This window comes from Suncus etruscus, chromosome 4 (genome assembly GCF_024139225.1).
Source record: "Suncus etruscus isolate mSunEtr1 chromosome 4, mSunEtr1.pri.cur, whole genome shotgun sequence".
In the NCBI taxonomy this organism is placed as follows: Eukaryota; Metazoa; Chordata; class Mammalia; order Eulipotyphla; family Soricidae; genus Suncus; species Suncus etruscus.
The window spans coordinates 11,365,375-11,509,553 of record NC_064851.1 but is presented as its reverse complement, the minus strand read 5'-3'; the positions used below and the strand labels follow the sequence as shown (position 1 = coordinate 11,509,553).

At 46.0% G+C, this 144,179-nt stretch overlaps 1 protein-coding gene across 1 annotated transcript; it reads left to right on the top strand.

Annotated features, from left to right (window-relative positions):
- Window positions 1–46,103: 46,103 nt before the first annotated feature.
- CRACR2A (calcium release activated channel regulator 2A) lies at window positions 46,104–123,719 on the top strand. Its single transcript, XM_049772481.1, has 17 exons — window positions 46,104–46,319; window positions 50,839–50,950; window positions 52,092–52,290; window positions 54,954–55,100; window positions 71,409–71,499; window positions 74,831–74,926; window positions 77,607–77,794; window positions 84,815–84,886; window positions 86,620–86,665; window positions 90,143–90,249; window positions 93,383–93,716; window positions 105,246–105,378; window positions 109,356–109,437; window positions 110,089–110,203; window positions 120,417–120,518; window positions 121,240–121,316; window positions 123,635–123,719. Exons 1-17 carry the CDS (start codon window positions 46,104–46,106, stop codon window positions 123,717–123,719), a joined length of 2,202 nt encoding a protein of 733 aa, XP_049628438.1.
- The last annotated feature ends 20,460 nt before the right edge of the window (window positions 123,720–144,179 follow it).

Here is a 144,179-nt window from a genome sequence, read left to right as displayed (position 1 = left end):
AACAGGGACCTATGGTGCTCATTTCTATGGTGCCCAGCCATGCCCATCACTCTGTGCCCACCCCCAATCCTCCCTGTCTCAATGCCCTCTGGGCTGAACTGGCTGAGCTTGCAGAGGGGAAAGAGGCTGAAGTCTGCATTTCAGGGTGACTAGGGGGACATGACTAGGTGATTTCTGGGCTCTAGCAAGTTCTTAGCAAGTTCACTTTGCTTCCTGGTTTTTCCTCTGTCTTCTGTCTCACTACAGAGGGAGGCAGGCCTGAGCCATAGTCCTCAGTGAAGAGGAGTGCAAGTCCCTCTCGCAGTTCCCTCTGCTTGCTGCAGAAGGGCTAGAGAGGGCTACAGAGTGGGCAGCTGCCCATTGTGTCGAAGTGGCTCTATTTCTGGATCCAAAAAGGAGACCTAGGACCACCATATCCTGGCATTGGGAGCCTGTGTCACAGATGGGGGAGAGACTGAGATGGGAAGATTTGGTTTGAAGCTGTTGGTATGTGAGTGGCAGAGGGCTGGGGAGAGAGTGTCATGAGCTGAACACAGACAGAACATGTGAGAGCCTCTGCCACTGATTGGCGCCCTGAGTTCCCCCAGGAGTGACTCCTGAGCACTGCTGGATGTGGCCCCCAAATAAGGACAAAAAAAAAAAAGAGGAGCGCAAGCCCAGGGGCTCCTAACTTACTTTTTATTTTCCTTTATAGTCAGGTGGAGAGAGCCTCTAGGTTTGTCTATAAAGCACCCAGGGGTGGTTTTGTGATGGATGTATCCTGGGATAAGCCTATTGGTCTCTTCTTTTCCCTTCACTTGAGTTTGTGACACAGCCTCACATATATTCATAAAGTGGATGATTTTTTTCTCTTCTACTGTCACCAATGTACTCAGTTTTCCTCCTGTCTGCCTCTGTCAGACTCTTTCTGGCTCTCTCTCTCCCCTCCCTCCCTCTCTCCTTTCTTCCCTCTTTATCTCTCCCTCCCCCCTCTGTCTCTATCTCTGTGTGTGTCTCTCTCCCCTTTTTTGCCTTTTAGGCATGGTGGTCTGCAATACTATTACTGAAGGGGTACTGTGCATATCACTTTACCTCCTTTCAACACTCAGTTCTTGTCCAGAGTGATCATTTCCATCTGTCATTGCCACAGTGGTCCCTTCTCTACCCTTATTGAACTCCCCTCCCATTTCTATTGTCTTCGGGCATTATTCTCATACTTTTTTGTTTTCACATCCCACAAGAGCGTGTGATCAGTCTGTCCCTCTCTGACTCATTTCACTCATCCTAATAATCTCCGTATTCATCCATCTATAAGACAATTTTGTGACTTTATTTTTTCTGATGGCTGCATAGTATTCCACTGTGCAGATGTACCACAGTTTCTTTAGCCATTCATCAATTCTCCGGCATTTGGGTTGTTTCCAGATTCTGGTCATTGTGAATAGTGTTGCAACGTACTTAGGAGTGCAGATATATTTCTGTATTGTGTTTTGGGCCTCTAAAGTATATTGGGCTGGAGAATTTCACTGATGCCTCTGAGAAGGAAAGTTTCCTTTCCTCTGAGGAAAAAAATGGAAAGGCCTGGTGTAGCTAGATAGAAAATTGGGTGTGCAAGCAAGGCTCACAGAGGTCTCTCTGGGTGTCTGGGGCACAGAGAGGGGACAATGACAGTGGGACATAAATCAGGAGAAGAGGGAAACAAAGAGGAGACAAAAAGGGAGATATACATCCAGACCCCTCAGGGTCCCCAGCCTTTGGGGTAACTTTGCTTGTGGACCTTTCTCCCCCATACTCAGGGGCAGTGCTGAGGCTGGCAGATAAGTGTGAACATGAAAGAAAAAGATGAGCTCTGCTCAGCCTTTTGACTGACTATACAGAGCGTCTGCTGTGGATGGTGGAAGGAAGCATTCACAGAGTGCTACTTATGCCCATCCCTCCTGGGCACTGAGACCACACACAGATTTGTGTGTTTAAGCCTCAGTGGTGTGGGTGTTATTGTCAACTTCTAGGGTTTTAATTTTCAGTTATTTTTTTATTTGGGGGCCACACCTGATGGTGCTTACGAGTTACCCTGCTCCCCAATATGTGCTTAGGAAGCCGTGTCATTTCAGGAATCAAACCTGGGAGTTCTCAAAGCATCCTTTTGATCCATGTCCCTCAACCTCCCTCTTAAGTCTGTTTTGGGGCTTCCTAAGCCATCTTTAGGGCTGACTCCAGGCCTTCCTCCTAGTGATACGTGGCCAACTAGGCCAGATGCGTTCAATGCTCAACATCAGCACTGCTGGCAGCTTCCAGGCACTCAATGGACAGTGTTGGGCGGACCTATGGGGCCAGATGTAGATCTAGGGGCCTTGCATGTGCAACAAGAATGCTCCAGACCCTTGAGCAATCCCCACACATCCTTGCTCCTCCGGTTGTTCTTTCTAAAGACAAGATTCATGGAGGAACAGAGAGGCAGAGTCTTCTATCCAAGGACATACAACAGGAGAGGCAGGATTGGAACTCAGGAACTTGACCTTCCATAACACTCTTCTCGGCATACAACCAGGAGCATTAAGACTGGGAAAGCTCTCTCCATCTCCTCCCAGGCCTTGCTACTTGACTACTCACTAAGGCCAGTCATTTAGCAGAACTTCATGGTGGTAAAGGAAGGGGGTTGGGGACTGAGGGGTGGAAAAGAAGCTCTAAAGAGCTCTAGTTTCTGCATTTCTGCTGACCAGGCTCCAGAGCTAAGCTGTACTGGGTTCTCATGTCCGGGTCTTGCTTGTGACTTCTCCTATGCTCAGAATCATCCCCAAGGGGGAGGGGTGAGTGGGCCAATTTCCACATAGGAACCCCTGGAAGGTCCATGGAGAAAGGGGCTTTTGAAGGACCTGAACTGCCTCCAATGAATGGAGACACACTCAGGACCTTCTTCTTAGGGAAATACTTTGTCGTTCTTCGGCATGGGGAGATCCCAGCAAGGCTTAGAGCCTTGGGGTCCCCACACAGTTGATACTTGGCTAATCAACCTTGATGCTGAGGCCCCCCATGATGCAGCACTATTTGATATCCACAACCCTAGGATAATACCCAGAGGTGTGTGGGGTTACCCAGGGATGATCAGGGAGCACCATGCCAGGATCAAAGCCAGGATCAAAGGCTGGAATGATAGTTTAGTGGGTACGGTTCTCATGATCATCCTGGACTTGGTCCCCTGTACTCCATATGCCCACCAGGAGTGATCCCTGAGTGCGGAGCCAGGAGTAAGTCCTGAGCATAGCTGGGTGTAATCCCAAAAACCAAAGTCAGGAACTCTTAGAGAGGAGGACATTTGGTGAGGCTGCTTACCTTGCACCCAACCAGCCTCTGCTCAATCTTTGGCACCAAAAAGGATCACCCAGACCTCATCAGGAAATGACCCCTGTACAGAGAACCTGAAGTGAGCCCTGAGCATTGCTGGGTCTGGCCCAACCTCACCCTCCCAGAAATAAAACCCACAAAGTCGGGGGCTCTGACCCCTGCTCTATCTCCTGGCATTTTCCCTCATGCCATGTTCTTCTACCCAGTGCCTGTTTGTTTTGGCGCCCAGCCCAGTCCAGCCTTGATCATGCCAGAGCACTTTCTGCTTTCTTCCTAGTCTGCTGTTGACACATCCTGGAGTGCTGGGCCCCAGAAGGCAGGAACAAGGGATCTTGGAGGTGTGGTGCTGGGCAGTACCTCCTGGGAGATGTTCCAGGATTTTCCTGTAAAGGTGGAGCCAACAAGCTTTTCTAGCTCTCTGAGTTTTGTCTTTCTGTCGAATCTGTCTGTCTGGGCACGGAGGAACATTATTTGTGGGTGTGATGAGGTGGATGAAGATTACCTGTTGGGGTGTTCACTTACCCTAGGGAACTTGCCTTGGTGCTTCTGGGCCAGGGAAGCCTCCTTAATTCCTGGCATCTCCAGGAGGGGGGCGGGCCACAGGGGTTCAATTACCAGTGCAGATAAGAAGGACTTTGGTTTGTTTTCATTGTGTTTATTTTAGAAATTGCTCCACGTGGAGCCTGGGGTTTGCAGCTGGCCTGAGCCCTGATAAATGGATGGAACTTTGCCACCTGCACCACACACGCACCCCTCAACTGGCTGGGCATGGTCACGGGAGTCAAGTCTGGACCTATGTGTGGGGAAGTCCAATTTCGGCATTCCCACCCAGACCCAACATTAAACTTGGGGATCCGGGCCCGGAGAGAAAGCACAGCGGTGTTTGCCTTGCAAGCAGCCAATCTAGGACCAAAGGTGTTTGGTTCGAATCCCGGTGTCCCATATGGTCCCCCGTGCCTGCCAGGAGCTATTTCTGAGCAGACAGCCAGGAGTAACACCTGAGCACCGCCGGGTGTGGCCCAAAAACCAAAAAATAAATAAATAAATAAATAAATAAACTTGGGGATCCTCTCCCAAAACCTTGAGGCTAGGTGTTCTCAGCCTGGCTGAGACAAGTGACAGCAGGGGAGAGGCAGGGCCACATTTCTTGACATTGTCATAGGTTTGGGTTTTTTTTTTTAACATTTTTTATAATATCTTTATTTAAACACCGTGATTACAAACATCATCAATGTCCCCATATCCTCCCCAGCTTCCAGCTTGTATTCAAGACAGGCTTTCACTTCCCTCACTCTCTGACATTGTTATGATTGTTCTGATAGTTCTTATAGTGTAGTTATTTCTCTGACTGCAAGTACCACTCTTTGTGGTGAACTTCATATTGTGAGCTGGTCCATATTGTCACAGGTTTTATGCCTTTTTTTTTTTTCTTTAATTTTGAGGGTGGTTGGGAACACATCCAGCAGTGCTCAGAGCTAATTCCTAACTCTGCACTCAGGAGTTCAATCACTACTGGTGAGGGATTGAACCCAGATCTGTCGCATACAAAGCAAATGTCCTACCCACTCTACTATCCAGCCCAAGTGTTTTTGAAAAGGGCACAGTGGGGAGGTGATCTTCCTAAGTTTGGGGCCCTTGGATCTAAACAGATGTTTCAGGGGCTGTCCCAGGTAACTCCTCAGAGGAACTGTGGTTTGAGCCTGAGATGGAAGAAGGGAAAGATTGGAGAGAGGGAAAGGGAAGAGTGGAGAGCACTCAGGGCTGGGCCTGTGGGACCCCTTGCCATACCCTGGCCCATAAGGGACAGTAGCAGAAAAACCCCGGGGATTTCTGTCACCAATTCATGTGTTCAACTTCCACAGAGTTCTCCACCACAGAGGGGGGCTTTTTTGCGACAGGAAGTATGTGGTCAGAAAGTTTTAGTGTGTCCCTACTTCAGTGTGTTGATAGCAGGGGCTTCTAGAAACCCACAGAACAGCCCTTTGCTCCATTGGTGTGGTCATGCCATGCAGGTGGGTACTCCTGGGGACCTGAGGGAGTTGGAGGGTCCATCCAAGGAGGTCTGAGTGGGCAAGCTCCCATTGCTTTCAGTGGGACCATGTTTCCCCGAGGGGAAGAAAGAGTCAGTTTGTCCAAGCACCATCTTCTATTCAAAAAGGACTCAGTTTGTTTTCTTCCCAAAGGCCAAGGCCTGCTGAGGAGACAATAGCTAACACACATTCTGGGATGAGGGAATGAGAAATATGAGAGAAGAAAGAGGCAGTTCTGGGTGATTTCTTCCTAGAACTTATGAGGAGATTCCATGAGGATAAAAACTGTCCCAGACAACCTAGAGCTTCCTCAGGTGCCATGGACCATGCACATGTTCGGGCTTTAGGTCTTCTGGACAAACATCAGCTCCACAGAAGGGAAATAGTGACTCAGGAGGACTATGGGAAGTGTCTGAGTACATGGATATGGCTTCCTCACAGAAACCCACAAACTGAAGGAGGTCCTGGCTCCCCTGGATGTGGCTTTTGGTGGACTGTTTTTTGTGGTGCCAAACTGGCCATCAGAGGTTCATGACTTCATGAATTGAAGTACATGCAGCATAATCCTACACATCTGTCTGTTCTCAACACCCATGTCAGTCAGGGCTGTGAAGAACACTCTCAGTGTGGGGTAGTTGCTTGCTTTCCCTGCTCAAAGGGTTGACCTTTTACTCAGGCTCCTAAAAGGCCTACTACTGTCAGATGAAACCAACCCCCAACAAAGGTGTTTCCACAACTTTCTCTTTCCCTAAACCTCTTCTTTTGGCATGTAAAAGCCCACCTGGATTACTCAACCTTCCCCCTCCTAGGGTTGGGAATTGGTTTGAATCAAGAAAGAAGTACTGGGGCCTGAGAGATAGCATGGAGGTAGGGTGTTTGCCTTGCATGTAGAAGGAAGCTTATTTGAATCCTGGCATCCCATATAGTCCCCCGAGCCTGCCAGGAGCGATTTCTGAGCGTAGAGCCAGGAGTAACTCCTGAGCACTGGCGGGTGTGACCCCCCCCCAAAAAAAGAAAAAATAGGAAAAAAAGAAAGGAGTTCTGGTTGTTGGCTGAGGCAGAGAGCTCACGAGGCAAAGGCCACAGACGCCATGTTCATCCTTTGCTGACTGGCTTGGTATTATTTCTCCGCCACTACCCTGGTTCTTTATTTTTTTTTAATTTATTTTTTTTATTTTAAAAATTTTACTTTATTTAAAGAAAATGCATTACATAGTTGACATAGTTGACCATAATATATTTGTTTCTGTATAAGTGAAAGCAAAGTTTTACCAGTGCAACATTCCCATCACCAATATCCCAAATGTCCCTCCTCTCCACCCCACACCAGCCTGTACTCTAGACAGGCTTTCTACTTCCCTCATTCAGTCACATTTTGTTATGATAGTTCTCAGTGTAATTATTTCTGTGACTGCACCCAACAATCTCTGTGGTGAGCTTCATGTTGGGAGCTGGACCCTCTAGTCCTCCTCTATTTTGTCTCTGAGAATCATTACACAAATGTTTTTCATTTTTCTCAAAACCCATAGATGAGTGAGACCATTCTGTGTTTATCTCTCTCCCTCTGACTTATTTCACTCAGCATAATAGATTCCATATACATCCATGTATAGGAAAATTTCATGATTTCATCTCTTCTGATGGTTGCATAATGTGGAAAGTGATATGGAGATTTCTTCAAAAGCTGGAAGTTGAGCTCCCATACGATCCAACTATACCATTCCTAGGGATATATCCTAGGAATACAAAAATACGATACAAAAATCCGTTCCTCATACCTATATTCATTGCAGCGTTGTTTACAATAGCCAGTCTCTGGAAACAGCCTAGATGCCCCTCAATAGATGAATGGCTAAAGAAACTATGGTACATATATACAATGAAATATTATACCCATTATACCCATTATAGACCCATCTGCCTAAGGAGTTAGAAACACAGCTTGTGGGGTAATCATAACCTGTGGGGTTTTATTTTACACAGTAGCATCTCAGCTCCCCTTTATATCCTGGTGGTTATTGTTCTGAGGCTATTTCTTACAATCACTGGGCATTTGAAATCTCAGTGTCTGTCCGTGCTGTGTCAGAGAGACAGGTCAGCTTGGGGCTAGTTATAAGTTTAGTGGCATCACATGTTTAAGTGTGTCCCATTGGTCCGAGAAGTAGCTCATTGCCCCTCAGACACAATGACTTTCCTCCAGGTAGGGGAGTAATTCTGGGCCACGGAGAGTGAGGGCCAGGAAGGAACTCTGGACTGGACCTTTCTCCCTCACCCAGCATCTTGGACAGCATTGGGCAGGGAATGACACTGTCGCTTGAGATAGATTGTAGTGACCCTGCCCACCGCCTGAGCATTCCTGTTCAGAAGAGAGAGTGGCAAGAGAGAGAGAGAGAGAGAGAGAGAGAGAGAGAGAGAGAGAGAGAGAGAGAGAGAGAGAGAGAGAGAGAGAGAGAGAGAGAGAGGATAAAAATATGGTTGCATCTTATTTCTGCACATCTCCTGAAGTTTGCCCAGGGGGTTAGAGAGAAAGATTGCAGGCTAGAGAGCCTGAGGAGGAGGCTGCTCTGGGTTCAAGAGTGAGTGAGAGAGGGATAAAGGCAGACCGAGCAAAACGTGCCCAGGATTTATTTCAGGCCCAGACCCCGCCTAATGGAGGCGGGACTTGGGCCTCTGCCCACCCCACCCCCAGCAAGCTGGCAGGCTCTACTCCAATCTCTACCTTGCCCCCACAACTGCCAAGCTTTTATCTTTGGGGGGGGCACACCATGCGGCACTCAGGGGTTAATCCTGGCTCTGCACTCAGAAATCGCCCCTGGCAGGCTCGGGAAACCATATAGGATGCCAAGGATCAAACCTGGGCCTGTCCTGAGTCATCTGCATGCAAGGCAAATGCCCTACCGCTGCTGTGCTATCACTCTGGTCCAGGCTTTTATCTATTTATTTATTTATTTATTTATTTTTGATTTTTAGGTCACCCCCCTCCCAAGGTGTTCAGGGATTACCCCTGGCTCTCTGCTCAGAAATTGCCCCGGAGGCATGGGGGACCATATGGGATGCTGGGATTCAAACCACTATTGGTCCTGGGTCAGCCACTTGCAAGGCAAACACCCTACTGCTTTGCTATCTCTCAGGCCCCAGGGTTTTTGTTTTTGTTTTTGTTTTTTTGCTTTTTGGGTCACACCTGGCAGCTCTCAGGGGTTCCTCCTGGCTCAGAAATCACTCCTGGCAAGGCTCGGGGGGACCATATGGGATGCTGGGATTGGAACCACCGTCCTTCTGCATGCAAGGCAAATGTCTTATCTCCATGCTATCTCTCCAGCCCCAGGCTTTTATATTTTTATAGCTAGGGCAGTTGTTGAATCTTTGTCCCCTCAGGGTGTCAGGTTCAAAGGGAGGTTTCTAGAATGTCCAAGGGTTTGGGTGTGAATCCTATAAACAACTGTTTCTCAAAATAATTGATACCATCCCCTGCCTGGTCCAGGGGAGATAGGAGAGGCCTCCGATGTCATGTGAAGGGGAGATATTTCTTTCTATAACCTTTCTTAGAGAAAGTAAGTTTCCAGGGGTTGGCTGAGTGATTTGTTTTCTGAAAAGGGGGTGTTGAGTCACCTAAGTTTGGGAACCTCTGGTTTAAACCATCTCTCATTAGGATTCATAGCTCTGTAATGCTAAGCCAAAATGGATTTCCTTGAAAATAGCTTAATTATATACCAGGGACAAACTGTTAATGAAATTTACCAAAAGCCTAAATTAAGCTTGTCAACTAATTATACACAGACTAGAAAAGTTTTCCTTAATTTGTTTTATTTTGGGGGGTGAGTGTTGGGGAGTGTGTCCAGCAGAACTCAGTATACTCCTGGATCTGTTTCCAGGGATCACTCTCAGCAGTGCCAGGTGGATCTTATATTGTGCGGGGGATTGAACCAGGGTCAGCCACATGCAAGACAAATTGTCTTAGCCCCTGTGCTGTATCTCTATCCCCAAACTAGAAACTTTTGGCTTTTGTGTTTGACTTTGAACATGGGTCTCTCCCTGAGCAGAGATGGGGAGAACCTTCTCTCACTGCCTGGGGCTTTTCCTGTCAGCTCTGCGACACAACCTTGTATGAGTAGCACATCTTTGTTCCCTCAGGGTATCTGGAACTATCTTAACTCCACCTTCAGGAGGCCACGCAAAGTGGCTTATTGCAGAATGTAGGAATCTTGGTCCCCTGGTGGCTGTTTCCTAGTTCTAGCTGGCTTTCCTTCTAGCCTGCTTATCTTCTGCAATCCTCATGGATGCAGTTTCCTGTGACTTACCTTTACCTTCCCCCTCATCTCCCCACTGTCTCATTTCTTATATCTCACATGTTGGGAACTCATTTTGATTTGGCCACTGGGGTTCTGGCATTGCTGGGTATGGCTGAACACATTGACATGGGTTCACTGCGATTTGAGTTTATGAAGCCCCATTCAAATGTGAGCCCTGGTGGTCAGCACTGGCATCAGCACATTAACGCTGGGAGTGAGGGGAGAAAGCACACCCAAAAATAAATGACTGGATGCATGCGTAAGAATAAATTAATGGAGGGACTGAGAGGTAGAGCATGTTTCCCGGGGTGTGTGGTGAGCTTAACCCAGATGTGCTTTCGGGGGTGGGGGGCTCAGCCCTCCCAGATGTGCTCTCTGAGACAACCTCAGCTCAAACCATGGTCATCATAGCCAACCTTGTCCTAGCCCAGGGACACTCCAGGACAAATAGCCATAAATAAGCCCAATAACTGAACACTGGGATGTTCATGAGTGCTCAGGGAGATGTGTGTGTGTGTATGTGTGTGTGTGTGTGTGTGTGTGTGTGTGTGTGTGTGTTTGCTGTACCAACACCCAGGATGGGACATCCTGTCCCCTCCCACGGATTGGGGCTCTAGGGGCTGGAGCAGCTGCCTGGGACTGCCTGTTCACCTGCTTCATGAGAACATGAATGTAGTTCTTTGGGGGAAGGGTAGGTCACTTCCGGTCGTGCTCAGGGCTCACACCCACCATTGCATGTGGTGCTATGATTTTAAACCTGGGATGACAACTTGCAAGGCAAATAAATACCTTATCCGCTGTAGTATTTCTTCCACCCTTCTTTGCTGTCTTTATGCTTTGGACTGTCTCTTCTTTCTTAGCTGGAAGGGGGTATCTCTCCACACAGAATTGGGTGGGCAGGGGGTGGGGTGCAACAGCTGTAGCAGAGGGGTGCTTTGCCTGTCTCACTCCTCCTCCTTGGCTGGAGAGCCTGGAGGGAGGCACCAGCAGGAGATGGCATTTTGCATGATGAAGGGGCTGACATATTTTATGATCTCATAAAACAGTGAACACTTCTCATTTGGAAACTCTGGGTTAAACTGGAACTCCCCGGGGCTATGCGTATGCATGCCATGTCTTTTAAGTAAGAAATTCATAAATATTTTATTTGAAAGCTCTCAGGCTTAATACCGAAGAGAGAAAGAAACAACCATTAAAACCTCAGCACCGGGCTGCAGATTCCTACAAGATGACAAAGTGCCTGGAGTTTATCTTCCAGCAGGAGCTCAGGGAGTCATTCTTTGTTGCAGACAATATCTTTATTGACTGGCTTTGTGATTAATTTTTCTCAGAGATAAGAAACGTGCATTTATTTTGCACTCTCTGGATGCAGAAGCTGTGTGGGGAATGTCGGGGTGCCATTTGTCCGTGACTTCAACCCTTCAACCTTGCCAAAACCCTAAACTCTAAACTCTGACAATGAGTTTGGGATATGAGGTTATTGTGGTTCTGAGAAGTTGACTTGTGATGATTTCTCGAAAAGGATGGAATGGGGGAAATAGACTCACATCTGTTATTTCTTTACCATCTGGGGAGGAAAATAAATTCATTTTTATTCCCTTTGTTCCTCATGCTTTCTTCCCTCTCAGATCTTTCTCTCAAATTCCTTGTCTCCTGTCTGAAATTCATTTGTTAAAAAGACTTTTAAGGGGCCGGAGAGATAGCACAGCGGTGGGGTGTTTGTCTTGCATTCAGCTGACCCGAACGGACTGGGTTTGATTCCTGGCATCCTGTATGATCTTCCGGGCTCAGGAGCAATTTCTAAGCACAGAGCCAGGAGTAACCCCTGAGTAACCCCGGGTGTAGCCCAAAAACCAAAAAAAAAAAAAAAAGTTTTGAAGGTAATGGTGGGGGCAGGAGATGAGGACTTTGATGGTGGATTTGGTGTGTTTATATGAGAATCCCCCAAACATCAAAACAGTCACAATGTTACAAACGGATGCTAGGTCAATTAAAAAAATAATAACCGGGGCTGGAGAGGTGGCGCTAGAGGTAAGGTGTCTGCCTTGCAAGCGCTAGCCAAGGAAGGACCGCGGTTCGATCCCCCGGCGTCCCATATGGTACCCCCAAGCCAGGGGCAATTTCTGAGCGCTTAGCCAGGAGTAATCCCTGAGCATCAAACAGGTGTGGCCCGAAAAACCAAAATAAAATAAAATAAAATAAAAACCACCATTTACAGTAATACTCCCCTGCAAGCCATCATGAAAATGTCAACCAAATAAGACTTCTGATGTATACGTGAGGAGAATGAACTGACCAAATTATAAATAGATATAAAAGGTGCCCTTTACTGAGGCAGTGTGTGACCAACCATCAGTTGGTTCATTGCCTCTCATTCCCTTATTCTTTTTATTTGCTTGTTTTTCTCTTTAAGAAAGTTTTTGTTGGGGCTGGAATGATAGCACATCGGTAGGGCATTTGCTTTGCAAGCAGCCAACCAGGGACAGACCAAGTTCAATTCCCGGCATTCTGTATGGGTCCCCTGAGCCTGCCAGGAGCGATTTCTGAGCACAGAGCCAGGAGTGACCCCTGAGCATCACCAGGTGTGGTCCCCCCCAAACAAAAAATATTCTAAAAAAAAGTTTTGTGGTTGAATCATGGTCAATTCCAAATTTCCAAAGTTATTCATGATTAAGTTTCAAATGTACAATTCCTTCACCAGTGTCCATTTCCCTTTACCAATATTCCCAGTTTCCCTTCAGTTTTCCAGCCTGCCTCTGTAACAGGCACTTCTATCTTTTTCTTCCTCCTATTAGGCTTTATGGTTTACAATATTGTTATTGATGAGCAATATACATATCACTTTATCTCCTTTCAGACCTTGTCCAGAGTGATCACTTCCCTCTACCATTGTCATAGTCCCTTCCTTAATCTGTCACAATGGTAGACTTCCTACTAAGATAAATTCTTTATTTTAATTATTATTTTATTTTAGGCCACACCCAGCTATGCTCAGGGGTTACTTCTGATTCTGCATTCAGACATCACTCCTGGCAGGCTCGGGGGACCATATGGGATGCTGGGAATTGAATCCAGGTCTGTCATGTGCAAGGCAAACACCCTATCATTGTGTTATTGCCTCAGCCGCCCTAAGATAAGTTCTTATGCTCTTCATTTCTTTTGCCACTGTAGAAATAATCATTTCTCTACAGTGTTTATATTATCTCACGTATGAAAGTGATCATTCTGTGTATTTCTCTCTCCCTCTGACCCCTTTCTCTCAGCATGATACTCTCCACATCCATCCATGTAACTGCACCAGATTCCATGGCTTCTTCATCTTATGGCCCAGTCATATTCCACAGTGTAGATATACCACAGCTTCTTTATCCAGTCATCTGTACTTGGGCACTTGGGTTATTTTCAGATAGTTGCCCTATTTTTTCTTTTTTGGTGAAGCAAGATAATTTTTAACTATCTTACTAAAAACTACAACTATCATGACAATGGTAGTGAGTGAGAGAAATCGAATGCCTGTCTTGAAGACAGGCAGGGGGTGGAGCGGGAGGGAGATAGGGGACATTGGTGATGGAAAGGTTACACTGCAGAAGTGGAGTGTTCTTTTTATGATTGAAACCCAACTACAAACATGTTTATAATCATGGTGCTTAATTAAAAATAAAAGAATGTAAGAGGAGAGCAAGAAAAGAAATAAGTGTTCAAGAGAGAAGAGAGAGGGGTGGAGTGGTAGCACAGTGGTAGGGCATTTGCCTTGCATGTGGCTGACCCATCCTTGGCATCCCATATGGTCCCCTGAGCCAGAAGTAATTTCTGAGCGCATAGCCAGGAGTAACCCCTGAGCACCACTGCCAGGTGTAGCCCCCCCCAAAAAAAAGCCCCCACAAAATAACAACAACAACAACAAAAAGGAGAGAGACCAGAGGCTTTTCCAGGTTGAAAATAGCAAGTAAGGTAATGAGCAAGTGATATATATGTTCAAGGGGAACACGGGCTTGTAGTTGGCTTTTTAAAAATTTGTATTGCTGGGAAGAAGAAATGAACAGACACTTTGACAAAAAGAAATACAAATAGCTAAAAGGCACGTGAAAAAATGCTCCACATCGCTAATCATCAGGGAGATGCAAATCAAAACAACTATGAGGTACCATTTCACACTACAGAGATTGGCGCACATCACAGAGAATGAGAACAAGCAGTGCTGGCAGGGATGTGGAGAGAAAGAAACTCTTATTCACTGCTGGTGGGAATGCCGTCCAGTCCAATCTTTATGGAAAGCAATATGGAGATTCCTCCAAAACCTGGAAATTGAGCTCCCATATGATCCAACTATACCACTCCTAGGGATATATCCTAGGAACACAAAAATACAATACAAAAATCCCTTCCTCACACCTATATTTATTGCAGCATTTTTTACAATAGCTAGACTATGGAAACAGCTTTGATGCCCCTCAATCGATGAATGGCTAAAGAAACTATGGTACATATTAAAATGGAATATTATGCAGCCATCAGAAGAGATGAAGTCATGGAATTTTCCTATACATGGATGTGTATGGAATCTATTATGCTGAGTGAAATAAGTCGAGGGAGAGAGATAAACATAGAATGGTCTCACTCATCTATGGGTTTTAAGAAAAATAAAAAACATTTGTGTAATGATTTTCAGAGACAAAATAGAGGAGGACTAGGGGGTCTAGATCCCAACATGAAGCTCACCACAGAGATTGTTGGGTGCAGTCACAGAAATAATTACACTGAGAACTATCATAACAGAATGTGACTGAATGAGGGAAGTAGAAAGCCTGTCTAGAGTACAGGCCAGTGTGGGGTGGGGAGGAGGGACACTTGGAATATTGATGATGGGAATGCTGCACTGGTGAAGGATTATATATATTAAATCAAGAGAAAAAAGAACAACAATGTGAACACTATAAAAAAATTTTATTGAAACCATTGTGAATTACAAGTCCTTCATAGTTGAATTTCAGATATACAGTGAATCAGGGCCATTTTCACCACCAGTGTCGATCTTCCACCAGTAATCCCAGAGTGCTTTAACCAATGCCCTTTGCCCCCTGGCCTGCCAGTGTAACAGGCTGGTTTTAAGTTTAGATGGCTATAGTTTGGGTCTCTCGATCTATTGTTGTTGACTTTGGCTTGGGTATTTAGTTCTGTCCTTTTTTTTTTTTTTTTTTTTTTTATCTCCAATGCACCTGAGACCACTTGGACCCTGGCCATCATCCTCTTTTTTTTCCCCCTCAATTTTGTAGAAAAGTTCAGAAATTTGAGGTAAAAAAGTAATTCATGGCCCAAGGTTCAATAAAAAAGGCAGGAGCCCCTATCTAAAAGATAAAAATAAAATTTAAAAAGGAGGGGTGGCAGGTTTCTTTTTCTGTTTTCTGTTTTCTGTTTTTGTTTTTGTTTTTGTGGGTTTTTTTTTTTGCATAGGCACACCAAACGGGGAAATTAGAAAGAAAATAGTTTTTTGTTTGTTTTGGACCACACCCTGTGACGATGCTCAGGGGTTACTTCTGGCTCTGAGCTCAGAAATCGCTCCTGGCTTGGGGGACCATATGGGATGCTGGGGGATTGAAAAACGGTCCATCCTAGGTCAGCCACATGCAAGGCAAATACCCTACCACTTGCGCCACTGGTCCAGCCCCAAGTTGGCTTATTTTTAAAAGGATACTTAAGTGAAGAAGTCAGAGGGCAGGGACTGTCTTATGGCACGCCTAAGTTATGCTGCCTCCTCCCTCTGGTACTCTTTGAGAGGTAACTTGTCTCTTTTCTGGTAACTTCCAAGATCCTCATGTTATCTTTGATGATCTGCCCCCTGATACACAAGTATCCTGGTTATGTGAGTTTCATTTTTTCATTGTTTTTGGAATTCATTCAGGGTTCATGTCCAGTGATTTCTTTTTTCACTTTGAGAAAATTTTTTAGCCCATATCTGTTCAAATGTTTTCGCTCTGTGCAAATATTTGTTCTCTCTCCTGGACTCTAAATACACAAGAGAGCTTCTATTTTTCATGTCTGTTGGGCTTTTTTTTTCTTCATATTTTTCCTGTGTTGCTGTCTTTCTATCCTTCTGTTTAATTTTTTTGTTTGTTTGTTTTTTGAGGTCACACCCAGCAGTGCTCAGGGGTTACTCCTGGCTTCACGCTCAGAAATTGCTCCTGGCAGGCACAGGGGACCATATGAGATACCAGGATTTGACCTTCTGCATGAAAGGCAAATGCCTTACCTCCATGCTATCTCTCCAGCCCCTGATCAATTTATTTTTATTTAACTTCCCAGATACTCTTTTCTTAGGCTGTCTCTAATATGCTCTAAGTTTGTTCAAGGTTATGATATCAGTTATTTTATTTGCTTTGGGTCAGATCTGGCGATGCTCAGGGCTGACTCTGTCTCTTGTGTTCAGGGATCACACCTGATGGTGACAAGTGATTCTGGGGATCGAACTAGGGTTGGTCCTGTGCAAGGCAAGTGCCTTAACCTCTGTAGTAACTCTGCAGCCACATTTATTTCATTTTTATTTCAAAACATCCTCTCGGCCCGCTTTTTCATATCTTAGTTGTGGGTATCCCCTCCCCTGACTGCTTGTTTATACCACCTGAAAGATCAGAATCACCAACACCTGGAATAGGCAGGTTGAGGAGTCTGCATGGGGGGAGAGAAGGATTAAGGAGAGTCAGAAAGAGAAATGTGGCATAAGCGAGTGGCAGAAGCAAGAATCAACAGAGAGATTCAGCATCGGATTCAGTACCAGCAATTCAGCATTAGCAACTGAGCATCAGCAAAGAAGCAACAGCAGTAGCATCAACAAAGGGAGTTGGGCAGCAAGGAAACCTGAAAAAAGCAGCTGAAAGGGAGACAGAGGCCGAGAGAGCCAGAAGGAGTAGAGAAGTAGCCGCTAGGAAAAGGCATAGCATAGAAGCCGTGTGAGGACGTGTACATGGCAGTTAGGACTGTGAAATAAAGCTGGATGACTCCTGGAACTTCATCTGACTGCTTTGGGAATCTCTCTGCCCTCACCCTGCAACCTTCAGGCCTGCCAGACCATAGGGGCTGTGGGAGCCGGACCGAGCTGAGAAAGGCCTCACCATCCCCACACCAACTCTAGGACTCTTTAATTTCTATATTAAAACAACATTAGTTACTTCTCATGATATCCCTTTTGTTTCCTGAATACATTATCAGGGTTGTCTTCAATTTCTTCATTTACATTCCAGACATTATCATGGTCATTATTTGATGTTGCATTATCTGGAAGACGTTCCTGGTCCCCGAATTCCTTTCTCTTCTGCTCATAGATGTCATTGGAAACATGTTTCTTTCTATTTTATGCAGAATTTCAGTTGTTTTAGTAAGGGCCACTGCTCGCCTAGCTTGCTGTTGTTGCTTGAAAAAGAAGTCCAGGGGCCAGAGTAATAGCACAGTGATGGGGCATTTACTTTGCATTCAACCAACCTGGAATGGATTCGGGTTTGATCCTGGCATTTTTATATGGTTCCCCTAACCGGCCAGGAGCAATTTTTAAATTCGGAGCCAGGAGTAACTCCTGAGCACATACCCCATATGGTCCCCTAGTGAAATCTTATCTCAGCTTCCCTCAGCCTGTTCTGCCTTTCTCTTCAGTAACCACTTTTGTCCATTTCTTCTATGTCATCCCAGAGTTTCTCTTTGCCGAGACAAGTCTGTGAAAATAGACTAAATCTCTATTTCTTTTTCTCTTAGGAAATATAGTTAGTTCTCTTCAACATAGATAAACCCTCTTCATTGCTTTTGTTCCTTAGTTCACAGCTATCACATATTCTACTTATCGGGTCCCAACAGGTATGTTTCCCTCTTTTTCATGACTGAATAGTATCCCACTGGATAGACACTAGGCATGATCCCTGTGCACAAGGCTGGGGTAAACTCTGAACACTTCTTGGTGTGCCCCAAATAAAATATTTAATTAATAAAATTGACCCGGAACACTGCCAGGTGTGACCCCAAGACAGAAAAAAGAATACAGGAGGTGTCATAGCATAAGAACCCCCCAAAGGGGTGTACCCTACTGCAGTATCAGTGAGTGACAGAGCCAGCTTCCAATGATGCCTTGTCATCATAAGGGACAAGAGTAAAGAAGAAGCAGAGATTTTTTTTCAGGCCACTTCCCTTTGACCCCCCACCCCCAGAGGTGAGAGTCCTCCCCAGCTCCAGAAAAAGAGAAGGGAAGACAGGAACAGGGGCATGTCTCTCCAATCCCAACATCTGGGACTGCTTCAGGCTATAGTGGGAAAGGTTAGTTGAGATGGAGGTGAAGGATGGAGATGAAGGGAAGCACCCAAGCTTTTCTTTACTGCATTCCACAGAGTCACAGTGTGGGGAGCCCCTCCACTGATTGTCCGCCTGTTTGGGGCAATTCTGCCCTGACCACAGCTGGAACCTGGGGGCCATTCATTCTGCCTTATGGGAGGCTTGCCTGAGGGGGAGATGAAAGGGACAGGGAGGCAGGGCTGGGGTGCATATCAACACCTGGGAGAAGACTGTGCTACAAGCAGATAATACAGAGAACAGCATCTCTGCCTGGAAACTTTCATTTCCAGGGATGCCTTTCTCAAAGTGGACTGACCCCCAAGTTATTTTGCCCTGGTTTGGGGTTCATGATGGTTTGATTTTGTTCTGTATTTGTGATGGGTTGTTGGAAGCTGTAGAAGAGGTTTCATCTCTGGGGGGGGGGAGAGAGAGAGAGAGAGAGAGAGAGAGAGAGAGAGAGAGAGAGAGAGAGAGAGGAGAGGAGAGGAAAGAGGAGAGAGAGGAGAGAGGAGAGACAGGAGAGAGACAGGAGAGAGACAGGAGAGAGACAGGAGAGAGAGGAGAGACAGGAGAGATACTGGAGAGAGAGAGAGGAGAGAGAGAGAAAATGAGAGATGATGGAAGAGTCTTGGCTAGGTTATGGAATCTTGTACTGCAGAGGGAATCTCCTGTGGCCACTACATAGGCACAGTGGAGAACTTTTATAGAAATCATCTTCTCCCCTGAAGTCTGAACTTGCCTCCATGCTATCTCTCTGGCCCCGGAAAAAATTTTTTATTGTTTCTGGAGCCACACTTGGGCAGTGTTCCAGCATCATTCCTGGTGGGGTTTGGGGGACCATATGGGATGCTGGGGATCAAACCCATATTGGCTTCATGTAAGTCAAGCACCCTACCCTGCTGTATTATCTCTCCAGCCCTTGATAGGGTGAAATTGAATCCAGAAAGTGGCCTGGAGTGATGTAGTTGAGAGATTTCTTGGGCCATTTATGACACATGATGGTTTGTTTTTTGGGGGGGTTGGAGGGTTGGGGGGGGTCACACTCAGCAGCACTCAGGGGTTACTCCTGGCTCCAGGCTCAGAAATCGCTCCTGGCAGGCTCGGGGGACCATACAGGATGCCAGGATTCGAACCTATAACCTTCTGCACGAAAGGCAAGCGCTTTAACTCCATGCTATCTCTCCAGTCCCGACACATGATGTTTTGTATCTCAACATTTTGGAGGGACACACGTGGAGTTGTTCACACTCTTGGCTCTATGTTCAAGGTTTGGGGACCGCATCGGGTCCTGAGTTGGCCATGTGTTAGCAGCCTACTGATGGTCCTATCTCTCTCCCTCCTGCCTCTCGCTTTAAACCCCCAGATTGTCAAGTCCTTGATGGTAGAAGTTCTGAGATATTTGATTTCTCATCATCAGTTCTGTACTCAAGGATTGTGGCTGATTTTTCTGTGTAGCTCTCCCATCAAACCCCATCACTCAAGGTCCCAGAGTGTCCACCCACTCATTCTGTGGTTTGTTACCACAGAAATAAATCTCCACACAGTCCCAGAGGCTGGAAATTAAGGGCCATGAGATCAACCCTGCTTCCATCTCCCTTAATCCTTTTATCGCCTAGAATTCTGGTGCCCATATACCAAGGAACTACTTCTGTGTGTAACCCCCTGCAGGCGTGAGAGCTAAGTTGAATAAGACCCGCTGGTCCTTGGCACCCTAGTGACGACGTGTGGATAGGCAACAGCAATGGGAGGAGAGGCAGATGGGCAACTGCAATGGTGGAGAGGTCTTCGATGTGATCACAGACATAATAAGCTCATGGGGCGAGGGAAGGTGGGTGGTTTCCAGTGGTTTTGGGGCCTCGTTGTGCCTAAGTGGAGGAAGGAAGTGAAGTTCCGGAAGTAGAAGTTGTGAGCCAAGGTCATTGTGTCACTTCCTGCCCACAATCCAGGGCGCAGGTGACAAAGGTTTTGTGTCTTGATGCCCTGGGGATGGACTCATGAAAAATGGGCTGAAGAAAGCACCTTTCCACTGTCTCAACATTCTTCCTGGCCATTGATTGAGCAGCTGAGCTGGGCTGCCTCTCTGCATAGGACTTATCCCAGGATTTATGGTTGCTACAGGGGCAAAACCCTTGTCTCTGGACACCAGAAAAGGCTCACTTCATGCTGCCAACTTCAGAAGGAGAGATAAGGTACACTAGAAAGTCAGCCTGACTTTTTAGGGAGGTTCTTTTTCTGCTCTTATATCACCACCACTATCTTCCTTCCGGCCATGCACTGTCTTAACCAATGGCATCCCCGTCTCTGTGGTTATCTTAAAACAGAAGAGCTTTTGCTTTTAACTTCTTCCTACTGAATTTATTTATCTTCATTTATTTGTAAAATTTTAGCCACCATGATTTACAGTTTTGCAACAGTAATAGGAATTCATGCATATCATATTTCAACACCAGACTCTCCACTATGTAGTACCCATTTCTTTCACCCTAGTGCCAGGATTTTACCCTTTACACCTATCCCTACCCCCACCCCAAGGTCTCATTATCTCCACATCACTCCCCCTTGTCTCACTGTTCTGATAAGCTCCATTCTGTAGAGATTTCAGATTCGGTTGTGTTGGGTCATTTGTTTTTTCCATTCTCTGAGTTTTAAGATACCACCTAGGAGAGCTATTGTTCTGGATCTTTCTCCTGGCGTATGTCACTCACCATCATACCCTCCAGTTTCATCCACATAGTGGTAAAGTGCATGCTTCATCTTTTCTTATAGCCAACGAGTATTCCAGTGTGTGTGTGTGTGTGTGTGTGTGTGTGTGTGAGTGTGTGTGTGTGTGTGTGTGTGTGAGAGAGAGAGAGAGAGAGAGAGAGAGAGAGAGAGAGAGAGAGAGAGAGAGAGAGAGAGAGAGAGAGAGAAAAGATCCTTTATCTAATTATCTGTTCTTCGATTTGCATGGTTTCTAGATTTTGGCTATTGCTACGTGCTGCAATGAACACAGAGTGCAAACATATTTCCTGAGTAGAGTTTTTGGACCGTTGAGGTACAGGCGCTAAGCTTGATGCTTACTGACCTCATGCAAAGTGAGCAGGGAGAGGTTCAGTAGAGGCTGTGGTCTGAGGCAGCAGCTGGCTGGCTGGTGACTTGGTCTAGACCAGTATGACACCACCTCAGGCTTTGTTCTTTTGTGGTGGTTGGTTATTTCCTCTTTAGCAAGATCCTAGAGGGTGTTATTGGTTCTTTTTGGTTTGCCCCCTGGAGGAGAGTTTCACCAAGCACCATTTTTAGTGCCAATGAATCCATCACTTGGAGATTGTGTGTGTGTGTGTGTGTGTGTGTGTGTGTGTGTGTGTGTGTGTGTGTGTGTGTGTGTGTGTGTGTGTAAAGTGGCCCCTAGTGATTCTGGGTTATGTACTCTATACAACTCAACTGGTGCCAGATACAAACTGGAAACACCTTCCGACATAGTCAAACTAAACTAGTTTCAAAGAACTCAGCAATTTCCAAGTTGCTTCTCTGGAAGGAAAGAAGCTTACGTCAAATTGAGACCAATTACCCAAACTTTCACCACACCAAGCTTTCAGATCCTGGAAAGCACTTCAGTGCAGGATACAATTCCTCCCAAGGTAAGGTACGTCCTCATTTCTAAGCAGTAAGATTTGAGACTTTCTGGAGCACAGTGAATTTCAAGACTGGTGCTGTTTTGCAGATGTAAATGGATTTAATGTCACTAGTAAAAGACAAAACCAATCTGGCACAGGAAACATGAGCCTTTCAATGAACTTTACAGGTGCTGTTTATTTTTAAAATAGTTTATTCTTGTTAGCATATCTCATCTTGCCAGAGTGATAGCACAGCAGGTAAGGCGTTTGCCTTGCATATGGCCAACTGGATTTGATCCCCAGCATCCCATATGGTCCCCCAAGCCTGCCAGGAATAATTTCAAGCACAGAGCGATATCTACCTGATTTGGCCCAATTACAACCCCAACAAAAAAGAATATCTCATCTCTCTACCAACACAGAGTAGACATAATGATATAGAGGTCCCCTTTTATGTTTATGGACTTATTTGTTTGTAGTGCTATAATAATAAAACATGTCTTTATTATGGTAGTTATTTACTTTGCTAGGTCTCTTTTAGTTCATTCTTATTTGGTTCTTCTTAGAAACCCATCAAAGGAAATTTCCAATCTATCTTCCTTTCTCCAGTGCCTGAAGGAGAAGGAGAGCATTTTTCAAGGTTATTGTTTACTTACTTACATTCAATTATTTTGTTCTTGTTTTTGGGTTACACTTGGTGGTTGTGCTCCCTAATACTGGCTCTGTGTTCTGGAGTCACTCTTTGTGGTGTTGAGGGGATTGTAGGTGGTGCTCGGGATCAAACCAGGTAGGCTACATACGAGGCAAGCACCTTCCCCACTGTACCATCTTTCAGGCTCTAGGTTGCTTCTCTTGGTGCCAAACACCATGAGTGCCTCCCCCTTTTTTGAGTGGGGGGGGGGAGTCACACCCAGCAGCACTCAGGGATTACTCCTGTCTCTACGCTCAGAAATCGCTCCTGGCAGGCTCGGGGGACCATATGGGATGCTGGGATTCAAACCCCATCCTTCTGCATGCAAGGCAACTACCCTACCTCCATGCTATCTCTCTGGCCCTGAGTGCCTCCTCCTTGTGTGGGAAATTTGCAGGCCAGAGATTGATTGGCTTTTCATGACACCTGTCAGAGGTTTGTCCTATGTCATGGCATAAGAAGCACACAGATCAGCCACAAGCATAATGGATGACCTTGTTCTTGTGACTTCCTTGTTAGTAATTTGATCTAGCATATTCTCTTACATATTCGTCCCCGCCCCTCCTTCCCTCTTTTCTGCTATTAGATCCAGATAGGTAAGCCTGTGTGTCCTTTCTCCTCTGAACTTTTCATGTTCTCTTGTCCTTTGCTCTTTTATTTCCCTGTGCTCTTGTCTCGGAGAGTGTCATTTAAACTTGTCCTGCACAAGTAGGTGTCAACATTTCATGTTTCGATGATGTAAGTCTTGAGCATTTCCATATAGATTCTTTGGTTATAAAGAGCCGTCTTTTTCTGGTCCTTTAAAGATGTTATAATGAGAGCTAAAGGCTGCCTGTGCATCCACCAACTTCTCTCAAATTTTCATTTCCAGTGGTCAAGAGGCCAAGTTTCCTCTTAGTAGTGAGAGCATTTCCATATATGAGCCAGGGCAGTTTGAAAGAACTCAGAAGTCTCTACTTATCTTGGTCCAAACACCAAACACCACTCTGCTTGGGAGCTAAATTGGAAATCTCTAAGGACAGTGCTCTCCTGAGGCCTAAGTCTATAGGACTTGAACTCAGGATTCTATTGTACTTGAGAAACAAGGAGAGGAAAACAAGACCAATGGTTGGGATAATGGGTCTAAAAAATGATCATTAATTTGCATTGTAAGCCACAAGATATCAATTTAAAATGACAAAAGAAAGAAAGAAAAAAGACAATAAGACCAATGGACAAGACCTTTCCCATACTTGAAACCTTGGCCTTGACTGTCCCAGGCTGATGTGAAATGGAATCTCTTTAGTGTGGCCTGGTTACTGGAACGATCTGGGATCCTGTCTCCTCTTCTGCAGATGTCACAGATCATCCTGGATTGTGATTTTATTTTATTATTTTTCTGTAGGAGGTGGGTCACATCTAGGAATGCTCAGGAATTACTTAGGACTCTATGCTCAGGGATCACTCCCTAATGGTATTAGAGATTAGACTGGTGTCAGCTTGGTAGCAAAGGAAGTGACCTTAACTCTTGTACTTTCTCTATGGTCCTTGGACTAGGCTCATGGCCTAAGTGTTCTGGTAAAAAGAGGGGACAACTCGGGGTTGGCAGGGCATATGAAGAGAGAGACAGAGAGACCAATTTCAGTGCTCATAACCCATTGGCACAGAATTCCCCGAAGTTCCAAGGCCAATTGAAGTAAGAGTGGGGGCTGAGGACTTTGCCCTCTAGAAATTAGGGGCACAAAATTCTATTGTTTTAAGATACCTTGTTTTGGAGGATTTTCTGGGTCAGACCCCAGAAATGAATGCATTGTGGGTAGCATTTTGTGAGAAGAAAGGCCTTATATAAGGAACAGGGTAGCCAACAAAATAGAAGTGGGCAGGCCAGGGGGAGGAAGGAGAGAGGCAGACCTCAGACAGGCCAGAGGCTAGAGATACTCAGGGGTGACTGACTCCTGACTCTGTGCTCAGGGATTACTCATGGTGGAGTGTGGGGAGCTAGAACTAGTTCTCAGGGACTCATAAGGGTTAGTCGTGTTCATGGCCAATGCATGGCCCACTGCATGATCTACCCATCTAGAAGAAGGGTCTTTTCAGTACAGCAAGAGCTCATTGTGTGGTGAGTCTGCCTGCTTTCTGAAATGTGGGCCTTCACCTAGAAAAGATCCCTTTCTCTCTCTCCTCTCTTGGGTCCCCTGCAGGGAGGAGGATCTGCCACATCTCTGGAGACCACGCAAGGCCCAAGGAGCCTGGCTAGTGAATTGGCATTTTCTTCTAGAAGCAAGCAACTTTTGGAGGGCTCTGGGACAGATCTCTGAGCCATGCCAAGGGTCAGGCTGGTCTGGGGCAGCTTGTCACAATCTGTGGTGGCTAGATCCAGACTGCTGCCTCCTCTCCCTGCCCCACACTGAGCTGGTGACTGTGCTCGAATGAGCAGTTCCAGTTGCTTCCCAGTTGAGAAGTCTGAGTTCATCAGATGGCTCTGCCCCTGCCTCAGAAAGGGGTACTTTCTTCAGACCTACTATGCAAGGCTCCTCATTAGCCTTCCACACTGGGAGGAGAGCAGAGAACTTCTGGCCTCAGGCCTAGTATCCATCGACTCTCTTCCTAAGCAGACAGTGACCCTAGTGGGAGCACCTCCTAACCATAGGGCAACACAGCTGGATCCATGCCCCTGCGAGGGAATTATTTGTGAGCTATGAGGCCAGCCTAGCTGGGCCAGTGGGAGCAGAGGGACAGGGTTGTACTTTTCCAGGCTTTATCTGGAACTAGGGGCTCTGATAGCATGTGGACATAGCGAGGTTCCCCTGAAGGTACTGATGTGCAGGGTGGAAAAGCAGTTAAATGTCTCTGCCAACCTCATCACAAAGAGTAGTGAGTGCAGTTAGAGAAATAACTACACTAACAACTACCATGACAATGGTAGTGAGTGAGAGAAGTAGAATGCCTGTCTCTAATAAAGGCAGGGAGTGGGGGAGAAGAAAGATGGGAACATTGGTGGTGGAAAGATTGCACTGGTGAAGGGGGGTGTTCTTTTTATGACTGAAACAGATATGTTTGTAATCATGGTGCTTAAATAAAGTTATTTAAAATGAATGAATGAATGAATGAATGAATAAATAAATAAATAAATAAATAAATAAATAAATAAAATCAACTACCCAGAGGTGGGAATCCCTAAATTCCCTATAAATAAAAAAGGGGCTTGCGAGCCCACTAGAGGTCGCCATTTTCTTAGGAGGTGGTTGACCCAAGCTTGCGGGAATAAATTTCCCCTGCATTTACAGTACTGACTAGTCTCTGTTCTCTTTGGAATGGATCTTGAATCCAGAGCCAACAATAGGAAGAAAAGAAGAAGGGAAGGGGAGAAGGAAAGAAGGAAGGAAGGAAGGAAGGAAGGAAGGAAGGAAGGAAGGAAGGAAGGAAGGAAGGAAGGAAGGAAGGAAGGAAGGAAGGAAGGAAGGAGGGAAGGAGGGAGGGAGGAAAGAGGGAAGGAAGGAAGGAAGGAAAAAAGGGAGATAGGAGGGAGGGAGGGAGGGAGGAGTGAGAAGGAGGGAGGGCACGATGAGCAGGTCATCCTGTTGGTTAGAGAGAAAATATTCAGCAAAGGACTCTTTCTTGCTATTGGTTGGTTGGTTGGGTTTGTGATGGGGTCACATCAGTGGTGCTTGGGAAATCCAATATTATGCCACAGATTGAACCAGGGTCTCCTGCTGCAGTCCCTTTAACCTCCTAGCATCATTCGGGCTTGTTGGCATTTGGGAGTGTGAGGGAGAAAATGAGATTTCTTTCTTTTCTCAAAAGTGTGTTTTGACTCTAGGCCACTTCTTGATTATGTTAAAATTTAAGAGGCTCTTGAGCTAGGGCTGGAAGTAGAAATAAAGAAAAAAATTATAGAAATAATAAAAAGAAAAAAGAAAAAAATCTTCTTCATATGTGGAAGCTGGGATAGAGCAGTGGGGATTGGGTCAGAGAGCCCCAAGGTGAGAAAGCACAGCCCTGGTACTAAGGAGAACTATTCAGGCTTGTGGCAGCTATCAAAAAGAAACAATAGCACAGCAGGGACAGTGTTGGCCTTGCATGAGGCTAACCTGGGTTCAGTTAGAAAGGGAATATTTAGGGCCCAGAGAGATAGCACAGCAAGCAGCGGATCCAGGACCAAAGGTGATTGGTTCGAATCCCGGTGTCCCATATGTCCCCTGTGCCTGCCAGGAGCCATTTCTGAGCAGACAGCCAGGAGTAACCCCTGAGCACTGCTGGGTGTGGCCCAAAAACAAAAAACAAAAAAAAAAAAAAAAAAGGGAGGATTTCACAGAATCAAAATATACATTGTAGTCCCCATAGCCACCAGGGGTGACCTCTGAGTGCAAAGACTGGAGTAAATTTCCAACAACAGTGGGTGTGACACCCCCTAAGAAAAAGAGAAAAAAAGCTCTTGTTTAACCAACTACACCCAAATGTTATCATTTCTCCTCATGGTTAACCTGAGCATTACTGTATAAAGCTCTTCCCTTCCTCTGACAAACAGGATGCTTTTTCCAGCATCCTGGTTTGGATTGGCTCCTTTTCAAGTACTCCTTTATTCTAGTGCAGCCTTTAGTGACTGCCCTTAGTGTAGGCCTATGTTTTTCCCATCTCCACCCTTAGCCTAGTGACAAAAGCTGAGGAGCGCCAGGAAGGCTGCCTGAATAGATATACCTAGGCAGAGGTGCTTGGGGGAAAAGTGCTCCTTCTTTGAGCACTGAGAATACATTGGGCGAGCTCTCTCCACTCTGATAGGAAGAACACCCACCCACATTCACGGGCCCTGTGCTAATCTGTAGATTAAGGTGGGTAGTCCTCTGTACTGCTGCTACTTCTGCCACTGCTCCACTACCTTTATTCATACTACTGCCAATACTATGATACTATTAATACTAATTAACAATAAGATGCCCAGCACTGCCACTGCTATAATCCTATCACCACGGCTACTATTAACACGACCACCTTTGCCACTAATGCCATTCATACTATCACTTCACTATTGCCAATATTGCCTCTCCTATCACAATTACCACCACCACTTCCCCCATTACCACTATTAATACTAAGAACCACCATCACCACTGTCAATATTTCCACCATCACTGCCTCACTTCTACTACTATTAATGCTCCCTATCACTTTTATATGTCATATATATATAATATATTACTATATCACCTATAGAAATCCTATCACTTTTACTATAACTGCTGCTCACACTACTAGTATTAAGACTAGGAGCCACCATCATCTCTACCAGTTCTGCCACATTCACTTCTATCACCATTACCACCATGACAACTGCCATCATGGCGACCTCCACCAAGGCCATAGCTATTATTGTGACCACGGTCATAGTTACTACTTCTCTCATCATCAACACCAACACCACCACTCCTCTTCTTATTATTGGTCGCAGTAGAATTAAAAACATATCACTAGAGATAGCATGGAGGTAGTGCGTTTGCCTTTCATGCAGAAGGACGGTGGTTCATATCCCGGCATCCCATATGGTCCCCCGAGCCTGCCAGGAGCGATTTCTGAGTGTAGAGCCAGGTGTAACCCCTGAACACTGCCGGGTGTGATCCAAAAACAAACAAAAATAGAACATATCACTAAAGCCTCTTCACTCTCTCCTATCGTCGTGACCCCTTTATGACAAGGATGCTTGTATTAGCCAGCATTGCAGAGGAGAGAAGAAGCTCCAAGTCCTGAGAAACAAGCTGAAGGCCACACCAGGATTGAGTGGGTTTTGGGTTTGTTTGTTTGTTTGTTTGTTTGGGTTTTCGGCCACACCCTGTGTTGCTCAGGGATTACTCCTGGCTCTGTGCTCAGAAATTGTTCCTGGCAGGTTCGGGGAACCATATGGGATGCTGGGACTTGAACCTGGGTCCATCCAGGGTCAGCTGCGTGCAAGGCAAATGTTCTACCTATTACTCCGGCCTCAGGATTAAGTGGCTTGAACCCAGGCCAGAACTCATGTCCTGCCAGACTAGAGAGCCAAGATGGCAGCCAGGATGAGTTCAGTGCTGGAGTGCGGGGCAGGCCCTCTTCCTTGACATCTCTGCCCTGCAGCTGTCTTCCATGTCACTGAGAATGACTCAGTGTCATGTGTCAGAGTCAAGGGAGGTGTCCAGCACCCTGGGCACAGCCCTTCACCAGCTGCCATCCCGGATCATCACTGCTAGCATGTCTCTTGCAGACCGGAGAGCAGTGAAAAGCCACGAGGCACTGGTGAAAGTAAAATATTAACTAGATAATGACACAATCCTCTGTTGACAAAGGCACACCAGGAAGTTTGCTCTCATTATCCGGTAGTTATTAAAGTGGTTTTCATTCTGCGGAGGATGCTTCTAGGACACTCACCAGAGCCCAGATCACCGGAGGCAGCTGCAAATGCCAACCACAAACAGAACCTGATTGGAATTCGCTTCCCCCTACACCACCCCCTCGGATGCCAACACCTGGGCGGGAGCTAGGCTGGCAGATCTATGGCAGGATATTCCAACACGCAGCCCGGTTCATTAGCCAGCTGTTTCCCTCATTCTCCAGCTTGCCTGGGGTTGAAATTGGTGTTTCTGTTCAGCCTTGGGTGGCAGCTGGGCCCCGGCTCCCAGAGCAGAGACAGGAAGATGCAAACAGTTGCAGGTGCAGTGGCTGACGAGTCCAGTTCTGCTCTGGCTAAGCTCCTGGCACCCTGTGTGTGCAAATACTACCAGACAACCCTGGTGGCTTCCTAGCCTTAAAGAACCCACCAGAAGGCAGCAAGGGGTAATATAACCCAATTTTCTCACAACACAAATTTTTTGTTGTTGTTGTTGTTGGTTTTTGGGCCACACCTGACAGTGCTCAGGGCTTACTCCTGGCTCTGCGCTCAGAAATCACTTCTGGCAGGCTCGGGGGATCATATGGGCTGCTGGGAATCAAACCCAGGTCCATCCTGGCTTGGCTGCTTTTAAAGCAAACACCCTACCACTGTGCTATTGCTCCAGCCCCAACACAAATTCTTGAAGAACTAACCAAATGCACATTGGCTTAAGACATTCTCATTCCTTGTACTTTCTGGGGCCCCTTAAAGTCTACCTCCTACAGGAAGTTCCCCTTGGGGTGTAAGTCTCCCAGCCTCCTCCTGATTATTATGTCCTGTGTGTCCCCCTTCCCTGAATCCTGACTCCAAGGCTCCCCTCTTAGGTTGGTAACTCCTCACTTTCCGGGTGGCTGTGCCCTTCCTTCCCTAGCCCCAGATTCCTGTGACATCTCTTGCCTCCACTCTGCTCATCTGGCTGGTAAATGACGCTGTGTTTCAGCTAAGACTTGGGGTGCTGCTTTCTTATGTAGAGTCTCTGAGTCCTTCCCTGACCTTGCATCTGGAGAGGCATGGCTCGCCTCCACTGAAATCACGCATCATCTGAGAACTGGGTTATTGCCATCCCAGCTTCCAATGGGATGCCTGGCTGATTTGGGGGAACACGGTGAATATGTACTATTCTTTATCAGATGTTTCCAAATTTATTTGACCCTTTTTCAGGCAAAAAAAAAAAATAAAAAGAACAAAACCCACTCAGCACCCCCCTGAAAATCTTCCTTCTGAAAGCAGAAATAAATAAAATGGGCTTCCCAGGGGTGCAATATCTCCCTGGATTGTTCCAGGAACTCCCGGGGGGTGTGTATAGGCCACTTAGGGCAACATGGCTCTAAAGGGGGCATCCTGATGCCAGTCAGGCACCTAATACCTTTTGCTTGGCTTTCATTTCTGTTACCAAGATTTGTTTCCTCTCTTGATTTGCCAAAGCCTGTTTGCTGCTCTCTGAAGCCACACACTAGGCACAATGCCTCAAGATGGCAGGAAAGACATGACAATCCCTTCGAATTCATGCACCAACACATGAGTTTGGTGACTGAGAGGGCAGAGAGGGCACGAGGATGCCACCTGGACTGCCCAGAGAAGTGAGGTCGACCTTGGGAGTAAGTTTGGGATCCACACTGGCTTAGAAGTCTGGGGCTTCAAGTCAAGCATTTTCTGGCACTAAACAGCTGTTAATCACCTCTCTGATCTGGAGGAAGTCTTGCGAGGTTGAAGGGGCTATTTGGGGTATGACCTTGCCATGTGAACATTTTGGGGTGGTCTGGAAAGGTGTAACCCATCGTCCTGAGATCCGCTTCCTTACTAATTGGATTGGGTGCTGCCAGCCTTCTCATGAAGACACAAACAATGTCCCTGGTTGCCACAGGAACATATAATAGAAGCATTATAATAGAAGCATTAGAGAGTTGGAAAGAAAATCAACATGATTCATTTCTGAAGATTGCTTGCCTTGCTTTTCAAGCTCGAATTCTCCCTTGGACGTATATCTTGCTTGCTTCTCTCTTTTTCTCCTCTCACATCTTTCTCAATAAGTTTCAATAAATTTTTTTCTTAAATACACACATATATACACTCTCTAGGAATAACAACACAATTTAAACCTGATGAATAATACACAATTGGTTTCCTTGATGTGATATACCATGTTTCGTGGGTGGCAGCATGGGAGTCAGGACCCCATCTCTCTCCTATCATTCTTCCTCCCCTCATGCCCTGCAGAGCTGGCTCTGCTGATAGGGACTTTTCAGGAGGCCTTTTGGGGTGGACTTTCAACAGTGACTTCTGCTAGGCATCCCTGACAGAGCTGAAAGGCTGAGGTGTTTCTTCTCAGCACTTACTATCATAAGTTCTTAGGGACATAGATTTTTGTTCCCTGTCTCTGCCCACTAGAATAAAGTTTCATTAGGTCAAAACCTTGTTTCCTTTGCCCTACTGGCAACTCAGCTAGTGCTGGCGCAAGAGTAAACATACTTTGAATGAACAAAGGCACTCCCAAGGGCTAGAGGGATGCACACAGGATCTGGCATGAGCAATGGGATACCCTACAAGATGATGGTTTAGGACAGCCATAAAAGGATACTGTCCAGGGCTCAGGTACAAGACTTCCCCATAGAATTGCCATACAGGACTGCCGTACAGGGCTGCCATACATGGCTGCCATACAAGGATGCTATACAGGGCTGACACCAAGGATGACAAACAGGGCTGTCATATGAGATTGTCTTTAAGGGCTTAGAGGACTGCTTTAAGGATCTTTAAAGGTCTTAAAGGAGTGCCTTAAGGGCTTCCCTGCAGGAAAGGGCAATGCTTTTTAAACAGAGCGCCAGTTTGGATGCAAACATGCAGCTGCAGATATGCTGATGCTTCTTCTATTATGACCAGGGCTGTGGTATAGGGTATAGGGTCATCATACAGGTGACCATAGATCAGGTAGGGTTGAAATTTTGGCCTCAGCAGAGCTAGCAGATAAGCCTACCTTTTGCAATTCCAGTAATGACCTGCAGTCATAGGAAGCATGTTCTCAGCATGTCCTTGAGCTTGTGACCTCAGCAGCATGCATCCATCCTCTCAGCTTTGCAGGCTCTTCATCCCTATATATCCTGGGGTGACTCTCTCTCTCTCTCTCTCTCTCTCTCTCTCTCTCTCTCTCTCTCTTTCTCTCTCTCTCCTCTGGGAACCTTAGCCTTTCATTTCATTTGGTATTTAGATCTTAGCTCATAACCAACAGTACATGGAGACGATGCCCAGCTCTGTGCTTGGCGGGTCACTCCTGAGAGTGCTCAGGGCACCATGTGGAACTGGGGATGGAGTCTCAGGTTCCTGCATGCTAAGCATATACTCCAGCTCTTTGAACTACCTCTCAGCCCGCCTTGAGCCTTTCTTTCTCAGTATGTGGCTTAAGCAGGGCAAGGAGATTCTGGACTCCATGCTATGTCTCTGTCTACAGAGTGAGCTTTGGGCACAGAAGAGATCAGCTTTGCATGGGATGCCGAGAACCTCATGAGAACTATGGAGACTTAGTCCTAAAGCTTCCCTACTTCCAAAGTGTTGGGATTTTAAAAAATGTCTTATTGCGTAGATAACGTGATTGCAACCATGTTAATGCTATAGCCTCTTCGCTATGATTAAGGTTTTCTCATGACACCTCCAGCCCTCTGCTCCTTTCTCCCCCCTCTCACCCCAACTGCTCAGTAATATGAGTTTTGGCAACTAAGGTCAAAGGCTTGTCATCATTCCATACTGTCAATCCTTGTTTTGTTTTTCTCCGTACCACAGAAAGTGAGATTATTTAGTACTTTCCCTTCACCCTTGGACTTGTTCCCTTCCTCCAGTTCCTCCCTTGCTGTAGCAAACTGCAAGGTTTTCTCTTTTCCTCTAGTGTTCACCATGGACACTAGTTCAGATGTTCCCACGTCATCTTTGCTGAAGCTTCTTTATTCATGCCCTCATCTCTCCCTGAACACTGGGTTGTTTCTGTTTCTGTTTACATAGCACTGAATGAATTCAGGTGGTACCCAAATGTAAAATCACCCTACGCCCAGTATCTCCAACCCCAGGGGAATGAATTGGAATCAGGGTTGAGCATGAAATAATCCAGACCAGGCTGAGGATAAAACACATGTAGTCTGGCAATCTCCTACCTCGTATCTCCACCATGCTGCCTGCCAGAACTGCCCTTTGTATTGAGTACAGAGAACAGCCCTGGGTAGGGGATTAAGGATAAAGTAAGGACAGATAGTTTAGGCTATCCTGAGCCTTTGTTTTGGGTGAAACCAAGTAGTAAACAAGCAGATACAAAGAACCCAGGTATGATCTTTGCTTTGGGTAAAATTAGGTGTGACTTAACACTCAAGGATCTTGCCTCTACTGGACACAGAACCTAGAGAAGGCCACTAAGCAGACCTCTCACGGCCACCCCTTCACTTCTTCTCCAGGCCCCAAAGCTGGGACGAGCATGGAGACCTGCTTCCTTCCAGTTTTTGCAGCTTTCTGGGATGGGACATTCCCCCAGCGCTTCCTCCTTTACCAGGAGGAGATACAGAATCCTCCACTGTGCCCCCTCCTCCAGTGGAAACATGGTGTTTTCATCTTCCTGTGTTTCCTAGATTGGCCCAGGATCTCCAGCTGCAAAAGTGCCATCCAGACAAGCAGTGTGAACTTCCCGTGTACTGAAGAGCCAGAACTGGCCAGGTGAGTGGGTGTTATTTCAGACAGGCTGCAGGCAAGCTGCCATCTCCCCTAGCTCTGGGCCACAGGCCCTCTGCTAACGCTGTTGTCACACTGTCAGTCTTCACTCCGATCCCATCAGGCACTTAGAGTGGAGAAATTTTATCAAACTCACCCAAATCTGCTTTAGAACACAGTTCCTTCCTTCCTTCCTTCTTTCCTTTCTTCCTTCTTTCCTTCCTCCTTTCCTCCCTCCCTCCCTTCTTCCCTCCCTCCCTCCCTCCATACTTTCCTCCCTCCCTTCCTTTCTTCTTACTTTTCCTTCCTTCCTTCCTTCCTTCCTTCCTTCCTTCCTTCCTTCCTTCCTTCCTTCCTTCCTTCCTTCCTTCCTTCCTTCCTTCCTTCCTTCCTTCCTTCCTTCCTTCCTTCCTTCCTCACTGTGAGCCCATCTCTTGGACACAGGTCACATATTTTACCAATCAGCCACATCCCTGGCCCTCTTTCTAATTTTTAACCCCCCCACACACTTTGTCAATACATATAATTGATATATTGTGGAAATTCCCACCAAAAACTAGTGAAAAACCAAGCAACACACCTTGAGAAATGGAAAAACATTGATATATGACATTGTAGGACCCAGTTGAGTTTGTTCAGAACAAAGACAAGAACTATTTTATAGAATATCTGACAGGGCTTGTGGCATTTGCAGCAGATGGCAGGAGAACACAGAAGCAAAAGCCCTGAAGCATAATGTTTAGCAAAGCAGGGTCTGGACCACCACATGGCAAGATGTCCCCAGGTTACCAAGGTGACAAAGCAAGAATGACCCTCTCAAGGACACTTACTTCATGGTTCTGTCCTGTTGCCCAACTCAGCTGCCCCCTTGTCAGCTCCTGGTCTCTGGGCTTAGCCTGCAGAAGTGAGCCTGTTTGACAAGTGGGCAGGGGTCTCTTCTCTTTATTATTATAATGTCAAATAATGCAGGTGTCAGATTTCTCCTAAAAACAACAGGGGGGTGTGGTCTAGAGCCTAGATACCTAGGGACCACTGTCTTGGTTGTGATGGTCTCCTGAGGAATGTTATAATGACATCATAATGACATCATCAATATAACATCAAATAAGGGCTATAAAGATAGTGCCATGAGTAGGGTACTTTCCTGGCATACACTTGACTGAGGTTCAACCCCTGGCACCATCCATGTTCCCTGGAGCCCCTTTGGGAGTGATCTCTGAGCACAGCTAGAGAAGCGGGTCCTGGGAAGAACTGAGTGTGGCTTCCAAACCAATAAGCAAAACCAAATTATCATGTAAACTTTGGGGCTGCAACATAAAGATAAGAGTCTTATGTATTGGTGAAATGATGGCAGTATCATGGCTACTTAATGTCTGTCCTTTTATATTACTTCCATATTTTTTCCCTTGTGATGAGAGCTTTGAACAACTTCTCTCAGTAACTCCTCATCTTCTTGTTAAGGCTGGCCCCACATTACACACCACCCATTTCCCTGGTATTTATTTTCCCATGACATCCATCTTGTGTCCAATCTCTCTCCCATCCACCCAGACAGCCCCTTAATTGTCAACTACAGACCTCTCCCAGCTGTGGGTGTGTCTCACTATACAGGTGAGATTAGCATATGGCATTGGGGAGGGATAACAGAGTATGAATATTGGTTAAGGTGTGACCAGTAATTCAACAGGCGAGGAACAGTCACTTCCACTTTTCTAAAGAAATAGAGCAGTGCTTCTCAATTATTTTTTGTCATGCCCCCCCCAAGGAAGAAGAAAACATTTTTGTGTCCCAGCATGACTGTAAACAGTATCTTTATTAAAAACTTTAACCTGCAAAACAAAAATATATAAAATAAATTGAGCTTATTTTTTAATCACAGATTATGTCTGGATTAAATATTAGTACGTTTTGCAATGAATAGCTTTTCGAAGCAGGATTTGAAGCAGGACACAGCAACTCTCAGCTCCAGAGACATACAGAGGTATAAACACGGGGTTTAGTTTGTTATGACAGTGTTTGCCGAGGTCAAACGCGCCTCCCTTTATGGAGCCTTGCACACCACACTATTTGAGAAGCACTATAATAGAGCAACATCCCCAAGTTTGCCTGGTGGTAAAGATAATACCTGGACCTGAATTTCTAATGTCTGTCAGAAATAAACATTTGAAAGGTCCTAAATTCCAGCCTCTGTCTGGGAAGGGAAGCTTAGGACATATCAAGAACATAGAATGGAAAGCAAGGAAGTTAGAGGTTGGGAAAGGGGGTAGGATTCTTGGCTACAATGCCAATAGGGTCCTCTCTGCAAGGAACTGATTTCTTGTGGTCCCATTTTGCTTCTACTTCCTAAAATCCTGCCACCAAAATGCATGATAAGTATATACAACCCAAATTCAATTCAGTCCCTCGCTAGATCCTGCCTGGAGAGAAATTGTTTGCATCTGGCTGGTGGGGTAGCCCCAATCCCCATCCCTGGCACTAATTCACTGCTTCTTGGTTTTCCTTGCTGCCTGCCCTGGAACCAAAAAAGAGAACCATAAACATGCCTTTTCAGCTCAGGCTTTGCCATTGCCATTTGTTTTCCTACACGTGGCATTAGGTATTTTGCGAAGGCCAGGGAATGAGACAGATGTGGAGGTGTGTGTGTGTGTGTGTGTGTGTGTGTGTGTGTGTGTGTGTGTGTGTATGCGTGTGTCTGTGTGTCTATGTTTGTGTGTGTAGGCTAGAGAGCTTAGACAAGTCTGTTTATTATGGAAAATTCCCAAAGCAGATGTCAGCTCAGAAGCAGAGCATGTGACTAGGTCGTGCCGAGCTCTAAATAACATCTCTGAGAAAGTGCTCGAGAAATGCAGTTTGGGGAGGAGAGGATTTCAAGCACTTCTCTAGGGGGTAGGAAAGCTCAACAGTAAGGGCCGAAGGATGTGGTGCGCATCAGCTCTATAGTTTCAGCAGGTACCCGGACAACTTCAGGAGTGTTAAAGGTCTCTAGAGTCACACCTGCCACATGCAGGGGGCCTCCAGGGTCATACTGGGTGATGCCCAGGGTGGATTATCATAGTACCCACAATAATAATCAATATTTAATAATTAATCATCAAATACCAGTTGGCTGCATGCAAGGCCAGTACCCTAAGCCTTGCTCTCTCTCTTCAGCTCTGGAATGGAATCCTTAAGTGTTCATTGGATTTTGGGCATTATTACTACTGCCGTTCTCTCTTCCTGCCTCTCAGAATTGCCAAGCTCCTAGTTTTCTCTCTGGTGCTTGTCTGGCAGCCATCAGAGCCTGACCGCCTCAGAGCAGAGCTTGTGCATGTGGGGAAGAGAGCAGTCAGCCTTCTGAGGGTGATCCCTGTGGCAGCTGTTGCTAGCAGTCGCCTTAAAAACCCAGGACTGAACCTGCAGCTAGCTTTGATGTCTTCCCCAGCATCAGTCAGGAGAGGTGGGAAAGCTCAACGTCATCCTCACAGAGCTTTTATGAAAGGCCTTTTATCTTCAAAGCGGTTTACAACCACTAATTACGAGACAAATTGGGGGTGAGTGGCCACCTTCTTCCCGAGAACCATTATCAAGGGCCTTTCCATGTAGCTTTGGAGAGAGCAAGGGAAGAAGAAAGGTGGGGGGCTGCAGAGTGTTTTAATAACAGTTGTTCAGACCTGGAAGAGTCATTTTGTAGTGATGGGAGACAGCTGTTCCCTGTCTCCTGGAGGCGAGAAAAAGGAAATTGGACTTAATGTGAGGAGAAAGGAATCAGGCTGAAATGGTTGTCTAAGAGAAGGAGCTAAGATCCCCTCAAAGACTCTGCCTTGATGGGGACCAGAGGGCAGAACTACTCCTGTGAAGTCACTCCCCAAAAAGCCCCAACTTCAGTGGACTGGTGGAGAGATAGAGGGATTTCTCTGGGTCATCTCTCCCCTTTATAGTTTTGTGTTATATTCTGTTGCCTTTTGGCTTATTCATGTGTATTGTTCAAACTGGGTCTCGGTTAGAGAAAACCAACCTGAACTGTTCAGTCATAATAAGACCATCAAAGTGGCCAGCAGGGAAGGTCATTCATCCTCTTCCTTTCAAAGGGGGACTCAGAATTGGGCCCCCAGCATGTCCAGGGTTGCTTGTGAAGGATCTGGGACTGAATTTTCAAGCCTTTTATTGAGTCTGCTGCCCAGATCTTTTCTCTCCATGCTCAGAGGTGGTGAGTTTGAATCCTGGTGTGGCTTGTAATGCTAAATAGGCCTACTAAGTCTCTTGGAGATGGAACTTCTCATGAATAAAAGAGCAAAAAACCCACCAGTTCTGACAATGTCATACTGAGACCACAAAAATAGTTTCTTTTCTTTCCTTTTATTTTTCTTTCCTTGCCTTGCCTTTTCTTTTTCTTGGTTTTTGTTTTGTTTTGTTTGTTTTTGGTTTTTGGATCCACCCAGCAGCACTCAGGGGTTACTCCTGGCTCTGCGCTCAGAAATCACTCCTGGCAGCCTCGGGGGACCATATGGGATGCTGGGATTCGAACCACCATCCTTCTGCATGCAAGGAAAACACCTTACCTCCATGCTATCTTTCCAGCCCCTGCCTTTTCTTTTTCTTTTCTTATTATTTGGAGGCCTCTTAAGTAGTAATCAGAGGACCCAGGAACACTAGGGCAATGCCTAGTGTGGATGACTCAATGTTCAAGGCCCCCTGGACATCTGAAGAGCTACTCCCTGCAGTACTCCCTGCAGTACCAAGAAGGGGCAGGATGGAGGAATATCAGGGACTGAACTGAACTGGGACCTCCAGCCCTTTGTGCTAGCTCCCTGGTCTCATAGAAAGTCTTTTTCAGAAAGAGAGATAGGACAGGGGAGAAGACACATGGCAGCATTGGCCTGATCCAGGTTCCATCTCTGGTACCACATGCCCTCCTGAGCCTCAGCAGATGTAGCTCTGGGGGTCCCTGAACTCCACTGGATGTGAAAACTTAGTGCCACCCAGTGCCACCAGGGTGGTTTCGACAGTCCCTGGCATCACAGAGACTGAGCAGGTCCACATTCTCAAAGAGTGCCCTTCTGCCTGTGCACACTGAGACTTCTGACTTCCAGCCTCCAGAGCAGTAAGAAAATAGCATTTCTGTGTTTTTTTCCCAGACAATCCTTGGAGCTCTGTTATGGAGATGCTAGATAACTAAGGCACAGACATACTCAGGGCTCTTGGTCTTCCACCCCAGGAAGTCTCTCCTGCCTCTTCCTGTGAGCGTCCAGCCCCCAGTCCCCAGGGCGCATTGATGCTCATTCGCTTTGCCACCCACCTGCCCTCTGTCCCTCTGGACCTGCTCTCAAGACAATAACTCAGAGTCCCTGAGGAAACTTGGGATGCAGCCGCTCGACGGTGGAGTGATCCACCAAGGCCTGGGTACTTCATGAGATGTGAATGGATACAGAAGGTGCTTTGTAGATGTTCTGATATATTAACCATCGGCAGCAAGAGAGATGGAAAGAAGCTCGGATGACTGTCAGGTTTGCAGGGGTGGGATAGGGAGAAAGGGTCAACTACCCCCACCCCAGTTCCTAGAAATGTTTAAGGGCTGGAGAGTCCCCCACTTTGGATATGGACTTTTGACAGGATCAGTCTGGAAGGAGAAGGGTCTGCATGTTCCTGGAGAGAGACAGGTAGAGAAAGCCTGCCAGTCTTGGCATTGCACTAGATCCCTTCTCCCCACTTTGATGTTTCATCTCAGAATTTTTGAAGATCTAAAACCAGTGTTCGGCCACCGTCGCACCCAGAGAGAGAGCCTCCCAGCGGTTTTGTCCAAATGGGAGACGGCCAAGAGCATCTGAGCAATTGTCTTGTACATTTGGGTGGAAGTAGGACCTGTTTTGTGGTTATTACTCTCCTCTTGATAGAAGCCCAAAGGCATCCGTGTGCATTACAGGGGGCAATGAAGGAAAAGGCTGCAGAAAGGAAGTTGAATTCACAGCAGGTGAGGGATCTTCAGAGGCGCTTCCCTGCACCCTAATTTCCAGAGTTTATCTAGCTCTCCACTCCCTGAAAAGACTCGGAGTATTCCACAGGGGAATGGTTTCATCCTCAGTTCTTTTCTGCCTGAAAAGTTGAATGGATAAAGGAGAACCAGGCTCCTGGGGAGACAGTGAATAGACAGGGCTAGAGCTGTAAGTTGGGATAGCCAAACTCTGGCCTGGATCCCAGATATAGTATAGCGTAGAGGGCATTTGCCTTGTTTGTGGCCAACTCAGGTTCTATTCCTGGCATCCCACAGTTTCACACTAGCAATCCCTGAGTGCAGAACCAGAGGGAGCTCTGAGTATTGCTGATGTGCTCCTCTCTCCCCAAAAAGAAAAATTCCATTCTTTGTTATTGTGCTGTGTGTGTGTTTGTTTATAAGGGAGTTTTCCAAGAAGTGCTCAGAAGAGCCCTGGGAGCCACATCCGGTGACCCCCATCTTACAGACTATAAGGGCCACCCTTGGTGATTGGGGACCTCCATGTCTATACTTTGCAATGTCAGGGGAACAATTTGGTGCTGGGGATCAATGCATGGGGTCCATGCATGGAAAGTATGTCTCTTTAGTCAAGATGAGATCCCCAGCCCCTATGATACTTGTCTGAAACATTGATCTGAACTGGTAAGACCATACAAAATTGCATCCTGTTTCACCCCGTTTGAATTACAGGCATTGTATTTGGGCCTCTGAGCACTGAGCACCAAGTACTCAGTGTGCTCCATCAGCACAGAGCCGGGGATAGCTTCTGAGTACCACTGGGTGTGGCCCAAACCTCCCATCTCCCGAATAATAAAAAATAAAATAGTTCTTCTGAAATACTGACGTAGACTAAACTATGTTTAAAGTGTATGATTTATTTTTTTGTTTGGGGGCCATAAAGATGCTCAGTGGTCAGGACACAGGCCTTACATATACATATACTGATTTACACCCCGGTTTGCATGGCCTCAAGCACCACTGGGGGTGGTGAGATCTTAGCACTTAGAACTGTTCATCCCTTTGGCCCTGTATTGCTAGAGGGGATCCCCACCCCAGTTCCCTGGAAGACTTCCACTCCCTACCCATATCCTCTTACCCAGTTATATTTCCTTCTTCTTTACCCTTCTCTCTTTGTTTTCAAGGATAGGTTACTCTTCATTTTTTTTTGTTTTTTTGGGCCACACCCATTTGATGCTTAGGGGTTACTCCTGGCTAAGTGCTCAGAAATTGCCCCTGGCTTGGGGGGACCATATGGGACACTGAGGGAGGATCGAACCGCAGTCCTTCCTTGGCTAGCGCTTGCAAGGCAGACACCTTACCTCTAGCACCACCTCGCCAGCCCCAACAATAGGTTACTCTTCATGCTTTATACTTTCATATAATTTGAAAAAAATGTATGTATATATATTTTTTACCCTGGCATCTTTCACTCATACACTTATCTTGAGATTTACCCATCATATTATTTAGAGCAATAGTTCATTCCTTTTTGTGCAAAGTAGCATTTCTTTGTATGTACCACAAAGGTGTCTCTTTCCTTGTCAAAGAACATTTGTGCTGTGACCCACTAGAATAAAGTTTCTTTTTTTTTTTTTTTTTTTTTTTTTTTTTGGTTTTTGGGTCACACCCGGCAGTGCTCAGGGGTTACTCCTGGCTCTATGCTCAGAAATCGCTCCTGGCAGGCACGGGGGACCATATGGGACGCCGGGATTTGAACCACGGACCTTCTGCATGAAAGGCAAACACCTTACCTCCATGCTATCTCTCCGGCCCCTAGAATAAAGTTTCTATAAACACCATGTACAAGCCTTTGTTTGGACATGTGTTTCCTTCTCTGGGATAAACATGTAAGCACAAGTTTACTTTTGAGGGGGGGGAAACTTCTAAGTGTTTTCTGAGGAGACATATTATTTTGCATTTCTACCAGTCATGTGGGAACATGCTTACAATCGCTTTATATCCTAGCCAAGACTTGGTATGGTCAATCTGTTAAGTCATTCATTTTGGTTTGGTTTTGTTGGTGTTGTTGTTTGGGCCACACCCAGCATTGTTCAAGGGTTACTCCTGGCTCTGCACTCAGAAATTGCTCCTGGCAGGCTTGGGGTACCACATGGAATGCTGTGGATCAAACCCTGGTCCATCCTGGTCGGCCGAGTATAAGGCAAACGCTCTACTGCTATCCTATTGCTCCAGTTCCTTTTAAATCATTCTAATAAATAAAATATATAAGATCATCTTCATAAAAATTTACCTATACATGGATGTACATGAAATCTATTATACTGAGTGAAATAAGTCAGAGAGAGAGAGAAAAACGCAGAATGGTCTCACTCATCTATGGGTTTTAAGAAAAATGAAAGACATTCTTTTTTTTTTTTTTTTTTTTTTGGTTTTTCGGGCCACACCATTTGATGCTCAGGGGTTACTCCTGGCTAAGCGCTCAGAAATTGCCCCTGGCTTGGGGGGACCATATGGGACGCCGGGGGATCAAACCACGGTCCTGATCCTTGGCTAGCGCTTGCAAGGCAGACACCTTACCTCCAGCGCCACCTCGCCGGCCCCAGACATTCTTGCAATAATAATTTTCAGACACAAAAGAGAGAAGGGCTGTAAGTTACAGCTCACCTCATGAAGCTCACCACAAACAGGGATGAGTTTAGTTAGAGAAATAACTACATTTTGAACTATCCTAATAATGAGAATGTATGAGGGAAATAGAAAGCCTGACTAGAGTACAAGCGGGGGTCGGGTGGGGAGGAGGGAGATTGGGACATTGGTGATGGGAATGTTGCACTGGTGATGGGTGGTGTTCTTTACATGACTGAAACCCAAACACAATCATGTAGGTTATCAAGGTGTTTAAATAAAATATATTTAAACAAAAGAAAACTTATGTTGTGTAACCCATATTTTAATTCTTCTCTTACTTTCTAGATTTGACACTAACCATTCCAAAATGTATCTTTTTGAAGCTCGAAAGTTCTAATTTCTTTTTTATTATTTCTGAATTAGCATGGTTTTTACTTTGCTTCTTCTCATTGTGAGTCTTGCCAAGACTTTATATTTTATTTAGTCAAAGAATAAAAACATGATTCTTGGTTTTATTTTAAAAAAAAGATAATCTTCATGTGATTTTAAATTGTTTTTTTTTTATAATTAATGCTGTTAAACATTTCACATAGTTGCTTTCTATCCTATATTTTATTTGATGAAATAGCCATTCAAATGTCTCTCAAAAATTGAGTTATTTCTCATAATAATTTCTGATGATTCCTTATAAAACTTTCCAGATCAAAATCCTCAAATATTATATACATATAATTGGCAACTATCCTCTCTGTTTGGAACACAAATGGTGTCTTTCAAAAAACAGGTATTACACAGTTTGGAAAAGCTTGATTAATATTGTTTCAACAATTATTCTATTGCTTTTTTATTTAAGAAACTATTGCCTGAGTTGGTGTATTTTTCTTTTCGAGCTTCTATATTTAGGTTTTTCATTTAGGTAGATCATCTATTTTAAACTCGGTATTTGTATAGGATATGAAGTGTGAATTGAAATTCTTCTGGCAAATGAATAATTATTCAGTACCATTTGCTGAAAAGATTATCCTTTTCTCCACTTGACTGCCTTTGTATTTTCATAAATAATTTCAGCTATAAATATGGGTCTATTTCTGAAGACTGTGTTTTATATTCTGTCCATGCATCAACTGTTCTGTCTTTTTGCCAACTCCACACTGTTTTGATTTTGTATATTTATAATAAAAAGCCCCGAAATTGAATGGTGCTAGTCTTCCAAATTTCATTATTTTTAAAGTATTTTGGAGATAATGGTCTTCTAGGCCCTCTGTTTTTCTACTTCATCATCTCATCAATTTCTACACAAAAGTCTTGCTGGGATTTTGATTAGGCTTGAGATGAATCTATAAATAGGCTTAGAGGGGCTGGAGCTATAGCACAGGAGTAGGGTGTTTGTAGGGGTGGGGGGAACCCATGTTCGACTCCTGGCATTCCATATGATCCCCCAAGCCTGCCAGGAGCTCTGAACTCAAAGTTCTGAGTAACCCCTGAGCACTGCTGGGTGTGGCCCCAAACCCAAAAATAAAGAAATAAATAGGCTTAGGGAGAAATGGCATTAAGTCATATTGAATCTTCCAGGCCATGAGCATACATATCTTTCCATTTGTTTTGTCTTCTTTAATCTATTTTTTAAAAGATAAATAAATAGGCTTTGGGAGAAATGGCATTAAGTAGTATTGAATCTTCCAGGCTATGAACATACATATCTTTCCATCTGTTTTGTCTTCTTTAATCCATCTTTTTATTTCAAGGGTGACAGTGGGGATCTCCTTAGGGGGTTTAGTTATGGCTCTGTGTTCAAGGAACACTCCTGGAAGTGCTTGGGGGGGACAATATATGATGCCAGGGATCAAACTGGGGCCAGCCACATAAAAAGCAAATGCTTTACCCCCTTTTGGGTACCTCTCCAGCCTTTCTTTAATCTGTCTTCATGATGTTACATACCCTTTGATACCAGCGGCTGAACGTTTTTTTTTAAACCAATAGATCCCATGAACAATTTTTCATTTCTGTGCTATGGTCAATCATTTTCAGTCTCAACTTTTCTTGCCAAAAATACAGACATGGAATTGATTTTTAAAAGAAAATTTGAACATTTCTGCCTTCACACCACCTCGCTTTCATAGCTTACTGCCTGCCACATTCCTGTTGTCTGGGAATAAAGACATTTTCCCTTCTTCCTGTCTATTATGGATGGATTTTTTGTTTGTTTGCTTTTTGGACCACACCCAGCGGTGCTCAGGCCATACTCCTGGCTCTGCACTCAGGAATCACTCCTGCCCAGCTGCAGAGACCATCTGGGGTGCCAGGGTTCTGTATCCCATTGGCAGTATGCCAGTCAAGCATCATACCCACTGCATGATTGCACAAGTTCAAGGAAGGAATGGATTCATTTTCTTGCACTTTTGCTTTACTGAACTGGACTTGTCAGCACAATGGTGGCAAACATGATCAGGGTACACGTTCTTGTCTTTTTCAAATTTTCATGGGAAAGAATTTGGTTCTTTACTATTTTCTCTAAAACTATATGTTTTCTTACTTTTGGTCCATTTAATTTTTAAGGTTGTACAGACTTCTTCCCCTTTTCAGTTCTATGAGAATTTCAGCCAGAGAATTTTGTCAAAGGCTTTTTTCTATACCTGCTGAGAGGATCACAGGACTTCTCTTTTATCATTTGTTGATGTGATGAACTACATTATTGATTTTTCAAACCTGAAGCTGTTCTTGTCTTCCAGGAATAAAATTCTGCTTAGGATTTTGTATTACACACACACACACACACACACACACACACCATTGGATTCAATTTGCTAAAATTGCCTAAAGAAATTTTATATCCCTTTTCATGATGGATATTGACCTCAACTTTCTCTTTTCCTGTAATTGTCTAGTTTTGGTATTAGGCTAATCCTGGCAGGATTAAGAATGATATTAAGAACATTTTACATTCCACATTTATTTTTTGGAGTTTGCATGGAATAGGTATTTAGTTGCAGATTATTTACTTGGGGGGATTCACCAATGTAGCCAGATGCACCTAAATTTTTTGATAAGAAAACTTTATACTGTCAATTTAACATATTTAATATAAAGTATACTGAGTTGTTAGTGTATTTGATGTCTTCTTGAATGACCTTGGATGTTCAGTGATTTTCAAGGAATTTGTCCATTTCTCATACACTAAAATTATTGGCATAGAACTATAATGTCCCCTAAAGTATTTTGTTTATTTTGATTTGGGGACCACACTCAGGGTGCCAAGAGGGGCTGCCATAGGCTTGGTGTGCAGTAGAACAAGTAGTGCTAGGAACCATCTACTTCCTCCCTCCCTCTCCCTTTCTTTCTCCCTCTCTTCCTCCTTTCCTTTCCTTTCCTTTCCTTTCCTTTCTTTTCCTTTCTCCTTCCTTCCTTCCTTCCTCCCTCCCTCCCTCCCCCTTTCTTCCTTTCCTCCCTCCTTCCTTCCCTCCTTCCTTCCTTTCTTCCTTCCTCCCTCCCTCCCTCTCTTCCTCCCTCCCTCCCTCCCTTCCTTCCTCCCTTCCTTCCTCCCTCCCTCCCTCCCTTCCTCCCTCCCTCCCTCCCTCCCTCTGTTCCTTCCTTCCTTCCTTCCTTCCTTCCTTCCTTCCTTCCTTCCTTCCTTCCTTCCTTCCTTCCTTCCTTCCGCTTCTGTTTCTTGTTTCTCCTCCTCCTCTGCCTCCTCTTTCTTCTTTCTCCTCCTTCTTCCTCTTCCTCCTTCCTTCCCTGAACTTGAAATCAGTAGCAATGACAGTGGGAAGATTCAGAGGGATGCAAGAAATCACTGAGTAGCTGCATGCAAAGTCCAAGGCATGGTGCCTGCCTCCCAGGGAACTGCCAATCTTTAGAAAATGGTCTTTGGGGGATCTGTTTTGTCTTTGTGTATTGACAGGGGGCTGTTTTGTGGCTGTTTATCTGTTTATCTACATGGGCAGGGGATTGTTTCCAGGCACCGCATGTCACCCCTTCTGCCCCTTTCCATCTGGCAAGTCTGTTTTCTTTTCCTTTTTATGTTCTCTTTGATGCTCCGGCTGATCCCTTCAAGACCTACGAACTCTCGTCAGGTCCTGAGCATCTGCCTCTTGAGAGTGACTGTGAAGGGACCAGGGACTCCCTGGTGACAGGCCTTCAATCAGAGCTTTCCTTTGATCACTTCTTGTTTCCTTTTGTCCTCACCCTGTCCGCAAAGTGCTGACCCCTCTTCCCTCCCCTCCTGCAGGTTCTGAGAAAACCAACAGTATCCACAGACCTGGATGGCTACTCCACACGAGACCATAGTCTCTGGCACCCAGAGATATGGCCGGGGACAAAAGGAAAGCAGGACCTGCCCAGAGCCCCCAGAAAACCTGGAGTCGAAGGACGTGGAGGAGCAGGTGCCAGAGGAACTCGCCATGCGGAGGAAGGCCCAGGAATTCTTCCAGACTTGCGATGTGGAGGGCAAGGGCTTTATTGCCAGGACAGACATGCAGGTAACAGGAACCACCCCCACCCCTCACCCCAGCTCACCTGCCCCATCATCCAGGTTCCATGGCAGGTGACACCTGGAACAGAATAGAAGAAACCAATTTTGCCCTGAAAGGAGTTATCAGCCCAGTATTTTTGGGTACTATGTCTCCTGGGTGTTCTCTCTCTCTCTCTCTCTCTCTCTCTCTCTTTCTCTCTCTCTCTCTCTCTCTCTCTCTCTTTCTCTCTCCTCTCTCTCCTCTCTCTCCTCTCTCTCTCCTCTTCATTTCCTGTCATGAGTCATGGGAAGAACAGTGGAGGGACCCAGATCAGGTATAGAAAGGACACTGTAAGTGAAGAAGCAGCCATCGTCCTACCTTGGGGGAGACAGGAAATGTGGACTGTGCAAAGGCCCAGACGAAGTTCTCAGTGTCCTTTCTCTGCTCCCTCAGTCTCCAGCCTCTGCCCGTGTAGACTTGCCTAGAAGGAGGGTCCCCTCTGCCATTGCAGACCCTGCTCTCCCTGCCATGGGCTTGGAAATAAATCTGCAAGGCTGTCTGTCTTATAATCCCCACCCCTGTTTAAACTGTTAGAAACAAAATCAGTCATAGATCATAGATTTAAAGAAAAACAGAAATGAGGGGATAGAGGGATAAAACCGAGACTAAGGCTTTGCACACCGCTGATCCCTGGAATGGCATAGGTCACTCCCAACTCTTCCCACCTACTCTACACCATCAGGAATGACCCTTGATTACAGAGCCAGGAATGAGCCCTGTGCACCTCCAGATGTGCAAGCCCCTTCAAAACTGTTCAGTATATATAGCTTTATTCCAAAACATCTATTTCTGAACCCATATTTCGGTTTTCTAGCCCTTTCATGTCGCCAAATAGCATTCTTCTTTTGATGTGTTTTTCAACCATTCTTTCGGAACATGTGCTGTTTTTTATTGGATTTCGGTAATACGGGGCAGCTCTTGAGTTTATGTTTTGAGGTTGATGGTACCTAGTTACTTACTGCACTTTCCTCCCCACCAAGTGCTTCATATCCTCCATGCTTGTTCTCATGTCACTTCTAATGTGTCTTTTCCATTGCCACCACCCCAGACTTCCCTCTGCCCCCACCAGGCAACCTAAGTCCAGAAAGCTGGAGGGCCTCATATGTAGTGAGGGAAAAACTGATCCTTGATTATCTCTGGGGGTGGAGGGTTGGGGCTGGGGAGGGGGGGGGGGAAGGCGACACACAATGTGGAAGGATATTGGTCATTTTTGGGTTTTGTTTGTTTTTGTTTTTGTTTTTAGAGGCCACACTGGGCAGTGGTGCTCAGGGGTTACTCCTAGCTCTGAACTCAGAAAGTTCTCCTAGTAGACTTGGGGACCATATGGGATGCTTGAGATTGAGCCTGGGTCCATGTCTGGTCAGCCATATGCCTGGCAAATGCCCCACCGCTGTGCTATTGCTCCAGTCCCAAGACCCTCATTCGTATTCCTTATAGCCCTTCTAAATGGCTCCTACATACATTCTTCTCTCTCCTCACTTCCCATTTCAGAATGCATCCTGGGCTCCCTGCAAGCTAGGACTTGCTGAATGAAACTCAATGGCTTCCCTTGGGGAAGCTCTGCCTTAAGACCCAGTGTCCCTGCAGATTAGTTTCCTACATCTTCTGCCTCTTGTCTGGTGTCCGGATGGCCTGCTCTCTCCCTCCTGCTCTACTGCCCATGGCCATTGGCTGCTGACTGTCACTCACACCCACACTAGGCTGCTTGGTGCAGCTGTCCCCTGAGGGAATGGGAGGAAGGCAGAAGGTCAGCCCAGGTATAATGAACTCCCCTGGGGAGTCCCGATCTGGAGACTTGGATGCTTATGGCAGGAGAAGAGCCTGACATCTGCCTTGCAGTCTGATCTAGGTTGAAACCACAGTGCAAAGAGCAGAAGACCAGAGAGAAGAGTTCATCTAGAGAAATAGTACAGTGGGTAGGATGCTTGCATTGCCTGTGGCCAATTCAAGTTTCAATCCCCAGCACCCCATATGGACCCCTGAGCACAGAACCAGAGTCAGAACTAAGTCCTGAAATGCAGAGATAGGAATAAGCCCTGAGCTCTGCCAGGTATGGACCCCCCCAAAAAAATAAGTCCCAAAAGCCAAAGAGAAAGTCACAATAGCACTTTGTCCCAAGGGTGGGTCCTGTCCTTCTGTCCGTTTCTGTGGTCCTCCTCTATCCAGAATTTATACCAAGCTTATACTTAGGACCAGAATCTCCTCAAGCTTTCTTATCTAAACACTGTAGAAACAAGCAGGAGCAGATCCAGCCTGGAGGGACATGGTTGTATGGCCTCTCAAGACAATTGCTCTGATAAAAACACTGACATGTGTGTCCATAGAAAGTTCCAGATGTGGAGCTATGACTCGGGGCCCAGTCTTCCTATTCTTCACAAGAGAACACATGTTCTGGGCCCAGCGCTGGCATTCTGGCATGTGTGTTGTATTCGGTGTCTCTGTTTACAACACCAGGCTGGTGGGGACTGGCTGCCCCACTGTAGATGTTACCCTGAACCCCATCTGTCCAATTTGGTAGAAAAGAGCATTTGCTGTGGAGTAAAACCTTCCTTGGCCATCTGAGAGATCATTGACTGGAGACAGTTTTGGAACTCATACTTTTTCTGTGAAGGGGGGATAAAAAGACACCCCTCAAGGAAGGGTCTGGAGGGTATTTTTGTTTGTTTTTATTTTTTAATTTGGGTCACATCTGGCAGTACTCTGGGGTTACTCCTGGCTCTGCACTCAGAAATTGCTCCTGGCAGGCTCAAGGTACCACATGGGATGCTGGCGGGGATCTAACCCAGGTTCTTCCTAGGTTGGCTGCATGCAAGGCAAACACCCTAACACTGCGCTATCATTCTGGTCGTGCCCATTAATGCACTAAATGAAACTTGTTTTGTTTTGTTTGGGGGCCACACTCCAGCATCCATATGGTGTACCCTTTTTTTTTCTTCTGGTTTTGGGGCCACACCTGGCAGTGCTCAGGGGTTGCTCCTGGCTCTACACTCAGAAATTGCTCCTGGCAGGCTCAGGGGACCATATGATATGCTGAGGATCAAACCTGGGTCCGTCCCGGGTCGGCCATGTGCAAAGCAAACACCCTACCAATGTGCTAACTCTCTGGACCCGGTCTGGAGAATTAAACGCAAAGATATATTTGAAAAAAAAAAAAAAAGATATATCTTGGGGCCAGAGAGATAGCATGAAGGTATGGTGTTCACCTTGCATGCAGAAGGACAGTGGTTCAAATCCCGATATCCCATGTGGTCCCCTGAGCCTGCCAGGAACAATTTCTAAGCATAGAGTCAGGAACAACCCCTGAGTGCAGCCAGTGTGACCCAAAAACAAACCAACCAAAAAAAAGATATATCTTGAAACTGGAGAGAGTACAGAAGGAAGGCACTTGCCTTACATATGGCTGACCCTGATTCTATCCTCAGAGCCACAGGGTCCCCCACACATCTGTGGGAGTGAGCCTTGCATAGAGCCAAGAGTTGCCTCTAAGTATCCCCCAAGTGTGACCCACCCTCTTAACTTAAACTATAACACCTTTTAACCTATTGATTTAAAAAAAAGCCTATTTATGTATTTTTAAGTTGTGTGGCACTTTACCACAATAAACCCAATTGGGTTGATGCCTTCAGCTTACATCTAGTGGGGATATGTCGCAGAGCATGAGACAAGCAAGCATAGGAGAAAAGCTCCCATGATTCAAGTGTTAGTGTGTCGTGGCAGCCACAAAAGTTCTCACAGCACGGCCATTTATTCAATACAGTATCTCTTGCCCACCCAGCTCCCAGTATGTGAGCCATCACTTAAATTGACAGAGACAGTAAAACAGTTCAGAAGCACATCAAATTTTAGTGGGTACGTGAAGGGCAGAAGTTGGGGTACATCACATAACCAAACAGTGGCACCCTTAAAAACAGAGACACTTTCCTCTTCATACCTATGTTTCCTTCTACATTTCAAAGACCCTAAATAGTGTTATTCTACTCTTTCTAGGATGCATTTTTGCATGCTCAGTTATCTGTTCTGATATTTCCTATACCATTTTGGGGGGGGGGCATACCCAGTGGCACTCAGGAGTTACTCCTGGCTCTGTGCTCAGAAATCGCTTCTGGCAGGCTTGGGGGACCATATGGGATGCCGGGAATTGAACCAGGGTCCATCCTGGGTCGACCTCATGCAAGGCAAAAAACCCTATCACTATGCTATTGCTCTGGCCCCCTTAGATTCATTTTTTGCTTGTCTGGATTATATTCTAAATGACCTAAAGTGTTTTTCCCCCCAGGGGACTGTCCCTACCTTGAGGGTTTTGTTGGCAGGACAATCTCCTGCAATAAGTCACTCCACTCTTGTCCAGACAACCCCGCAAATAACAGGTTGTTCTTCGGCAGTTCAAGAATGGCCGTTTGGCTTTTGCAAGATGTTGTGATTGGGAGAGTGGCTCCTGCCCACAGTGCTCACCACTAATGGTCAGCATGGGTGGTATTGTTGTCAGAGGCTGCACAAGGAGCTGCCCCTCAGCTTGGAGGAGCTGGAACACGTGTTTGATGCCCTGGACGCTGATGGCAATGGCTCCCTGACCCCAGAAGAGTTCACCACCGGATTCAGTGAGTGCCGGAGCCCCAGGAAGGGTGGATTTATGCAAAGCTGCTTAAGGGGGACCCTGGCCCACACCCAGAGAGGGTGAATTCATGAACTTCATGAGACCAGAAGGCCTGGAGGAAAAGGAGCTCAGAGAGGAGCCTCCAGACCTTAGTAACAGGAAACTCTAAAGTGGGGTGAACACCTGACCCCCTAGAAGGTGGACTGAGGCTTCCAGATGGAGGCCCTCTGGGGTCACCAGCTGCTTGAAACAAACTCACCCTCCTCCCAGTCACCAGGAGGAAGCATTGAGGGCAGAGGACAAAGATGAAACAGCCAAGGGCATGTAGTCAACCCGGGTTCCATCTCTGGCACATCATTTGGTCCCCCAGCCTAGCAGGAGTGATTCCTGAGCACAGAGTTAGGAGTAAGCTCTGACTGTTGATAGAGGCAATGAAGGGGGAGCAAGAAGGAAGGGGAGTGGAAGGGAGGGGAGTGGAGAAGACTGAGGGGATGAGAGGACAAGATGGACCTGGCCTCTGTTCTCATTTCCATCATACATAGTCATGCCAAGCAAGCACGCTACCAATTGTACCATCACTTTGGCCCATGTTCTTTGTAAGCTATTCTCTTGGCACTAGGTATCTGTTTGTTAAAAACCCAGGGTTTTTTTTTTTTCTTGCAATTTGAATTGTATTCTTGAGACTTTTCTTTCCTGTGATAGTTGTTTCTGTCTCTTGCAAAGGTGATCCCTTTTTATCTTTCTGTTCTAAATTCAAAATAGTTGCTGTTGTAGACTAGAGAGTCCATGTTTTTTTCTTTTCTTTTTTTTTTGTTATTTTTGCGTGTTTTACCTCATTCAAGGTGGTGTCTAAGTTCTTGCTCGTATATTTATTGTGATACTAGAATTTCCCCGTCTCACTTACTTTGCCAATGTCTATCTCCATTTCCAACTACTATGATCAAGTCCCACCAAAGTGAGAAGGGTGCCAAGCCCAAAGAAAGCATGGGGGTTCAAGGAGATTTACACAGGAAGGGTACGGGGGTCCCTTTTCCTTCTCTCAGATAAGATGCTCACAGATGGTGACTGGGGCTGGTGATTGAGAGAACAAAGGGCTCCCCGGTGAGATCCATAACCTCACCACCTGCCCTCTGCCCTCTACCCAGGTCGCTTCTTCTTCAGCCAGAATCAGCCACATGAGGATGAGGCTGAGGCCTCTTCTCCAGGGGGACAGGTGGCTCCCCTTCAGGAGGAAAAGGTCTACCAGACCCGAGGAGCAGAGGGGCTGGGCGAGGCAGACCAAGATGAGGAGACCCAATTCCAGCTGCTGATGGACAGACTTGGAGCCCCAAAAGTTCTGGAAGAGTAAGTGAGGAGGGGAGATAGGGACCTGAGCATGGCTCTCAGCCTGGATGGACCCTCTGCAGGTTTGCTTTCGCTATGCTCATTTGTCCCACCCTCCATGTTAGGTCTCTCTCCGGAGGTTTCTGGAGACTCGGCCTGCCCTTGGCATGACCTGTTTGGATATCATGGTCTGAGGCAGAGTCCCAAGCCAAGTTGTCCCTGCAGGGGGGAAACAAGGTCAGAGGGGACCGTGGTCTAGAACAGGGCTGAGAAATCTGACTAGGATACTTGCCTCCTGTAAGCCAGTGCATTCAGAGAATAGCAGAACAGGATTTCAGGGGGGTTACTGGAAAACTGTGTGGGGACACTTGCTGTGTGTTTGGGTGCTGGGCACTGATCCCAGCTGGGCAGTTTCTCTTTGATCAAGATACCATAAGGGGCCAGAGATAGAATCCAGGCTTCCTGCTTACGCCTGTCCTTTGAACTCTGGTCCTTGCCCTGTCCTTGTTTTGATGAACACTCCCCTAATCCCCTGCTCTGGTCCATGTGCTGTGTGAGGCCTGCTTGGCCCAGCTCCAGAGGCCTCTCTTGCCTCAGAGGGCTGTCTGGGCCTCATAATAGCTGGACACCATCTTGTTCTCAGGCACTTCTGCCCTCATGGCCCCTGTCCTGGGTCTCCAGCTCTGTGGGATCCTGGTCCTGAGCACCCTCAAAGATACCAGGCTGTGTGCCAGGCAATCTCTGAGCCAAGCCAAACCTGGCTAAGAAAGTGGCAGCTGGAAAGTACTACCTGTGGGCTTGGCTGGCATTTTCCTAGGTCTTTTGCCTCAAGTCCGACATGTACCCATCTCCCCCTTTTTTCAGGTAAAAATGTACTTTGGAATAGGACCAGGGAAACTGTCCAGTGGCTGAGGGGTTGGCTCGCAGGGAGCTGAGCCTGGTTCATTCCCTCACACCACATATGGTCTGCTGAATCCTGCTAAGAGTCAGCCCTGAGCACAGAACTAGGAGCCAGTCCTGAGCACTGCACAGGGCATGGCTTTCACCTCCAAAATTCCCCCCATAAACATGTTTTGGAATATATATATATATGAATGGATAGATAGATGGATGGGTGGGTGGGTGGGTGGGTGGATGGATGGATGGATGAATGAATGGATGGATAGATGGTTTGGGATAAATGGAAGGATGAGTGGGTGAGCGGATAGAGAAAATAATTTGAGATGGGTGGATGGATGGGTAGATGACTGGATGAATGGATGGGTAGATGAATGGATCTATGGATGAATAGATAGGTGGATGGATGGATGGTTTAGGATTAGTGGAAGGATAAATGGGTGGACGCATAGAGGAAATAGTTTGAGATGGGTGGATGGATGGATGGATGACTGGATGGATGGGTGAGTAGATGGATGGATCTATGGATGGATGGATGGATGGGTGGATGGATGGGTTAGGTTGAATGGAAGGATGAGTGGATGGGCACATACAGGAGATAGTTTGAGATGGGTGGATAGATGGGTAGATAGTTTGGGACAGAATCAGTCATAGCTGGGATGTGTGGGTTAACAGATGAATAGTTTGGATGTATGAGTGAATGGATGAACAAATTGGCAGATATTTGTATGGGATTCAGCAAAAGAAGGAAGGAGGATGGTAGGAATGGTGACTAGATATTTACCCAGTTAACTTAATTCAAGACAGATTTCTCTCCCAGCGGCCTCCTCTCTGTGCCCTGGACCCATGGCAAATCACACACCTTAGTCATATATTATGTCCAAGCAAAGTTTCTCAAATTAGGTGCCTGTTACATGAGCATGAAGAATTTCGCTCTGTCTTGGAAGAGCCTGGTATGAGATGTCCTCAGAGCCAAGTGGGTTGAGAATTTTACAGGGCACTGAGGATAGTGCCCTCTGGCTGTGCCTTGTGGATTTTCTCCAGGAGAACACCACCGTGCAGCTGGAGCTTGCCTCCTCCCCTGCCTCCCATCCCCTGTCAGTGTGCTGCCAAAGGCTGTGGGTCTGTTTCTAGACCTGTCACCTTGTGTTCTTGTCTCTCTGCCCACTTCTGTCCCTCCTGATTTTCTCTCTGCTTTTCCAGTCACACACACATCCCCCAGACTTGCTCATTTCCTTCACTTCGCCTGTCAGTCACTCCAGCTGCCCTCAGGTCCCTTGGGGTGCCTCTGCACCACCACCCTCAATCACCCTGTCACCACCACACAATTGCTTTCTGCCATCCATCAGAAGATCCTTCTTCCCCTCCCTGCTCTGAGCACTGTTCTGACCAGAATTGCCAACTTTTTCCGCCTTCCTCCTTACACACCTGCTCCAATTCTCTCCTCAATCCTGGACCTTTTCAGCTGTGTATGTTCAGGACCCCCCCCCCCCACACACACACACATAACCAGTTCCAAAGAAGCTCCAGAAGTCAACCCAGGAGGAATCCCATCCCTGCCTTGATTCTGGCTCAGCTCACTTTTCTTTGTCTGTGGAGCAATCTTTCCTCTCAAGTTTTCTGGGTGGTGAAAACAAGCTCAGATGCAGGATGTCACTGGCACAGTGTTTGATGAAATCTCAGCCCGTGTGGCCCCTCAAAAAACACATCAACTTTGCCTCTGAGGATCTCTGAACTCCCTGCGGGGACCTAACATCCTGACCCCCGATGCCCTTTTGCTTTTGTAGCGAGAGCGACGTGAAGCAACTTTGGCTGCAGCTGAGGAAGGAGGAGCCTCATCTCCTGTCCAACTTTGAGGACATCCTGACCAGAATCTTCTCACAGCTCCAAGAAGCCCAAGAGGAGAAGACAGAGCTGGAGTGCGCTTTGAGAAAGTGGGTACCCGTCGTATCTCAGGTGCTCCCTGTGCAGAGGGCATAGTCACAGTCTCTGTTGTGTCAAGGACTCCCCCATGCCATGAGTTCCTGGCAAAGGTACAGACTGGACCACTCAGTGCTGTGTGGGTCATCGGGGCTCAGGCACCCCCAGGATTACCTTCAGGGGTGGAGCAGGTGTGCCCTAACCAAACTCAAGGCTTACACAGGCAAAACACATACAGGATTTTTCTCTCTGGCCCTAGAGACATCTACGGCCTTGTTCACACTAACTGAACACTCCCCATAGCCCTGCACTGCTCTAAATTATTTTTTTTTATTTTATTTTATTTTGGTTTTTGGACCATACCTGGGTTTTTAGGGGTTACTCCTGACTCTGTGCTCAGAAATTGCACCTGGCAGGCTCAGGGGACCATATGGGATGCCAGGGATCAAACCTGGGTCTGTCTGGGGTTGGCCACATGTAGGGCAAACGCCTTACCGCCATGTTAACTCCCCAGCTCCTTGGATGGTTTCGTATTCTCTGCATTTGTGGGGTGGTGGAATGGGGAGATAGGCCACCACTAGTGATGCTTGGGGCTTCCTCCTAGCTCTTGCTCAGGGATCACTCCTGGCAGAAATGGAATAGCTCGAGGCGGTGCCAGGGATTGAACTGGATTTGGCCTTATGCAAGGCAAAAACACTGGACTGTCTCTCTAGTGAGTCTCACATATTTTACAGATGAAAAAGCAGGAGAGGGTCAGAACCAAATTCTAGGATCCAGAGCTTATGGGGTTCAGAGTGATACCGCAGGGACCCCAAGACTAGTTGGAAAACCATCCTCTCTGGCTCAGGGACCCCTGAGGGACCTCCCCTATCCCTGCTCTGTGCTGACCCCACTCTCTGAGCTTACCCTATCCACCACTCTTTGCTCTTGACTCCCAGGCTTTCTTTTCATTTCTTGAGTTCCCCATTTGCATTGAGAGGGTAGAACCGGGTGAGAAGACACCCCCCCCCCACACACACACACAAAGAAGCAGGAACCTAAGTCAACTTGGCATGTATTCATCACAGATGCACCCCCAGGAAGATACCCATGAAAAATGCATGGTGCATGGGAGAGAGACCCCTGCCAGCCAGCATGACATGCCCTCATGGCGGGTCCCTGAGTCATAAAGAAAATAGACTTCACTGACAGGTCCCTCCTCGTGCTGAAGTGTGGGTGTGGGGGAGTTCAGAGACCTGGAGTGGTGGCATTCCTTCCCATTCTTCTGTTGCCCACTCCAGTCCCCACTGGGAGATTCACACATTGTATGAAATCACAAGGATTCGGTGGCAGCTCACACATCTGGCCATGGAGACTTTCAGGCCATGCTTCATGGCACCCTGCCCAGAACCCCTTTCAGTCTTTGTGGAATATGCTTAGAGAGAGCTGAGAGGTTCTGAGGGAAACATAGTAGCCATGAGGCTAGCCATGTCACCAGCAGCCATATGGCCCCAAGCTCCTCGCCATCTTGTGTCTCCCCAAAGGCTTAATTTTTTTTTTTGAGGGGTAGTGAGCCACACCCGATGATGCTCAAGGGCTACTCCCGGCTCTGTGCTTATAAATCACTCCTGGCTTGGGGGACCATATGGGACACTGGGGGATTGAACCGCGGTCAATAGGTTAGATGCGTACAAGGCAAATGCCTTACTGCTGCCCACCACTCTGGCCCCTAAAACAAACTTTTAACAGCAGGAGATAATTTAGGAAATTGCTTGTTTTGTTCTTTACTTTTAGGGAGAGGAGTTGAGCCACACACAGCAGTGCTCAGGGGTTACTCCTCACTCTGAACTCAGGTATCATTCCTGGTGGTGTTTGGTGTTGAGGATTAAACCAGGGTTGGCCGCAGGCAAAAAAAAAAAAGTGACTTTAACCACTGAACTATTACTCCAACCAAACTTTATTTTGTTTCATTTTTCTTTTCTTTTCTTTTCCTTTTTTTCTTTTTCTTTTTATTTTGTTTTGTTTTTTTTTTCTGTTTTTGGGTCACACCCGGCAGTGCTCAGGAAATACTCCTGGCTCTATGCTCAGAAATTGTTCCTGGCAAGCTCAGGGGACCAGATGAGATGCTGGAATTCGAATCACTGTCCTTCTGCGTCTAAGGCAAACAGCCCACCGCTATGCTATCTCTCTGGCCCCTATTTTTCTTTTCTTTTCTCTTTCTTTCTTTCTTTCTTTCTTTCTTTCTTTCTTTCTTTCTTTCTTTCTTTCTTTCTTTCTTTCTTTCTTTCTTTCTTTCTTTCTTTCTTTCTTTTTTTTTGTTTGTTTTGGAGGGGCACACCTGGTAATGCTCAGGGGTTACTCCTGGCTATGTGCTCAGAAATCACTCCTCGCTCGGGGGATTGAACCTGGTCCATCCCAGATCGGCAATATAAAAAGCAAATGCCTTATGGCTGTGCTATCTCTCCAGTCCCTTCCCAAGAGCTTAATATCTACCAGGCTTACCCAAGTGTGCAGAACAGGATGTTTAGGAGTAAATGGCAGCCAAGAAGTATGCAGGGAGAAACCCAGGAGAGGTGACAGGATAACATTCTCAAATGAGACTCCAAAGAAGAAAGGTTTTGAGCTGAAATCTACCCCAGAGATTCTCAGCAGAGTGCCCCGAGTCAGACAGAACCAAGGACAAACCTTGGTGTATGCCTCAGCATCTCTGATTCTCTCTGCTGCCCTGTATGTAATTAAGAACAGGCTGTTTCAGAGAGTTGTAAAACTTCAACTAATAGTCATGTGGGCATGGAAGGGCGGCATTGAAGAATTGGGTGTGAATTTACTTTTTGTTCTTATTTCAAATGTGTGTCTGTCTGGGAGGGTTTACCTGGCAGAGAGTTGATCTAAGTAGAGAGAGTTGGGAGTGTTTCGCTCACAGATTAGCCGGTATCACCGGGCAAGACCAGCAGTGTGGGCATCACCCAGTCTGCAGAGCTGAGCAATGCTCAGGAGTCTCGGGAAGCCACTCCGGGTAGTATTTGGCTAAGTGGACCAAAAATTCACTGCTCCCACGGAGCTGGAGGCTGCCAGGACCATTTCAGTGGGCATTTCAGTACCTGGGAATCCAATTTAGAGCCTTGGGCATGCAATCATGTCTTACCCCCTGGGCTCCTAAGTTTTCTTGCAGGCCCCACGAGGGGGCGCTGTTATTCTCAAAGATGAGTGAAATCACCCCCTGGCAGCCCCCACTGTTAGCACCTCTTAGCTCTTTCATCTGCTCTAAAGTGCTTCTGCTGTTACTTTTGCTAAAGTCCTTGAGATGAATTTCAAGGTAACTCTTGGCTACAAGGGCAAAAGGAGCTCAGTCAGCCTTCTGCTTCTCTCTCTCTCTCTCTCTCTCTCTCTCTCTCTCTCTCTCTCTCTCTCTCTCTCTCTCTCTCTCTGTCTGTCTCTCTCTCTCTCTCACTCTCTCTCTCTCATTTCAGGTATACTCTGGGTATAGTGTAAGCTAACAACCCTACACAAAAGTGTTCCCCCAACTTCCTTTTTCCCTAAATCTCTTCCTTTGACATGTAAAAGCCCACTTAGATTTTACAGGACCTTCCCCCACCCTGATGAATTGGGTTCTGGATAAGAGAGAGTAGTCTGGTTTGGGGCAGGGCAGAAAGAGAGGCCAGGAGGCAAAAAGCAGGCTAACTCCAATGACCTCCTAACGGGCTTGGTATTATTTCTCTGCTGCAACCTGATTCATCAGACCTGTCCACCTAAGAGGTTAGAAATATGTGCCTGGGGACAGAAGCAAGATGTCTGGCTGGAATAAGTGGAGCATAGAAAGGAGAGATAGGAGTAAGGCGACTTTTTGCCTGGCATTGCTGAGTGAGTTCAGGCAGCTCATTTGACTTCTCTGTGCTTCTATTTCTTCCTGGCAGCTGGAGAGAGTGGGGAGGCTGATTTTCAAACATGTTGCTGTCTTAAAGACTCCGCTGAGGAAATGTACTTGACTACCATCCACTCTCATAGGAATAGACCTGAAAGAAAGGCCCTGATCATGGTATCAAGTGTTGACATCTTTCACTGGAGTCTTTTTGCATTCTCTTAGGTTCATCACAGGGGTCAATGCAGCCGTAGTGATGCAGGTCTCTGTCTTCATCCATGGTTACCAGGTTCTTTATACTTTTTTTTTCTTTTTGGGCCACATCTGGTGAAGGGGTTACTCCTGGTTCTGTACTCAGAAATCGCTCCTGGCTTGGGAAACCATATGGGATGCCGGGGGTTGGAACCGCAGTCTGTCTTAGGTCAGCGCATGCAAAGCAAATACCCGTACCGCTGTGCCACTGCTCCAGCCCCTCAGAGGCACCTTTATATTTTGTTTGTTTTTGTTATTAGGCTCACACTTAGCGATGCTTAGAAGTTATTTCTGGCTCTGTGAGCCGTGATCACTCCTGGCAGACTCAAGGAACTCTATGTGGTGCCGAGGATAGAACCCAGCTCAGTACGTTTTTATGCCTCTGCAAGTTCCTGTACTGTACCCCTGGCCAGTGTTGCTGTCAGCCACAGGGGATGCCACCTCCTTCTCATGCATACCCTGTTTCTCCCTCGCATAGGAAGTAGAGACAAGATACTGACTTCAGTTAGCTTGCCTCACATCAGACAATGTAAAAGCACCCCATGTCTTGTATCTCCAGGCCCAGGAGAACGAGTCTGAATTAGGATCACGCATGAAATAATCCAAACCAGGCTGAGAGTGAAACACGTGTAGACTGGCATTATTCTACCTCATATCTCTCCCAGCTGCCTGCCAGAACTGCTGTTTTTATTGAGTACAGAGACCACCCCCAGGTGGGGGTGTAAGGACAGATAGTTCAGGCTATCCTGTGCCAGTCCCACCCAGGATTACAAGGGAAACAATCTCTATTTGGGGGTAAATCCAAGTTGTAAACAAACATACAAAGGAACCAGAGATGATCTTTGTTTTAGGTAAAATGAGGTGGAACCTAAAAGACAAGACCTGTCAGGTCTCTCATAATTCATTTCTATGTACTATGGGGATCAGAGAGATAAGACAGAGGGGAAGGAGCTTGCCTTGCCTCCAGCTGACCCTGGGTTTGATCCCTAGTACCCCATCTAGTCCCCCAACTAGAAGGGAGTAACCCATAAGTGTAGGGCTAGGGTTAAGACCTCTGAGTGTGGTCCCAAAACAAAACAAAACAAAACAAAAAGGAAGAATTTCTGGGTGAGGGCTTCAGTGACAAGGCCGTGATATCCTCCAGCACAGGCTTTTGTGGCCGGGTATTAGAATCCGAAGCAGGCAGACCCTGTTGACACAGCTCTAGGAGTAAATCGAAAGGTGAGAGCCAGGTGTGCTATCTGATATGGGGGCTATGATTTGTAAGCCCGACTAATGAAAAATGGTTTTCTTTATGGGATGGGAGAAAGCGGCAAAGGTGGTTTATACACGGCGACAGAATCTAATTAGAGAGAACCCATCCATCTTGGAAATCCAATTGGCGATTTCACGGCCTTTGCAGAATTTTCTACAAACCCTGGCAATTTCAGCTTTATTGCTGGGGGTTTTTGCCTGTGTGTGTGTGTGTGTGTGTGTGTGTGTGTGTGTGTGTGTGTGTGTGTGTGTGTGTGTGTGATGAACAGAGGGACAGATAAAAACAGAGAAGGAGAAAGAGAGTACACAGAGAGAAACAGAGACACAGACCAACATCAGGGAGAGAAAGGAAACCTCAAGTGGGGGGCGGGTGTCACCCCTTTTACTTTGCATTCAGGAGCCTGCAGTTTTCTCCAGAGGGCGGCAGAGGGCGCTAGTGGGTCTGATTTCTCCCAGCCTTGGTTCTCCAGGCCACAATACAAGTGACAGGTAGAGGGTATCATGCCCATCACCTTGGCCTGCCCTGGCCCTCCCTGGCATTGCAGCCAGTACTCTGCCACTTCCTGTTTTACCATCAACAGACCAGAAATACTTATGCATCAATCTGAGAGTTGTCAGACTCAGCCCTCCCCTTCTCTGAGACTGGAGTCCAGTGCAGTCACTAGTGCGGGTGGTAGGAATATGTGAGTTTGCTTTTTGGTCTCCCAGATCAGCAGCACAAAACCAGACTCTGAGGGTGGGGTGCTGCTTGGGACCTGCAAGACCAGGGACCAAACTCCCTGGCAACAATCAAGGGGCCAGAGATGGAATCAGGGTCAGGGGTATTCAAAACATGCACCCAAGCCTTGTACTATCTCCCTAAGCTTGAGAAGAAACCATATTTGAAAGAGGTGAGGGATGGAGAGGGTCTCTGGGTCCATGCCCAGCAGTGCTGAGGGCTCGTTTCTGTCTCTTGCAGATCATTCTTGTAGGACTCAGGGTTGGGGGACATAAGTGATGGTGGGGATTGAACTGGGGATTGCCTTAATCTTGGTTGGCTCTGGTGCTATGGCTCCAAACACTGATTTGAGCCTTTTAAGGGGATTCTTCTTCTATTTATTTATTTGTTTGTTTGTTTATTTATTTATTTATTTATTGCTCTGCCTTTCACCAAGCTCTGCAAACCAAGAGCCACTGCCCGCCCACACAGGGGCACATCCAAAGGCTGACTTCAAGGTCAGCAACCATTTCTGAAGTCCTGTCTCAAGTTCCTGCTCCTGAAATGTTATCTTCCGTGGCAAGGACTGCCATTCTTTCTATCCAAGGTCAAGACCACAAGACCACTTTTCACGTAGTAAAAGAAGAAGCTCATTTCTTTCCTGGAGTAATTTCAGACACAGCTCCACCTCCATTCCGGTCCTGGAACCAAGAGGGAGGACTAGATGGCTTTATTTTTTTTTTTAAATCCCCACAGATTTTGTGCCCATGGAAAAGCAAAGGGAGAGAAAATGAGGGGAGCAAAAGTATTTGGACCTAAGTGATCCTCAATAGCAATTGAAAGCCCTGTGATTTAGCGAGGAGCCCCATGCCAGCAAGAAGGCATGCTTTACCACACTGAGCAAAAGTACTTTGTGAAGGTTAATTAGTTTTCACGGTCCCCCTGGGAGGCTGGCAGGGTAAGTTATTGCTAACTACATCTCACCTCCCAGCTTCCCGCAGATCCCGCTGGAAAGGTCCTGAGACTCCTATTTACCCAGCATGACTGTTTGCTCTCCTCCTCCTTCCCCCTCACTTCTCCCTTCCACCGTCTGATGACATCCACGTATGAGCATGCTCACGTACACACATGTAATGAGCCCCCTGTAGGGCAAGTGGTGTCTGCCCTAGCGGAGACATCTGTCTCCTCAGTCTCACCTTGCAACAGTTAAAGGAGGAGAAATTGCTGGCAAAGAAGAAGAAATTGGAGCAGATAAAAACAAAACAAACAAAACAAAAAACAAGAGAGGGATCCCAGGCAGTACCATGCAGAGCTCTAAAAAGGCCTCTGAATCAGAGGATGAGGAAGAAAAGGAGCCATCCAGCTTCATCATGGGCTGATGATCCATGTGGCCCCAGTAGTCAGCCCCGTGATGGGCCCCACAACCTCTCCCCCAGACAGGGCCAGCGATTCCACCCACTTCCTCCCCTGGTCTCTGGACACTGCTGCATGCTATACCAGTGGAGGACAGCTGCAGACTTCAGCTCTGCCCTGGGGCTCCCCTGCCTGACATTTTTACTCAGAAATGCTAGCCCCACACTTATGCCTCAGAGCCAGTTGGGCTGCAGACAGGCCGACGAGCAGAAGTTGGTGCCAGCATTGATCCAGGCCAGGCACATGATGGCATGTATACCTTGTCTTTCTGGCTTGGAGGGACACTCAAAAGGGACATGTTTCTACGCTCACCTCTTCTGAACTGTTGTCTCTGCAACTTGCCTCTGGCTCACCACCATCTACAGAGCCCAGAGAGACTGCAGGGAGGGGATGTTTTCTTCTCTGCTTTCCTCCCTGCCTCTCTCTGTGTGTGTCTGTCTCTGTCTCTGTCTCTGTCTCTGTCTCTGTCTCTGTCTCTGTCTCTGTCTCTGTCTCTGTCTCTGTCTCTCTCTCTCTCTCTCTCTCTCTCTCTCTAGCAGTGCTTCTAGTGTTTGCCCATCTAGGCTGGCTCTCTAGTGTGCAGGAAGCATTCTGTTATGTTTGGGTTTTTTGTTTGTTTATTTGTTTGGGGGGGCACACCACCAATGTTCAGGGGTTACTCTTGGCTCTGCACTCAGGAATCAATCCTAGTGGTGCTTGGGGGATCATATGGAATGCCAGGAATGGAGCCTGGGTCAGCTGCGTGCAAGGCAAGTGCATTAGTAGCTGTACCATCACTCCGGAAATGATTGTAGGCCAAGAGCTGCAGTATGAAAAGCTTAATGGATGTTTCTTGGGGTTGATGCTGAGAATCCCTTTTCTTGCTGAGGCTTCTCTGCAAAGCCACCTGGGTTGTGTCTTCTGTGACTCCCATCCTTTAAAACTTACCCTTCCTAAGCCTGTCTTCCTTTTACAAACATGGAGCTACTGTAGGACTTTCTTCTGTCCCTTGGCAAAAATTGAGCGGAATTATAGAATAACAGCTCTAACCAGGAGCCCACACAGACCTCTGGGGAATCAGAGTGCTAACTTTAGTAAAAATTTGTCAGTAGTATAGAGAATAATTGAACAAGGGTCAGAGTGGTAGCACTGTGGTTGGACATTTCCCTCGCATTGCAGCTGACCCAGGACAGATCTGGGTTTGGTCCTTGGCATCCTATATGGTCCCTTGAACCAGGAGCGATTTCTGAGAGCAAAGTCAGGAGTAACCCCAGAGCGCCATTGGGTGTGGCCCCAAAACAAACAAACAAAAAACCTAATAAACCAAAAATAAAAAAACAAACGAAAAGAATAATTGAATAAGGGAATGCAAGGTAGTAATGGGGAGATGCCTAGATCACCCTTAACCCCAGAGTCTATGGAGATGAAGGAAAGAAATCGAAAGAAGAGTGGGTGGTAGAGCAGTAGGGTATTAGTTTTGCAAGCAGCTGACCTGGATTTGATCTCTGTCATTCCGTCTGATCTCCAGAGCCTTACCAGGAGTGATCCCAGAGTACATAGCTAGGAGTAAGTCCTGATCATCTCTGTATGTGGAGAGAGAGAGAGAGAGAAAGAGAGAGAGAGAGAGAATATGAGAAAGGAAAACAAGAGGGGGATAGGAGCAAGGCCTTCAGGACCATCAGTAATGTGGGGTGGGGTGTTACTGTATATCCAAGCCCCAGATTCAACCCAAGAGATTCAAACTGCAGCCAGACTTAGACTGGTGTCTTCAAGGTGGCAGGCTGAAGGGGAGGATGGCAGAGGGAACCTGGGAACCCTGGGGCAAGGGAAACTTGATGCTGGAGATGGAATTAGTGCCACAAGGATCTGTGTCTGCAACTTAACTACCAGTAACTTTATAAATCAAAGTTCTTTCCTAAGAGAAAAGAAAGTAATTTGTCAATGAAGGTGCGGACTGCCAGGAATGAGCCTTGAACACAGAGCCAGGAGGAAGCCCTGAAGCAAAGAAAGGAAAAGAGGCAACAACCTGTCAATGCAGTTTCTTTGCTCTTCGTTATGCTTTTGCAGTGTCTTTGCTGCTCAGTATGGAAGGCATTTGCCTGTTCTCACTGAATTCTCGCCACCTCTCTGGAAAAACCATCAAGCACTTGATTTTCCAAAGACCAAACATCTCAACTTTTTTTTTTTTGTTTTGTTTTGTTTATGAGCCACACCTGACAGCACTCAGGGCTTACTCCTGGCTCTATGCTCAGAAATCGCTCCTGGCAGGCTCAGGAAACCATATGGGATGCCAGGGATTGAATCTAAGCCTGTCCCAGGTTATCAGCATGCAAGGCAAATGCTCTATTGCTGTGCTATCACTCTGGCCCCTAAACATCTTAACTCCAAGGAGGAAGCATAAGCAAGCCATGTACATGTCTGAATCAGGATTTGAACTGAGAGAGATGCTCTAACTTGTGGGTGGGCAGGATTGCCTTGGGATCAACCATCGCTGTCATGAGGGTGGGTGCTGGAGGAGATGGTTCTTGAAGAAGCTAATGGACCAATCTAGCCATGACAATGAAAGAGAAGGAAAGAAGGCTGGTATCAGTGATATAGAGATGACTTACTCTGACATCCTGCCACTTCTTAGTCCACTCTGGTCACTGAACTCAGGTCCTTTCTGTTCCCTTCTCTTCTATATCTCTATTTCCCTGTGGATCAAAACCGGGCATGCAGAGTGGTGGATGACGTGGTTACCTAAATACTACCCTGGGGTGAGGGAATGTTTGGGGACTGACTGCTAAAAGACTGAAGGAACATACCATGTTTTTCACCCTATAAGATGCACATGGCCATAAGACGCACGTAGTTTTTAGATAAGGAAAAAAGAAAAAGTAATGGGCTGGAGAGATAGCACAGTGGTAGGGTGTTTGCCTTGCATGCAGCTGACCCAGGATGGACAGTGGTTCTATTTCCGGCATCCCATAGGGCCCCAGATGCCAGGAACAATTTCTGAGCACAGAGTCAGAAGTAACTCCTGAGCATTGCTGGGTGTGACCCAAAGTTACACACAAAAATTTTTTTAAAGCAAATGGTGTACTAAAATATTTAATAAACTATCATAGAATATTATTTCATCTATGTTAAGTGAGCAATAGCAGTCACAGTGATATTAAGAATCATTATGACTGTCTCTCCTCCCCTGCACTCAGAATTCAGCTCCAGGCGGCATTCGCTCCATAAGATGCACTTTTGGGGGGAGAAGTGCCCAGCTATTCTCAGTGAACAGCTCAGAGAACTTTATTATAGATTTTGGTTTTTTCTTGGGGGGCCACACCCAGCAGCACTCAGAAATTGCTCCTGGCAGGCTTGGAGGACCATATGGGATGCCTGAATTTGAACCACCGTCCTTCTGCATGCAAGGCAAACACCTTACCTCCATGCTATCTCTCCGGCTCCCATTATGGATGGTTGTCCTTGCCTTCTTGAATACTGGTTCCTACGGCATGTTGAAAAGGAGATAAAGGAATTATTTTGTATTCTTGGACTCAAGGCTCCACTCATCAAGAAAACAACCTTCATATACCCTTTATGCACTGGACAATATAGCATTAATATATATATCAAAACTTAAAAAATTGGTAAAACAATGACAAGGGCCAGAAAGATAGTATAATGAGTAAGGCCTATACTTATGCATGTAGCCTACTTGGATTTGATCCTAGGCACCATATATGGTTCCCCCCCCCCCCAACAAATCACCAGGAGTTATGCTTGAACACAAAGTCAGGAATGAGCCCTGAGCACAGTCAAGTGCTAATCAGAAGCAACAGGTTTGTGTGTGAGAGTGTTTGGAGGGTTTTTACACCAAAGGTGTTCAGGGGTTATTTCTGGTTCTGTGACCCCTGGAAGTGGGCAGGGGATTCTATGTAGAACTTTACTTCCTGTACTATCTTTCTGACTCATTAACCGACACACTTTGGAATACTTTTAGGAGCTATGACAAATTAGTCTCAGATTTGACATTTCAGGCTCAAAATATACCTGAAATCAACAAGCTTAATTTAAGATGAATCTGAATTGTCTGCCTACAATAAAATCCTCGTTCTTCTTGTAGAAGTTAGGCGAGAATAGAGCATATTATAGGTGACAAAGGAAAGGTTAATTGAGTCCCCAGAGTAAGCATCTCTCCGGTACATATACTCTTATTAAAATATGGTAAACTGAAAAAAATAGTTTTATATTTTTTTAGAAGGCTCTTCTAACTCTCATTAAACTAAATAACTGAAACCACGATGGCCAATTACTTAGATTTATCTTATGAGTGAACATGTTCAATGTCAAGGGACCTTGGAAGGTCATTGATGACATCGGATGACCACTTGGGATCCATTAAGATAGTGACAGTGTGGCAAGATCGATTGGCTCTAACGAGTACACAATCCAACAGAAATCCAAAAGCCAATGACAGAAGCCCAAGGTGGAAGAGCTTGTGATTCATTAGCCCCACCTTTAAGCGAGAAGACAATCACACAGATGACTGCCGTAGAGGTCTCGGTTGATCTATGCCTTCAGCACTCAGCCACCAGGCTGCGACTGCCAAGGAAAGTTAATGGGCACCAAGGTTTTGTGAGTAGACTGGCAGTATCTGGAACAAGAGAGGCAATTGTGCAGCCCTAAACTGCACTAATGGGCTCTCAGCCTGGGCATTTTGAGGAGGACTTTACGGCTTGAGAAAGCCCATTAGATCCTGTTGAGGAGCAAACGAGTTAGTGAAGGGCTTTGAGGAAGTCATCCAGGTGAGGCCAGCAAGCAGAGAGTGGAAGTTGAAGGGTTCAAATACAGAGGAGGGATAGGGTCACATAATGGCATATTTCCAAGTTTCAGAATTTTCTTCACACCCAAAGCGATGGAGAGATCTAGCAAGTTCTCTGTTCTGGAGTTGTTCTAACTTAGGTACTTGGGTGGGGAAATTAGGGTTATAAGGTTGGTACAGGAAGAATAAGTGTGTATGGTGGGGGGGGGGATCAGTCACATCTTCCAACCTTCAAATTCTTTAATTCCCCTGACTCTGAGAATCCATGGATTTCTGAGTTTGGTATTTGATGCCTTACATAGGTTTCCACAGATTTTTTTTTTCTGTGTTAACGATGTGATCCCAAGGGCAGCAGCTGCTAAAGATATCTGTGTATTCATAGCCTCTTCCCAAAAGGGGTGTCAGCCCAAAAGATAACTGTGAATCAGGAACAAACTGTGCAAAGGGGGATCTGGAGAGAATGGCACAGGGGTATATACTATATGCTTAACTTGAATGTAGCTGACCCCTATTCAATTCCTGGAACTGCTTACAGTTCCCCACCCCACCCCCAAGTACCACCAGGGTTATTCCTGAGCACAGTTAAGAATAAACTCTGAGCATTGCACACCCAAAATGCAAGTGAGGATACATCGCAAGCTAAGTGTTCAGAGAAAGGGCTCATGAGGGTTTGGAGACAAGAGTTTGAACGTGTGTGTGTGTGTGTGTGTGTGTGTGTGTGTGTGTGTGTGTGTGCGCGCGCGCGCGCGCGCGCGCGAGCCTTAGACCCTATACATGAGTTTAGAAATGGTGAGTATACAGATGGGCCCCTTTTCCCTTGGAGAATATGGTGGCTTGGCTGGAAGGTCACAGCCACACGCGCACAGAAGCCTTATTTTAGAAAATCTATCCCTCCCTCTCTCTTCCACTGCAGAGCTTCCCTCTGGCTTCAGCTGCTGGTTCTCCAGCTTCTGCTCACATCCAAAGTGCAAGCTTACTAAAATACAGTAAACTGATTTAAAAAAAAAAAAAAGGCTCTTCCAATTCTCAGAAAACTAAATAACAGAAACCACAATGGCTAAGTACTTAGTTTTATCTTACAGGTGAACATGTTCAATGTCACAGGGCCTTGGAAGGTCATTGGTGACATCGGATGGCCACTTGGGATCTATTAAGATAGTGATAGTAGGGACCGGAGAGATAGCATGGAGGTAAGGCGTTTGCCTTTCATGCAGGAGGTCATCGGTTCGAATCCCGGTGCCCCATGTGGTCCCCCGTGCCTGCCAGGAGCAATTTCTGAGCCTGGAGCCAGGAATAACCCCTGAGTATTGCAGGGTGTGACCCAAAAACCAAAAAAAAAAAAAAAAAAAGATAGTGACAGTGTGATGAGTGACTCCACCACACCACACACCCCAATTCAGTGCTTCTAATGAGTGAGCCTAACCAAGAGGGCAAGGGTGTGTCATACAGGACTCCCTGTCCTGTATCTTTCTGACTGGTCTGGCCTTTTACCTTGCAGCTAAGCCCCTCTTCCCTCTGAGAAAGATCTCACTCTGACCTTCTGCATTTCAGGTGCTCCTGAAGATAAAAAAAAAAATCAGTCCCCACTTTTTTGGGGGGATTTTACAGTTCCCGATGCTGTTGCCACCTGCTCTCTTTTGTGTTTTTAATGAAGCTATGGGTAGACAGGATGGGATCCCAAAGGCAGAAACTCTCTTGCCCAAGGTCACAGTGAAGAAAAGAGCTAAAACCCAGAGTCTTTGGACCCATGTTCAAAAAGAGCACCATGGTCCAAGTGGTCTGAGAGGAGTATTCTGGTTTCTCTTTAGATCGCATAAATCTTTCACCTTTTACCAAATGGAAGAAAGGCACCTACTTGATCATTCACAATTCCCAGGGCTCCTGTGGGGTGACCCTGGCAGGTCATGAGATGGTCAGATGATCTCCTGAAAGGCCAGTTTGATCTAGAAATCTTTCCAAAGGTTTGGTCCAAATATATGTTATTTTGTTTTTTCATTTTTTTATCTTTATTTTTATTCATTTTTTGTTTGTTTGGGGGCCACACCCAGCAGTGCTCAGAGATTACTCCTGGTTCTTGCCTCAGAAATCACTCCTGGCAGTCTCAAGGGACCATATGGGATGCCGGGGATAGAACCCGGGTCTGTCCCAGGTTGGCTGCATGCAAGGCAAATGCCCTATCACTGTGCTATCTCTCTGGTTCCCTCTTTTCTTTTTTTAATCTTTATTTTTTGGGGCAGGGATATTTGGGCCATGCTTGGCAGAGGTCAGGGCTTACTCCTAGCTCTGCACTCAGGAATTACTCCTGGAAGCACACAGGGACACAATCTGGGGTTTTGAGGGATCAAACTCGGATCAGTTGCATGTAAGACAAGCACTTACTCACTGTGCCCTCTCTGGCCTGAACACATGTCTGTTTGGACTCAAGAGCCTCGATTTCCCCTCAGACTCTTTGCCCTAGACTCCATCTTGGTTGCTGAGCTCTTGGAAGAGGAGATACCTACCCTACCCTATTTGTTTTTTTAGCTGTTTGCAAAGTTGCTTGCCTCATCATGAGCAAAAAATACTGGATGTCTGAATTTAATCAAATGAAACTCCAAGCAAAGTTAATATAACCCTTTTTAATGATCCTGTGGCATGAATACCCTGTGTGGTTATTAGGAATAAGTGGTAAACATCTTCTATGAATGACTATAATTAGGAGTGCTTTCCCAGTCAAAGCAGTTTTTCTTTAAGTTCCACTCCTCTTCCTTTATTAGTTCAACAGTACTTAGATGGAATTGCTATGCAAAGTCTTCTTGTAGCATGAGCTGAGTTCCTTCATGCAGAGGAAGAGATGCTTGAATATCTGGGAAGCATACATTGTCTCGTTGCCTCATAAGAGCCCTTTGACTGAGGCTAGAGTGATAGCACAACAGGTAGAGCATTTGCGTTGCACACGACCAACCTGGAACAGACCAGGTTTGATTCCCGGCATCCTATATGGTCCTCTGAGCCTGCCAGGAGTTATTTCTGAGAGTAGAGCCAGGAGTAACCTCTAAATGCCACCAGATATGCCCTTCCCCCCAAAAAAAATTTAAAAAAGAGCCCTTTGACAATGTCTTCATTTTCTGTCCCTGAGGTTCTGCTGCAAAGCCAGCCCTCATTTCCTCATATCTTCTGCCCCATTTTCTGTTCTTGTGGAAGGGAAGCTCTGAACCACAATAACTGGAGCTGGAACAACAAGACAGCAGGTAGAGTGCTTGCCTTGCATGCGGCTGACCCACTTTGATTCCTAGCCCTCTATGTGACCCCTGAGCACTGTCACTATAGGAGTGATGCCTGACCAAAGAGTCAAGAATGAATCCTAAGCACCATTGGGTCTGGCCTGCAAAGCAAACAAAAACACCCTACTCTCTGACTCTGGGAGAGTTTGGGGGTGACTTCATTCAGACTTTATTCCTTTGGTGGGTAATCCCTGAACAATCAGTTGTCTGGATTGAGGGGAGCAGGCAAAGGAGGCTCTGTTTCTGGAGGGAAGAAAGATGTACCATTGTTTGTATCTTCTGTCTGGGAATCTGGGCATACTAGATACGATATGGGGTTAGGTGTGGCTTGTCCTTTTGGGGACCAGGTGGGGTGCTATCAGCCATATGGACCCTTGGAGTCCTTGGAGTCCTTGGAGATGTTCTGAGAAGCAGAACCAGAAGCCCTTTCTGGTTGTGGGGTGTCAGAGAGCATTGAAGTGGGTGGGGGCAGAAAGAGCCCTTCTAGGGAAGAGAATGGCAGTGCAGTGGTTGTGTCTGTACAAGAGAATCAATAGACAAAGGGCATGGATCCCGGAGAGGACTGGAGGCTTGGTATAGCCATACTCAAACCCAAAGCAGGCAATTGTGGGGGATAAAGGGGTGCAGGTGGAGACAAAATGCACCCTGGCACCTACCAGCAACCAGAGTGGACACTGTTGGGTCTTGTTTATCTTGGCTGGCTGACCCAGATGCCACCCCTTTCCTTCCATCCTCCTGCCTTTGACTTCCTGATGGAGCTGACACTTCCAAACATCCCTTCATTGCAGGAATTGGGACCCTAACCCGTTCCTTTTTGTGCCTCTGCAGGAAAATTGCAGATTATGATGAAGAAATCCTGCACCTCTATGAGGAGATGGAGCAGCAAATCAAAAGTGAAAAGGAACAATTTCTCCTGAAAGTAAGTGTCGGCTCCCAGGCTCAGTGCTCAGGGAAAGGCTGAAGAACATCATTCCCACGTTTGGCTCTGCCTTGAGAGCTCAGTGTCTCATTCTTGGCCTCTTGCTCTGCCTTAGTTATTTTTGTTCTGGGCTTTTCTTACTTTGAACCTGGGTTTTGGTTGACTTGATCTCTGTGGATTTGTCTTTCTCCTTCAACTAGTAGGTAAATGTTCCAAGAACAGGGCTTGGTTTCAACAAGAGTGTCCAAAGTATCTTTATTATGCTTGGATTAGGGTAGATGCTCAACAAACAATTGTGGGGTCAAATGAATAAATAAATGACACAGTTGGATATTGGCAGCTCCCTGGACCATGCAGTCAGTCCTTCCATGTAGACACATTCCTTCTCACCTTCCCCAGGAGTTCCTTAAGGAGACCTTCATTATGATCTGTTCTATGCTTTCCATACTTTCCCCTTTAATATCTAGAATATTTGTTTTGTTTTGTGTTGGTTTGGGGGGGCCAAACTCAGCGGTGCTCAGGGCTTATTCCTGAGCTTTAGGCTCCTGCCAGGGCTCAGGGAACAATATAGGATACAAAGGATCAAACTCAGGTCATCACATGCAAGGCAAGAACCGTGCCCACTGTACTATCTTTCTGGTACCTGATGTCTAGATCATTTTAGACCCAAGATAAACCCAAATTATGCTTCTTAGGAAATTGGGAGAAAGTTAAGCTATCATATCTCTAAATCTTGAATCAAATCTGACACTTCCTCAGCCTCCCATCTTCATCTGTCTTGGGTGGTTGGGCAGTAGAGATGCAGTCTTGGGCCAAGCTCAGCCAGGTCCTTTGAGGACCAGATTCATGATACCCAACTCCCAAGTAAGATCTTCCATTTTCTGATTCTCCACTGGCTGAGTTCTCAGTATTGGATCATACTGGATTATAGTGGAACAGTGTTGGATTATAGGTAGTTTGGGCAGATTATAAAACTACCCTAAACTGCATTGGCTTCTAGGTAACAAACATTTGGAGAGATAGTACATGCTGGAGCAAACATCCTGGAGAGATAGTACAGCAGAGAAAATGCTTGCCTGGAACACAGCCAGCCTTGTTTCTATCCCCAACACTGCAGATGGTCCCTCAATCCCCATCAGGAGTCATCCCTGAGCATCACTAGATGTGCACCCCCAACATGAAACCCAAACTTTCAGTTCTGACAGTTCCATAGATTAGACATATAGAAAGGGGGTCATGAACCCATGTGAGGTTACTGGTTGGCTTCCTTTAGGGTGCCAGCACTCATGTGTATTTGTACCCTCTCATGGCAGAAGTAGTAAGATGTCTGGGTCACTCTCCTTTATAAAGGCCCTACCACCTTTATGATCTACTCACCCTAAAGCTCACCCCTGACCCCATGTTCTGGGGATGAGATCAGCATATAAATTTGGGGGGATAGGGACCCTGAGACTATAAGAATAGAGGTGGGTTTCCACATGCCTTCAGGTAAGGACATTGCCATCTCATGTCCTCAAAGTCACCATCGTGTATGCACCATCACAAAAGGAGGTTTTCTTTTCTTTTTTTTCTTTCTTTTTTTAGTTTTTGGGTCACATCCAGTGGCACTCAAGGGCTACTCCTGGCTCTATGCTCAGAAATCGCCCCTGGCAGGCTCAAGGGACCATATGGGATGCTGGGATTCAAACCACAGTCCTTCTGCAAGCAAGGCAAATACCTCACCGCTGTGCTAACTCTCCGGCCCCACAAAAGGAGGTTTTCTTAGGGAAAAGAATACGGGTGTATAGGGGGTGCAGACCAGTACTGCCAGAATGCACAACATCCCTAAGGCTTGCTCTATCTGACTGCAAACCTGCAGAGCAAAGGGTCAGGCTTTGGGGGACACATAAACTGAGCCCTGAGCCCTGGTCTTTTGACTCTGAAGAGGGACAATTGTCCTTGTTTATTATTGATCTCAGGCTGTGTGTTAAGATCACATCCTATGATGTCTTTTCTGCATTATGTTTTGGGGTCCTTAGGCTATATTCCCAGGAGTGGTATTTTTGGGTTATATGAAAGTTCAATTTCTAGGTTTTTAAGGACAGTACTTATTATTTTCCCAAAAGACTGCCCCAAGTCAGAATTCCAACCAGCAGTGAATGAACGTGTCTTTCTTCCCACATCCACACCAGCAATAGTTGCTTTTGTGTTTCTTGATATGTACCAGTCTATGGTGTGAAGTGATATCTCATTATAGTTTTTATTTGGCATCTCCCTGATGATTAATGATGTGGAACAGAGGCCTCTGAACCTCTGGGACAGCGTGTGCCTCTTGCTTGGAGCTATGTACAGTTCTCCACTGGGGTACCCGCAAAGTTGTCCCCTGGGCACTCACACAGTTCACCCCTCTGGTTCCTGCATAGGGTTGGCTCCTCATGTGTCTTTTAGATATCTGTATCTCTTCTTTGAGGAAATATCTGTTCATCTCTTCCCCCCAGTTTTTGATGGGGTTATTAAAAAATAAGAGGATACCAAAAAAAGGAAAACGAATTGATATTGTAACTCTTTAGAAATAATAATAATAGGGCTGGAGTCATGCACTGCAGTAGGGTGTTTGCTTTGTACATGGCCAAACCAGAACAACCCCAGTTCAAACCCCGACATCCCATATGGTCCCCCAAGCCTTTCAGGAGCAATTTCTGAGTGCAGAATAACCAGGAGTAACCCCTAAATGCAGCCAGGTGTGACCCAAAAACGAAAATAATAATAATAATAATAATAATAATAATAATAATAATAATAATAATAATAATAATAATAATAATAATAACAATAAAGTTCATGCCAGCCCTCAGCCCTGATAATAATTGGTATCACTGGGTCATATTAAAGCTCAGGTTTTAGTGTTTTGTTTGTTTGTTTGGTTGGTTGGCTGGGTTTATTTGGGCCACACCTGGTGACACTCAGAGGTTACTCCTGGCAATGCACTCAGAAATCACTCCTGGCTTGGGGGACCATATGGCTCGCCAGGGGATTGAACCATGGTTTGTCCTACGCTAGTGCGGGCAAGGCAGATGCCTTACTGCTTGCGCCACTGCTCTCACCTCATCAGTTTTTAAGTGTTTTTGAGGAATTTCCATATTTGTTTTCTAAAAAGGCTAGACCAGTCTATAGTCCCACCAGCAGGACACCACTTCTGTTTTGAAGGAGCCATGCATGTACCTTAGCCATGGTCACACTCTGGAGAAAGCTTGAGGGAGCAACAGCCACTGTTGAGCAGACCCAGGGGACAGAAATCATCTTCATCTGGGGTGCCCCTAACCTCACATGCCCCCTCTTTCTGGCTTGGCAGGACACAGAGCGGTTCCAGGCCCGCAGTCAGGAGCTGGAGCAGAAGCTGCAGTCCAAGGAGCAGGAATTGGAGCAGCTGGTGCAGAAGCAGAAGAGGGTAGGTCCTGGGCATGGGGAGGTCTCCGAGCTTCTGGGACAGCGTGTGCCTCTTGCTTGGAGTTATGCACAGTTCTCTTCTGATGTACCCACAAAGTTGTCCCCAAGGCACCCACATAGTTCACCCCTCCCGTTCCTGCACAGGGCTGGTTCCTCAAGTTGGATGAGATTTTTCTCTTCAGCTGAATGTGGGCCTGTGCCCAGGTGAAGACTGTCATCTGCATTTGTGACTATTCCCTGCACTCTGTAGGATCTGGGTGCAGACCCCCGGCACTCTTCTAAGGTCCCCAAGCCTCCAGGAGGCAGGCTGGATCAGTCCTGTGTGGATCAGAACCCCATTTGCACTTCCCTGTACCCTGTAGTTTTTGAGAAAGTTCTGGAAGGAATCCAGCCCTGGCCAGACTCAATCACAGTTGCGGTGAGATGGGGAGAGCTATTTTCAGCCACACATTAAGATCTGCTGGTACATAATCCATTCCCAGGCCAGAAATGACCTCCTTGGCTAGGTCCAACACCCCAACTTCCAGATTTGCTTTTTCTCTTGCTTCTGCAGCAAGATGGTTTCAGCTCAGAAAACCACCAGCTATTTCCCACTCCCACCCCCACCTCCGAGCCCTGGTACCTGGCTTCTCCTGGCTCTTTCCTCTGGCTCCCCGTTAATGTGCTGAGTTCTTGCCAATTAGATTTATTCCTCCAATGAATGATTGTCACTCGACTTAATTACGGCTTGCTTGCCTGATTACCCAAGTGCCTCTTGAGCCTCGCTGAGTTCCCTCTTGTGGCTCCTCCTCCCCTCCCTGGCCCCTGTTGTCAGAATTGATTCTCCTCATTTTGCCTGGGTCTGAGGCTTCCTCTGGTGAGATTGGCCCAGGCACTGTAGAACCCACACTAAACAGCCATGAAAAAAATGAAACCCCTGTGAGGAGCCAGGATTTTTTGTGAGTTTAGGGACCTGGTTTGACTAGTCGCTAAAACTTTCCAGAAGCCAGAGCCATAAAACCATGACTGACCCGGGTTCTATCTTCATCACCCCAAGCCCTGCCATAAGTGATCCCTGAGCACAGAGCCAGGAGTAGTCCCTGAGTACTGCCAGATGTGGCTCCCAAACCCCAATATAGATAAACATAACATAGATGAAATAAAACCCCAACATAGATAAACATAAACATAGATAAAATAAAACTTCCCAGGGTTCACAGAGAAGGTTACTCTGGGTAAGAGGAATTTTGTTTTCTTTTCTGTTCAGGGATGGGGAGGGTTTCCAAACTCCGAGGACTCGGGGGTTACTGTAAGGGATATTTGTCCAGCTAGAGCAGAGGGTTCAATGTGAGATTTCGGGATGCAGACTACTGTGGTCTGCAGTGCTGGGGATCACCAGGGCCACTTTCAAGGGCCTGAGGGGTCTTCAAGGCTGCCGGGAATTTTTTTTTTTTTTTTGTGGGAGTAGGGTATGTGGTACCAAAATTTGAACTCAGGTTCCAGTGCATGCTTCCCTGCCTGCTGAACCTGGTCCTTTTCCCATAGAAGACAGTTTGATGAAACATTTCACTGCTGTTTGCCTAGGAGCTAGGAAAAGAAAAGGGCTTGGGGGCCACATAAATAGTATAGTGGGTAGGACACTTATCTGGCATCCTGATGATGTCAGTTTAATTTAAGACATCCCATGTGGTCCTCTGAGAACCACCAAGAGTGATCTCTGAGCATAGAGCCAGGAATAGCCTCTGAGCCCTACTGGGTATGGCCCAACTCTTACCTTACTACCACCAAAAAACAAGAAAAGTAAAAGGCTGGGGCCAGTAAGGTGGCGCTAGAGGTAAGGTGTCTGCCTTGCAAGCGCTAGCCAAGGGAGGACCGCAGTTCATTCCCCCGGTGTCCCATATGGTCCCCCCAAGCCAGGAGCAATTTCTGAGCGCTTAGCCAGGAGTAACCCCTGAGCATCAAACAGGTGTGGCCCGAAAAAGAAAAAGAAAAGTAAAAGGCTTAGAAAATATAAAGGATTTGGATTAGATCTCTAGTCCAAATGGACCAAAATGATTATTTTCCTGATTGGAATGCAAGGCACAGACACCTTTTCATTACCTTTTCTTCCCTCCTAGTCTTTTTTAATTTTTTCTTCTGGTTTTTCCTTCTGGTGATACTAAGGGTTTACTCGTGGCTCTTTGCTCAAGGGTCACTCCTAGTGGGGTTTAGGGGACTATATGAGGTTTCATATTAAACTTGGGTGGCTAGGGCCAGAAAAATAGCACAGTGGTAAAGCATTTGCCTTGCACACAGCCAACCCAGGATGGACCAGGTTTGATTCCCAGCATCCCATATGGTCCCCCAAGCCAGAGTAAGTGCAGAGCCTGAGCGCTGCTGGTGTGGCCCCAAAACACAAAAAAACTAATTAAATAAATGATAAATAAATAAACCTGGATGGCTGGGTGCAAGGCAAATTCCCTACTCACTGTATTATCTCTGCCTTTCACTGTCCTGATCTGATGGTGAAGTTTCCCTGGAGTCATCCATGATCCCTTGGGGACTAGGGAGAGACCCTGATAAGGAGTAGGACAAAAAGAGCTTCCTGAGGCTGGTAGGCAGCGAGGGGTGGGCTGCCAATGGCAGGGAACAGGTCAGATTAGCCAGTCCAGCCATTGGGCTCACTCCTCACGGCTCTCTGTCCCCACCCCAACCCCTTGCAGCTGGAAAGCCAGTACACAGCCCTGCATAATGACAAGGACGCGACCAGTGCAGAAAACACCAAACTGAAACTCAGCAACCAGGAGCTGGCCCGGGAGCTGGAACGGGCTTCGCAAGAACTGCAAGAGGCCCAGCAGCAGCTGGGAAGCCTGCATCAAGAGACCTGTCAGCTGGAGCTCGAGAAGGAGATGTGAGTGCAACGCACCGCCTGGCCATGTGCTCCGCATCCGCCCCCACCGCAGAGACCCCCGACTCCTGACCTAGAGACAGACAGTGGAAGCCTGAATCCTAGTTCTCTGCAGCCTGCCTCTAGGTCTCAGGGATCCTGAAGCAAAGCACTCTGAGTTCACCTTGGCATGAAATGGGACAGCCCCCATTTGGAAAAGTTCGCTGGGCACCTTGTCCTAGGTGGCTGGTGAGAAAATGCCAAGTGGCCCACAGACCTACCCTTCATGCCTGCCAGAGCTGAGGGACTTGGAGGCCCAATGAGCGGAGGAGAAGGAGAAGGAACCTCTGATTGTGGGTCACCGTGGGGTTCCCCAAGTCTTCACTCCAGCTCTGCATTCTTTTTCCACCAGTGTTTTCCACCAACCGCCTTTCCTTCCTCAGCACATACACAGCCCATTTCTCAGGGCCAGGTGGGGCCAGTAACCTTCATGCCAAGTGCTTGACTTTGGAAGCACCCCTGAGGAGAAACCAAGGAGTCCTTAAATCTGATTTTGTTTAGTTTAGAAAGCAAATGTCTTGCACCCTTTCTGCCCGTTGGTTTCTGTCTTTCATTGCATGTCTGCATTTCTATCCTCTCACCCATGTAGAATGAGCCCGCAAGCCCATGCCAGGCACCATGCTGAACTCCAGGCATGCCTCACTTCATATCTAGAACCTGACCTGTTCTCATTCTGCTCTTCCCTGTGGCCACTGTGGATGTGTAGAAACTCAGAGCTCTGGGGGGACAGAAGAGGAAGCTCTGAGCTCAAAGGATTGAAATAAATAATTGAGCCCAGAGGTGAAAGCCAAACAGACCCCTCTGCTGGCTCTCTCCTGTGAACAATGAGCAGGTCCCCAAATGTAACCTGGGGGGTGGGCAGCTCATATTTATTCATTCATTCACTCAGTCACTCATTCATTCATACACTCACTCCTTTACTCATTCATTCACACATTCACTAACTCATTTATTCAATCATTCGTTTATTCGCTCATTCATTTATTCACACTCTCCTCTGCAGCACAGTGTTGCCTGTCCGCCGCTATACGGGAGATAAGGCAAAGTCTCCGCAAAGAAATGGGAGGGAAGCAGTGCTAATACCTCCGACTAATGCTTAACATTTTCAACAGTAGAGCCCCTGTTCAAATCCGAAACTTGTTTGCTGCTTTACTGGCAAAATCTGATCCATAGGTCAAAATCAAATTTTCTTACTACTGAGCTCATTTTGGTGTTGTTTGCTTTTTTGGGAACTAACCACCCAGGATGAGAGGGAAGGCATGCATTTCAACTTGGAGTTTCACCCAAGTAAGTTAGCTCTGTAACATTCATATGTATGTACATATGTATATATAAGTGCATATATACATATATGTACCTAGAAGCTATTATTTATTTTATTTTATTTTGAAGCTATTATTTTTATGTAATTTATTTTAGTTGGGAACACACCCAGCAGTGCTCAGAGGTGATTTTAGGCTTAGTGCTCTAGGGTTATGCAAAGCCAGGGATTTAACCCAGTACTATAACTTGCAAAGCACTTACAATCACACATACAATCATGTGTTTGAGTCATTTCCCAGGACCCCCAAATAGTTTAATTTTGTTTGTTTATTTGGGGGCCACACCTACCTGTTCTCAAAGCTAAACTTTTGGTCCTGGGCTCAGAGGATCATCTAGAGTTCCAGGGATTGAACCCAAGTAGGTCATATGTAAGACAAGTATCCTACCCACTGAACTATTTCTTCAACCATCCCCAAAGGCTGGTGTGTTTTTATTTTATTTTATTTTTTAAAGCAAAACCTGTCTACCCAGAATCACATGGCCCCAGATTACTAGGATATGGGACCCACTAGCACTAAGCAAGAAGTACCCATGAGTACCCCTGGGTGTGACCCCCAAAACCAGTACCAATACCAGGAGGCCTAACTTGTATCTTTTTCTTCTTTTTCTTTTTTGGTTTTGGGGTTATATCCAGTGGTGTTACTCCTGGTTCTGCGCTCAGAAATCCCTCCTGGCAGGCTCGGGGGACAATACGGGATGCCAGGAATCAAACCACCATTTATCCTCGGTTGGCAGCATGCAAGGCAAATGCCCTACCTCTGTACTATCTTTTCGCTTCCCCAACTTGTATCTTCTACAGCTGGAACCTGAGTGACCTGGGGAAGGGAAGTTTATTTCTCCATCAGGGAGCAAAATCAGTTCCTCCTCACTGCTAGGCAGGTCAATGACATACCAGGCATTTAACTTGACAAATAGAATTAAGTGTTCAGGGTCTTAAAATCCAATCAAGTTTTCAAAGCAGCAAATCTGGAAAGACACAGGTGTTAGATGGGAAACGGGAGGAACTAAACAGTCAGGGCCTGGGTATCAAATCACAACGCGAGGATTAACATCTTTTCTGAAGTCTTATCTTAATGAACTGAGCGAGACTCCATCTAAGGAGGCTGGGGACTGAAAAAGAGGGAAGCAAGATGCTGGGGAAGTGGCAGGGGACAGGGAAAAGGAAGGTAATAAGGTTCCGGAACTTTCCCCACTGTTCAGGATGCTCCTGTCTAGGGCTTCAGAGCGAACACCCCAGAGCAAAAGTCCAGCCCAGCAGTGCCAATAGGATCTCTTCACTGGGGAATGACTCTCCAAGCAGTGCTCAGAGGTTGAAGACCCTCCCAGAGATCTTTCTTTTATTTTTTCTATTTTTTCTATTTTCCTTTTCTTTTTTCTCTTCTTTTTTTCTTTCCTCCCTCTCTCCCTCCTCCCACCCACCCACCCACTCACCCTCCCTCCCTCCCTTCTCTTTCTTTCTTTCTTTCTTTCTTTCTTTCTTTCTTTCTTTCTTTCTTTCTTTCTTTCTTTCTTTCTTTCTTTCTTTCTTTCTTTCTTTCTTTCTTTCTTCCTTCTTTCTTTCTTTCTTCCTTCTTCCTTCCTTCCTTCCTTTCCCTTCCTTCCTTCCTTCCTTCCTTCCTTCCTTCCTTCCTTCCTTCCTTCCTTCCTTCCTTCCTTCCTTCCTTCCTTCCTTCCTTCCTTCCTTCCTTTCTTTCTTTCTTTCTTTCTTTCTTTCTTTCTTTCTTTCTTTCTTTCTTTCTTTCTTTCTTTCTTTCTCTCTCTCTCTTTCTTTCCTTCTTTTCTCTTTTATTGTCTCATTGCTGGGGCTCCAAGCCATCGAGTGGTTCCATTGTCTCCAGTCTATTTATTTACCTATTTATGTTTGGTTTTGGAGTCACACCCATCTCAGGGGTTAGTCCTGGCTCTGCATGCAGGAATCACTCCTGGTGGTGCTCAGGGGACCATATGGATGCTGAGGATTGAACCCCGATTGGCCTCATACAAGGCTTACCAATTATTATGGTTCCACCCTTTAGCCCCAGCAATATTTTTCAGTGCAAGGACCGACCCAAGCAGGTAGAGTCTGTCTTGCTGCTGGAGGCTTACCAAGACCACCCTTAGCAGTACAAGGTAAGGGGGGGAAGTGGGTCATGCTGTGTCGTGGATCCAAACACAGGTAGCAGCATGTACAACCCTCTCCCCCAACCCCAGCTCTGAGTTCTCTCCCCAGCACCAGCTCTTCATCATATATGCAAAGAAATGAAGGATCAGAGTGGTGGAAACCCTGACTGGAATCACAGGGCTGCCTAGTACCAGTAACCAGGGTAGGAGCAGAGTTTCCTGGACACTCTGGGTGTCTGGGTTTCCTGTTCTGTGTCTGGGGGCTTTGCTGCAGTGCTGGGCAAGGGGTGCGAACATGCTACAAGTTGCACACAGACTTGGTCATTTATCGACTAGTTCTGAAGTGGCAAAATGAAGGTTCCCATTTCCTGAAGATGCTCCAGGGGTACCTAAATTTGAAAATAAGAGGAAATCAGAGAACAGTCATGCTGGGGAAGAGAAGGCTCAGAGGAAAGATTTGTGAGCTTTAATAGTGTGGGGAGACAGAGCAGTAGAGCGGGAACGGCAATTGCCTTACACACAACCAATCCATGTTTGATCCCTGACATCCTATCTGGTCCCCTGAGCATGAGCACAAAGCCAGGAGTAAGCCCGAGCACAAAGTCAGAGGTAAGTCTTGAGCACCACTGGGTGTGGCCCAAAATCAAATAATAAATGAATAGTATGGAAGGATAGAAGACTATTGGGGCCGAAGGATGCTAGTTCAAATACCGGCATCCCATGTGGTCCCCCGAGCCTGCCAAGAGCGCTTTCTTAGAGTAGAGCCAGGAGTAACCCCTGAGCAATGTTGGGTATGGACTCCCCTCAAAAAAGAAGACAATTTATTTATACAAAAGAAGAAACACTTCCAAAAGTAGGTTTATCTCCTTTTCCCATGACTGCTAGAAGACTGTCACCCAGAAATCACTAGTCATAGTTTCTTAAGATCATTCCAGAATATTCTATGCATGTGTTAATATACACACTTTTCACTGCAGTGTCCCATCTTTTCTATGTTTTCCACTTGACAATGTGTTTTTTGGAGAGAACTTCGTCTCATCCCTCCCCTAAAAATAGCCAATAAATAACCCTTCCATTCCGGGAACCATATCCCTCTCACCCATCATTGGAACAGAACACAAGAAAGCAAATCCTTTCCCTTTTCAGTTCACAATTATTTGCCCAGTTAGAAACATTCAAAAGGTCTAGGTTAGAAGGATGCTAAGTTCATTTAGTCAAATACTCGTGCCATCCAATTCAAATGCCTTTCCTTTTGTTAACACGAAGAATATTCCTGAATATAAGTGTGTATTTCCAAAGAGACACGTCTTACTAGACAGAGTCTTGCATCAGAATGGAACAAGAGAGAGAGAGAGAGAGAGAGAGAGAGAGAGAGAGAGAGAGAGAGAGAGAGAGAGAGAGAGTTGTAATGGGTGATATGTAGGCAGGGGCTAGATATAGCTTGGGGCCCCCCAACATGGGGTAAGATCATCTGGGCTCACAGGCAGAGATGTGGCATTTACAAGAGCTGAATCATGGCTAGAACTTGGGGGAGGGAGACCCTTTTAGTCGAAATGAAACATAATGGCTTATCAAATGGGAGGGATTTGCAACTCTGCAGGAACCGAAGAAGTTTGACTGCTTAAAAGGGATTGAGGCGAATTTAGAATTTGATTCAGTACCTGTTATCAATTCTATAAAGGGGGAAGCTGGTCATTGTAAATCAGCCCAGACAACCTCTTGGCCCTGGTTGTCACATGAGCAGAAGGTGGATGTCCTTCCTTACCTGGCCAATATGCTCCACTTCTGAGCCCTGTGAGCCCCTTGTGAAGGTTCATGTCATGGGCGTTCACATCTCCATGCCAAAGTTATGCCCTGGTTTGTGGATGTGCCACTGTAGACTCTAGGTACTAAAGCTGGGAGGGTGGTTTGAAATTTTCTTTTTTTGTTGTTGCTTTTGAGTCACATTCAGTGACGCTCAGGGTTACTCCTGGCTCTGTGTTCAGAAATCACTACTGGCAGATTCCGGAACCATATGGGAATGCCGCAGATCAAACCTGGGTCAGCCATCTGCAAGGCAAGCGCCCTACCCACTGTGCTATCACTGGCCCCTGAAAATTTCTAAGTGGGATACAGAGCACAGAGAATATATCCTTCCTCACTTCTTCCTGACTGCCTGCTTTTCTTCCTTCTCCTTCCTCTTACCCTTTCTTCCATTCTGTTCCTTCCTCCCATTCCCTCCCTTCCTTCCTTCTTTCCTTCCTTCCCTCCCTCCTTCCTTCCTGTCTTCCTTTCTTACCTCACTCCCTTCCTTCCCTCCCCATTCTTACATTCCTTGCTTCAATCTATCCAATCTTCCCACCCTCCTTTCTTCTCTCCCTCTTTCCTTCTTTTCTTTCTTCCTTCTTTCCTCCCTTTCTTCCCTCCCTCCCACCGTCTCTTTTCCTTCCTTCCCTCCTTCCTTCCCTCTCTTCCTTCCACCCTCTCTTTTCCTTCCCTTTTTCCTTCCCTCCCTCCCACCATCTCTTTTCCTTCCTTCCCTTTTTTCTTCCCTCCCATTCCTCCCACCTTCTCTTGTTCCTTCCTTTCTTTCCTCCCTCCTTCCCACCCTCTCTTCTTCTTTCCTTCCTTCCCTCCCACCCTCTTTTCTTCCTTCCTACCTTTCTTCCCTCCCTTCCTTCCACCCTCTTCTTCCTTCCCTCCCTCCTTCTCACCCTTTCTTCTTTCCTTTCTTCCTTCCTTTCCTCCCTCCCACCCTCTTTCCTTCCTTCCTTCCTTCCTTCCTTCCTTCCTTCCTTCCTTCCTTCCTTCCTCCTTCCTTCCTTCCTTCCTTCCTTCCTTCCTTCCTTCCTTCCTTCCTTCCTTCCTTCTCTTTTCCTTCCTTCCTTTTCCCCAGGCCCTCTCCTGACTTTCTTCCTCACTTTTACTGCTCTATGTGACTATCCCCCTGCAGGTCTGAGGGACTAAGAGGGCACATAGATACAGACCCTCTGGAACCAACCCCTGCCCAGCCACCCTCTGAGTGACCCTCCAGCCACAACTCTATGGGAATCACAGCTTCTCTCTCCCTTTCCTCACAGCTGCTCTGAAAAGTGCCTTCATACGGAGATGCAAACAACTACCTCCTGCTGTTTCAGGAAATCACTAATTTATAGCTAGAGATTAGAAATCCTAAATCAAAGAAACAAATGTCCAACAGGGGATGCTCCAAGTTTCTAGGCACAGATATGCAGGGAAGGTGATAAGATTCTCTGAGAACTAAAAACAAACAAAACCAGCTGGGGAACTGGGGCTGGAGAAGGCTCTTGAGTGAATCCCCACTATGTGTGGATGGAGCTGTGAGATGCAGCAGGCAGGACCATGGCAGGACCAGGATCAGTGGAGACTGGACCAATGTCACCTTCTATAAAAAGGACATCATTTTGCCTTCTGGCTAAGGGCTGCCAGGATGCACTGAGCCCCCTGCTTTGTGACTCTCCATCCCTTCAATCCCATTTGGAGCTGTTGGGGTTGGGGGAGGACGAAATCCCCAGGGAAAGCCTCCCAGAGCCCTCACCTCCAGTTGGTCTCCCTTCTCCCCAGGGAGGTGTCCAGAGTGACGGAGAGACTGCAGCGCGAGAAGTCGGGGCTCATGAAGCAGCTGGATTTTCTGAGGTGCGTGTGTTCCTCCCCATCTGTGAAACCAGCTTTCTAGAGAACCCCCATCCTCCCTCTGGTTGCTGCTGAACCCCAAGGGCTAGTTGCAGAGAAGGAGACACCAGGATTGTCCAAGCTCTTGGCTGGGAATGGAACCCAGGTCTGTCCCAGGTCAGCAGTATGCAAGGCAAACACCCTACCACCATGCTATCACTCCAGCCCCTGGTTGCCCATTTCTTTAACACAATATCACTTCCCAACTCGTGAGTCATAGTAGCTATTGATGTAGATTCAGCACAGTTCATAGACACCTTAAAAGTTAATGGGTGCATTTTCTTGTTTTTGTTGTTTTTTTGAAGACACAGCTGGCTGGGTTTAAGGCTTCCTCCTGTCTCCATGCTCAGGGTTTAGGCCTAGGGGGCTCAGAGGACCCTATAAGGTGGCTCTGACTAAAGAACTTGGCCAGTGCAAGGCAAATGCCCTACCCATCTTCCCACTGATCTATGGTTACAGCCACTAATGGGTGCATTCAGGACAGAGATGGGGGTATTTTCCATTGCCATTCAGTAGGCACAGAGTAGAGTGCTAGCGATGTCCTGTTCTATTCTGGCCTAGGCATACTCTGGACTCTACATTTATTTTAACCCAGGAGACTACCTCGATTTTGGGGGTTGTGAAAGGGACAGTTTCCCACACTTCCCCCTGAAGCCTTGGATTTCCAGCTCAGGGTGGATGGCTGAGGATGACCATTTACACACACACACACACACACACACACACACACACACACACACACACACACACACACACACACACACACACACACACACGACCTCTGACTCTACAGTTTATAGCTCCTCTCCTTTGGGCCAAACTTCTTCTCAGTGTCTCCCAGCACCTGCCTGGGTGTTTGTTCACATTGGAGGTGGGGTGGCCCTTGAATTTATTTAGTAGTTAGTAAGAGTCTACTTGAATAGTATTTAGTAAGTGAATTATACATTAATAGTATATAAAATATACTATAATATATAATATGGAATATTATATTCTAATATTATATAGTATATATACTGTATACTAATGCTATGTAGTGAAAGTCTATTCAGCTGGATACTGGCTTCCTCTCATTGTCTACAAAACTCAGGGGAACTTACCCAATGAACCAGCTGACCCTGTAGGAATGCAGGAATTTCCTGCAGTGTCACTACCATTCACTGGAGGAGCACTACACTTAGAGTCCTACCTCACTATTTACTTGCATTCTCCTCAAACTCTTCCATAACAAAGATAGCACAGAGGTCAAGATGTTTAAATCAACCCTTGGTTCAATTTGTGGAGTCCCAAAAGGCCTCCAGTGTCCTGCCAGGAGTCATCTCTGAGCACAGAGCCAGGAATAAGTCCTGTGCATCCCTAGAGGTGGCCCCAAAACCAACAACAACAAATCAATGAGAAAAAATTAAACCTGCAAGGAGACAAAGTTTTCTGTTTGCCTTTGGGGAACCCTAAGGTCCCTCTAAAAACTACCCAGTACTTCTTGGGGGCCAGGGAGGAAGGAAGAGAGGGATTTAGTCTCTGGGCCTTTCTGTCTGTCCCCCTGAGATCATTCTCATGCACATTCCTCAACCACAGGCTCTCAGGAGCAAAGTGTTCCTCCTCCTGGGCTTCTCCACCATGCCTGTTCTGCCACCATTGGCTTTCCCAGCCTCTCTATGCCAAGCTGTGTCTAAATTCACCTCTCCTTCTATCCACAGGGAAAGGAACAAATATCTTCGGGATGAACAGGACATCCGTTTTCAGGTGACTGGAGAGGGTCTCCTCATGAGCAGAAAGAAATGCAGTGCCCAGGGGTAGTCAGAATCATGGGGTTCACTCAACCATGTCTTGGGGTTCAGGTACTGGATGGCTCTTCCTGTGTGTGTGCAGGTTTTCATTATTTTTGGCACCACACCCCAGAATTTCTCAGTGCCTCTGTTCAAGAGTGACCCCTGTTGGTGCTTTGAAGACTATATAAAGTATAAAGGATAGAACCAGGTTAGCCACATGCAAGGCAAGGGCCTTAACCCCTGTACTACCATTCTTGCTTCAAGATTTTCTTTTTTTTTTATTTTATTATCTTTATTTAAACACCATGATTACAAATATGATTGTAGTTGTATGATTTCAGTCATGTACAGAGCACCCAGTGCTACATTCCCACCACCAATGTCCCAAATCTCCCTCCTCCCCACCCCACCAACACCTGTACTCGAGACAGGCTTTCTATTCTCTCATTCATTCACATTGTTAGGATAGTTCGCAATGTATCCTGACAACTACAAGATTTTCTTAGTTAGATCAAAATGTCAGAAGGCTGCTACCAACAAGGCATTGTTTGCAAAGTCACTTAAGTGTGTAGGAAGCTATTCATTTTGGGGGAGATGGTACAGACAAAATGCCATCTTTCAAACCCATAAAGGTATCTTTCAAACCGAAAATGTGGTTCTTACCTTTTACCTTACATCTCACCATAAAATATGAGTATTTTTGAACAGGCACAGAACCCAGGGAATAAATATTCCTTTAACCATTTGCCATTGATTATACATTCAATTTGTTGTGTATTTGGGAGTCATATCCCACTGGACTCACACCTCAAGGTTCTCAGGAGCCATGCAGTGCCAGAGATTAGAGCTGGGACTTCCGCATGGAACACCTGGGATCCAGCCCTCTGAGTCATCTCCCCAGTGGTCAAATTTTTTAACTCCACTCTTCATAGCTAGTATGTAATGGAGAGTAACTACATGTTCTTCCCCAGCTACAGGAAGTCCTATATATTTATTTTTAAAATATAATTATCCCTTTGGGCCTGCATTAAGTGAAACCAAGGCATTCACATGCCCTTATTCTTCCTCTTCAGACAAGAGCTTTTGTTGGAGGTCTGAAGGGGACCAGGGATCAGGTTGATGAATACAAACTTTTGATTGTTAAGATCTTGAATTTTGTGTTTTGCGATCCTTACCATAGGAGCCCAAAAATAAAGTGAATGTGTCTTTCCTCCACATTTTAGGGTTTATTAAAAGAACATATATATATGCTTTAATATATATTATAATTTATGAATTATAAATATTTATTATATATTATAATTTATTATATAATATATTATGTTATATTTATAATATATATTTAAAATAATATATATTTGTTTGGAGACTGTATCTAATGGTTCTTAAGGGCTTACTCCTGTCTCAGTGCTTAGGGATCACTTTTAGCAAGGCCTGGGAATCTATTGAGGGTGCTGGGAATTGAACCTGATCTGTTATATACAAGACAAGTGCCTTACCTACTAACCTGGTGGTGTGTAGGCTCTATGCTCAGGCGTCATTCCTGAAAGCACTCGGAGGACCCAATGGAATGCGAGAGATTGAACCTAGGTTGGCTGCATGCAAGGCAAACTATCACTCCAGCCCCCACATGTCAGGGATTTTTGATTAAAGGCCAGCTCCTGGAAGGAGAAGAGGGCTTTGGTCTGGACCTTCTCTGGCCATAGCAGAAAGCAGCTCACTGAGCTCTCACCTGGCTTACCCATAGCCAATTCCTCAAGGATCTCATTCCCCCACCATTTCTTTGCCGTTGTCTAGGGAAGTTATCTCTGTTGCCTCCCTCTGTGTCCGTAGAGTGAGGCTTAAGCCCACTCATGTTTTTAGGGGTATTTTGGGGGGAGTACACCTGGTGGTGCTCAGGGACTACTGAACTCAGAGGTCATTTCTGGTAGTGCTCAGGAGACCTTATGGGATGCTGGAAATTGAACCTGGATGGGCCACATGCAAGGCAAACACCCTACCTACTGTGCTATCACTCTGGCCCACCCATGCATATTTGTTTTTTTTTTTTTGGTTTTTTTTTTTTTTTTTTTTTGGTTTGATGCTCAGGGGTCACTCCTGGCTAAGAACTCAGGAATTGCCCCTGGCTTGGGGAGACCATATGGGACGCCGGGGAATCGAACCGCAGTCCTTCCTTGGCTAGCGCTTGCAAGGCAGACACCTTACCTCCAGTGCCACCTCACTGGTCCCCCACTCATGCATGTTTAATGATGATAATGTTTCTCATTGTTGGAGAAGTACTGCTGAGTTTACTTCATAAAACTTGCAGCTAAATGTCAAATCCTCCCACCTCCCCACCCCTAGGAAAACAAACAAAGCCAACTTGCCTTCGACTGCTCAAACCTGGCTTTGGGAATGGACTGAAGAACAACCCTGGTGGGGAATTTGAAGGAAAGATAAAATCATTTTCTTGCTGGCTAATAATTAAAAATTAATTTGGAATCATTGAAGCTTCCCTTTGGGGTCCCGAGAAACACGCACACACACACACACACACACACACACACACACACACACACACAACAAACCGTTCTCTCATTAAGGCTGGTAGGGAACCACGGGAAGGCTGGCTAATGAGACATTCTTCCTGTGATCAACTTCCATTACTCTCCAGGAAGACATCTGTTAGGGAGAGGAGAAAAAGGCTCAGCAGTTTTCTCTGTCCCCAGCTTCTCTGTCATGGATGTGAGTCATTGAGTTGCATCTAGCCACATACCTGTTCCCTCTCCATAGAGCCCCAAATCCCATTTTTAATCTTGGTAGCTGTGAACAGAACATCGATTTCTCATTCCCGGTTCCTCACCCCTTCTTATATCTGAGCTTTGGAAGAAAAGAGAAATTGGAGTCACAGAGAAGGTGACACTAGAAAATGGAGAGTTTAAGAAATGAACAATGCTTTTTTTTGTTTTGTTTTTTAGTGAGGGTTTTTTTTTTTTTTTGGTTGGTTTTTTTGGGGGAGGGGGTATTTGGGTCACACTCTGCAGCACTCAGAATTTGCCCCTGGCAGGCTTGGGGGGACAACATAGTATGCTGGGGCTCGAACCTTGGTCCCTCCCAGATTGGCAGAGTGCAAGGCAAATGCCTTACCGCTGTGTTATCACTCCAGCCCCCCATTTGAGTCTTTTAATAGTGCAATTTGCAAATGACCAGTACAGGCTCTGAATCATGGTTTGTTTCTGTTGAGATCCATGACTTGTTGGGTGAGGGAGGACCAGGAGAAAGGGTAGTGAATGCTCTTTCACTGATGGGACCAAAGCATCTCTTGGTTGCTTCAGAATTTGCTTTTGAGCCTGGCTCTGCCAGAGGGGAAGTTGAGTGAATTTCTGCTCAAACCCTGGGACAGAAAAACGGAACTGGACCTGAAGGGATTGTGTGTGTGTGTGTGTGTGTGTGTTTGTGTGTGTTTCTACAGAAAGAAAAGGCCGCCAAGACAAGCAGAGTGGCAGCCAAGGCAAACTGCATACAGCGATCTGGCTCTGTGATCGGCAAATACATTGACAGCAAAGGGATTCTCAGAAGGTAAACCATCTACTGTTTTCCTTTTCCTCTTGTGGTCTTGGGGTCACACCTGGATGTACTCAGGGCCCACTTCTGGCAGCGCTCAGATGGTGTTGGGGCTCAAACCAAAAGGAGATGCATAGAAGGCAAGTGTCCTACCCATTGAACTCTCTCTCTCTCCAGTTTCTGCCTATTTATTCAGCTTATGCTCATAGGGATTCGTCTTTGCTCTTTGCTGAGTAAAGCCTGAGATCATATTTTCCTTCCATCTTGGAGGCCAGGTGCCCTCCTGCTCCAATGTCATAGGCAAGGACCATGCAGAGAAAATTCTCAGGAGGGTTCATTAGTTACTGGCACGACCTCACCATCATGTGTGCCTACAGGAAGGACATAAAGAGTAGCAGTAGAATGACAGAGGTCAAAGAGAAGGGCATGACTAGACAAGAGGGTGAAGGTGGAGGTCATGACTAGACAAGGCTCTGCAGGCTTCTGAGAAGAATGGATGAACTTGGTTTGCCAGGGGTAGGACCAGGGGCTCTGAATGGTCATTCAAGTGTCTGTTGGAATCTCCCATTATTGAAATATTTTTGCATATTAAGAATGGGCCTCTGCGGAGCCAGCGAGACAAGGTGGATAGGTAAAGTGTTTAACTGGGTCCCTCTGTGGCACAACAAATGAGTCCCTATTCATTACAAGTAGTCACTCCTGAGCACAGAACCAGGAGTATTCCCCAAATCCCCTAAAAGTTGCTAGGTATGACCTTGCCTCTTCCACTCTGATCCCAAGGCTGGCCATATTCCTTTCAAGGGCTCACAAGGCATTAACTCAAAGGGTTATCTTTGGACATGTTGGACAACATATGACTGAGTTTGAGTCTCCTAACGAGTGGCTCATTGCTCAAAGATACCCTCCCCTCCCCACCCATTTCTTCATCCTCCCTTCTTTGGAGAACACCCTCCATCCGTAGAGATGAAGATGCAGAGGCAGCCAGATCCCCAAGCAGCAGAAAATTTGGGAGAAAGTAGGGGTACTTGTATATCTAGGAGACTCTGAGAATAAGCAGCATGAAACAAGTGGATATGCAAAGGGAAAAGGAATCCGGCAGAGTGTGTGAACTGAAGGATCACGTTATTGGATGATGAATCATCATGTTTTCCTTGTCTTAGTATCTGAGTGGCGTTATACAAGCAGTGAGTCAAATTTTTGCCATGGCAGTTCAGCCTATCGGTTCCTGAGAACAAAATATGGGGTGGAGGGGTTGTCACAGATAGTAAAGAGGGTAGGGGCTGTCCTTGCACACTGCTGACCCTGATTCCATTTTCAGCATCTCATTTGGTCCCCTAAGAACCACAAGGGGTCACTTTGAGCACAGAGCTAGGGGTTGCCTCTGAGTGCAGCTGAGTATGGTCCCCAAAACCAAACTCTAAAATGAAATGAAATGAAATGAAATGAAAAAAGAACTGAATATAGTCATCGAATTCGTCTCTCAGCATTGACTGGTTATTTCCTCTGACCCAAAAGTTCTTTTGAGTTCTCTAAAGGCTCCACTTAGGTTTGGGTTCTGCTATTTCCTTTCATGACCAAGTGCTTCCTAGGATGCAAGATTCTGTTTAGGCGATAGGTTGAGAGCAGCGTAGACCTGACCTCCGCTTTCATGGTGTGTGTGACTAAGTGGAAGAGGTAGAAAAACAAAACAAAACAAGAAACAACACATTGTGGCCCTGAATGCCAGACCTACTTTGTCAGAGGCAACTGCTCTCCTCCATTGGCATTTGGGGGAAAAGCATAGCCACAAAAGTTCAGGTTTTACTTATCCTCAAGGCCAGGTGAGTGACACAGTGGCAAATAGAGAACAAGCTTTAACGACAACCAGCCGGCAGGTGGAAGGATAATGGACTCAAGTCCTAAGAGTCCCATCTTAGCCAGATGGTCACAAGGAGGGGTTTTATAGAGAAAGAGAGCTTGGAAACATTTTCTAGGAAGAGGGAGCTGCAGACTGGTAGAGCCCAGGGTATCAATAAAGTTCATCCTGGGCTGGTATCCTGGGACCCACTGTCGTATCTGGAAGCCTACCAGGTTCAGGCTCTGTGGGGTAAAGTGGGGTCCTATGTTTGGACTTTGACTTTAGAAGGTGAATCATGGATAAGTTTTCTGGTCCTATCTAATTCAGCTCATAATCTCCTTGGGCTGGTTTCAAATCCAAAATTGAATTTATTCCTGCTAAGCTGAAGGTGTGATAGAATGTCAATAGTACTTGAAAATGTCCCAAATAGTTTCTTTCCTCTCTCCCTGCCAAATGCTTCCTTCTAGGGTAATTGCAGAGATAATTTTTGTATGGTTGCAATATCATTAAAAAAATATCATGGTGTGGATGTGTGTGGATGTGCCTATATGCATGTGGAATGTGGGTGAGTTACTCCTGGGTAGTTCCTGGGTGTGAATATGCATGGTAATGAAGCCTGTCTTTCTTTCCAGATCTGTTTTCATCCTTCCTTCACACCCTCTGCTTGTCCCAACTGGGGAAAGTGCATTCCTGTGTGTGATTATTGCCTAAAGCCTCCCAGAAGTCCACAAAGAATATGGGGGTTATATACATCTGTTGTATCTTTAGTTTAATACCTGACAGTCAACACCACCAATCACCTTGATTTCTACCCTTATCATCACCTCTGTCATTTCCTTCATTCCTTTCTCATCACGTACAACTCCTTCATCCCCACTTTCATCATTTAGCACTGAGGCTGTGGACCGAATGAGCTCAAGAATACTGGATATTGGGGGGAGGGGGCTGGAGTGATAGCACAGTGGTAGAGTGTTTGCCTTGCATGAGACCAACCTAGGATAGAGCTGGGTTGATCCCGGCATCCCATATGGTACCCGAGCCTGACAAGAGCTATTTCTGAGTGCAAATCCAGGAGTAAACCCTGAGCATCATTGGGTGTGGATCAAAAATTAAACAAAACAAAACAAAACAAAACAAGAATACTGTGTGTACATTTCCCTTCCCTGGAATTCTCCTCCTCCCACCCAGGACCTGGCTGGTCTCCTATTCACCTGTCCTAAAAGCTCTTAGGGAACCCTCCGTTTTCATTTTGATAAATCTATAATCTCTTCCTTGCTCTTCTCCCCACACACCATCACCCCGCACCAGTAGCCAGTCAGAGGAGGAGGAAGATGTGTTTGGTGCCCCAAGGAGAAGAAGCTCCATAGGCCTGAGTGCATATCTGCATCCAGAAGAGGAGCCAGGAGGCAGGGAAGCTGAGGCCATGGGCCCACACCTCCAGAGGCTCCGCAGAATCATCTCCATTGAAGAAGACCCCTTGCCCCAGCTCACGGAGACTGGCTTTGAACAATCACTGAGCAGCTGCACAGAAGAGGATGGTGTCTCCCCAGAGGGGGCAGACAGCCCACCACTGCGTGCACCAACAGTGAACCTCACGCCCACAAGCCCCCGAGGCCAGCCCGTTGGAAAGGAAGCTTGGTCGAAGGTAAGGAGTCTCCCAGCCAGGCTTGTTGATAGGTGGCAACTCTTCCATCTTCCACTTGCTTCCTGCCTTTGAGCCCCAGGTCCCCCACGCCCAGGTGCTTTGTGTCAGAGCCTTGCAATTCTCAAAAATGTCGGAACTCAGGATCCGACACCCAAAAGACCACCAGGGAGACAGGCAATATTGTAAATGCGAGGAAGTTTATTCCAGCATGTCGGGGTCCAACATCTTTCAAGAAATGAGGATTCCCCAGAATGGCTCACATGTCAAATCTAAAGGGGTACCTAGGCCAGATCCAGGTGCAGTGTGATCTGGCCATCTGTCAACTGCTGTTAAGCTTTATATGGAAGCATTCCTGGCATTTACCCCTAGAGCCTGGTTCCAGGAACTGGCTGTTCTTCTAGGCCTAGTATTTATTTATTTATTTATTTATTTATTTATTTATTTATTTATTTATTTATTTTTGGTTTTGGGGTCACACCCAGCAGTGCTCAGGGGTTATTTCTGGCTCTACACTCAGAAAGCGCTCCTGGCAGGCTCAAGGGACCATATGGGATGCCGGGATTCGAATCACCCTCCTTCTGCATGCAAGGCAAATTGCCCAACCTCCATGCTATCTCTCGGCCCCTAGGTCTAGTATTTCTTCCTTAAAACTGAAGCCTGTCATGGCTGCACTTAGGCTCACAGCAAAGCCAGTTTACAGCAGATAACTTCCTAAAGCAAGCAGAGTACAGAAGCCAAAGCAATGCTGTTTCTATTATTATTTCTAAGCAAAGGTACACCATATTCTAACATCAACATTTAGGTTACAGTTCAATCTAAATCTTAGAGTCTAACAGTTGAACTGCCTTTCCCCTGTTTCACTGAATGCCACCGCAGGGATTCTCATCCAATCTGCTTGTCTGCCTCTGTGATTTGCTCCACTTCCAACCAATTCAGATCTAAATGGATTGAGTGCCTACTTCTCACAAACCATCCACCCAGCTCTTATAATCAATCTCAACTTTTATGTTACAGGCAGTGGATGGGCATGAGTGGGTGGTAGCAGAAAGAAGGTAGAGGGACTTTCCTGAAAACCCAGATGGGAAGGAGGAGGGGATGAATAAACCAATCTACCTACTGAGAAGATGGATTTTTCCTGGATGCCAGTCACAGGGTCAAGAGGGATTATATGCCCGTCTAGATGAAAGCTCATTACCAAACTGAGTGGGTGCAGACATGACCTATAGGATCCTGAGCAAACTCTTCCTACTTTTGAAAAAGGACAAGACACAGAAAGGGGAGAGGAAAGAGGAGCACATACCACATATTAAAAGGAGACTGTGGGGGTTGGGAGTGGGGCGGACAAAGGGTGCCCAGGTAAAGGTATTAACTTTGCATACTCTCAATACCAGTTGGTTACTGGGCACTAAATAGGTTCCTCCAAGCCTTACCAGGAGTGATCCCTAAGTAAACAGCCAGGAGCAAGACTTGAGCACTGCTGGGTATGGCCTCAAACTGAAAGAATTTTAATGGTATGATTGGAGAATCTTCTCTTAGACTCTCTTCTCCATCTCTCCTCAGAGACTGTCTATTCCTTACACTTTCTCTTATAAATTCTTCACTTTCCTCCTGATGGGGATTTTTAAAATTTTTTCCTCAGGGCCCGGAGAGCTAGCACAGCGGCGTTTGCCTTGCAAGCAGCCGATCCAGGACCAAAGGTGGTTGGTTCGAATCCCGGTGTTCCATATGGTCCCCCGCGCCTGCCAGGAGCTATTTCTGAGCAGACAGCCAGGAGTAACCCCTGAGCACTGCCGGGTGTGGCCCAAAAACCAAAAAAAAAAAAAAAAATTTCCTCAGAAATATGCCAGGATTCAGGGGCTCTGATTAGAACTACAAATCTTACCTTTTCCTGCTGCTGCACATGAGGTCCTACTCTGCTCTAACAGGCTTGCAGACCTTTGTCATTGTTGCCCGTTCTAAATTTCCTGATTGCTAGGTCAGTCCTAGAGCACTGCTGTGCCTGCTTCAGGGACTCACGAATCAGCATCTCTAACCTGGTCTCCATGGTTAGCTGTCTTGGAGTCACTCACCAGCTTCCTCTGCTCCAGGACCATCATCACAGCAGGTTCCTCCCCCAGTTTATCGATCATCCTGAGCTAAGGAGTCCTTCATTCTCCAAGTCTGCTTTGGAAGGGGCTGAATCAGCATGAGAGAGGCTCTAGAGACTCCCTGGAGGCTTTTGGCCTAGAGTCCCTGTGCTGAGAGTCTCCCAGTAGCTGTATCAGCAGTTTATAGTTATCCAGTCATCGCAAGGGACCTCCTGTACCTGATCTTCCAGGGAAGACTGTCGGTTTTTCATCATTGAATGTAATGTTTGCTGTGGGCTTAATGGCCTTGACTAGGCTAAGGAAATCCCTTAACACACATTTTTATCATGAACAATAGCTGGATAAATTGACTCTTTTTTCTCTGCCTCTCTTGATACATCCTATCATCTTTATTTTTTCTTGATGCAGTATATTGATGACTTGCGTTTGTCAAACCATCCTTGCATCCCTGGAATGAATCCTACTTGGTCATTGTGTGTGATATTTTTGATGTGGTTTTAGATAGCTATACTAATATTTTTTTGAAGATCTTTGCATCTATATTCATCCAGGTTTTGGGTCTAGACTTTTCCTTTTTTGGTGGTGCCTCTGACTCTCTGACTGTTTCTTCCACTTTCTAAAAGAGCCTCCAAAGGATTGGTAATAGGTCTTTAAAGGTTAGTTAATCCATCTGGACCACACATTTTGTTTGGGGGGGGACTTTTGATTGATTATCTTTGGTTTCCTTGATAGTAATTGATCTGTTCAGGTGTTCCACGTCAGGTATTCCATATCTTCTTATAGGAGTCCAAAAGCGTATCCATTTCTTCTACGTTCTCCAGTTTCATGGCTTAAAGATCTTCAAAGAATTCCCTAATGATCCTTTGAATTATTATATCTATATCTATCTCCCCTTTCATCACTAATTCAATTTTCTAGGGTTTCCTCTCTTTCTTTTTTGAGTCTTTCTCACTGTGTGTCGATCTTATTTTTCAAAGAATCAACTGTTGGTTGCATTGTTTTTTTAATTCAAATTTATGCATGTCTGTTCTTAATTTATTATTTCCTTCCTTCTGCTTGCTTTGGGATCCCTTTGTGTGTCTTTTTCTAGTTCTGTAAACTGATAAATTATTTATGTTGGCCCTTTCTTCCTCCCTAATGAGCTCTTGCATGTGAGAAACTTTCCTCTTAGCATTACTTTTGCTGTGTCCCATGAGTTTTGATAGCTCATATCCTCATCCTTGTGATAATTTTCTTATTGACCCATTGGTGTTCAGTCATGAACTCTTTCATTTCTAAGTATTCGCATTTTCCCTTTATTTCTGTTTGTGATTAACTTTTATTTTTAATCTACCAATGACTAGGAAGAGAGGTGATATAGTTTCTATCCTCTTGACTGTATGGAGACATACATACGCATGTATGTATGTTTTGTGTCTCAGTATGTGGTCTATCTTGGAGAATGCCCCTTGTGCATCAGAGAAGAGTGCATATTTGACTTTTAGGGAAGTAAAAAGTCCGATATATACCATTAGGCCCAACTCTTCCATTTTTTCCCCCTTCAAATCCAGTGTTTCATCATTGAGTTTTAGTTGATTTTCAAGAGATGATAGAGTAGTGTTCGTTAGAGACTCCAACTGCTATTGTGTTGCTGTCAGTATTTTCCTTTAGATATATTAACAATTGTTTTAGGTATTTTGGTGTTCCCTCATTAGGTGCACAGATGTTTAGGAGTGTGAATTCTTGATGTGTTCATCCCTTGATCATTAAGAAATGACCATCAATGTTTCTTATAGTTTTTTTTTATTTTAAAGGCTATGTTTTCTGATATAAGTATGACCAACTTGGCCTTTAAGTGGGACTTATTAGCTTAAAATATTGTCTTCCAACCTTTAAATTTGAATCTGTATTTGCTCAGACTATTCAGATGTGTTTTGTATAGGCAGCAGGAAGTTTTATTAAGTTCCCTAATCCATCTTGCCATTTTGTGTCTCATAATTGGACCATATAGGCCATTGACATTGAGTGGCATTATTGACATGGAATTTAAAAATTGTTTTTATTGAGACAATTTTGAATTACAAGTCTTTCACAGTATTTCAAGCATAGAGTTACAGTGAATTGGGGCCATTCCCACTGCCAGTGTTGAGCTCCTTCCACCATAGTTCCCCATATGCATCACATACTCCCACCATTAGCCCCCTGGAATATCAGTCCAGGTCCATTTTGTATCGAGCTTGTTATAGTTTGGGTCCCTTGATACTATTGTTGTTGACTTTGGCTTAGGAATTTAGATTGGTCCTTTTTTTTCTTTGACGTGGAATTTTTTTAAACCCTTTATCTGGAAGTTAGGCATGCATGTGCAATTTGTTTTGTCTTAAAGAAGACCCTTTAATGCTTCTTGCAGAGTCTGTACTGAGGTGATTGAGTTCCTGAGGCATTGTTTGCCCATAAAGCTCTGTATCATTCCATTGAATCTGATAGTCTATCTGGGTTGAGTATTCCTGGTGACAAATTTCACTTGAGTAGTTTTAACTTTATTCAATATTTCCTTTGGCCCTGCAAGGTCTCACTTGATAAATGTTATTAATCATAAGGTCACTTGTTTGCACATAGTTTATATAATTGATTTTTGCTACTTTTAATATTCTATCTCTATCTTGGTTTTCTTCTTTATGATGTGAATTGGAGTATTTTTATTTGGTCTTTATTAGCTGGTATACTATGGGCCTCTTGAATATAGGTACATACACTCCTCAAACCTGGGAACTTTTCAGCTTTGGGTTCTTTGACTAATACTTTTTCATTAGAATCATCTTCATGTTTCTCAGAGATTCTGGTGATTCTGTTGTTGTTGTTGTTGTTTTACAGATAATAAGGTGAGTTTATGAAGGATGATAGAGACATACTGGGAAGGTGCCAGGGCCAACAGTAACGAGCTTCCTAGAAACAGATCAACAGACAAGAGGGGCACAGACAGAGGGGCTGACAAGATAGAATTGTTGTTTTTTTTAATTTATCCCAAAGTTCACTCATTTGCCATTCATTTATTTTGAGATTTTCCCTTCCATTGTTAGTTGATATTTAGAGGTTTCCCACACCTCATCTTAGAGTTCACTGATTTTATCCTCAGCTGCTGTGACTCTGTTGCCAAGACCTCCCATTGAGTTTTTCCCTTTCAACTTACCATACCAGATTTTTTCATTCTTTCACTTCTGATGGTTTTCTCATTTCTGCTCTCACAAATTTTTATGCTTTTTTGATGGCTGATGCCATTGTTTCTTTGAGCTTAGTGAACATCAACATATCCTTTGTAAAATCCTTACCTGAGCTATTGCATAGCTTGTTAGTGCTCCTTGAGTCTTCAAGGCCACTATCTTTGCTCACTACACATGGTAGGGTTCTGTGCTACTTCCTTTTTTAATTTATTAATTTAGATTTTTGGACTACACCAGAAACATTTAGGGGCAACTCCTCTCTCTGGGCTCAGAAATTACTCCTGGAAGACTCAGGGGAGCATAAGGAATCCAAGGATCAAACTTGGGTTCATCCCAGGTCAGCCAGATGCAAGGCAAACACCCCACCACTGTGATACCACTTCGGCCCCTCTGTGCTACTTTCTTAGTGTGGCTGTTGCTTTTTGGAGGTGAGTGAGTCTTTCCAGTTAATGGCTAGTGCCTCTCCACTGCCAGGTAGATAGATCTCTTGGGAATCCACTGGGTGGTGCTCTCTTCCTTCCCCGTGGAAGTTCATTCCTACTCACCTTGATGCTATCATCTAGTTGTTTTGTTTCTTGCCCTGGTTCCAAATAGGCCTTGCCTTCTGTGACCTGGGCCCTACTGCGACTCTGTCTCTAACTTAGGGTTCTAACATTTCTTACTAACACAGGGCTACCTTGGTGAGTTTTTTGAGGGAATGGTGATTGGAATTAGGGTTAAAGGGATATGAGCATGATATGGTTTGGATTAATCAAACTACTGAAGATAATTTCAGGCAAGTTGTATATGAGATATAAAGTAGGGGTGTATTGTGACATTCAGAGCTGCAAGTTTTCTGGTGGGGCCAGGGGTCAGCTCTATCATTTGGGGACCTTGCATGCATCTTCTTCTTCTTCTTTTTTTTTTTTAAAAACTTTATTGATTGATTGGTTTCTGGGCCATACCCAGTGGCACTCAGGGATCACACTCCTGGCTCTGCACTCAGAAAATCACCCCTGGCAGGCTGGGGGACCATATGGGATGCTGAGAATTGAACTGGGTCCTTTCCAGGTTGGCCGCATGCAGGACAAATGACCCACCTCTGTGCTATCTCTCTGGCCCCTTGGGTGCATCTACTGACACTCTACTTGAGCAGCAGGTAGGCACTGAACAAAACAGGCAGAACCACAGTTTTGCTGACCTGGCTACCCCAATATAATCCATACCCAATGCTCCCCTGACAGACCTGAGGTCCTGAAGAGGTGAAAGAACTGGGTGGCACTCATGGCAATTGGATCTCCTAGTCCTTCCACATTCCCAACAATACCCAGACCTCCTGCACTGCTGGTCAGCTCATGTGAAGCTCTCATTTTCTCTTGGAGCTCCCTTGGGGATCAGAAACTGGAGCACACAGGGAAGATTACCTTTCTAAAGGCATATCACACCTCCAACAGCACTGCCAGACAGTTTTGTGCAAAGGTACTTAGGGCACACATTTGTTCAGCCTTTCCTGAAAATATCATTTGTGCATATAAATCAATAGCTTGAAAACACCTGGCCAAAGAGTGTGTGATAGAAGGTGCCTATTAACTGTGACCCAATCCTCCATTCCACATGGGCCCCTGAACATATCCAGGTGTGGTTCTGTGGTGACCCAGGTAATCCCTGGCACCATAGAGTAACATCACAACTCAGGTCCTTGTATAACCCTCTAATCTGGTTGGTTGAGATTGTCCAAGTGGGATAAGGCATGGACTTCCGGAGCACTGTTTGGGAGGAAAAATAAAAATCTAAACAGCAATAACAAAATCACCACTTCTTTCAAACCAGCACTTGGAGCCATCTTTTCTAAAGAATAACCCCAGGATGGCCAAGATAACTGAAGAATGTGTCCCAACAAAATGGCAAAGAGTTACAAATGACAATAGAGATGGAAGCATATTTATTCAATCAAATACCACACCATCACTTAAAAATATTACACTTTTCCCAAACGGGCAAGTCAGAGAAGTGTTTGCTGTTAAATATCTCTCAATGCAACATATATTTGTCATCCAGATTGAAAAAAAAAAAAAAAACGAGCTTGGAAAAAAAGGCCTCACCATAAGAACTGTGACCTTTTCAGGGCAGTAAGGTAGATTGTCATTATTATACTCCTCTCTACTTTTCTGTTTTTGGGGTAAAGAGACACACCCAGTGGTGCTAAGGTCTTATTCCTAGCTCTAAGCTCTGGGAGCCCTCTTAGCAGTGCTTATGGTGCTGGGAGACAAACTGGAGTTTGGTCGTGTGTAAGGTAAGGCAGTTAAATGCCTTAAACCTTGTCCTGTCTCTCTGGCCTGTATTTTATAATTTGAAATTTTGACGTATGAGGCCAGAGTGATAACACAGAGGGTAGGGCATTTGTCTTGCACCCAGCAGACCCTGGTTTGATCCCTGTATCTCTGGCATCCCATATGGTCCTCCGAGTCTGCCAGCAGCAAGTTCTGAGCACAGAGCCAGGAATAACCCCTGTGCACTGTCGGGTGTGCCCTCCAAAAGAAAGAAAGAGGAAGGAAGGAAGGAAGGAAGGAAGGAAGGAAGGAAGGAAGGAAGGAAGGAAGGAAGGAAGGAAGGAAGGAAGGAAGGAAGGAAGGAAGGAAGCAAAGAAAGAAAGAGAAAGAGAGAGAGAAAGAGAGAAAGAGAAAGAGAAAGAAAGAGGAAAGAGAGAAAGAGAGAGAAAGAAAGAAAGAAAGAAAGAAAGAAAGAAAGAAAGAAAGAAAGAAAGAAAGAAAGAAAGAAAGAAAGAAAGAAAGAAAGAAAGAAAAAAGAAAGAAAGAAAGAAAGAAAGAAAGAAAGAAAGAAAGAAAGAAAGAAAGGAAGGAAGGAAGGAAGAAAGAAAGAAAGAAAGAAAGAAAGGAAGGAAGGAAGGAAGAAAGAAAGAAAGAAAGAAAGAAAGAAAGAAAGAAAGAAAGAAAGAAAGAAAGAAAGAAAGAAAGAAAGAAAGAAAGAAAGAAAGAAAGAAAGAAAGAAAGGAAGGAAGGAAGAAAGAAAGAAAGAAAGAAAGAAAGAAAGAAAGAAAGAAAGAAAGAAAGAAAGAAAGAAAGAAAGAAAGAAAGAAAGAAAGAAAGAAAGAAAGAAAGAAAGAAAGAAAGAAAGAAAGAAAAAAAGTAAAGAAGAAAAAGCGCTTTCAAAACAGGGTGACAGGAAGGAGGAAGAAAACCAATCTCCTAAACTACCAGCAGGGGGCGCCTTTTCCACCTCAGTCTCCCAGTCGGTTTTCTCACTGGTGGTGCTGGATTGTCCCCCAGGTTAAGTGTATGAACTTCTGCAAGAGTTCCTAATCCGTTTCTCTCCCTTTCCCGGGGCAGGGGGGGTCAACAAAACCCTAATCTTACTAAAACAAATTTAGCCTGGAACAAGATGTTGATGGGGCAGTACAGCCTCCTCCCAAATGTGCTTCAGCTTCCCTCCCAAACCCCATCCATCCCTTGCAAGGAGACCGTTTCCCACACCCCACCCAGTTGATGGTCTGGAAAAAGGAGCTGGCTGGAAGCCACTGCTAATCCCAGTACAGAGCCTGGGGTCATTCCTGGTGGGGCTCTGGGGAGCTTGTGGTTCTGGGAGTTTAACATGCAAAACCTGTGTTAGGGATCTCTGAGCCCGCCCTTGACATGAGGATACAGGTTTGCTGGCACAGTTGTAGGGTGTGTGTGGTGATGGGGAGGAGTTGGGGAGCAGAGATAGGCACAGAGCTCACCCCCCTTGGGCCTGGCGGGCAGGCAGTGGGGAGAGGGGGTCCTGGAGCACAGGCAGAGCTTTTGAGTGTGGGTGTTTGGGTTTCTTTTCCACTTGTATTTAAATTCCTGTCATTGACCTTGAATTTACCGCAAGGAATTGATTTCTCCCCCAAAGGCTGTTAATGGCTTTACTCAGACTCAAGTGCTGCGCATATCCGACACTGCCACTCTATTATAGTATTTGCTTGATGAGAGGAGCTAATTCCCCCAAATCCACTTTTAATAGGCTCTAAAGAGCCGCTTCATTGGGCCAGGCCAGCGCTGGAAAGAGCCCGAAGGCAAGGATTTAGGGGAACTGGCAGCTCTCTGGAGGGAGGGATCATTCACTGAAAGTCCCTCTGAGCTGGACAGAGGCTTCTATCCTGCCTCTCACCCCACCCCTGTGTCCTAGAACAAGGGCAGTGCCCACTGGGCAGAGAAGCAGAGGAACCTGTGCCTCTGGAAAACTCAGCTAGCAGGCTGGCACAGTGATTCCCTGACCTGCTGGGTGAGGCCTGTCTTGTCTTAGGCCTCAGGGCACCCGATGTCAAATCCAGTGTTAAACCCGTCATTCAAAGTTCGAAGGAGACAGACCATGCTGCAAGAACCCAAGGGAGTTTTTATTCCCAGCATGACAGGGTCCACCACCTCCTAAGAAATGGTGATCCCGGGTGGACTCACAACCCCCTTTTTTTAATAGAGAATTTAGGGGATTCCCGCCTCTGAGTAGTTTTTTTTTTCTTTATTTGGGGGGGAGGGTCACATTCAATGGCACTCAGGGCTTACTCCTGGCTCTTCGCTCAGAAATCACTCCTGGCAGGCTTGGAGGACCATATGGGATGCCGGGAATGGAACCCTGTTTGTCCCAGGTCTGCTGTGTGCAAGGCAAACACTCTGCTGCTGTGGTATTACTCTGATCTGAGTAGTTGATTTTTAAAATTATAGGCTCTTAGAATAAAGTTGCCTAAGACAAGCAGCTAGTGTGGACTGTAGACTCATGAAGGAAAATCATGCAACTCCGACCCAGGGTGTGGTTGCCTGGGCATCTATCCATTGCTGTTCTTCTGGGCCTTGTCTTTGTACCTTAAAACTTGAGCCTGTCAGGGCCCAGAGCAATAGCACAGTGGTGAGGCATTTGCCTTGCACATAGCCAACCCAGGATGAACCCAGGTTCGATCCCCGGCATCCCTTATGGTCCCCCAGCCTGCCAGGAGCAATTTCTGAGTGCAGACCCAGGAGTAACCCCTGACACAGCCACTTTGGTGTGGCTCCCAAACCAAAAAGAACTAAAAACAAAAATTTGAGCTTGCCATAGGTTCACAACAAAGCTAGGTTACAATTAATTCTAAATCAGACTTTAGATCCTAACCCTGGGATTCCCATGACACCAACAGAAAACTGGCCTTTGACCTCCCTTGGGAACAGGTTTCCATGATGGATGGGGCAGGAGTGCTTGCTTACCTGGCCCCAGATGTCTCTGTGCCTCTGAATTCCAGCTCCCCTGGATTGTGTATCATTCCATGTATGGCACCCCGGTTCTTTTTTTTTTTTTTTTTTTTTTTTTTGGTTTTTGGGCCACACCCGGTAACGCTCAGGGGATACTCCTGGCTATGTGCTCAGAAGTTGCTCCTGGCTTGGGGGACCATATGGGACACCGGGGGATCGAACTGCGGTCCATCCAAGGCTAGCGCAGGCAAGGCAGGCACCTTACCTTTAGCGCCACCGCCCAGCCCCCCGGTTCTTACCATGTCCAACATACACCCCACTTTGCTCCTCTTGCCTTGCTCCATAGGGAGTCTGCCTGGTGCCTCTATATGTAGATGTATATATGTATACATATATTACATATGTAAAGTATTATATACATACTTATATGTAAGTATATTGTAAATATGCTTCGGCCTCGCAGGCTGATTGACACATTACAAATGCGCTTCCCAAGTGGTGCTGAGGAGAGCAACATCACTCTGACAACCTCCACCAATGAGAGCCAAGCAAGAAACAGGGATGCTCTGGTTCTGTGAATGTGTTGGAGGACCTCCAGCCCTGCATCCTAGAGTGTTCCAGGGACCATAGCCTGCCTTGATGGATAGATGGATGGAACTGGGGTTCTTCACATAGGAGGCTCATGCCCTACTCCTGTGCTAATCTCCACTTGCTTCCTCCCTTCTGAGCGTTTCAGGCTCCTTCTCCAGCCTCCCAGCTCTTCAGAGCCCTGTATCCTGAACTGTGCATGCCCAGTTCCTTGCCTTGGCCTCTGTGCCCAGTTCGGAGCCTGCCATAACCAGTGTAGCTGAATGACCCTCCCTGCCTGCAGCAGATGCTGCAGAGTCCTTCAATCACGATCCCCAAAGTTTCTGCTTCCAGGCCTGGGGTGGTCCTCATCGGCCCCATCCCGTTCTCTGCCTGGTGCCCTGAAGTCCCTTCTCTTCAGGTGCTGGTCAGAGGTGGAGGGCGGGCAGTGGGGATCCAGGGACACAGTCTTGGGGGACCCACCACTGCCACTTACAGCAGGAAGATGCACCCTCTGCCCCGGATCAGCTCTTCAAGATCGTGTTTGTGGGCAACTCAGCCGTGGGGAAGACTTCTTTCCTGAGGAGGTTCTGCGAGGACCGTTTCTCTCCGGGCCTGTCAGCCACTGTGGGTGAGTACTGGACACCCCTGAGACTGGGAAAGGAGGTGCAGGGAGGACCTGGAGCTCAGTGCCAGGTTGCTAAGAATTGGCATGGCCCAGAAGCCATCCTCTCTGGGAAGGTGCTGTCTGATAAGTACTCTCTGCAGGGAAGGGCCTCTGAGTGCTGCCTGAATCCAGCCCTCGTATAGATAGAGCCTGGCCCCACTCAGAGCCTGTCTTTCATGACCCCCAATTCTCAGGATCCTTTGAGTCGACCAGGAGACCTGAAATCCCTCTCAGCCTGCTGCTATCCACACTCAGTGTATTGTGTAAGGTGTGTGTGTGTACTGTGTTGTTGTGTGTTTGCTATGTTATCATGTGTGCTCTGTGTATGCAGAGCTGTGTGTTGTTTGTGTATATGGTGTATTGTGTTATGTGTTGTGTGTCTACTATCTGTGTTGCATGTGCTGTCTATTTTGTTGGTAAGCTATGTATCTTGTGTGTTGCGCGTGTGCTGTCTGTGCTGTGCATGTTCCACGGGGGAATGTGCATTTTCACTGTATGCAGTGTGCGTACGTTTGTGTGTCCGTCCTGGGACCACAGAAACACCCTGAAGTTGAGCAGTTCTAGTATGCAGGTTCCAGCTCCATGAACTTGTTCACACTTCCTTGCATGGCAGTGCCAGTCAACACTGCAGCTCTCTGCTATGCCAGGTGTCTTCTGGGTCCATGTATCCCTAAGCAGATGCCACCCCAGCCCCCAAGATGCTCCCCTAGAAGAATCCTGGCATCTCAGGACCAAGTCAGGGGGCTCAGACCAGGTTCTGACTTTTCATCTGGGAAAGACAACACAGACATGAATCCCTGTTATGTTGAGAACGCATGTCCTTGCTCCCCACGTAAGCTCTGTTGGGGGATCGGGCAGCTTGAGATACCCCCATCTCCCTCCCTTTAAGACCACTGATTCCAAGAGCAGGTGCTCAGGGCCTGCAGTGTCCCATAGATGGAAAACGGGGTCCTTTTGGTGAACCCTAAGGGCTTGTTTTGAAAGGTGGATCTGAAGCCCTCACACTGGGGGGTCAGCACCCAGTATCAGCGCCCAGCTCTCAGCATTCATCACCCCAAATCTGGTCTCTCCCCACTGCCCCATAGAGACTCAGCGGCCCCTGTGTTCAGTTATGGGCTTCTACCCAAGCACCTTTGCCAAGCTTTTGAAATCATCCCAATCAAGTGTGCTCTGCCCACTGCTGGCTATGCTGTGCCCATGCCAGCCACCCCACTGCCCGCTTCTGTGAGAGGCCCAGCGCTTTTCCCCATGGCAACCCACTGGCTCTCCCACACCCACCATCCTCCTGCTCAAAATGGCAACTGTCTGCTGTCCTGTCCTCAAAGGCTCACATATCTCCCCTCCTGGATCCTGTGGGTACCACTCCAACCCGAACCATCCTGCTCCAGGGCCACTCCCAGCTGTAGGAATTCCTGATATCCAGTACCTTGTAGGAACCAGTGGTGTGTGTGTGTGTGTGTGTGTGTGTGTGTGTGTGTGTGTGTGTGTGTGTGTGTGTGTGTGCCAATCTGGATTTCCTCCTGAATACCACAAAGAGTCCGTCAAGCCCTGCTAGGAGTGACCCCTGAGATCTGCTGAGTGGGACCCCCCCCCCAAAACAAACCAATGAAAGACTGTGAGAAAATGGATGTGGTCTCAGCACCAGAACTTGAGTTCTAAGAGGTGGGAGCCTCCACTGGGAGGCCCTAGAAACAAGTAGCCTAGACCAAGTTCACCCAATAAACCATGGATCTCCCAGCACTCCTTGGCCTACTCAGCTCTGCAAGACAAATTGTCCTATCATTCTCTCCTAGCTCAGGGACAATGAAGACAATCCAAGTCACCTACCTCCCACCTACCCCAACTCTCCTTTCACTTTCAATTCACTCACCCAGCAGAGCCCTTAGTTTCTGTCCTCAGCCCTGCCAATCAGACCCCAAAGTGCATCATCATGGACTGTCCCAGCTCCCGGGAACGAATGCAACCTACCAGCCTGCCAGAGTATAGCCGGGCCACACGGGGCAGACCAACCAAGTTTGGCTAAGGCACAATCTGCCTTTAGACTCAGCTCCTAGCCATTGACAAGCCCCCTTTTAAAGGGAGCCCTTAGTCCTGGGCTGTCCAGATGACATGAAGCTAACAGCTATCCCTGGACACAGAAAACTATTTTTAAAAAGTTGTGACTCAGCACTGAGTTTTGCAACTGATAACATTGACTGAGCCACTCAGGAACTAGGTGGGGAGGACTCCCACTTCTCCATCTCGCCTTGGCATGAGCAATGAATGATCTGCATGCCTGCACGTGTGAATACACGTGAGGGTGTTGTGCCTATGTATGTGTGTGTGTGTCTGTGCATGATCATTTGCATGTATATTTGCATGAGGCAGAAGCTCTCCAGGGATGTCACCGATCTCCTTGAGGCAGATGAAGCCCATGGAAATGCTCAGCTTCTTCGGGTGGGAGAACGTGCTCCTCCTTTTGGTCCCCATCTGGGAAGCAAGTGGGGGCCCTTAAAGTCCTCTGGATCTTGGTACTGCTCCACGCTGCACCCTCAAGCATTAACCTTGATCCACCGGCAGCACTGGTATTGAACTACTTCCATTCACTGCCTCTTCCTTGTCTTGTCTCCGCCCTTTCTCTCTCTGTCTGCTAGGGTTTGAGTTGACACCCATGTTGGTGTTGAGAGTCAAAGAGCACCTCTAATAATGCAAGGTGCAAAAGGGAGTTTATTTGGTTGACCGAGGTGCTAGTCTCATTTAGCTAGGGGGTCTTGTCAAGGACCCCGAGTCAAATCTTCAAGCAGTTTATATAGAAATCACAAACAGTAACAGTACAGGTATTTCATTGAATGGATGTCTTAATTAATCACTGATTTTTCTGACTCAACTTTGGCTGTCTAGGGATACTCTGATTAGAACCCTGGTTCTCAAGGGAGCCTTTGGTTGTCAGGGGAAAGTTATCAGATAAAACATTCCAAGATCACTCAACCCCTAATTCCTTATTCCTGGAGGGCAACAACTTGGGTTTTATTTCCAAGTTAACTCTCTCTCTCTCTCTCTCTCTCTCTCTCTCTCTCTCTCTCTCTCTCTCTCTCTCTCTCTCTCTCTCTCTCTCTCTCTCTCTCTCTGCCTTTACTAGGAGTGGAAAAGTACACTTTACTAGGATTTGGGCTCGTCTTAGCCTAGAGTTCCTTATCATGGACTTGGGGGGTGGGATGGGAGATCTTGGTTCTTACATGTTCAAGCTCCAACTGTGCTTCATGGGAAAGGACCACAGAAAGACTCAACCCTTTGGACAGTGGGAGGGAAGATGCCCTGAGGCCCAGGTCTGGCATTTCAAGGTGAAGAGACCTTTTGAACCTGCTTGGAACACTTGGGAGTGTTCTTACAGGATGTAGGAAGGATGAGCCTAGAGGCTGCTTCAGGTCCTTGGACTCCTGAGAGGTGCCCAAATCCAGTGGGCCACCCTGCCCTGGACCCCTCCCTTAGGCGGGTCACCTCAGAACGCAGTGACCAAGAGATGCCTGGCCACTTAGGAGCTCTTTATCCATCTCAGAGGGTAGAGATTACCATCATTTCCTTCTCACTTGAGTTCTTCGCTCCTTCCCTCCAATTGCCATTGCCTCCCTGGCTCCCCACTCCTCCAGCTCTCCTTGCTTCCCCAATTTCAACCCTCCCCTGCTCCTTCTTCCTCCCCTCACTTCCCCTCCTGCCCTCCTTTTGCAGTTCTCTCTCTTCCCCTGTGGGTCAGAGGGCAGGGGGTGGGTGTTCCTTCAGATGGCACCAGACTCAACACCCAGGCCCATCTCTCTGCCCCTTAGCCCCTCGTCCCTTTGCTCCCTTTAGCCCCCACTCCCTTCTAGCTGTCCTTAGAGAGTTGACCTCATACCCTGGCATGTTCCAGACAGGTGGGAATGCTTTTTCGTGCTTGGGGTGACCAGCTCCTCTCCCCCATCCTGCAGGCATTGATTATAGAGTGAAGACAGTGAGTGTGGACAACTCACTGGTGGCCCTGCAGCTGTGGGACACGGCAGGGCAGGAGAGGTGAGAAACTCTGGAGGTTCAGGGCTGACGGGGAAGTTGGGATGTTGGGAGTGAATGGGGGCATGATTGTGGGTCATGGCCAAGGTTTTGGAGAGGGGCGTGGTTGTGGATGTGGGAACATGTTATAGGTACCTAACATAACATGACGTAACATAACATAACATAGCGTAGCATAGCATAGCATAGCATAACATAACATAACATAACATAGCATAGCATAACATAACATAACATAGGTGCCTGGGCATGGCTATGGTCATGGTTATGTGGACATGGATGCATGGTGAGGTTCTGGGGATTGCTGGGGATTGAGGGACATGGGACAGGGGTGTGGTTGTAAGTGTGGGCTTGGGGTGGACATAGGGACATGTGCCTGGTGTGGTCGTGAGCGTGGCTAGGGCAGATCTAAAGGGACATGAACCCAGGAAGGTGGGAGAGTTTATGGGCTGTGGGAGTGGCTACAGGGCTGGGCAATGGGGACTCAGGCTAAGGCTGTGGGCATGGGCTGGCTATGTGTTGAACTACAGGTCTTGCATGTAGGGACATGGTTATGGTCATGGTCTTCTGTACAGGCTGTGACCTTGGGACCTGGGCTTTGGGTAGGGGGCTGCAGAGGAGATGTCAGCATCTGCTCTTCACTCTGGACCACAGGTACCGATGCATTACCCAGCAGTTCTTCCGAAAAGCTGATGGCGTCATCGTGATGTACGACCTCACATCCAGGCAGTCCTTCCTATCAGTGCGACAGTGGCTGAGCACTGTGGAGGTGAGGGGAGTGAGCCATCCTGGGAGCACGTGGGTATCCAGCCCCCGCTAGGTCCTCTTTGACCACATGACCCTCTGTCTTTTCAAAGCCCCAGAGTTAAGACTCCCCTTCCCCCTGCAACACCAAGTGATTCAGGAGTTCCTTTTGGCTCTGCTTCCTGGTGCCATCCTAGTTCCTGAGGGGAATCAGGGATAAGGAGGGCAGTGCTGCAAGACATGAGCTGCCTCTGGGGGGGCACAGAGTCAGAACCCCCTAAGATGTGAGGTTTCAGTGACTCCCACTCTCCTTCATTCCACCCACACCTCTCGTGGTTCAGTCTGTCCCCAGCACCTCCTAGGGCAGGAGGACTGGAAAGACAGGTGGATTTAAGGCGTTTGCCTTGAATGCTGCTGACTGGGGCTGGATCTTCAACCCTGCAACACCACCCCACACCGCACCCCAGTACTGCAGAGTGTAGCCCCAACACCCCTCTATGCCCAGAATAATAAAGCTAGATGGGGGAAGGACCTAGGAAGGGCTCCCCTAGTGGCCAAGACTGGAACTGGACACCCAGCACAGGCCCCTGGTTCCTTGAGTTCTGATTTTAAGATTCTCCCTTTGGGCTCACTGAGCAAATTCCCAAGCTCCAGCTGTCCCCTGGGGCGAGTATAGACCATCCCAGGCTGCAGCCAGTGTGGACAAATTGTTGGTTTCTTTCTGTGGGGTCCCGTGATGCTGCCATGCACATGAGTGTGACCCATTCCTTCCTCAAGGGAGGAAGGTTAGTTCAATGCCCTTATTTACTGCAGGGCACTGGAACTCTCAGGGAAGTGAAGCTTGTCACACCCAGGCCTGTCTCTTTTCCTGGAGTTTTGGACTAAGGATCTTTTTTCTGTTGTATTTTGTCTGGAAAGTAAAATTGTTTTATTGAGAGAAATTATGGAGAGAGAGGGGAGAGAGAGAGTGAGAGAGAGAAACAGAGAGAGAGAGAGAGAGAGAGAGAGAGAGAGAGAGAGAGAGAGAGAGAGAGAGAGGAAAATGTGAAGAGGAGATACAGGTTTCCCCAGTAAGTCAAAAACACTAGAGTAAAAATCTTAGCTCAATACAAATCAGATTAAGATGTAGACAAATCTTCTTCTTCTTCTTCTTCTTCTTCTTCTTCTTCTTCTTCTTCTTCTTCTTCTTCTTCTTCTTTCTTCTTCTTCTTCCTCCTCCTTCTTTTTCTTCTTTCCTCTTCCTTCTTCCTCCTTCTCCTTCTTTCTTTTTCTTCTTCCCTCTGACTATTGCTTCTACTGCTGCTTCTTTTTCTCCTTCCTCTTGTTCTTCTTTTCTCTTTTTCCTTTTTTCTTCTCCTCCTCTTACTCCTCCTCCTTTCTTTTCTCCTCTTTCCATTCCTTCTCCCCTTTTCCTCCCATCTTCTCCCGCTTCTTCTTCCCCACCCCCTTTCTTCCTCATCCACCTTTTTTTACTCCTTTTCCTCTTCCTCTTTCTTCCTTCCATCTCTTCCTCCTTTCAACTCTTCCCTCCCTTTCTCCTCTTTATTCCTCCTCTTCTTCTTTCTTCTACTGTTGGTGCTCAGGGCTTGCACTTCTATGCTCAGGGATCTTCCAGGAAGTGCCATTAGCACAATAGACAAACACCCTAACCTCTGTTCTATCTTACAGCTACTCACTTCTCTACCCCTCATCTATCTCTTTCTCATTTCCAAGGAGAAGAATTGGAGACCAGGGTTTTGTTTCTTCAGATAAGGGTTTTTGTTTCTTCAGATCAGAAGAACCTTCTTACATGCAGCAGCCTCCCATTCCAGCTCCAGAACAGGTGAAGTCCTCTGTGCACCACAAGGGATCACTCCTGAGCACAGAGCCAGGAATAGCCTCCCTGACAACCCCCTCTCAAACCAACATCAAGACTTAAAAGTAAAATAAAATGAACAGTGGAGATTGGGAACAATAGCACAGAGGGAGGGTGTTTGCCTTGCACTCGGCCTGCCCATATGGTCCCCTTGAGCCCGCTATGAGTGATTCCTGAGCACAGAGACAGGACTAACCCCCGAGGGCCTCCAGGTATGGCTCTAAAACATTGATGGATGGGTAAATAGATGGATGGATGGATGGATGGGTGGGTGGGTGGGTGGATGGGTGGGTGAATGGATGGATGGGTGGGTGGGTGGGTGGGTAGGAGGGTGGGTGGATGGATGGATGGATAAATGAATGGATGGATGGATGGATGGAAGAACAGATGGGTGGGTAGATGGATGGATGGATGGAAGGGCAGATGGGTGGGCAGATGGATGAATGGATGGGTGGATGGATGGGGGGTTGGATGAATAGAAGGACAGATGAGTGGGTAGATAGATAAGTGGATAAGTGGGTGGATGGGTGGTTGGGTGAATGGATGGATGATAGATAAATAGATGATAGATGGATGAGTGGATGGATGGATGGATGGGTAGACAGAGATAGATGGATAGAGAGATGACTAGATGGATGGATAGATGAATGAATAGATGGATGGATGGAATGATGGATGAATAGATATAGATGATAGATGAGGTAGAGATAGATAGATGATAGATAGATAGATGATTGATAGATAGATAGATAGATAGATGATAGATAGATAGATAGATAGATAGATAGATAGATAGATAGATAGATAGATAGATGAATGATAGATAAATGACACCCTGGGAGCCTTCACTGGGTGTGGCCCAAAAAATAGATAGATAGATAGATAGATAGATAGATAGATAGATAGATAGATAGATAGATAGATAGATAGGTTCTGCATTTCTACCCAAATTCTCTAGTGGGACTAATACTTACCTCCCTTTGAGAAGCAAGACTCTTGCAGACATGCTGGTTCTCTTTCAAGGATGATTTTCTACACCTCTTTCGAAGGTGGCGGGGTGAGAGGGGTATTTGAAGAAGGAACCCAGAAGTGCATTCAGTTGGATGACCCTGAGTTTGGGGGAGCCTGTGGGGGAGTCTGAATGTTATGGGGTGTGAGCTGAAGGCTTGAAGGTGGGCTGAAGGGAGGCATCACAGTGCAATTATCACCAAGATTCTTGAAAAGCTCCATCATTCTGCCTTGGCAACCAGCAATCAAAGGTGTCAGGTGACAGATTTCAACTTGACACCTAATTGGATCCGAGGGGAACAGAAAATAATAGGTACTTGATCTTTGTGAGCACCTTATTTTTCCAGGGACTTGGAGCACTTTGCCAATTCCCTCGGGGAGGTGGGGGCTGGAATGGGGGGATCTTTAGTCACAGCCTTTGAGGCCAGAAATCCAATTATTAAGGTTGCCTCTGGTCAGGTGTACCCCTTCCTTCTGCGAGAGAGTCGGAAAGCACCTGAGAAAGAAGATGGGGCCTTGGCAGCCACACTGTGATCTGTAGCATATATTGGCTCTGGTGAAAATATATGTCGACTGGAAGTAGCTGTTGGGGTGGTCGGGGTGGTATAGAGTACCCCCTCCCCCAGAAAAGAAAAGTTCTTCCCATTTCAGTTCAACCACTTCTTGCCCATGAAACTTTGGCTAATCACTCTTGGGCAGGGAGATTAGGGACCCTTGGAAGAGACACTATATTCTTTTTTTTTGGGGGGGGGTTGGGTCATACCTGGCAGCACTCAAGGGTTACTCCTGGCTCTATGCTCAGAAATCGCTCCTGGTAGGCTCAGAGGACCATATGGAATGCTGGGATTCAAACCACCGTTCTTCTGTATGCAAGGCAAACACCTTACCTCCATGCTATCTCTTCAGCCCCAGAAGAGACACTATATTCTACAGGATACGAGACAGAACTATCTCTGGGAGGTCATCAGGAGCTTCCGTGTGTGTGTGTGTGTGTGTGTGTGTGTGTGTGTGTGTGTGTGTGTGTCTGACTCTCTGTCTGTCTGTTTGTGTGTCTGTCTGTGTCTGTATGTTACATACATAGGAGAGACCCCTAGAGGGTCCTTGCAGACCAGAGGAAAACTCAGTGTTTTGGCACAAGGAACCAAAGCACACCCTGGTTTGAAGAGGTGAGAGAAGTCTGCCCCCAGCCCAGCAGTTCTTCTTAGCCAAGCCTTCCTAGTCTTCTAACACCACCTACCTCCAGTTGCAGGTGTAGGTCCCAGCTGGGCTCACATGTCAGGTGGGTGTGTTTCTGGTTTTCCCCTTCCTGCCTCCACTGCTTTCTCATCCCCACCACCTCAGGAGATTGGGGTTCACCTGTCTAAATCAGGGAAACTGGCTCTGCTCTAAGAGCCCGGTGTTGTGACCCCAGCCGTGCTCCATAATTGAAGGCCCTGGGACCTCTGTCCTCAGGCACAGCGAAAGAATCCAACACATCTTCCATAGGCTGAGAAGTGACACTAACCAAGACCAACAGGACCAGTCAGTGTCTCTTGGTAGGACACTAAATCAGAACCTCTTGTTTCCCAGAAGGATCATCTGAGAGGACAAAGGAGGAAAAGGCCTGTGCTGGTGGCCCCAGAACCATGCCACGGCCCTGGGCTGGCATCTGTGCAAAAAGTAACTGATTTTTTTTATAGCTGTCACACTCCTCTTTGCATGGAGAGGATCCCGGGGGTCAGCCCCGCTCTCCTCACCCTTCCTGAACTGGATGCAGTTGCTCTCTCTGGGCGCTTTGTCACTGGTGACAAGGTACAGCGCTGAGCAAAAAATAGCAGTTTGATCTGTCTCCCCACGTTCCAAGTTGAGCTTGAAGTGCTGGCAGTTTCAAACGAGCTACACAAATAAATCTTGTTTTGACTCATATTCCAGGGGGTGGATAAATATGGAAACCCCCAAGATATAATTTTGCAGTCTTTTTTTTTTCTCCCTTAGCATAACTGCATGCTTTAATGTGCTAAGGGAAAAAAAATTTTTTTTTTGGTTCTCACACCAGAGAAGCAGCAGCACTATTTCAGCTTAAGTGCTTTTTCTAGCCTCCCAGCAAATAGATATTAAAACACACACATATACACACACACAGACAGGCACACACGAACACACACACACACACACACACACACACGTTATAACTGAGCAAAGCCAGCAGCCTGTATATCTGAGCTGAATGCCAGTCCCCTTGCTCCAAGCTGACAGATCTTGTTATTTCAAAGCAGAGATGGAGAATATATTACATTTCAGTGTCTGACTTTCAGCAAGGCTCCAGTGAAGGAAGACACCCCAAATATGGAAAGATGTAGGAAGACCTCTGGGTCAGAGTGTTTTAAGAGAAAAATTGACTTCAGAGCTTTCAGAAGCTTAGAAAACAGAGACTTGGCCAAGATGAGGCTTGGAGAACCTAGGGAGAGCCCAGAGCCCTCAGCTAGTCTATGTGTCTTTTCTGGGGTCCAGCCCCTGTGGCCATGTGAAAGAGATTTCACAGTCTGATATTTGCCTTGTACATGGCTGACGTGGGTTAGATCCCCAGCATCCCATATGGTCTCCTGAGCTTGCCAGGAGTGATTTCTGAGTGCAGAGCCAGGAGTAACCCCTGAGCACCACTGAGTGTTGCCCCCCCCAAAAAAACTCCAGAAAATTGGGGGTGGCAAGGTTGGGACTATTCCTGTCTTTGTGCTCAGGAGTGACTTTGGCATTGATGAAGAGACTATATGTGGTGCCAGTTTGAACCAGGATCTGAGGAATGCCAGGCTCATGCCAGGACCCCTGGGACTCCAGTTCTATCTCTCCAGCCCAAGGCTTTGAGTTTTGATTTTTGGTCTCCCAGGTTGTACTCAGTAGACTCAGAGAACATGATTCGATTGAAGGTCGAACTTGCCGTGAGTTTGGTACTGTTTGTTTGGGCCCTGTGGTGCCAGGGTGTGGAGAAGGGCATCCAGAAGCGTAAGTGAGGTATTGGAGGTATGGGGGACCATATGCTGCAGCACTGTGTAAACTATCTCCCCAACCCAGCTGGCATGATTGGACTTCTCTAAGAAAGTGTGGTTTTCTCTAGTTGGTAACTCTCCATCTTCCTGCCACGTACAGGCCGAGATCAAGGGATTGGAGATTAAAGTCAGACTAGGGTACCCCAGTTTTTCCTGTTTACTGATTTGTTGAATTAAATATTAATTATAGAGTCCTGGATGGGTGTGGAGATGGTAATGGGTGGAGGGTGAGGCCTTTCTTCTTCAACCTGGGCTTCTTCAACTTTTTCCCGCCAGGCGGATCTTTGGGTTCAGGGTAGAGGTGAGGAAATGATCCACAGGCAGTCAGAGTTCAGGAGACATCAGTTTTATTAAGGCCCCCACCACCATATGTGGCTTCTAAGCTTAAACCTTTTAAGCAGGCTCCATAAGCTGCCCAGAACTTAAACCTGTTTCTTATCCCTCCATTCTGCCAGCTCCTCCAGCTGCTTCTCGCTTCCTCCTGCAGACCTCTTTTACATCCCTAAGGCCACCCTTTGGTTACCTTCCATAGACCCCTCCCAGAAGTGGGCTGGTCTGCCTCTCCAGGTGAGATTAGCATTTTGGCTTGGGAGGGGTTATACTGCATTATACTGCCCGTGGAAGAATATTTTCTCTTCTTATATTTTAGTTTATTTAGAGGCCACATGCAATGTTTTGGGGCCATGCCTAGTTCTATATTGGGGGGGGGGGAGGGGAATGACCCTATGTGGTGCCAGGGATAGAACTTGGTCAGGCAGGCCCATGCATGCTTATCTCTGCAGAGTCCTTGGCAGTGCCAATGACTGTTATGACCCTGTCAGGAGGTCATAGGCCAGTGTCCTGAGGGGAAGTGGGTCAGTCAGCATGATTATAGCATTGAGGCCTAAATGCAAAGAGCAGAAACCGCAGTTCCAGCTAGGCACTGGGCTTTCTTTCTCCTTCAAGTCTTTTACTTAGGGGCTGGAGCATTAGCACAGTGGTAGGGCTTTTACCTTGCATGCTGCTGACCCAGATAGACCCAGGTTCAATCCCCAGCATTCTATATGTTCCCCTGAGTCTGCCAGGAGCGATTTCTGAGCACAGGGCCAGGAGTAATCTCTGAGCACCGCCAGGTATGGCACAACAACAATAATTTTTAAATAAAAACAACAAAAGTCCTTCGTTCATAACTTCATTTTTGCAAGTAGGGGTGTCCCAAGCCACATGCTTGAAGGCTTTCAGGGCTATACCCATGTACCCATCAATGACTAGGGAACCATTTGGTACCAGGGATAGAACTGGGGGTCAGTCCTATGCAAGCAATTTGCCCTAATCCTTGTACTAGCTCACAAGCCTCAAATATTTGGTTTTGTTAGTTTGTTTGCTTGTTTTGTTGTTTGCTTTTGGAGAGGTCACAGCCAGCAGAACTTAAGGGTTACTCCTGGCAGGCTAAGGTATGCTGAGGATTGAAACTAGGCCAGCTGCATGCAAGGTAAATGCCCTACCTGTTGTGCTATTGCTCCAGCCCCAAAAGTTTATTTTTATACCCATTCTTTAAATTCAAAGACTTTCTTTTTTTGTCTCTTTCCATCTTTCTTTCCTTCCTTTCTTTTCTTCCTTCCTTCCTTCCCTTTTCTTTCTTCTTTCTTTCTTTTCTTCCTTCCTTCCTTTCTTTTACTTTTTCTTTTTCTTTCTTTCTTTCTTTCTTTCTTTCTTTCTTTCTTTCTTTCTTTCTTTCTTTCTTTCTTTCTTTCTTTCTTTCTTTCTTTCTTTCTTTCTTCCTTCCTTCCTTCCTTCCTTTCTTTCTTCTTTTTCTTTCTTTCTTTCTTTCTTTCTTTCTTTCTTACTTTCTTTCTTTCTCTCTTTCTCTTTCTTTCTTTCTTTCTTTCTTTCTTCTTTTTCTTTCTTTCTTTCTTCCTTCCTTCCTTCCTTCCTTTCTTCCTTCCTTCCTTTCTTTCTTCTTTTTCTTTCTTTCTTTCTTTCTTTCTTTCTTTCTTTCTTTCTTTCTTTCTTTCTTTCTTTCTTTCTTTCTTTCTTTCTTTCTTTCTCTCTCTTTCTTTCTTTCTTTCTCTCTCTCTCTCTCTCTCTCTTCTTTCTTTCTTTCTTTCTTTCTTTCTTTCTTTCTTTCTTTCTTTCTTTCTTTCTTTCTTTCTTTCTTCTTTCTTTCTTTCTTTCTTCTTTCTTTCTTCTTTCTTTCTTTCTTTCTTTCTTTCTTTCTTTCTTTCTTTCTCTTTTCCTTCCTTCTTTCCATCACTTCTTCCCCTATTTTTATTTCTCTATTTCTTTCTGTGGTACAGGTTGAACCACAAGGCAAGTGCCAATCTCTGAGCCACATTTCTGGTCCCCAGAGAGCCCTTTATCTTGATGGGCAGAGCTGGGATACTCAGCTTTAGTTTAGTCCTTCAGCATCTGGTACCCTCAACTCCAAGTAACTCCAGAACCTGGGTTAGAATTCTGCCTGGGAATTTCAAGCCTGATGCTCACATTTTCTGAGAATTTCCTTTTTAAGAAATCCCACGGGCCTGAGTCATTCTTCACACATAAATCTCCAAATATCTCGCACGCGGACTCCAAACACCAAGCCTTCTGGTCCATTGCCCTGCATCCTCCTCTCTTCTGCTTTTTTTTTCCCCCAGCAAGAACCTCTTCATACAAATTTCAGTGGCACTGCAGACTGGAAATGTGTGTGTGTGTGTGTGTGTGTGTGTGTGTGTGTGTGTGTGTGTGTGTGTGTGTTGGGGGGGGTGTCCTGTGAACTGGCTCTAAAGGGGATTCATCAAATCATGTATATTTCTTTTTGGACTATTTTGGTTACAGATAAATATTTTTTGGTAGGGGATTCCTTGTGTTCATTTTAGGCAATACTGCGTGCTTCTCTTGATCTGTTCTGGGGAGAGTGTGGCAGGTCCCACAGATACTTCCACTTTCATTGTCAAGGCTAGGAACTTTCTTTCTACAAAGAATTCCTGTTTGAAGCGAGTTCTAGCTCCTGGCCCGCTTTGTATCAGGGTTGGTTGGAACTAAGAGCTGGGAGTGGGGGGGCAGAGAGATAGCACAGCGGGAGGGTGTTTGCCTTGCATGCAGCCCATCCAGGATGGATGATGGTTCAAATCCAGGCATCCCATATGGCCCCCTGAGCCAGCCAGGAGTGATGTCTTAGTTCAGAGCCAGGAGTAACCCCTGAGCATTGCTGGGTGTGAAACCTCCCCCCCCAAAAAAAAGAACTGTGAAGGAAGGTTTGGGGACTTGTGACCCGACCAGGGGGACCTCATGACCCAATTTGTCATTGACAGGTCTTCCCTGTGCCTTCATTTGTTCCTTTACAAATGAGGCTTCTTTTTTTTCCTCTCCTGAGCTGCCATTTAGAGAGAATGCCTTGGGATCAGAGCTCTAGTACAGCAGATAGAGGTGGTTTCCCAGAGCTGCCTGTTTAATTTAGGGCCTATTTGAGTTGCTAAAATAAGATTAACAGCTTGTACTCCTACTTGAGCTGCTGGGGGCTGTTTACTGAAGATCTTTTAGGATATATATTTGACCATAGGCCTGAGCAGAGCCTGTTATATCTGACCTGAAGTTTGGGTCAGTTTGAAGTTAATTTTTTTCTCAATATTGAGAAACACTGTGGGGTCCCAATCTTAGGAAGCATCCCAGGAAATAACAGGAATGTTTAGAATGTAGGATGGTAACAGCTAAAATAAAAACATTCTCTGCAACAGGCCAAGAGAAATTGGGACATCCTCTTTCAACATTGTACCCATGCACCAGGCTCTATGGATTCCAGTGGTCATGAGATTTGTATGACAAATCTCAGGGAGCTTACACACCCCCAGAAAGGACCCTTGGAGGTACCAGTTTTCCACAAAAGCAACCCCGAGGAGTGTCTAGCCATATTCCTTTTGTTCCTTTGTTTTCATTTTGGTGCCACACCCAGCAGTGCTCAGGACTTGCTCCTGGCTCTGCACTCACTCCTGGATTACTCCTGATAGAGCTTGGGGAATCATATAAGATACTGAGAATCAAATCTGGGTTGGCCATGTGCAAGGCATGTCCTATACCTGATGAACTAACACTCCCATCCTTTAATAAAATCCTGGCATGTCTGTGTCCACCAGCCCACACCTTGCTGGGATGACAGCCTGCATAGTGGGTCAGAGGGTACTGGAGGAGTGGAGGTCAGAGATGTGAAGCCCACAGATGGGGCCCAAGAGGTGTTAGAGGTAGACAATGCTGTGAATTTTGCAGGGATCCCCACCAAGAAGATCACCACTTTGCAGGTCTAGGTGGCCACATTGGGAGCTGGCACTGAGGCCAGATTGTGTGAAGCCTGCCCCTTCTAGAACTTTCTCTCAGATGTCACATGCTGTCTTCTCCAGGAAGCTGCTGGAGATCACCTTCCTGTTCTTCTGTTGGCCAACAAAACTGACATTGAGAAAGAGCGAGAAGTGCCCCACGGGCTGGGGGAGCAGCTGGCCAAGGTAAAGAGCTAACAAGTCCATCTTTTCCACAGTGTAAGAGCTGAGGGTAGGTAGGCAGTTGTCCTGGAAGCTTCCAGAAAAGCCCAGAGGGTACCATGGGAAGGTTCCTGTGCAGAGAGATGTCCCCATAGAAATACACAGATTACGAGACAGTGTGACCAGGGATGACTGTGGTAGGGGTGGGGGCACTTCCCCCGAAGCTTCTGTTCTCTGAAACTCAGAATCAGACATTCTTTTATGTTTGTTTTGGTTGGGTGTGGGGAGTTTTGCAAACCCAGAGGTGCTCAGGACTTATTTCTGACTCTATGTTCAGGGTTCATTCCTGGTGGGGCTCAGGCCAATTGCAGTGCCAAGGATTGACCCTGGCTTGGTTCGCTGCATGCAACATATGCACATCATTTTCCTGTCCAAGAGGGGACCCTGATGGCCCCAGCGGGTACTTGGGTATCACCCAGATGAGCCTCTCTGAACTCCAGGAGTGCTTGGATGAAGCGTCAGACACTGAGACTGCTGAAAGGTTCTGTTGTGAGAGAGCGGTAGTTGTACCCCTGGCTGCTTGTTGCAGAACTGGCATTCATCAAGGAACCTGAGGAGCCCTAGTCCAAGCCTAAATACTGTGTGTGTTTGTGTGTGTAGGGTGGGAGTGATGACGAAGGGGCTTCTGTATGTCTCCTGCTTCCTCCAGGGTCTTTCTGACTCTCTCTTTCTAATCTGTTTTCAGGAGAACAATTTGATTTTCTATGAATGCAGCGCTTTCTCTGGTCACAACATCAAAGAGTCTGTACTTCATCTAGCCAGGTAAAGGGACCGGTGGCAACAGGTGGGGTGACTGAACAGAGGTGTGTGTGTGTGTGTGTGTGTGTGTGTGTGTGTGTGTGTGTGTGCATATGTGCTCCTTTCATCTCCCAGGAGGGTGAGGGCTTGGGTTTCTGTGTGTTATCCCAAAGCTCTATGGTTGTGCTCTGAGGACAAGGACGGTCTCCCTGTCTATTCTCTCCTGGCAGTCCCACTGGTAGCTGTTCCCCGGGAATCTGCTCTTAGGAAAGATTTTGCCTCAGCTCCTCTGGGTGGGCCCCTGCAGAAATTAGCTGGTGCTTTGCTGGGAACAGATATTCTGTGGGTTCCTGGGAGAAAGAGAGAAGGAGACAGAGAAAGCCGAGGAGGAGATGGAAGAGACAAACTGGTCCCTGGAACAGTGGCCTAGATATAAGCCTCAGCCTATGTCAAAGTTAAGAGACAAACCAAATTGAACTAGATTTTTACATCAGTTTTTATATTTACCCACCCATCTAGCAATCTACTTATTCATCTAACCACACATACACCTATTATACACTTGCTCATCCACTTACTCCCTCCATGCCACCTACTACTTTCACCCTCCTACTTCTATTCTTTTATCTGTCTACTCATTGACCAACCCTCCATTCACAAATTCACCATCCACCCATCAAACTACCTATCCACTCCCTCATTCACCTCTGATCCATCCACCTGTCCACCATTCACCCCTTATTCATCCACCACCCTGCTACCATTCATTTACCAACTTCCCATCCACCAACCCATTTTCCTATTCAACCACCACTACCTCCATATAAACCCCAATCCACCACCCACCACCAATTCACCACCCCCTGACCTTCCATTCATCCAACACCCACCCATGACCCATCAGCACCCAACTACCATGCACCCAACACCCACCTACCATCCATTCTACATCTACCTACCATTCATCAAATGCTCACCCACCATTTGTCCAATATTCACTCACCCACCCTTTATCCAACACCAGACACCTTCCATCCAACACACAGCCACCTTCCAACACCCACCCACCATTTATTCAACACCCACCCACCATTGATCCATCACCCACCTATCATCCGACATCCATGTACCATCCATCCAACACCCACCTGCCATTTGTCTAATACCCACTTATCATCCATCAAATACATACCCACCATCTGTCCAATACCCATAAACCCTCCATCCAGCACCTAATTACCATCCATTCATCTATTCATCTTCTTCTCTATCCAGTCATCTATCATCCACTCACACACTCTCTGACCCACCTGTTGGTGGATTTTGAACTCCTTTTTGATTGTTTCAGAGTCCACAAATAGCTCCCAGAAAGATAAATTAAATCCCATTCTTCCATTCCCCCATTTTGTGGGAGACCTTGGTAATAATATACGGAGTAAATAATCCTCACAGACAAAAGATTAGGGGACCAAAGGTTCAGCAAAGAGGGTCTTTTGTCAGTCTGAAGCCAGCTCCCAAAAGCAAACTGAACCAGCCGTCAGCTCTGCCAAAAAAGCCCCTTACACCTCCCCAACAAGCTATTTTATTCTTTCTTTAATCGCCCCCACCTGAAAGATCCAGGTGGGACGACAGGCAAAAACAATATTACAAAAAATACACATCACCACTCATCCACTTTGACAGTATATGATAGGTATAAGATAATTATCCTTAAAATATAAAATTTACTTCCAAGATTTAATCTGGAACTACAGTTACATGAGACAGACTATAGGATTAATAACCAATCAATAAATTTCTCTACCTCTCTCCATGTTTCTTGATTGAGTGCTGTATGATTCTGTGTGGACCTCAGGATATTCCAAGGGGGTCACGCATAAGAATAGTATAAATGGGGGCTCCAAAATAAGATTAGGGGCCTAGCTAGTGGAACAAGGGGCATGGAAGAAAACAAGGTGAGCAGGGGCTCATGGTTAGAAGTTGGAGAATATTGCTTTGCTATCTCCATACCAGCACTGTGAGAGACTCAAGAGACACAGACACCCTCAGGTAGATGCAGAGATTGTCTTTCATAATGGCTTATGAGCTATAACTCAGAAAGGGGCGAAGTGCTGTCAGGGGCAAGTTTGTCACCCACAGGACGGAGGGCTACCTGGTGGGGGTGTTGCAGAAAACCTAGAGAATATTCCACGGGACACTTGGAGCAGCCTTGCCTGAAAAGTGGGGTGCTCCTTAGCATGAAGAGGCTCTATCTGTTGCCCAGCCCAGGGCTGATAGTCCACATGGCCCATTCTGGGCCCAGCAGCTTCTCCATGGCTGACCCCCTGCCTTCTCCTTGCTAGGATGCTCAAAGAGCGGGAAGACGCTGTGAAGGAAGACACAGTGCAGGTGGGTCACCCTGCCAAGAAGAAGTCCTGCTGTGGCTGATAGGGCTGAGCTTCCTGTCCACGAGCCTGCACTTGGTCTCCTGTGCCAACTTTGTCATCACACCCGGCCAGTGACACCATCATCACACCTGCCAGACCTTATTTTTGACAGCAACTTGCCCCCCTCCACCCGCAGAACATGAGTCCTGATGCCTCTTTGCCTCTTCACCTGGCGAGGCAAATGGACTTTTCCAGAAAAGCCACAGAGTGCCTTCCCCATCTCTCCCCTCCCCTCCTATCGCTGGGACAATTCCTGGGTGGAAGGTAGTTATGCCTTGGGCCCAGTGCTACATACAAGTCTCTTGGTGGAGTTAGCTGGACTTTGAGGTGCCAGCAAGATGGCAGGAGATGAGCCAGTCCAGCCACCTGCCTTCTCTCCTTCCTCCCCTCGGACCCTGAAGTGGGACTCCACCCTCTCTCAACAGCCACCGATGCAGGGTCTGCCTTGCACCCAGGTCCACCTAGGGTCCCTAGAATAGTGCTTTTTGGGGGTGGAGGAGTTGGGTCACACCCAGTAGCACTCAGGAGTTACTCCTGGATCTGTGCTCAGAAATCGCTCCTGGCAGGCAAGGGGACCATATGGGATGCCAGGATTTGAACCACCTTTCATCCTGGATCAGCTTCTTGCTAGGCAAACACACTACCACTGTGCTATCTCTCCAGCCCTTAGAATGGTGCTTTACATCAAAGCACCCCCCGAGCTTTTCTGCTCCAACTCCCACCCATACCTCAGACCCCCAGGCAGACTGACAGCAAAATCTTTATTCCCGGGAGTGGTGAGCTGGCCTCTTTCTCCCTGTCTTTGCACATGAAGATGAAGAGAAAACCAGAAGGGTTCCATCTGCTGCTAAATTGAGCGCCTGTTTCTGGAGGCTAGCAGGAAGGTACATCCATATATATTTTTATAGAGAGCCATGGAAAAACCATTTTCTAAATAGTTCTTAAAATAGCTCTGGGGAGGGGAGAAGTGTACGTGATTAAATGGCGAGATTGGCAGACACTGGAAGGTCCAGAATGACTGGCTTCGTTGATCTAATGCCACTGTTATTTTGCCCCCACCTGCCTTCCCACATTGCAAGACCATCTTTCAAACTTAAACAGAGCCAAGTGGGGCAGTGCTGACTACATTTGCTCTGTTCTGAGGAAATAGCTGAGCATGACCGTGGGTTGCAAGGCCTTTACTCACACAGAGCTCCAGGTGATAGTGGAAGGACAATGCCTGGCTCTGTGGGGAAACTGGGTGATCACCCCCAGTTTCTAATCCCTAGAATTGCACCCAGGCCCTTAGGCCTCCTGCAGCTTGGACTGGCCTTTGGTTGCTATGATAATGTGGTAATGCTCATAGCCAGGGACTGAGGCAGTAGTACAACAGATAAGGTGTTTGCCTGCCATGCACCTGGCTTGGGCTTGATCCCTGGCATCCCATATGGTTCACCAAACACTGCCAGGAACAATTCCTGAATGCAGAGCCAGGAGTAATCCCTGTGCACAGTCTGGTGTGGTCCCCAAACAAACAAACAAAAAATAATCAATCATTTTCTCTTTTGCTCACACCCGTGATGAACTGAGGTTACTGCTGGCTCCACGATCAGGAATCACTCATGGCAGTGCTCGAGGAACCAAATGGGGAGGCCGAGGATTGAACCTGAGTTTGTCACATGCAGGGCAAATACACTACTCACTGGACTATTACTATAGCCCCTGTAGTTGATCTTTTGGAGCCAGAGAACCAGGTCCTTCTGGGTGCCTACAGGGAAGAAGTGGAGATACAGAAAATGAGGGTGGTTCTAGATATTTGCACACAGCCATCCACATGAGGAGGAAGCTGCTAAGGACCCTAACTAATTTCCCTGCAGTGTCCTCCTTGTCCCCCCCTCCCCAAAAGCATCCTTTGGCTTCTTGCTGATCCTCTCAGGAGTCCAGGGTGAGCAGGCCCAGGGAGAGCCTTGAGGATGTGCAACAAAAACCCAGCACCAAACACCAGGGAGCACTGCTCACTCTGGAAGATGGTTTCCTCCAGGGTCCCCAGCTCATCCTCACAGGGAAGGGGGATCTTGAGAGACCTCATGACCTGGTACAGAATGCTTATGATGTCATGTTCCTGTTCCAGCCAACGCTGACCCCGGCCCCCTGGCCCAAGTTCAAAAGAAGTCATGCAACAAACTCCTTTTCCTAACAAGGCATTGGGTCATGGTCTCACCTGGGAGATGCCAGAAGGGCTGGGTCAAAGGTGTGTGTGTGTGTGTGTGTGTGTGTGTGTGTGTGTGTGTGTGTGTGTGTGTGTGTGTGTGTGTGTGTTAGGATTTAAAGGGCAAGTACTTCTTTACATGTAAACTACATTCAGATGTAGCTTTCACAGATGCACCATTTCTCCAGCTCCCCTGGGCTGTGTTTTCCCATTTAGAGAAGGTACCTTTACTGTTTAAAGCCAGATGAGATGGTGCTAGTGCCTGATCTTCCAACTAATGGATTAATACACCCCCCCCACACAAGTCGAAAGAGAGAAAGAGAGAGAGGCCTTCCTTACTCCACCTCCACTTGGAAAATACGTGGCAGAAGGAAATTTCAAAAGGACCCTGGGACATTTCTCTGTGCTCATTCTCCAGCTCTACTTCCTCTTCCAGATCCTTTTGGGAGATCCCTGGTCTTCTAGATCTCTCAGATCCCTGGAGACCAAATCCACCCTACTGGCCCTGCATCTCAAGAGAGCAGTCAGGCAGGACTCCTGGGTCTGCTGCCATTTACATTGTTGCTGGGAGCCTGTCAATGAGAGGTCTCTGTGTCTGCCTTGCAGAGAGATTGAATGGAATGTATGAACTCTTGAGTGCCCACTACAAAACACATACTAACCAGGCAGGGTGGTTGGTTGTTGCCAAATCTCCACCCAGACCACTTGTTTTCAAAGACTTAGGTAAAACAAACCCTTGTTGAAATATCTCCCCATCACTGGGCACTCTCACAAACACTACCCCATTTGAGTATCCCAGCTGAGTGTCTGGCTTATGAGCTTGTATGTGATTCTGCTTCTTGGCCTCATGTTCTATGTTCTATCTTGTTATCATCACAAATCGCATATGTATAATGTCTGTGACTCCCCACAAGCATTGACTTATTGTGTCTTTGAAATCACATTTGAAAGTTCCAGACGAAAAGACATTTCTAGAACCTTTTGTGTTTGGTCATATAATTATTTGTACAAACATTTCTTAGTTTCTCATTTTGATTCATGCTATTGGTTCATATTCTTTGAAATCATATTCTTTCGAAATACTGGTTGCATGGGCTAGACATAAAAATATTTCTGGTTGGCTTATCAGAAAACAATCAGAATGGAGCTTTTGCTTTGTAAAGGCACAATTGTGCCTGGTAGAGAATTGTTGGTTGCAAGTGTTTTTTTTTTTTTCCCTCCATCGTTACTTTATGAAAACTATCTCACTGTTTCTTGTTTCTGTGGTTTCTAATGGGAAATTGACTGTCATTCATATTAAGGCTCATTTGTATTCTGTGTATTGCTTCACTTATGGTACTTTGAAAATTCTGTTTGTTTCAAAGAGGTGATTGGTAAACAGTGGATGTCTTTGACTTTATCCTTCTTGACAATTATTGAACTTTTGAAATGTGAAGATTAGTGAACAGTTTTCATTGAATTTAAGTTTGGGGAGTTTGGGTTTGTTGTTCCTTTAAGTATTATTTTCTTCCCCATTTTCTCCCCTCTCCAACCCTCTATAGGTGTGACCAAAAATCCTGCAATACTTAGAACTTACTCCTGACTCTGTACTCAGGGATCACTCCTGTTGTTGCTCAGGGGACACACTGGGGTACCAGATAAACGGGGTCTGCTGTGTGCAAGGCAAGTGCCTTAACCCCTTGTCATAGTTCTCTCCCTTTTACTTACTTTCTAGGACTTCTGTTCTGCATTCATCAGCATACAACAGGTTTCAGAGACTTTTGATTTATTTTTACTCATTTATTTTTTCTGTGTTCCTCCAACTAAATCATCTCCATTGCCCTGTCTTCAAGGTCACTGCTTCTTTGTTCTGAAAGCTCATAACTCACTAGGCAGTGGTTCTTCCATGGCCTTTTACGTTTCCATGACTGCGCCTTTCCACTCCAGATTTTCTATTTTGTTTCTCTTTGCCACATCGCTCTTCTTAGTGAAGGTCCCTGTAGTGGAAAATTGTTCTTCCTTAGACTTCCCTTAAGTTCATTAGGCAAGATTTCTCTTTTGGTTTTGAAAGGTATTGTCAAGTTACTGATTTAAAGTTTTGAGGACCCCACACTGGTATGCACACTCAGTGTGAACAGATCTATCTCTGCTTGCTATCCCAGTTTCCGTCCCCCCAAACCACCTGGCAGACAGAACCCCTGTCTTTTCTAGGGGACCCCTTAAAGCAACTGCTCTGGGGATTCTCTTTTAAGGCAAGAAAGTTTCAGAGATGGGGAAGGACAGCACAAAGAGGGGTACCATCACCCCAGGATTTGTGCTCACTCTCAGGCTTGCCTCTAGCTGTCCCTCCTCCCTCCCAGAGAACTCTAGTTAATGAGCTGTCTGTTGACCCCTCAGCCATTATCATCACCCATTCCATTGCTCCCTAGATACCCCTAAGCCCCAATGTTTATGTTTCTCTTCTGCATGACACCTCACATCTCCAATGACCTTCTTTTATATCTTTTCTATTCTTGGTCCTGCCACCCTGCACATATTTTAGTTCCTCTTGTCCTATATAAGCACTGTTGGAATGGAATAAAGTGTCTTGGGTCACCCTTTTTTTCTTGGTCATCATCTAGAGGGAATATCTTTGATCCTAAATACACTGTGGCAGGGGGCAGAAGTTGACTATCGTGGGGCAAGTGAATCAAAACACTAAGATGTTCAGTGAAGTGTCTGGCTCACCTGAGGCAGACTGTCAGGCAGCACCCCCATCTTTCTATGAGTCCAAACAGTCCACACATAAACAGCCCACATAACTGGCCTCTAAAGGGACTTTGGGGATAGACTTTGGAGTTAGACTTTAGATCAGAAACTCTGAAGAGCTTGAAGATCAGTGACTTGAAGATCATGTTGTCCCAGTCTCTAAGCATACCCAAACCAAAACTAAATGCCTCACTGACCGTGGGAACACCATTGTCTCTCTGCCCATTTTTCTGAAAGTATGAATGGGTCACACCAATTCCAAGTTCAACTCCACAGCCATCAAGTTTTGACTTTATTGGTTCCTATTCTTCGTATCCTGGTTTTATTTGTATCAGGGCAGGTTCTGAGCTTGTCAGGCTGGATGCACAGAGACACAAGAGATAGGCAGTCGAAGAAACTAGCTTATTAAAGCTCAGTGCTGAGGACCCTCAGGTCAAAGAGACTCCGAGAGCCTTATTTTAGCTAAAGAGGGCCAAAGAGACACCTGACTGTTCTTTTAGCACTTGTTAATATACTTTCCTTACACAGACACTGGGGGAGGTCAGGCCACATTCCCACCTCATCTGATGCACAGTGGGAGAGTAAAGAGACAGAAAGCAGGATTAGAGTACCCCAAGACATCCTGGTGAGATTTATGAGCTGGCCTTCCCTATTCTCATCCCCTTCAGTTTTGTGAGAGAGTCCTTTTCCCTTCTTTTCTCAGAATAATTGCGCCTAATGTGTTTCCTTATCTTTTTTGGGGAGGAGGGGTCACACCCCGCAGCAACGCTCAGGGGTTACACCTGGTTCTGTGCTCAGAAATTGCTCCTGACAGGCTCAGGGACCATAAGGAATGCTGGGAATCAAATCTGGGTCCTCCCAAGTCGACTGCATGCAAGGCAAATGCCCTAGGCTGTGCTATCTTTTGTTTACAACCCTTCAAGAAGTGGGAAGCATCCCTTTGAGGTTAGTTCTTTGTTGCTCTTCTGGGGGAGGCAGGAGGGGGTCGCTGCCTCACAATCCCAATTGTTGTCCTGCTCCTTATGTATAAATTCTCCCCTGGATGGCTAAAATAAGCAACACGTGGCAGTTAGGATATCCAGACAACTTGAGACATACATCATTTTCGATTTTAAGTTGGGGTGGAGAGAGCTCTAATTATGGCCTCCAGCCAGGAGTTCATGGCTTATTCTAAAATTGAGGGGTGCTATATTGTCTCACAAGAATGATGGTGGTTGACAGGTTCCAGGAGCTTTGAAAACTTCCCCCACTTCCTAAGCCTATTATGTTGTCTATTAATAGCCATGCTAATGATCAGCAGTTGCAGTAACAAAGAACCTTCCAGCTCCACCTCTTCCGCGAGGCTCAGAGCCAGTTCCATTGAGGCGCCCTACTTAGGGATAAACTGCTGGAATGATAAGGGGCTGGGGGGGGGGGGCGGAGGGAGCTGGGGAACTACATGGTGCTTGGCAAAGGACCTGAAATCTATGTGGAGAGTGAGGTGCCCGGGTGAGGTGCTATATCGTTTATCATCCAGGGAAAGGTCTGCAGCAGGTCCCAGAATGACCCTTTCTGGAAGTCTGCTTAGATTCAGAATTGCAACTTGCAGGGCTTGTCACAGCAGCTGGCGACTCCTCGCCCCACAAATGAGGACTCTGAGGACCAGATGATGAATTATGACTGGTTCCATCTAACCTATAAAAATAAATATGGTCTTTAAAATTCCCATTCCACTCAGCAAAAAAAAAAAATAAATAAAAGTTCAAATAACGACAGAGAAAATGTGTTTGTTTTTTTTGTGTGTGTGTGTGTGGGGGGGATAAAGTAGAAACGGGGAGGAAAATTGAAAAATGTGAACCCTGGGGCAGGGAAGGTGGTGCTAGAGGTAAGGTGTCTGCCTTGCAAGCGCTAGCATAAGAGGACCGAGGTTCGATCCCCCAGTGTCCCATATGGTCCCCCCAAGCCAGGGGCGATTCTGAGCGCATAGCCAGGAGTAACCCCTGAGCATCAAATGGGTGTGGCCCAAAAACCAAAAGAAAAGAAAAGAAAAGAAAAGAAAAGAAAAATGTGAACCTTAAGGGGCTGCATTATGTATCTGGATTTTGGGGGTGTAGGGTAGGTGAACTCACCTGTTGGGTAGATTTTGGGTAGGGTTAGGCTATGCCCAGTGATGCTCAGGGCTTATTCCTATCTCTGTGCTTAGGGATCACTCCTAGCATTACTCAGGGGACCAAACAGGGTACTGGGGATTGAACCAAGGTCAGCTGCATGTAAGCTAAACACCTTGTATCTGTACTATTTCTCCAGCTCCAAATACAGTAAGATTTTGTAGTTGTTTGGAGAGGCCATACCTAGTAGTGTTCAGGGCTTACTCCTGATTTTTCAGAGTCATGCCTAGCAGTGCTCATGGGGCCCTCCCTGTGTGGTACCAGGGATTAAACTAAGACTGATTATGTAAGGCCCAGAGAGATAGCACAGCGGCGTTTGCCTTGCAAACAGCCGATCCAGGACCAAAGGTGGTTGGTTCGAATCCCGGTGTCCCATAGGGTCCCCCGTGCCTGCCAGGAGCTATTTCTGAGCAAACAGCCAGGAGTCACCCCTGGGCACCACTGGGTGTGGCCCAAAAACCAAAAAAAAAAAAAAGACTGGCTATATATAAGTCAAGTGCCTTACCCCTTTTACCATCTCTCTACTCCCCCTGTACCATATGACTGAGGATCAGCGATTCCTTTATATCTGTGTGTTGCTGGGTCAAGGGCAGATATCAGGATGTGATGGGAGACCTGCTCTTTAGGGGGCTGGAGCACTTTCAGAAATGTCAGCAGGGAGAACTTATTTATCCACACTCCCCGCTGAGCTCTAATGATGAGACAACCTGGACTGAGCTCCTGGGGGCAGATGTATTGATGCTGATCACTGCCTGCCTGGCACAGTTTTTGGAAATAATGTTTGCCTTTTCAGGGCTGTGCCAATCTGAGTCTCATTTCTCCAGAACCAGGTCATTGCATAGTGAGTCACCTCAATAGAGTCCCAGGTCTCAGGGGACCAGTAACTGGGGTCCCCACAGCCTGGTTGAGCTTCAGGGTCTCTCTCTCTCTCTCTCTCTCTCTCTCTCTCTCTCTCTCTCTCTCTCTCTCTCTCTCTCTCTCTCTCTCTCTCTCTCTCTCTCTCTCTCTCTCCCCAAAATCAAAGAAGTGTTTCTGGGCTTTACAGCCAAGTGCTAAGCACTGTTTTTGAAGCTAGGCTTAATCAATGTGCATGGCCCATCCAAATATGTCCTCTCCCTCCAGACATTAATATCTCCCCTGTGGCAGTTTGGCCCCTAATTAAAAAAAAAAAAACCAAGGATGGGTTATGCCCCTAGATAAAGTAATTTAGGTATTAGAATGCAAAAGGTTTGCAAATGTACACTTCAGAAAGAATAATATAGCAGGAAAAATCAAATAGAGAACAAATTGTCTGTTACTGCAAAAAATATGCCAGGTAAGCAGTGAATAGACTGTTGAAGCCAGAACAATAGCGTAGTGGAGAAGGTGCTCTCAGAGGTTCCCCTGAGCCCTGCCAGAAGTAAATCCAGAGCTAGGAGCCATTCCTAGGTACTGCCTCAAAACCAAAAATGCACCAGGCAAGCATAGAATAAGACTATTGGGGTCTGAGCGATAGTATAGTGGGCAGGGCGCTTGCCTTACACACACATCAATCCAGGTACGATCCTCAGCCTCCCATTTGGTCCTTGGAGTCCTGCCAGGAATGCTTTCTAAGTGCAGAGCCAGGAGTAAGGCTGACTATGGCTGGGCATGGCCCCACAACCAAAAATAAGTAGGTAGGTAAGTAAGTAAATAAATAAATGGGCTGTGCAGGGTTTTTTAGACGTAAGGAGAACATGAGCAAAAATAGAATAGAAAAGGAGGACTTTAAAGTTAAGAATTAGGGCTGGAGTGATAGCACAGTGGTAGAGCATTTGCCTTATACATGGTGACCTGGGATGGATCCAGGTTGGATCCCAGGCATCTCATATGGTCCCACAAGCCTACCAGGAATGATTTCTGAGTGCATAGCCAGAGGTAACCCCTGAGTGCCACTGGGTGTGGCCCAAAAACAAACAAAAAAAAACCCACAAAAATGTAGGACTATATTTTAAGGGTGTCTCCTGATCTTCTGATCTCCATGAATACTGCCATGTTTACTAGCTGTTCTTACTCTCAACAATGCCCTTAGGTGTATCAGGAGCTAGGGACATTTGAAGGGAGAGATATTCTATAGAATAAATGCCCAACCTGTCAGGTTGCCCAAGGGACCTGAAGCCTGGGCAGGCCTTGTGTGGGTCTGTCTGTCTCTTTATGCATAAGTTTTTCTCATTCTGGATGGTTGACCCCAGCTTGATGGAGGTCAGAGCTGCCAACCTGATTGGCTTTAGACACCCCAGAGCTGCAACTATTGCAACTCCTCAGTTTTTGTTGTTGTTGGCTTTTTTTTTTTTTACTTTATTTAAACATCATAGTTACAAGGTCACTCACGATACATTTAGGTGTTGTTTTATTTTTCACTTCTCTGCCTCATAGAAGAAAAGGAAAACTTGCATTTATTTGCGCTAGAAATAGTCATGTCAGAAAGTCTTGAACTTTTTTTCCTTGGCTTGGGGAACCACAAGCTTTGGTACTCAGGTTTACTCTTATCTGTGCACTCGGGGATCACGCCTGGTAAGGCACAGGGGAATAGGATGGCAGGGATTGAACCCAAGTTTGCTTCATGCAAGACTAGTGCTCTAATGGTTGTACAATTGCTCCGACCCCAAAAGAATTGAGTGTCCCACTCTGATTTGAAGCTGGATGATGCTGCTGACCATGAGATTCTGATGGACCACAGGGAGCTGCTACCTTCTGGAGCACACAGCAGGTTTCTTCTGCTCTCTGCAGCAGCCCCTTTTTTATTGGAGAGGATTTGGTAAATTATTTATGGTTTTCTGGGAAAGCTATTACCATTCATTTATATGGACTTTTGGGGGTTTGTTGATTTTTTTTAGCATTCCAGGTCCCCCAAAATAACATGCTAAATCTTACCAAATACCAACGTGCTACTTTTGCACATTTTTAAAAGGTTAACGTTGAAATGGCAAATTCTATGTCATATTCTATTTCACTACCATGAAAGTTGTCTTTCTTTTCGCTTTGGAGGTCAAACCTGGCCATGCTCAGGGACTACTCCTGGCTTCATGCTCAGCACTGGGGCTCTTTGGTGGGGCTCATAGGTGATGCTGGGGTCATCACATGCATGGTCAATGCTTTAACATTGTACTATATCTTCAAACCCCCCATTTTTAAAAGCACTTTTACAAGTATCTATCAATTCTTCAGTGATCCCCATCCCCAACTGAGGCTTAATGATCAGTTGGGTCATAGCAAGAAGTGAGGAGTTCAGGACAGGAAAGCCAGTTAGCATGACGGCATATGCAGGCCTACTCCCCAAAAGGTCTCTGTATCAAGCCCCCTAACTCTGCTGGGACTCGGTGCACCCCATGCATACACGCCTTTCCTTAAAGTTCTGCCTATTCTTCTGCTTCTGGAAACGGGACCTCTACATACTTCATGCCATCATGAGCCATATCCCAGTCCTATGGTCCTGGAAGGGGTGTTTAATGACATAAAAAACAAAAGGTGCTATTCTCAAAACACAAAACCAGTTAGGACTGAGTTATGATAGTTGGAAATAATCACTCTGGATAGAAACTGGGTGCTGAAAGGAGGTATAGTGGTATACATGATATTCATTCAGGAACAGTATCACAAACCATGGTACTTAAAAGAGAGAGAGAGAGAGAGAGAGAGAGAGAAAGAGTCTCCTATAGAGGCAGGCTAACGTGGGTGGGGGATAAGAGGGAAACTGAGGACATTGGTAACAGGAAATATGAACTGGTAAAGGGATGGGTATTGGGACAAATAGAACAAATAGGACTAGAACTTAACCATCAACTTCGTAACTCTCATGGCGTTTCAATAAAAATAAATATTTCTAAACTGACCCCCAAACACACAAATACATTCATTGGGAAATATATATATATATATATATATATATATATATGCACACCTATGGCCATTGCTGCACTTAGTGCAATAAACTAGATATGAAACAACCCAAATCACTACAGGTGCATATCTCAAGAAGACATGGTATGTGTGTGTGTGTGTTGGAATACTATGCAATTCTAATAAAGACAAAAATCATGCAATTTTCAGTAACATCGATTTAATAAAACACTGTTATACTGAGTGAAGCCAGACAGAGGAATGGGACAGACACAGGGGATCTCTTATATGTGGACTTAAAAATACACAATAAGATAGCAACAAAGGTCCAGAGGCAGCATCATGGGAGAATTGATCCACACAAGTGAGCTGAATGAAGTGGTGGGGTGACATTGACAGGGAGGATTGTTGATGGAGATGGAGAGAGAGAAAGAGAGAGAGAAGGTACTCTGGTGCTGGGTGTCGATTTAGAATTACCTACACAAGAAACCATTATTCCTCGTATTGTAAATCACAAGAATCTCAATGAATAAAAATTAAAATGAAACAGAGGGTAGAGAGACCCTACAGGGTTTAAGGCACTTGCCTTACATGTGTGGGCAACACTGGTTTTAATCCCAGCATCACATATAGTCTCCCAAGCAGCCCTGGATGCAGCCCTGAGGAGTTGAGCACTGCAGGGGTGGCCTTAATAATCCCCAGCATTTTGGGGGCCAGAGTAGCTCTGGATTATCAGGCCTTGTGTTTAACTGCTGACCTAGTTGGTTGAGAATTGCCAGGAGGGACCCCCAGGTCCCTGAAGGTAGGCAGGAGTAGTGGTGATGGAAGAAAATAGCAACAAAATAAGTTGTTCCTGGAATGTTGCTGCACTAACTATAGAAGAAGACACCTCATGGCATCCAGAACTAGGTTGGATCTGCAGAGAATAGAGTGACCACTTGTATAAAAGCCATGTCTTCAGCTGGCTGGCTCATCCAGGGGTTAAGGCTTTTATCTTGCATCTATCCATCTCCAATTACATCCCTGGCACTGCAACTGGTCCCAGAGGCCCACCAGGAGTGCTCCTTGACCATAGAACCAGGAGTAATTTCCAGATTTTTGAGGAATCTCCATGGTGTTTTCCAGAAAGGCTGGACTAGATGGCATTCCCACTAGTAGTGAATGAGAGTTCCTTTCTCTCCACTTCCCTGCCAGCACTGGTTGATCTTGTTCTTTGTGCCAGTCTTTGTGGTGTGAGATGGAACCTCATTGTTGTTTTGATTTGCATCTCCCTGATGATTAGTGGTCTGGAGTATTTTTTCATGTTGAATACCCATGTGATCCAGCAATACCACTCTTAAGGATATATCCTTGGAACATAAAAACAAAGAATAAAAATGCCCTCTGTACCCCTATGTTTATCGCAGCATTATTTACAATAGCCAGAATCTGGAAACAACCTAGGTATTCAACAACAGATGAGTGGCTAAAGAAACTGTGGTACATTTACAAAATATGTAAATGCACATATTTAAATATTGTAATATGTAAATTACATGTTTAATTTATGTGAATTAATAAATAATATGCAGCTATTAGGAAAAATGAAGTCATGAAATTTATCTATACATGAATGGACATAGGGATATTTTTCTTTTCTTTTTTTTTCTTTTAAAAAGTTTTATTTTAGATGCCATGATTTACAGAATTGACAATGGTAGGGTTTCATGCATAAAACATTCCAACACCACGCCATCCACCAGAGAGTTCACTTTTCTCCATCATGATGGACACAGAGATTATTTTTTTTTAAGTGGAATTTTTTTTAATATAATTTTTATTTTGATCATAGTGGCTTACATATTGTTGACAATAATATTTTAGGTACATATTTACATAAAATCAGGGGGGATTCCCATCCCCAAATTGTCCTCCCTACACCCCCGTTTCTGTCTTACCTCCCATTTCCTCTTCCCTCACCCCCAGGGCGGCTAGAATATGTGGTCCCCTCTGTCTCTAACCAACTACTTAGTAGTCTTGCATCAGTTTGGTCTTGATGCCTCCCTTATTTCCCCCTCTAAGTAGGGGCAGGGGTAGCTAGTTCAAGTTGCGTGGTTTTGCCTGAAGAAGAGAAAATAAATAAACCGGGGTAAGAGTTTAATACCCCGAAAATGGGCAGAATCCTTCTAGAGGTTCTCATCATCGATTTGGGAAATGAAGGAGAAAAAGAAGTTGAAACACTCCACCAGTACCAAAAGAAGTGTCAAATATCCAGTGAGGACTCCAGCTATAACGATAAGCACCACAAAAAAACAGATAAAAAACAAACCAAAACAAACTAAAAACAAACACAAACAAACAAAAAACACGCCGTGGTCTTGAAATAAGAAACATGGCGTAGCACATAACGAAAGAAAAGAAAGGAAGAGAAAGAAAAGAAAAAAAAAAAAAAGAATAATTGGGGCCAACAATTTCAATAATCACATCCAAACTGAGGAATCGACCAAAATAGCTAGGTAAATAAAAATAATAATAACAATAATAAATGAAGGTAAGATATATATATATATATATATATATATATATATATATATATATATATATATATATATATATATACATAACCAAGGTTTTGTGTTTTTTGTATTTTTTTTTCCCTCCTGCCCTGGCACAGTAAATATTGGGGTCATTCGAAAAGGAATTCACTTGCCCTATAAGATATGGGGTTTCTCCGTCCTTGGAGTATACTGTCATGGAATCAGCTCTAGTCTTTGCTCAGGATCATTACTCTCCAGGTTGTGGTTTTTTTTTTTTTTTTTTTTTTTTTTTTTGGTGTGTGGAAGGCTTCTGCTCTGTCCAGTGTGATACCGTCAGAGCTCTGTGTTTAGCAGTCCCAGTATCTGTACATATCCTGAGGTGGGACTTATGGTGAAGTCAGTCTTTGTGAATCTAGAGGTTCTGTTACCTCAGTGCCATTTTAATCCATCTTCTGTGGTTGGTGATCTTGGTCTTTGCGCTGAACCTAGGAAGGCATCTAGGATAGCGTCTTTCTTTGTTCTTCCAGAAGCCCCTTTCCGTTACAATTGTCTCTGCCGGACCTTTGGGACTGGGGATCATGCTTATTGTGCAGGTCTTAGTTCAAACCCTAGACTAGGGCTTTTTTATTGGTCCCAAGATGTATACAGTCTGGTCGTGGTTCTAGTATCCAGTCATCTGTAAATCACGATCTTGGCTTTTGGACCTACCAAAGGGTGCCGCGTCTTCTGGTTTTGTCTTGTCGTTAGCTGGTGAGGTAGGCTAAACTGCTCTAAGGTCAAGTTGTTCACATTTTCCTCATTGTCGAGATATCATGTTAGAGCTGGCCCTTGTTGTTGACCCTGCAGTAATAAGGCTGTCCCAGATGGAGATTGTTTCTTACAGCTGTTGTGAGGAGCTGTGCCGTTTCTATGTCTGGGATCCAGGGTTCAAGGCTGGTTAAATGGTATCTAATCACCTGAGGTCTAAGTTGATTCCACTTGACATATTTTCAAGGTAGGAGATAACCCTGTATTGTAAACAACTATGAGTTCCTATCTCTAGTAGATAAGAGCTCTTTTTTTTTTAAATATGTAAGATTTCCCCTTTATTTAGTGTGCCTTTGCAGGGGGAAGTGGTGCTCCATTATATGTCGAAGTATTTGGGGTGGACAGAGTGGGTAACAGAGATAGGTCACATACCCAAAGATGATAAAAAAAAAAAAGGAAATAAAAGTGTATGTGCCCACAAATGTATATGTAAGGCAAACATTTAAATAAATAAGTTAATTAAAAAAAATAAAAAAAATAAAATGAGTTAGCGAAGTTTTTAAAGGACCAACGTGGTGCAAAAGACTACTTTGCATTTGGGAGAGAACGGACACAGAGATTATTATGCAGAGAAACTGAGTCAGAGGGAGAGGGATAGACATAGAATAGTCTCACTCATCTGTGGAATATAAGAAAAATAAAAGACAGTATGGTAATAATATCCAGAGACAATAGAGCTGAACACAGGAAGGAGCAGCTTGTGATATGAAGCTTGCCATCTAAAGCACTAACAACCATGACAATGATAGTGAGGGAGAGAGGCAGACAGGCAGGGGCTTGGGATATGAGAAGTTACTGGAGGGACATTGATGGTGGGACAATCACACAGGTAAAGGGTGGCGTATATTCTATGACTGAAACTCCAGTATGAAAATTTTTGTAAACATGATGATTAAATAAAAAAATTTAAAAAATATTAGCTCTAATCCTAGCCCTAGGCCAAGCCTTAAGCCTAAGCATAACTCTAACCCTAATCCTAACACTCAAAACCAAACCTAACCCTAAACATAAAACTATCCAGAACCCTAAACCTAACTGGAACCCTAACACTAACCATATCCATAACCCTAAAAAAAGAGAAAAAAAAGAACCATTTTAGGGAGAACTAGAGTGGAAAAGAATGGGGTGCTGGATTTGATATTTTTATTTAGTTTTTAAATCATACCTGATTATCCTGGCTCAGCACTCAGGATTCAGTCCTGGCAGTGCTCAGGGAACCCTACGAGATACCAGGGAATGAACCTGGGTCAGCCAGGTGCAAGACAAGTTCCCTAGTCACTGTCCTATTGCTCTAGTCCCCAGTGTCGAATTTGAGTATCCGAAGGACTGGCTTTGGCTTTGGAATGGTTTGGGGTGACTGCATAGTGCTGGGTTAGATGGGTTGCAGCCAGAGCCAGCCTTGGTCATGGCTCCCAAGGGAGATGAGAGCTATAAGCACCTCAGTTGGTAGAATAAACCTATGACACAGTAGCAGAAGCTAGAGAAGTTCACTCAGATGTATGACTCAGAACCATCAGGAACATCACAAGAGCCTGGAAATACTCTGGGGACCCCACTGCCCCTCCTACCCTACCCCCAGAAGTCAGGGTCTCTCCTGAACTGAGCTGGATACAGAAGGGCTACCGCAGGAGCAGCAGTGCTCAGGGATGGCTAAGCTGGATGCTCTTCCCAACCAGAGACACTGTGGGGGCTAATTTACAACCCAAGTAAGTCCCTACCAGGTCCCTCTCTCCGCTCTCCCTTCTGCTTTGTTTCTCCTGTGTCTCTCCCACCCTTTCTGTTTTTTCCTTATGTAGGGTTATGTTTGGTTTGGTTTACTTGCCCCATGGTGCTCAGGGCACAGTGCTCAAGCTACTCATCCTGCAGTGCTCTAAAGACTACATGGTGTCAGAGATCAGGCCTGAGGTTCCTGCATGCAAGCCAGGTGCTTAGCCCCTTGCCTTAGCCTTTATTTTTTTTTTTTTAAGTTTTTGGGTCACACCTGGTGCTTAGGGGTTATTCCTCGCTCTGTGCTCAGAAATCGCCCCTGGCAGGCTCTGGGGACCATATGGGATGCTGGGGATCGAACCACTGTCCGTCCTGGGTTAGCTGCGTGCAAGGTAAATGCCTACCGCTATGCCCTCTCTGCCCCAGAGATAGAGCAGGGGTGGTAAGAGGAGGGGGAGAGGCTGCATGAATGGAAACTGCCTGGGGAGGGGCACAAGGTGGCAGAGTGAATGGGGAGGGCCCCAGGAAGGCAATGGCTGCCCTGTCTGCTTGTGTGTGTTCCTTGCATTAAAGAAGTTGACTTCCAGCTTATTTTTAAATCCATCAGATGTGAAGGATTGATTTAAATAGATTCACAGTGTGAAGCTGGTAATTTCTCTTGCGTTATGAACAGGGCTGGCAGGGACTGGCACCTCGCCCAGTGCCTGTTGAACTGGAGTCTTGGATAGATTTTCAGGGCAGGGGCTTCCTGATTTGGGGGTGGGGAAGAAGATGGGGTAAGGGTAGAGGAGAGCAGGAAGAGAGAAGGAAGAAGGCAGCCTAGTGAGCAGGGGCTGGGAGCCCTGGGGGATCAGCTCCCTCCTCTCAGGATACAGGTGTCCAGAACACCCACTGGGAGAGTCAAGGCCTCCCCTCCCCAACAATCCCCCATGTCCTGCTGCTATATTGACTGTTGGTTTTGTTTATACTATTCTATTCTATTTTTATTTTATTCTATTCTATTTAATTTATTCTATTCTATTTTATACTTTTATTCTATTCTATTTATTCTATTCTTTTTGTTTTGTTTTGTTTTGTTTTGGGACCACACCTGGTGATGCTTAGGGGTCATTCCTGGCCATACACCCAGAAATTGCTCCTGGTTTGGAGAACCATATGGGATGCCAGGATTCAAACCACCATCTATCCTGGTTTGACTGCATACAATGCAAACGCCTCGCTATTGTACTATCACTCTGGCCCCTCCCAAAACAAAACAAAACAAACGAACAAAAAATTTGGGGCAGGAGTAGTGTTACTAGAGGTAAGGCTTCTCTGCCTTGCAAGCACTAGCCTAGGACGGACTGTGGTTAGATCCCCCAGAGTCCCATATGGTCCCCCCAAGCCAGGAGCAATTTCTGAGCACATAGCCAGGAGTAACCCCTGAGCGTCAATGGTGTAACCCCAAAATAAAATGAAACAAACTCTGGCCTCTCTATTCTATTTTTATTTTATTTTTGGTTTTTGGTCCACACCTGGTGGCGCTCAGAGATTACTCCTAGTTCTCTGCTCAAAAATTGCTCCTGGCAGACACGGGGGACTATAGGACACGGGGATTTGAACCACCTTTGATCCTAGGTTGGCTGCTTGCAAGGCAAATGCCCTACCACTGTGCTTTATCTTTGGCCCCTATTTTTTATTTTATTTTATTTATTTTAATATTTATTTAAAATCTCTATTTAATATTACTATTTAATATCTATTTTAAAATTTTATTTTATTTATTCTATTTTAGTCTATTCTATTTTTATTTTATTTTATTCTACTTTATTTTTATTTTATTTTATTCTATTCTATTTTTATTCTATTCTATTCTATTTTTATTTTATTCTATTTTTTTTTTTTTTTTTTTGGTTTTTGGGCCACACCCGGCGGTGCTCAGGGGTTACTCCTGGCTGTCTGCTCAGAAATAGCTCCTGGCAGGCACGGGGGACCATATGGGACACCGGGATTCTAACCAACCACCTTTGGTCCTGGATGGGCTGCTTGCAAGGCAAACGCCACTGTGCTATCTCTCCGAGCCCTCTATTCTATTTTTATTTTATTCTATTCTACCTTATTTTTTATTTTATTCTATCTTCTTTTTATTTTATTCTATTTTATTTTTTATTTTATTCTATTTTATTTTTTATTTTATTTTATTCTATTTTGCTTTATTTTTATTCTATTTTATTTAATTCTATTCTATTCTATTTTATATTTTTATTTTATTCTATTCTACCTTATTTTTTATTTTATTCTATCTTCTTTTTATTTTATTCTATTTCAGTTTTTATTTTATTCTATTTTATTTTTTATTTTATTTTATTCTATTTTGCTTTATTTTTATTCTATTTTATTTAATTCTATTCTATTTTATATTTTTATTTTATTCTATTCTACCTTATTTTTTATTTTATTCTATCTTCCTTTTATTTTATTCTATTTTTTATTTTATTTTATTCTATTATACTTTATTTTTATTCTATTTTATTTAATTCTATTTTATATTTTTTATTTTATTCTATTTTTATTCTATTCTATTCTATTCTACTTTATTTTTATTCTATTCTATATTTTATTCCATTCTATTCTATTTTTTATTCAATTTTATTTTATTATTTTTGCTCTTCTTTGGAAGGAGACACATCTGGCAGTGTTTAGGGCTTACTCCTGGCTTACTCTTTACTCCTGGGCTGGCACATGCTTCCGGCCACATGCTCCCCTCACCCCTGGAGAGCTCTATCCACTATACTCTCTCTTCGGCCTTCCAGTGCTGTGAGCACATTTGAAGGAGAGACTGGCCCTCAGTCCTCGCCAGCCCCTTCCTGCACGAACAGACCCACGGAACACACAAGTCTCCACCTGCTAGCTACTTCTCATTGCAATCCCATGTCCGTGTGCCCCATTACTGAAGAAAGGCTACTCATAGCCTCTTTCCCCACCCCACCCAAAAACCCATTATTCCATTGATCCATAAAACCCCTATCCTGCCGGGCTTCCCAGAATGAACACACATTCTCAGACTCACACATGACACATGCACGCATGCACAGGACCACGGTCCACACATGCATATATGCCCACATCCACAGAACATTTAGACACACACACACACACACACACACACACACACACACACACACACACACACACACACACCATGCTTTTCCTCCATTCCAATGGGTGCCACCTTATATTCCCCCTACTGATGACCTGAGATAGTGGATGTTTCCAACTGGGGCTTTACTCCTAAATTTTGGTGCCTGTGGGTGTCAGTGCTCTGCTCTTTCAATATGGTGCCACCTTCAGGAGACCACTTTGCCCCACTCGTTCTGCTGTGCCGTTGCCATATTTGTTCTAGGTTTTTCTTAAGTACTATGGTTCTTCTTGCCCTCTACCTAATTCATATATTCAGCTTGACCCAAGTTATACTGGAAACAACACTTACTATCTAGGGTCAGGCTTATGGCTGGGTCTTGAAATGCATCTTCTACGGATAACGGGGGGTGCATCTGTATCTCCCGCAGTGTCTGAAGATGTATCATTGTTTTTTGTTTTTGTTTTTGTTTTTTGGTTTTTGGGCCACACCCAGCGGTGCTCAGGGGTTACTCCTGGCTGTCTGCTCAGAAATAGCTCCTGGCAGGCCGGTGGGGGGGGGGGAGCATATGGGAAACCGGGATTCGAACCAACCACCTTTGGTCCTGGATCGGCTGCTTGCAAGGCAAATGCCGCTGTGCTATCTCTCCGGGCCCTGAAGATGTACCATTGTACCAAGCAATTCACATAAGCCAAAAGCTCAAAGACCCAGAAGCAACTTTTTCTGCAAAGAGGTTGCATATGAGAGGTGGGGACAGTCTGTGCAGAATGTTCTGGAAGGGGATGTTAGGCTGGCTTAGGATGTTTAGGAAGACCGGGGAACTGACAAAGGGAAGGATGGAGAGTTGGGGGCTCCTCCAGGTCTGAGTCAAGCCCATGTATGGCATAAAGGCTCAGGTACAGCTTGGTATTGGGTTATTTGCATTGGGTAGAAGGAATGAGGTGCAATTTGCAAAGAATGGTCAACTCAAAATAGCCTTCCCCAAGTTAGAAGGTGTTTGGAAGTTCAAAGGACAAAGAAGGACACTAGGACATAGCTCACAACTGGCCATTGTACCCAAGAGACCAGGGCAGTGGGGGCAGGACTGAAGCCAGAAGAAGCCAGTTTAGGTCCTCCCCAGCTGACCCCCATCACAAGACTGAGAGGCTGGGGTGTACAGAAGAGGAAAACAAAACCTTGACCCAGCCAACCTCAGCTTGCCATGTCTTTGCCACTGTTTGTCCATTGGCCTTCCTGTGCCACCTCTGGTCTTTCCATGTATGTTCCTGGAGGACTCTGATCTGTCCCCACCCCCCTCCTCCTGTGAACCCAAGAGGGTTCTCAGACCAATGACTGAAAACCACAGCTCAGTCATTTGATTTCCCACACTGATCTTTTTTTTTTTTTTTTTAAT

Bases quoted from the DNA above. Each gene is read 5' to 3' on its own strand.
- CRACR2A (XM_049772481.1), top strand. From the start codon at position 46,104: ATGGCTACTCCACACGAGACCATAGTCTCTGGCACCCAGAGATATGGC. The intron at 105,379-109,355 runs GTGAGTACTGGA...CCCATCCTGCAG, and splicing joins GGGCCTGTCAGCCACTGTGG to GCATTGATTATAGAGTGAAG. The intron at 121,317-123,634 runs GTAAAGGGACCG...TCTCCTTGCTAG, and splicing joins TCTGTACTTCATCTAGCCAG to GATGCTCAAAGAGCGGGAAG.